The sequence below is a fragment of the Gouania willdenowi genome, chromosome 2, assembly GCF_900634775.1.
Source record: "Gouania willdenowi chromosome 2, fGouWil2.1, whole genome shotgun sequence".
In the NCBI taxonomy this organism is placed as follows: Eukaryota; Metazoa; Chordata; class Actinopteri; order Blenniiformes; family Gobiesocidae; genus Gouania; species Gouania willdenowi.
In genome coordinates this window covers 9,305,711-9,416,913 of record NC_041045.1, presented here as the reverse complement: position 1 = coordinate 9,416,913, position 111,203 = coordinate 9,305,711, and the positions used below count along the sequence as shown (strand labels likewise).

At 38.2% G+C, this 111,203-nt stretch overlaps 2 protein-coding genes across 10 annotated transcripts; one reads left to right on the top strand and one right to left on the bottom strand.

Moving 5' to 3' along the window:
- Window positions 1-2,697: 2,697 nt before the first annotated feature.
- Window positions 2,698-39,366, bottom strand: LOC114478766 (sodium channel protein type 2 subunit alpha-like). Of its 5 annotated transcripts, none has more exons than XM_028472033.1 (27): window positions 38,941-39,366; window positions 34,257-34,576; window positions 32,849-32,967; window positions 31,319-31,408; window positions 31,116-31,244; window positions 29,530-29,621; window positions 25,988-26,287; window positions 23,755-23,818; window positions 22,375-22,516; window positions 22,086-22,292; window positions 19,875-20,159; window positions 19,100-19,441; window positions 18,021-18,153; window positions 17,698-17,936; window positions 17,435-17,608; window positions 15,555-15,911; window positions 14,942-15,469; window positions 11,189-11,333; window positions 9,879-10,033; window positions 9,627-9,800; window positions 8,795-8,917; window positions 7,835-8,110; window positions 6,373-6,426; window positions 6,158-6,295; window positions 4,494-4,598; window positions 4,126-4,396; window positions 2,698-4,011 (listed from the first exon to the last, which is right to left on the bottom strand). In XM_028472033.1, exons 2-27 carry the CDS (start codon window positions 34,521-34,523, stop codon window positions 2,828-2,830), a joined length of 6,093 nt encoding a protein of 2,030 aa, XP_028327834.1. In that variant the 5' UTR covers window positions 34,524-34,576; window positions 38,941-39,366; the 3' UTR covers window positions 2,698-2,827. The 5 variants fall into 5 exon arrangements, with proteins under 5 accessions (XP_028327834.1, XP_028327826.1, XP_028327843.1 ...); XM_028472025.1 differs by lacking the exon at window positions 29,530-29,621 and adding an exon at window positions 29,289-29,380; XM_028472042.1 differs by lacking the exon at window positions 29,530-29,621 and adding an exon at window positions 29,289-29,380 and having other exon boundaries at window positions 19,121-19,441.
- Window positions 39,367-44,746: 5,380 nt separating this feature from the next.
- Window positions 44,747-93,632, top strand: LOC114476576 (cordon-bleu protein-like 1). 5 transcript variants are annotated; one of them, XM_028468231.1, is made up of 10 exons: window positions 44,747-44,939; window positions 47,655-47,798; window positions 47,870-48,068; window positions 48,715-48,982; window positions 49,180-49,253; window positions 49,324-49,518; window positions 50,639-50,741; window positions 54,243-55,418; window positions 70,651-70,735; window positions 93,587-93,632. In XM_028468231.1, the coding sequence occupies exons 2-10, from the start codon at window positions 47,707-47,709 to the stop codon at window positions 93,615-93,617; spliced, it is 2,223 nt and encodes a 740-aa protein (XP_028324032.1). In that variant the 5' UTR covers window positions 44,747-44,939; window positions 47,655-47,706; the 3' UTR covers window positions 93,618-93,632. The 5 variants fall into 5 exon arrangements, with proteins under 5 accessions (XP_028324032.1, XP_028324011.1, XP_028324050.1 ...); XM_028468210.1 differs by having other exon boundaries at window positions 49,177-49,253; XM_028468221.1 differs by lacking the exon at window positions 44,747-44,939 and adding an exon at window positions 46,110-46,222 and having other exon boundaries at window positions 49,177-49,253.
- The last annotated feature ends 17,571 nt before the right edge of the window (window positions 93,633-111,203 follow it).

Below are 111,203 nucleotides of genomic sequence, written 5' to 3'. Positions count from 1 at the left end.
CTGAGCGTCACATTTAAAAAAAAAAGTGCGTTTTTTTGACAGGATCTAGAACAAAAAAAACTCCTGTTCTACAGCAGTGTATAGATTAGCTTCTAGGGGGCGACTATTAAAGTTATTACAACAGTTGTGTCAGGACATGATAGGATATTAGGCAACGTTCACACTGCAGGCAAATGCGACCCAAATCCAATCTTTTTGCTCATATGTGACCTGTATCTGATCTGTTAAAGACAGTCTGAACAGCACAATTGCGAATTTTTTTTTTCAAATCCGACCCAGGTCACTTTTTCCGCGTTTCCACTGGTGGTATCGGCTCAGCTCTACCACTCCGTGGTACCTGGTGTTGCTATTCTTTCGTACCTCCTTTGTTGAGGTTCCAAAAATTAAGCCCTGGTCTGAAAATGTGACGTAGGCACAAAGCAGACACTGATTGCGTCAGAAAAAAATCGCAGCGTAGAGTCATCAACTCATGCACAGAGAGGAAGCATTTGGCCACCATTGATTTTTGTTGGCGATCTTGTGAGGATGGCAGCAAAAAAAGTGCAATCCGTGGAGTCTGGCGTGTCAGGTTGGTGCGCAATGGAAACGCTCCGGAAAAACAGCTTCAAGTCCCGAAAGTGAGGAGTGCGGAGCAATGTAGAGCTGACACCGTCAATGGAAACGCGCCATATGTAGTCCTAAATCGGATACATATCCGATTGTTTGCAATGCGAGGTGCTTTCTCACACAGACCTACACTGGACGCTTCCATATTTACTTCCGTGAACACTGTACATGCCTATGGGGTCATGTCACCTTAGGACCTCTTCTGTGCATGCGGGTCACTTCAGGGTCACATTCCGTTCATACTCCAAACAGATTGAAGACATATTTAATATGTAATATGAACAATCACAAACACAAAAACAATCTGAATGTGCATTAAGACCTGCAGTGTGAACGTAGTGTTATTGGATGCTTATGAAACTTTCTCGATTCTATAAAACCCGTGAATGACAAAGCAATTTTGCTTCCTCAAGGTCACCTTCAACACTGTTTGCAATCAGTGTTGCCAACTTCCCAATAAAGAAACTCTCCATTGGCCGCCCTAAAAGTCGGTAGAAGCAGCTAGATGATGTCATGGCCTAATTTGAGTATTTGAAGGTGATAATGGAATGGGTTTTGAGAGGTGGTATCCTACCCTTGTTCAAAGTCACTTAACCTGGATATGACACATACATGACACCACTGATTTTCTGAAAACTTATAACGGACTTATCCGCATTTGCAAAATAATTCTTTAATATACTGTTTTCTATCCATTTTGTTTAAATGTCACTAATTCTAGATTCTAGAGCCTCTGGGTTTTATTGGATATATAGGTGCTAGACTTTCCAGATAGTTAAACAAGGGAGTTGAAGTTTCTTGTCTCACTAAAGCCCATTCAAAAAACTTCAGTGGATGAATGGATGGCGAGAAAGGAAAAATACATAGGGAAGACGGATAATAGAAACCTTAGATTGAGGTACTGATGGCTCTGATAATGGGACTGAACATGGGATCCACGGTCAAGTAATTGGACAGTATGTTAAGTTGTTCGATGTCTATTGACTTTTTCCCAAAAGTCGCTGAAAGTCATTGTATTGCTTGTCACTTTAAAAAGAAAACGTTGATGGGGCTGTTGTCTGTAAAGTTGCTAAATATAGTGGTGAAGTGGCTAAATTGGCAACACCATTTACAAAATAATTTAACATGAGTAATTACTAGCAATCATTTTAAGATAACATTATGAAGCCCCTCTGCATCCTATTTTCCTAGCTCAGACTGGGATATTGCTTGTTTTTAATTGAGAGTCTATCATTCAATCATTACGATTTTAGTAGAGAATCTGTCCATCCTCAGTTAATATAGTGCGAGGCAAACAACAGCAATTTGATTTGACTAAAGAATCAGATGGAAGGAGTTGGTTTAGGCTGGTAAGGAGATACAAGCTTGTTGAATCTTTGTATGTGATAAGACGATGATAATAGTCAGGTACTGATCATTTTTGTTTTTCAAAATTCTGGAGTGGTGAAATTTTTTGGTCCAAATCTATTTGCACAGTGTTTTATCTAAATGTGGCTTGTTCCTTCATCTTGCATACATTCAGATTCCCACCGAAGTTGATTGGTTTCCACCACAAACAGGGATGGAGAAGCATGGGCAAGACCCACGGTAACAGTTTCACACAAAAGGGAATACAATGGATTTGTTCATTGTACTTCAGCGGTTATGGAGTGTTTTATAGCTTCAGACGCTGTGTGAACCGAGAATCAAGAAGGTGCTCACCTTGCTTTATGTGACTTAGACAGCTATTGTCGTGTTCCAGCATTGACCTGTTCTGCACTTAGGGATCTTCTGACTGTGAAAACTGTGGACACACTCTCCGTTGCAACACCAAAATGTAGAAAGAAACAAAAACGAATGAACATTCTTCCTCGATAGAAAAGTAATTGTGATACAGCAATTAAAAATTCAAGACACTGGATTTATAGTAGCAGCACTACCTACAGACGACTCAACAGTACACTCAAGTATGTCGGATAGCAATGACAACCAAAAGGAAAATCACAAGAGTTTTGCAAATAGGTGGGGTTCTATTCAAACTCTGGCAGTGTTGGCTGGATTTCATTTGTGTCATTCCCTCTTGAGATTGACTCTTACCACATTTTTCTGCCATTTTTGGCCTTCTCTGGCACAGCGTTCTGCGTCTCTGGAAAATCAACACACATGCGAACAAATAACCACCCCTTCTAAGAGCTGTAAACAAGTTTCCCTTGTGTGTCCGATGCATTGGCTTATTTTTGTTCTATTTTTTTCTGTCTTTCCCCTTATTTTCCTTTTCCCTATTTTCCTGCTCGTATTTGTCCTTGTCCGACTTGGTCACACTGTTGTAGGAGGGCGGCGACGCTGTGGAAGGCGTCACATCTGTTTTGTCCGAGGTGGAGTTCTCATTGTACTTGCTGATGACCATAATGTCCTTGTCGGGGTCGCGGATGCCCACCTTCAGCTGCTCCTTGTAGAGCGCCGAGGCCTTCTTCATGGCCAGTCGGATCATGAAACGGCGAAAGGCTCTCTGGATAATAATGGCCGCCATTTCCTCTTGCTTGCGCCTCAAGGTCGTGGTGATGGGCTCGTAAGACACTTTGGATGGGTTGGAGGCCATGAATCGCTCCTCCATCTGTCCTCGCAACACGTCCATCTCACCGCCTTCACCCAACACTCGTTTGGTGAAGGCAAACAGGATGTCCAGGCAGTGGATGCGCTCGCCACTCACCATGGGCAGGTCCATTGAAATAAGCTGGATCATGTTGGGCTTTTGCATGCGTAGCGGTGGATCGAGGGCGTTGGCAAAGTCTGAAAGCTTGCTGTACTCCATGAACTGTGTGGCGTCAGGATCAAAGCGTTCCCACACCTCGTAGAACATCTCAAAATCGTCCTCGCTCAGGGGCTCGGCGCTCTCCTCTGTGGCCACGCTGAAGTTCTCCAGGATGACGGCAATGTACATGTTGACCACGATGAGGAAGCAAATGATAATGTAGCTGACAAAGAAAAAAATTGCCACAGAAGGGTTGCCACAGTTGCCTTTGTATAAATTACCCGGGTGCTCCATCTGGCTGTCACAGTCTGGCTCCCTCTTGTTGAGAATGGGTGCCATCAGGGTGTCCCAGCCTGCTGAGGTGGTGATCTGAAACAGGCAGATCATACTGTTCCCAAAGGTCTCAAAGTTGAACATGTCGTCAATTCCAGACTCTCGCTTGACGTAGGCAAAGTTAGACATTCCGAAAATGGCATAGATGAACATGACTAGGAAAAGGAGGAGGCCAATGTTGAACAGGGCAGGAAGTGACATCATCAAAGCAAAGAGAAGCGTCCGGATGCCCTTGGCTCCTTTGATAAGGCGGAGGATACGGCCGATCCTGGCCAGGCGGATAACTCGAAACAGGGTCGGGGAGACAAAGTATTTTTCAATAACTTCAGATAAAAACATACCTGCAAGAAAGAAAAATATCACGTCAAGGCCAATATTTTACTTGAATGTTGGAGAAAGGGATAACTAGACTAGATAGATGGCAAACAAATGGAAAACCTCAAATGTCTCCATACCTACGATGGAGAGGATGACTACAACAAAGTCAAAGACGTTCCAGCCAATTGTGAAGTAATAGTGACGCAGAGAGATCATCTTAAGCATGCACTCCCCGGTAAAAAGCACAATGAAGACCAAGTTTATCCAGTAGAGGATTTTGTCCATATCCGGCGTCTGGTCGTCCGTTTCCACCATCATGGTCACCATGTTAAGGCAAATGAGGATCATGATGACGATGTCGAAAGCCTGCTTTGTGATGCAGTCGAATACGCAGCCTTGAAACGCGTTCTGAGAGAGAAAAGACGATGACAAACCCCAGTGGAATATTTCAGACATCATTTTGTATTGCGTTTAAATGAGGAGTGAGAAGAGGTTAGAGTCTTACCGTTGGCCGGGGTATCGGTTTCTGTGGTTTCTTTGAGCCAAGCTTCTTCATGGCATTGTAGTATTTCTTCTGTTCCTCAGTCATGAAGATGTCCTGACCTCCAAAGTAAAGAAAGAACAACAATATCTGGTTATAACCACATTCTTATAACCTAAAAAATGCCAACATAGCTTTCATGGTGTTAGAATTTAGCGAAAGGTGTCATAATATATCAAACAACACTTAATGACAGCCTTCATGACAATTTATTCATTGAGCGTTATGTCAGCCTTATGTATAAAACTTCAAGTAAAGTGTTACCTAAAAGAAACACCAAATGAGAGAAAAATATACAAAAAAAACCAACAAAAACAAAAATGAGGTTACAAGAAAAATGCACAAAAATGAGAGAAAAATAATACAATGTTGCAAAAAATAAAGAATAAATACAAAAAGTGAAAGAAAAATGCAAAAAAAAAGCATAATGAAGGACTACTAAAACACACAAAAACCTTAGTTATTTCCTTTATTGATTAAATGCAGACATTATTATTGATAATGTGGCCCTCAGGTCAGACAATTTCCTTTTTGTGGCCTCCACAGTGATAAAGGTTTTCCATCTCTCCAGAATTCCATCATTAACAACAGGAATGAGTGAAGAGTGGCACTCTGGGCACACATGGTACTCTCACTGCTGCTCACTCAATGAGTGATCTCTATCCCCAAGGGGGGGGGTCCACACTTAATAAGCATCTGTGTGATGCAATGGCTGCTGAGGAAGATTCACTCATTCAGTCAGACAGGAACGTCTCCAGGACATAACGTGATTCCTCCACACCCCCTCTTGGGCGTTGCCAACTTAACGTGTGTGTGTGTGTGTGTGTGTTTCGAAGTGACTCATGTTCCCTCAGTGATTTTAATGGCAGCAATGTAACTGATGTGTAATAAGCTAAAATACTTTAATAGTTAAAGGACGACAAAGCATTCTGATGTTTGTAGTAGATTCACATTATTTATATTTAATTGATTTAAGTTCAAACATTTTTTTTATTTCAACACAAACACACAAAAGCTTTTTCTTTTTTTTTGTATGATGCCACATCTCTATTAGCTGTTCCAGTTATTCATTATAATAAGCGAGGATATGGAGTACACTGGAATATATTGCCTGCATGCTTTGTTTATTCAATTCAACTTTGCATTACCAACTAGCTAAAAGAAAGCAATGTGCTGTTTAAGCCATGCTAGCACTTTTTTATCAAGTAAAACACTTTACTTGAGCTAGGTTTTAATACAGTTATTAAAAGTATTGCAATAATGTAAAATACATTCTGTGTGCTTTGTTACTTTTTGTTTTTTCAACTAGCTTGGGCTGTAATAAGCCAGAATTTATAATCTTGTCATTCTTTATTAATCATGTTACCGTGAAATTTTCTCTTTTAATACAATACAATGACACAAATACAAAAATGTGACAAATATCCTGCATTTGTTGGCTGTTTCAAACTAGATTCAATCTCGCAATTTACAAGCTCTACTCGTATATAAAGTCAGCTGTTATGAGTTTGATTCACCATTAGTTTTCAAACTGAAAGAGCAGAAGGTCATCTGCATATATAGATATCTTACAACTCCTGCTTTTTTGTTTCAACGATTCACACAAACTTAAAATAAAAACCACTTATCTTTTTCTTCTGCTGGTTGAAGTTGTCGATGATGACACCAATAAAGAGGTTGAGGGTGAAGAAGGAGCCAAAAATGATGAAGATGACAAAGTACAGGTACATGTACAGGTTGACCTCATATTTTGGTTGGTCTTCCACCTGAAACGAAACCAGCACAGTGATTGTTTTAGTTGAGAAATAGCATCTGCGATCCGGTAAAAATTAGCGATACTTACGTCTCGAGAGTCCACGGCTGCATACATGATGTCCATCCAACCCTTAAATGTAGCCTGGATGAGACAAAAAAAAAAAAGTTACATTAAACCTCACAACCTCTGAGGAATACAATCTAAACACCATCATTTCAGGAGAGTTTGAGAGGGCTTGCAAGCTTTGTAATGAAATCAACATTTCCTTTAATATGGTCGACCTTTGTTCAAAATGCTCATGACACCAAAAAAATGTTAGGAAAAAAAGCTATTTAAAAAAACAAAACAAAAGAAATTCACTTAATAAAACATTTTGTCATACTGTTGTCATTACTTATTCCAAGGTTCCATTGGTGTTTAAAGGGACAGTATGTTTTTAGCTGGTGTGTAGTTACTGTAAATAACCCTGCCTGCATCTAATTCCTGTCTGCATTTGGGTCCGATTCTAATTTCTCCAGCCAAGGTCTTTACGAAAAGGGGGGAAAAATCCAAACTGTTAGCAATCGGTCAGTTAGTAATGTTTTACCACGAGCAAATGGAGAGATGTTTAAGTTAGTAAAGCTACAGGTCAAAAAAAAAAAAGAGAACAAAATGCAAAAACTATTTGAAATTGACAGTTAGTTTGTCTGTTAGTTTTATTTCAAGCACACAATGAAAAAGTGTACAGTATGTACAACATACGACAATAATCCACAGAAAACAAAAAAATCCAATGCTGCTCGAAAAGGAGTGGGATGAAACTTAACACTTATTAATTCCCACTCCCTCTTCCAAAGTCTTACTACAATAGCTTACTTCCTTTGGTTTTATCCACTTTCGTACATAACACGAGCGCATACAGTATATCTTCATACATTTAAACAATATGTTAACAACAAAAAATCCAGTTAAACCACTCATTTTCCCTCAATAATTTCTTTAAATCTTTTCCTAAATTGCCACAGTGTATTTGTCCTCTTACCCTTAAAAAAAAAAACAAAAAAAAAAAAAGCTTAGCGTAAACCAGTGTTTTTCAACCTTGGGGTCGGGACCCCATGTGGGGTCACTTAGGTGAAAAAACTGATTCAAATTCCATTTTTAACTTCTTATTTGTCAAATACACACACAATAAATATCAACATTCTCAAATATAAATGTAGTTCAAAGTCACCGGACAGTTGTGATATCAAAATGAGGTCACGACCCAAAAAAGGTTGGAAACCTCTGGTGTAAACAATACCGGACAATAAAACTGTTTCTGATTCTGCTAATATATACAGTATGTGAAGTAAAAATGAACACTACATGGGTTATTTGGAAAATAAACCAATTTCCTTGGTATAAAAATATTAACTAACGCACTGGGAAGCCCTGGTGTTCACTCTAAAGAGAGTCTATAGAGTTTTAGCGCTGTATGAATTATTTTTCCTTGTTCTAAATGCTTTTTTGTACTAGAAGTTATTTTTTTTCTAAATAATTTAAAGGAACTGTTAAAAAAATTAAAACTTACGATTTGCAACAAAGCCAAATAGCCGGCCCCGACGTTATCGAAGTTGATCTTGACGTTTTTCCAGCGTGCGCTGTCGTTGACAAAGTTCAAGCACTCGCTTTTGTTGTTGACCAAGCTGATGGAGATCAGATCGTTCGTGGTGGTGTTGACGCAGTGGTAGTACTTCCCCGCAAACAGATTGACGCCCATGATGCTGAAGATCAGCCAGAAGATTAGGCACACCAGCAGCACATTCATGATAGAGGGGATGGCCCCCAGCAGCGCGTTCACCACCACCTGGAGAGGTTGGAGCAGACGACTAAACTTAGCCCTCCAAGGAGCCACAAGAGCTCATTACAATCATCTAATCACTTAAACTGCTCATTTTATTCATCCATAAAAATTTGGCAGCATTTTCCCCAATAGTGATGACAGAATAATAACAAAAGTTTCCACATTATAAACCAATCTGAAGCTTTTTTTTTCATAAAAACAAACCCCAAAGAGAGGTTTACAATATCATCAATATTGAGGAGAAGAAAAAGAATTAGAAAAAGAAGAAGAAGAAGAGCACAGGAAGGTAGAGGTTTAAAATTCAATAGATATCAAAAAAGCAAAACAGAAAAGAACCTTAGAGAGGCGGATGAAGTCACAACATTTTGTCTGACTGCAAATGAAAAAAGACACACAACAAAGAAAAATATTACAGGTCAAAAGCACCACAAACGACATCGGAAAACAACAAAGGCAAGAAACCGTCACCCGTCGGCACAATGTAAGAAAAGTCATGCATGTAGAGGAATTACAATATCAAACTCATTCCAACAAATACTAACATATATAAACAACCCTTGGGTCAAACTCAGAGAAATATGATACAATGGCATAAAAGTCAAGTTAATAGAAAAGCTAATAAAATTAAAACCGATGTAATCGTACTAGAAAATATGATAATCATCATCAGTTTGGTCCTTCCCTTACCCTCATGCCCTCAAACCGAGACAGGGCCCTCAGGGGCCGGAGCGCTCGCAGCGTCCTCAGAGACTTGATGGCACTAAGTTCAGAGTAACCAAGAGCGTTGGCTATCAGGCTGACCAAGGACACCTGGAAGACAGGAAACGTATGAGCAACGATGGGTGAAAATTAATAAAAAAGCCTAAATCAACTGAATTTACAGAAAAAAAAATGAGGATGATGCACACAAAAAAAAGTTAAAGAAAATTTAAAAAAAAATGAATTAATCCAAAATAAAGTCAAACAAAAAATTGAATAAACATTTGAAAACATTTTAATAAATCTAAATCAAAAAAAATAAAGTAAAACATAACTTGACTTCATAAAATTAAAAAAATTAATGAAATAAAAACTTTTTTAAAAAATAAACATAATATATAAAAAAATGAATAAATCATAAAATGAAATGAAGCAAAACAAAATTTAAAAAAATAATAATAAATTGAAATAAATACAAATCAAATAAACTACAATAAAAAATGTATATATAATGCATGAGCATTTCCTTAGCCTCCCTCCCACATGTTGTGCAAAACAATCAAAGTTAATAAGTATAAAACTTATTTACTTATAAAACTTTTTTTAAAAAGGCAGCATTTTTCTAAGGTAAAACTGGACCTAAAGTGGAGGTCTTAACCAGGAAAAATGAATACATAATATATAATAATAATAATAAATCTGACAATGATCAGTTTGTGACCTGAAAAAAGTCCAAAAAATACTAAGTGTAAATAGTGCTGTTGCATTAGCTGTCTTGAAGCTTCATTTTGAAAAGAACATTGCAACACGTTGCACATACGTCAACGATGAGGAAGTCCAGCCAGCACCAGGCGTTGGTGAAGTACTTGACAAAGCCGTAGGCGACCCACTTCAGCAGCATCTCCAGGATGAAGATGTAAGTGAAGACCTTGTCTGCGTACTCCAGCACCGTTTTGACTGTGCGTCTCTGCTCGATGTAGACATCCTCAAATGCCTGTTCAGACGAAGAAGAACATCCTAAGGGCTCCAAGGGATACTTCTAACAAACACCAGAGATTATGCACCCACTCACCAGCGCTCCACTGCTGAGGAGGATCATGAAGATAATAAAGGACTCAAACCAGTTGTGCTCCACTATGATGAAACAGGTCTTTCTCAGAGTCCACCAGCTCTTATAATTGCTGTCCTCCTCATTGATTTGACAGCACTGGAACCTGCTCACACAGCCTGTAAGGACAATTAGAAACAGGATCATCAGCTCTGGATGCGTTGCTCAAATATTTTAATAACTTCCCCAAAAAAATGATAACAGAAATACAAATCCTTGAATGGTAAATCTTCAATAACAGGAACTGCTCATTGACACAAGCTTTAGAAAAAAAATCAGGGTTCCATACTGGAGGAGTGTAAAGACTTCCCTTGTTATTTATTTGTATTTTTAAAGAACTAAAAAATAAAAAATAAAACCTCCACGTTTGTCATTCATCTACACATTTAAACTACTGATCAAACTTTTTTTTTTTTCAAGAATGGCTGTTGACACAAGGTTGGTACCACTATCCATATTACTTGTCGTGTCTTACTGTGTTTACTACATTACCCTTAGTTTGCACATAATGAGACATAATTCAAGAAATTAGAAAAAAGTAGTTCAAGTCTGGAATCTGGTTTGGTGATTTGATTAAGAAAGTATGAGTACGTTATGCAAAACTTGCAGAGATAATGTGATTGAAACCCCCATGATAGTGAAAAAACAAGACAAAGATTCCCTATTATACAGTCTGGAATTTAGGATTAAGTTATTTGAGAATTTCCTGACATAAAATTAAACTATAAGACGTGTATAAGTGTTTCCGAAGTGTTATCACAAGTTCACCATTACCCTTAAAAACGTGCAAAATCGAAATTGCGCAATAAAAACTGGTAATGAATACAAAAAACACTCAAATATTGCTGAAAGCTTTTTACTCTTTCATGAGGAGGTTTATCAGACGTTTCAATTTTGAAATGCATCGCAAAAGCACAATGGAAAAACTTTTTTCGGAATTTCACGACATGACATAGCTGATCACATGACCACTTCTCTTCGAGAAAACGTGACGCGGTATGTGTATACAAAAGGAGAGACCGGGACATTTATTAGCATTATACTTAAAAATTCTTACTGCCATATAAGAGTGAAACAACAAAGGAACACGGAGTGTTATATGGAAGTTTGGAACGTCCATTTTCCTGCAGCGAAGTCTCACAGGATGAAATTTCACTGGATTCACGAGGCTCCTGCCAAAACTCGCTTAAATGGAAACACGTTCAACACGCAATTCGCATTATTTTGCAAACCCAGCTACGACCACAGTCCTCATTCCTGCCACCATTGCTCACCCTCGGTAAAGCAGGCCTCCGGATCCAGCGACTCTTCTGGTTCAAGCTCAATTGATTCCACCCCATCTCCTGGGGGGCGGATATCAACCGTGCTGCCCTCCGATGAGCTCAGTCGGGGCTCGGGCTCGGGCTCCACATCGAGCTTCTGCACGGGCGAGGAGGGAGAAAGCAAAGTTACAGAGTGAATCCCGGAGCTGCAGAAGATCAGGTGTGTGGAGGAGCCAACCTTCTGAGCATTGTTCATTCACATGTACATCAGTGCCACAACTGCATACCTTAGTCAATATTAGCTCACAGAGTTGGGCTCTTGAAGTCATTTGTATCATTATCATCATCATCATCATCATCATCATCATCACATGCACAATCGATCAAATGTACCTACAGGCTTTGTTTTTTGTTTTATCTGATGGTTCCAATCAGATTACGTGGCATAAGGAGGTTGGCATTCCGGAAATGCACTGTGGGTACGTTTGACAGCACCTCGTTTTGAGGAAGAGTGCATGCAGTATTCCAGTGCATCATCAATCCAAGCTCGAAATCGTACCAAGCAGAACGTGTACGTGTATTTTCATGTCCACTGAGAAATTGACTCAAATCGTTTCATCATTCTGTGAGTTACCATCCAATTATTACACGAGTGATCGTCCCCCCTCCCTCAAAGCAAAAAGCCTCACCAAACATTTTCCTCAGTGACATGAAAACAGTAAACACGCTGTGTACAAGCTTCCTTTGTTTGAGTTGAAGTAGATGGATGACCCCATTAGCTTACCAGCAAAAACCAGTACTGTGCACTGTTAATAAGACATCATGTGGTCTGCAGTTGTAGCTTGAAGTAACCCCCCAAGCACAGCCAGAAAACACACAGGACTTAGTGCTACTCTGACTCTTTAAAAGTAGAGTTTCAAGAGAATTTTAGGTCTCGTCTTTGGTGCAAGGAGTAAACATATTAGATCCAGAAAAAGCATCAAACAGCTCAGGTAGCTCGTTAAGAAACCAGCGAATTGGTGGCACACAATTCACTCCATTCTTAGGTAAGATCACACTTGCATAGCCCGTTAATAGCTACAGCTAAAGGCGCTGAAGCTATAGCTAACCTCCACCAGTATGACTGTGGGCAATTTCAGTTAGCTCAGAAAATACAAGCATAGTCTCAACTGTGAGAAAAATGAATGAGCCAGTCCTAAGCAGTAGTCATTCACAGCCACTTAGCATAATAGACAATAATCGTTGACGGTTTTTATTGTGTTACATTAGCAATGCGTTTAGCAGAGCAGTGTTAGCTGAGCAGCAGACATAAAAGAATTTATCCATCTGCCTTCAAATGAAAAAAAATCAGAAGGTCTTGAAATTTACTTAAGTGTTAAACAAGGTTTTATTTGCCAAGTAACCTTACTGAAGATTTGGTTGGGAATTTAAAGTTGTTTATTGTATAACATACTTCTTGCGAACAAAAACCTCCACCAAATGCCAAACCTCCTCTTTGCCAGATATTGGCAGTTATCTGGATCACTGATTCTGATCATGGTACCAGGATTATTCACACTTTAAAGGCTTGGAAGGAATTTCTATCCCCATTAATAACAATACAGTAGATTGAAATGTAAGAGCACCCCTAATTTTTTTTGGAAAAATAGCAATGAAATATAGATCTAATCTGGATTCAACTCTGTGGGGTTGTTGAGTAACCAACCCGAGATAACTGGGTAAGATCGGTCAACCAGCCAAGATATGAACTTTTGAAATTTTGTTCAAGATGAAAGATAAGAATTATTGAATTTTTAGAAAAAGATCCAGAATCAGTATATTAATCTGGGTCCCCGCCAAAGTTTAAATTTGTAAAGTACTTTTTACATAATCCTACATACAAACAAATAAATAAATAAACCATGGTAAAAATATTGACTTTTTGGCAGAGGTCATAATTTTAGTTCTAACTACCATACGAGTCTAGAGAACGTAGAAAACAGAAGTCAAAAGACATTCTCTTTCATCAACAAAATGATTTGACTTTTTTGCTGACATGGCCCTGCAACACTTAAGGTTGTTAAACTAAAATATAGAACATAATCATCTGCTAACAAGGTAGTTGCGTCAGGCAATGCATTTCCTGATAGTTTTTCTTAAGGGCCAACATGGCGTTGGGTGGCCTCATGTTGTATGCACACAATAAGGAAACATGTCATCATACACAGTGCAGCAGCCCTGATTGCCGTGGGAGCGAGCTAATACGGCATGGGAATGATGAAAGCATGCTGCTGGCAAGTGCTTTCTGAAAGGAAGTTTCCGTCCCTTTCTTTGTTCTTTAGCAGGTAACTCCTTATCCCGCTGTCCATGGTCTTTACAAGGCCTTTGGTACAAAACCTATCATGCTGGTTAGAATTTTTAGTACTTTTAATAAGTTGTGTAATAAGATCAATGCAGTGAAACAAAAACAGATAACACACAAAGAGTTTTAAAAATTTGAAATACTCAGAATGCCTTAAAGAAGAACAATACATAATGTAAACAGTTGAGCTTTTAAACAACTTAGTTATAGCTTATATTTTTACATTGGGGCAATGTAAATGTTATCTGTTTTGCTAGCCTGCAATAATCCACTGTTTCCACTTGGAAATTACAAGTCTTTCATCATTCTGCAACTACTGAAATCAGGCAGAAAACATGTGCAGGTATTTATGTTTGTATGCACAGGCCATGAAAGCAGACAAATGAATTTTGTCCAACTTCAGCAAAATTCATTCCTCTATTCCATCTTTTTTCTCTTTTTCTCTCCTCCATTCATCTCCACCTCCTTTCTCTTTCCTCATTCTCATCTCGGTGTTTGATGCCAATCAAGTCCCAAGTCAAAAAAAAGAAAGAAAAAAAGAAAAAGGCAATGACATTCTAAGCAAAAGGATGCGTTGGATGAATTTGTCTACCGATGGGGGAGGGAGGCGGTTTAGCTCATTCCTAATGGCTTTTCACTGCAATACAGCCCGGTGATTTGAGGTAACTTATGACAAGGGTGAGGTGGGAGGGAGGGGTGGGGTTAGGGAAGAAAGAATGCAGCATTCAGTGTGCTGCTGTATGTGGCTGGGGTGTAAAGCAAAGATGGTGGGGTGGGAACGCAGGGCAGATCAGGCAAAAAACAAAACAAAAACATAAAAAAAAAAAACAACAACATGGGCAATCCATTGAGGGTATGAGAAAAAACATGTTGTTTGTCTGTAAATGGCATAGGCAGTCCTCATGGTTAGTGCTATGGTACAATAAAGGGCTCTTACAATTCTCCTCTCACTGAAAACCTTGAGAGCGTCTGTGACACGGCTGCAATAACAGACGGGGAATTAAAGACAGTGAGGCAGAACACCAAATGCCAGCATAACAACCTGCGGTCAATCCCAAAGTGGGAGGAAGAACATTTCTTATGACAACAAAACAAAAATACACATTCACAGAGGACGTGCAAAGGCAAAAACCTTCTTTTTCATACAGGCTGGGTAGTAAATACTTTGAATACTTGACTACAATAATAAATACGACATATGCCAGCCATCTATTATAAATATTCCCAAAAATGTAAGTCGCACACATCCTGACATGTAGCCTTTATAAAAAATCTAAATGCGTCTATAACAGAGTCGACCAAAGTGTTTGTTCAACAGATCAAAGGGCCAAATCTATGCTAATGTTAAAAACGTTATAATGTATAACAAAATGAGCGAGTCAAAATTGAAATCATTTGATAGATTCTCTGATCTGACATCTTACCTCTTTACTGCCCTCCACATCAGACGAATCACTGCTGAAATCTTCTGTGTTCAGGTTCTCAAAGTCGGACTCGCCCACTGCGATTGGCACCGTTACGGTCAGACTCGGGTTGTGAATGAATGACATGTAATCACATTCCTCCATTGGGTACATCACCCCAGTGTCCCCACCGACCCCGACCGCCACTACCAGCCCTCCTCCTGGCCGCCCGTTGCCTTCTGTCAAGTACAGCCCACTGGGGTCTTTGGTGATTTCCACCGATGTGTGGTTGGAGATGCAGTTGCCTTTGCCATTGCTGTGCAACTCATCCAGGGGTTTGCTCTCCTCGGCCAAGGCAGAGCCTTTGGAGCTCCGGCTGAAGCACAGGCTCTGGAAAAACCGTCGTACCAGAGATTTGATGAAATTGATTCCCCGTTGAATTCGGCCGATGGCAATCTGAAGGTTGTTCATCTCACTGTCGTCATCGGTTGCTGCTAGATTATCCGCGCTAAAGGAGCTCAAGAGTAGAGCCAGGAAGAGGTTCAAAACCTGTAAGAAAAAACTCAATTTAAAGCTTTTGAAACAAGCAGAAATGAACAAACAATGACATTGAAATCTTGTTGAACTGCCATACCACCAAGTTTCCAATGACCATGACCATCATGAAGACGATCAGACACATGGACTGTCCTGCCACCTCCATGCAGTCCCACATGGTCTCAATCCACTCCCCGCACAGGACGCGGAACACAATGAGAAACGAATGGAAAAAGTCGTGCATGTGCCAGCGGGGAAGCTCGCATTCGTCCGAAATCTTGCACACACACTCTTTGTAGTTCTTGCCAAACAGCTGCATGCCAACGACAGCGAAAATAAAGACGATGATGGCTAGCACCAGAGTCAGGTTCCCAAGAGCACCTACGGAGTTCCCAATGATCTTGATCAGCATGTTCAATGTGGGCCACGACTTGGCCAGTTTGAAGACCCTCAGCTGTTAGAAAATAGCAAAAACACTTATTTAGTCTGGTAGACATGCTTCATGCCTACAATTAATAATGTATAAAAATCTCTGATTATGATTACACTGAAAAATGTGACTTTCTTTAGATCATTACCAGTCTTCTTTGGGGATTTTTGGTGGAAAGGGCTATCACGTGTATCTTATTCTCCTTTTATGATGAAATGCAATTATTCTTTTGTTTTGAGATGTTTGACATCTGATATGCCGACATTGTCCAACAAATTTCTGATTTTCATTCTTAACGGATACCAGTGTTAATTTCGTGAAAGACGACTATGACGAAAAATATTCATCAACAAACCTTTTTCACAGATGAACTTTCAATAAAAACAAAAACTGTGACTAATTTTAACTGACACAGTCAATGGAAACGAGACAAAGAGAATGGAGAAGAGATCGAATCAGTACTACTCTTTTTGTGGGACAAGTTTGTAAGAGATTTAATCAGAGCAAATCTTTTGACGGTATGTTGATCTTTGCAGCAGAAGCATGCGAGTGTAGCTGCATGTCTCATGAACAATAGAATTGTCAGAGCTTGGTCTGGAACAAAACAAAGAATTGACATCTGGCCACACTTCACATATGACAATAAGGACAAGAAGACCATCTGTAAACCATGTGGAGCAAAAAATCGCTGTGAAAAACACGACAGCGACACTACATACTACTCATTCAGAAATATAAACAAAGACACGCTATGGCTATTTTATCAGATAAACACCAAGTTTCCACTAAACTTGGAATAATATAGAACAAAAAGCAAGCTAACTCTGAACTGTATTGATTTAATGATTAACTCACCAGATTAATATGACTATAAATATTCAATATCCTCAATTGGAATCAAATGTGTACTATTATAGTGGATGTTACATATGACTGGACAAAGGGTGTGTGTGTGAGCACACAGTAACAGAGAAAGAAGATATTTACAGTACCTGTAGTTTCAATGCTGAGACAGCAGGTTTTTCTTTTTGTTTACTTGAACATTGAGGAGGTTTTCCATCATTACAGCCAATAGATTTGTAATTCACATATGAGAATTGCACTAATCCGTTCTGTTTAAATCTTGTTGATTTTGCACAAAGTTGCAAGTCATTCTAAGGCATTGTAGCCTAGCAGTTATTTAACTTCTCTTGAGGTATGACAACATTAACAACAGGGAATTTTCTGTATTTGGATATTATTCCATAACAGAGTGATAGATATTTACAATGACCGGATATTTTGGAGAAACATTTAGTCGACTAGGAAAAATCTAAATTTGTTGTCAAAATAAACACTGACTGATACATAGACAGATCTTATTAAACCATGAAATGCCAAGTCTGATAAATGTAAGCAAGATGTTTGTTTGTTATAGCTGATTGACATTATGAATGCCATCACACAAGACTCTCACTCCTGTTACAACAGTACTTGAGGAAAACTACATTAGAGATACAGATAACATCCCCACACAAATTTACAACTTGGAAACTGACAAATCTTACCAATCTAAAAGACCTTAGCACAGACAAGCCCTCTACATTAGCCAAGCCGAGCTCCATCAGGCTGAGACTGACGATAATGCCGTCAAAGATGTTCCAACCCTCCTGGAAGTAGTAGTAGGGATCCAGGGCAATGATCTTAAAGCACATCTCAGCAGTGAATATTCCTGTAAACACCTGAAATAATAGGAAAACCACGCTGGAACTACTTCCGCAAATTATGTTTAGTGTTCTAAAGACTAGATAAAGAATTAGTGGATACTTACCAGGTTTCCCACAGAGAGAACATTATTAAATTCAGTGGTCATGGGATAATGCTCCATGGCCATGAAAAGTGTGTTGAGGACTATGCAAATGGTGATGGTGAGATCAACAAATGGGTCCATGACCACCATGCTGACAATGTCTTTGATTTTCAACCAGGCTGGGTTGCAATCCCAGATCAGACAAGTATTGGCAAATCTATACCAGCAAGGAGGACATTTCTGTCGGGACTCCTCCAGTTCTGGAAAAAACACAGAAAACAAGAGGCTGAAACTTTCTGAAAGATAAAGGCCACAAGTTCCTTGGCTTAACCCTGACCACTGACCTTCCATGGTGTTGGTGAGGATACTAGCCACACTCATTGCTCTTGGCCGGCCCCCTGGTTCATCGAGATAGTCTACTGACTGCTGGTGGAACCCTGACCTGCGTTTCTTCGGATCGGTGTCTGTCGTTGTACCCTAAAGAAATAAACACATGAATAAATGATTTTATTTCCAGAGAAACCTGGATCTCGAAAAGGTTTTGACTGACAGTCCTCAAACTATATGAAGACCCTAGCCGCAGAGTAGGATTAACCCTAGAGATAATATGCAATAATATTCAGAGCACAGAGAGGAACATTGACGTAATAGAGATGGATATAGCGTGGGCAAGGCTTTATCACAGATCCATTTACTCAGAAACCAAACTCTTGTTCCTCAGATGGTTTCAGAGGTATCATATGAATTTGTTTTAGTAAATTTTACATATATCAGATCTTTTATGCATGAACTTTTCTTGTCATTATTCGATATGTCGATATTGTTCAGCACTACATTTTCGATATAAGACACGCTACTACTAGTAGGTTAAGCCTACTTTTAATGTGATGCTGGACTGACATAGCTAGAGAGGTAACATTAGCTTAGCGGTTAGCACGTGAGCTAGTTAAATGTGTAGGAAACAGGGAACAAAAATCTATAATACTGCTTAAAATGACTTCCGCACATCATAAACACTGTGAAAACAGGCCATTTCCAGTACGTCCGATCGCGTAAGGCAGTACGTTCCGGTACTTCCAATTTTGACAAGAATTTTTTTTTCTCTTTTGAATGTTGTGTTGTACCTCTCCTGTATCGAAACATGCTTTCTAACTTTGCAAATATCAACCTGAAATTAAACAAGAGAGCATGGGCTGTCCCCAGAGTTCCATTGGTATTTGTTTTACGGAATTAGGATTTAGGAAACCAAATATCTACAGTATATCACTGTTAGTAAAGCCCATTTGAAGAATGAACAACAAAGCAAATGTACTCAGATCATGCAAAACTAAAGTTACATTTCAACATCAACTTGTTCATCAACATCAGAACAAAAAAAAGGAGACGATAATCAGGCAAATAAACCATGCAACAGCAGAGTCACCTCAGGTAGCAGGAGACCTACAGGAGAGGTTGTTACAGAAGTTCCTCCGACAAGCGACACTACGCCGTTACAGTCCACGGCGCAGTGCATCTTCCCGTTGGCTGGCAGCAGAACCCGCTGTGCCCCGAGGCTGGTCTGACTAACGGCGCTGCAGCGGCGGTCCAGGCGTCGGGGCAGGAACAGAGAACCCCGCCGGCTGTCGCTCTCCTCGAAGGTGCTGTGCTCGTCGTCGGCGAAGTCGTTCTCGGAGCCCATGTCGCGTGCTCTCCCGCGGAAGCTGAAGAGACTGGCGCGACTGTTCCTCCGCGGAGAAAATAGGGATCCACGGATACTGAGGAGAGACTGTAAACGTGGCCGAGAACAGGGAATGATTAATCAATCAACAATCATATCTCAGCACTTGCTCAAAATGGCGATATACGATATTAAGCAATAGCAGCAATAACAGAGTCACCAGAGGTTCCATCAATAAACAACTGTCAGATCCCACACTGCAGGACGATAGCTGCCTTGGTTTTGAGTTATAAATATTTCATAAAATTAATAAAGAAAATAGGCAGTTTTATTAACAGCAGTTGGATAGTGTCAATATATGACCAACTTTGGTCTGTTGTCACTGCTAATGGGACACTGCACATGTGAGTGAGTTCTGTAGTGTGGCTTGTTACGAGGGCAGGAAGGTGGACAGACTTCACAGTCTGGATTGCAGCAACAGTTTAACACTTCACACAATTACCACTAAGTGGATAATGGTCCATTTTGGAACAGTTTTTACCTGGTTGGGTGAGGAGCACCTCTTCTCATACGAGAGCCGGTTGGCATCAATGGAGAAGCGGAAGCTGGACCTCTTGATGCTGTCCTCGGACGCCGACTTGTGAAACTTTTGGCGTCCCCCTCTCTCCTCCTCTTCCTCCCTCTGCTTCCTCTTCTTCCGCCTGTTGCGTCGCTCTTTGGCGCTTTTCGAGCTGAGCTTGGACGTCCCCGAGGATGACTCAGACTCCGGGCCCCCTCTCCCGCTGTACTCTCTGCTCTCGGCGGCTGCTGCTGCTGCCGCGGCAACCTGCCGGCCAATCAAAACGCAAGCACAGTTGTTATGGCGACCCGGCGACTTGTCTTAGAGGCTCTCTTGCTGACTGGAGCGGAGGAGAGAGGCTGGCAGCTGAGATGAGCCAGAAAAGCCTCAGACGCCTCTAAAAAAAGAGGACGTCGGCCTGTTTTCATGCAAACCAAAACATCTTCAAGATTCCAGCTTCAATTATATCGATCAGAGGCAAAAAGAAAGGGGCAGAAAAACAGTCAAAACAAGCTCTTTACCCTTAATGACAAAAAACACACTAAACACATTGGTTTGTTATTTAATGGTTACAATTGGAAACGCGTTAGCACTTTAACTTAAATGCCTCAAATCATAATTTAATTATAATGTTGGTCCTACAAAAATAAGTTTTTAATAAATAAAATAAAATTAAATAAAACAGCTTTATAGAATAACTCAATCTACTCAAAATCCTATAATCCTCAAAATTCATCAAACTGATTATGTTACAAAGCTGTTCAACCAATCAAATAGCGCGCAATGATAAGACAGCAATGATCTGACAAGCCACTGTAAAAAGAACCTGGTGTGGGGGAGCGGGGGCTCACCAGAATATAGCCAAAGCACAGCAGTCTAGCTGGACAGGGGGACCAGAAATCATCTTAATCAAAAGCGATGTGGTTGTGACACAAGTTCACGTACTTCAGTTCAGCCCTCACTGGTGTTACATCGTTTCTCAAATCTATGACTCACATCCCAAACTGTGCATTCTCAGTGACTTCATCTGATCTTCTAATCCTAACACTGTCGCTGATGCTTGTTCATGTGGATTTGTTGGTTTTTTTCCTTTTCATTACGAATTTTCTATTTTGATTTGCCCCGCTGAGATGACTACATAAATAAAGTTGAATTCAACTGAACCCTAGAAAGATGAAATAAACATAATACTATTGCTGTTTCATCTTTAGATGCTAAACTTCAGCTAATTATCATCAAACCAAGTGACAGAAACAGGGTTGGGGTCAATTTTAACTGTAAATGTGTATTTGATAATCAATTACAATCATGGCATAATTATAATTGTAATTGCAATTTTACAAATTTGTTGCTGTTGTAATTGAGTTTATTTTTTAAATTAGTATTTTTTTTAATTTGTATTTTTTTTTCTCTGTTTGAGTTTAGATAATTGACTTGAAAACGAATTTTATAAAAATTGTGGATTATAATTTAACGCTAAACTGGGGAACCATGTTACAGTTTTATGTACAGATCTACACATACAGTATGTAGTTAATAATTATCTTTCCCACATTTTATAATTTAAAAAAATACATAATTCTAGGTGTATACTGACACAAAAAAGGCTCAGACGCCCACATCAAAAATATTAAAACCTATATTTTCATTGATTAGGAAGCCTAACAAGGTAACCAATAGATAGAAAAGAAATTAGATGGTAGGTAATTGCTGTTAGTGTATTTTACAGCTGATTAAGGACTCGCTATCATAAGAGATGCTAACAGAAAGCTAACACAAGAAGAAGCTTAACTTTGAATTGAGATTAATTGAAACTGAACTTTAATTATTTACCTTCTGGGGATAAAAGATAATTGCATTTAATTGTAATTGGAAAAAAATGGTGGTCGCTGTAATCACAATTGAATTGTAATTGAAGACATAATTGTAACCAACCCTGGACAGACATTCACTGAAGAGGTTCTCCTCCTTTCACACTAATTGTGACTTTCTGTTTCTCATTAACCCAGGGGAAAGCAAGGTAAAGCCCTGGTTGCCATGGCAACAGTGGCTTTGTGCCAGACAAACAACACTGCACACACCCTAAAAATAGCTCCCAGTCTTCCAAATCGAACCAGCGAGTGACGTTTCACTGAAGGTGTCGGTGCTAATTCCTCTAATTAAGCGAACAATGAAAACAAGTGGAGCTCTAACCTGTGCCTCCTCCTGCTGCCTCTTCAGCTGCTCCAGCATGGCTTGGAACTCCTCCTCCTTCTGCAGGGCCTCCTCGATGGTGGCCTGGTTCTGTTCGTCATACGCCATGGCCACCACGGCCAGAATCAGGTTGACCAGGTAGAAGGAGCCCAGGAAGATGACCAGGACAAAGAAGATCATGTAGGGCTTCCCCGCTGCGCGCAATGTCTGGAGGAAAAGGATAAATGGGAATAAACTATGTATTATTCTAATTTGTCCATGGTGTTGATCCAAAGTGAGTGTGGCCAACCTGCTGGTAGAGGTTTTCCCAGTAGTCCTGTGTCATGAGTCGAAACAACGAGAGGAAGGCCCAGCTGAAGGTGTCGAAGCTGGTGTAACCGTAGTTGGGGTTGCGACCCGCTTTGATACATATGAAGCCTTCTGGACAAAGCCTTTTGGGATACGATATATGAAGATAAACGTAGGGCTTTGATATCAAACTGTTAGTATTCTATCATTCTGAGGATTTAAAGGCTATTTGGAGAAAAGCTGAATCCCTGTGCATTAGTCAGTGCCGTCCCTGAGCAAGTTAGCGACTTTAAGGTCCACTGACAAATTAGATATTCTCAAACAAAAACCTAAATATATCTGTCCTTGTCTATTTCTTTTATTTACAAAAAGGTAGAACCTAATCACAATAGGTGAACATTATTCAGCTATTGGAATTAAATAAGTTTAAATACTGAAACTCGCAGTTCTCTATTTATTTAAAGCAATGAGGGAAACATAAATACAACCTACATACCAAGTCAAACACATGTGCCCCGTGGTCTAATTTTATGTAGCCCCCCAAAACAAATCACCCCCAAAAAATTGGCAGTTCAAGCAGTAGGAAGAAAGCCCAACAGAAAACACATAGAACGTCAGCAAAATGCACATAATGTCAATAAAAGAACACACAAAGTGACATCAAAACCCCACACAAAATAAATTAAACACACAAAATGACTCAAAAGACACACAAAGTAACAGAAATAACACAAAAATAAAACAGAAATTGGCAACAAAAGATCCTCGGTTGACAGGGAAATACACACATCTACTAAAATCCCACAAAACAATGACAAAAATACAGAAAATGACTCTAAAAATGCCCAAGTATAGAACAAAAAAAATCAAAAAATGAAAGAAAATACAAAAAAATGACAAGAACACACAAAATAATAACAAAAACATACAGGAAATGACAAAAAAATTCCAAGAACCCACAAAAAACAACACCATCCCCACTAAAAAAGGAGACAACAATAACAATGGTTAGATTGCTGATTATTCTAAATGCTGACATGAAATTTAATAATGTGGCCGTTGGACCAGATCACATTTTTGTGGCCCATAGATAGCAACATAAAACCCTTTTCAGAAGACGACCAAACATTTGGTAAATATCATGCATCAAATAAATGAATTACAAACAGTGGAGCAGTGGAAAATGAATACAATACATCACCCTGTTAATGTGAATGCTATTGTTGCTCTGTGGTATCAATGTGGTTTCAGTATTTACCAAATACTCTAAATGAAAAAAACAACAACCTAATGGAGCCCTGAGGCCTCCCGTGCACTGTTGATTGTCCATAATAACAGCCAGGCCTAATTGGCTGTATGAATAAAGGTTGTCTAGGCTTACCCGGCGCCGCTTCCATTCCCACAGAGAAGAGCGTCCCTGTGGCCAGGGAGGTAGTAGTAATTACCTAAAGGGGAGGGAGACAAACAGCCCGGTCAGGGAACACAATGCTGCTTTTTAAATGTTTTTGGTTTTGCAGCTACGTGAGTCATCCTCTTCCTGCTCACTGCCATGTTGAAAGCAGTCACGACACCTGTGGAAGAGATGTGCCACAATATAATGACCACCTGCCTTTTTTTTTTTTTTTACTCATGGGGGTTTAACGATCCAGTGTTATGTAATTTTTCACCCATCTCCAATTGTTCCAAGAATCCCAGCAACATAGTATTTGAGGTTTTTTTTTCTCCCAAACTCACCTGTTTTCTGGAGTTTTAGCCCTCTGAAAAGTCACTTTCAGAGCGCTCCAAAAAACAGGCTGTGTTTTGGGCTTTCTCCTCACAGGAATAGTCCATTTAAGACGATAGTCCATTATTTTGTCCAACTGCTGTGTTACATTGGGTCACAAACACGTCAGATCATCCCATACGAGGCAGTATAACGGCTACTGAAAATGGAACTGATTGCGACTGCCCGCTTTGCACCGCAGGGAACCAAACTCTCAACTACCAGCTGAGTCAGCTGTTTCAAACACTCACATTAGGCATGAGCTGCTATGTCGCTTTTTTGTCCTCCTTCCCTCTTCTGGTCACAAGAATAGTCCATTTAAGACCATAGTCCATTATTTTGTCCGACCGCTGCGTCGCATTGGGTCACCAAGACATCAGATCATCCCATAAAGGCAATACGAGGCGGTATAACAGCTACTAAAAGTGAAACTGATTGTGAGTGCTCTTCAGTGCATCTTTAAACTGAACGTAAAGACATAAACTGTAATATCAACATGCCTTTGCTATTTTTGTTTTACCTGTGAGGAAGTCTGAGAGGGAGGAGCTCAAATTCTTAGGATTTTTTTCATAATACTGCTCCTTTAAGTTGCAAGGTTTGGCCTTCAGAAATTCAAGCCTGGGATATTTGTTTTGTTTTATGAGACTCCTTACAGAGCAAACTCACATTATGGACATTGAACAGATTCATCTTAACAGCGCTGTAGAGGTGGATGCTCCCTATGTGTGAAAAAGCCAGTGTTTTCCTCTTGGTGCATCAGCGTGTTATCCTGTCAAGTGATGCCATTATGTTGCCACGCTCCATAAAACCTTAGCACTTTGGATCAGCTCAGTCACACTCCCCACCCCCTCCCCCCTCTCCTTCCCTGGCTTGGGTGTCAGCTTGTCAAGGAGCTAGTGCACGTTTTCCTCGATGTCGTGCTGGCGGTCAGTGACTCACCCTCTGCTGGCACTTCAGGCTGCTCATGCCATAGCGATGGGTTATCAGAGCATGATGAGAGGTAGTGTGGGAGGCTTTTATTGTTGTGGTGATTATTCGCCGCATTTGCTGCTTTCCCCTTCCAGGACTTGTTAAAGAGTTTTGCTGCTGCTTACGGCCATCGCTGTCACTCCCTATAAAGGCAGTGGTCTGGCAATCCTGAACTCTCCCCTACACCGCCGAAAGAGTAGCCAGAGTGTGACTCAAGCCGTCTGTGGCAAGGGCCAGCTTGACCCTGGCTAACTCCGACTCTCCCATTACCATACCTGTCAAGTACACCATTTTGGCAGAGAAACTCCCGCATTTTGCTCCTCTTTCCCACCAACATCCCGTATTAGTATTATCTCGGAAATATCCCGTATTTTAATAAAGTAATAATTAAAAGCGCAGTGGCCTGGTGGCCTGGGTGGCAGTTCTTGCGAGTTTAGTGCCAACAGCGGGAACAAACCCGGAAACAACTAAGAAGAGAGATGGATGGTTGTAAAGAAGAACTTTACTGTAAATACCTTGGAAAATGGGACAAAGACTTTACCTTCTTAAAGAGGAGCAGGATGGGGCACAGTTACACATTCTGTAAGATTTTTAACTGAGATTTCAGCATCTCTTACGAGGAAAGGAACATCATAAGTCACCGTGAAAAATCAGCCAATCACAAGCACCACAAATATACACTGCTTCCAAAAAAGTGTTAAAGGAAGTAAAGTCTGCAACAAATCATTAGTGAATGCCAGAGAACCACATGAGTGAGCTTGAGAAAATAAAAGAAAACAGGGAATGAAAATACAATGTAACTTAAAGACAAGTGACGTTAAATTAACAGTAAATAAGCAATATGTTGACTTGTATATAAACTGTAAGCATATTATATACTTACTTTCATCACTGATGTAATCCGTCCAGTTGAAGGTGCTGGAGTTCTGTGCCAACGTAGCGTTGAAGTTGAAGAAAGTCCGGTTGAAAAGGAAGGTGTCATCGTCGGCGGCGACGTTGCCATTGTCGCTGTTGTTGGTTGCGTTGACGGTTATCGGCAGGCGCACGCACTTCTGCCGCAGATTGCCCATAAAGAGCTGTAGGCCAATGAGGGCGAAGACGCTGAGGCAGAAAACGGTGAGAATCATCACGTCCGACAGCTTCTTCACCGACTGAATCAAGGCGCCGACGATGGTCTTCAGGCCTAAATACACAGAAAGGTTGAGGCAAGGAGGTGGGGGGGGGGGGGGGGGGGGGGGTAGCATTACTGTTTGCTTACCAATTAGTAATTACAGTTTGTGTGAAGAAGAAGCTACTAATGAGAGTTTGTAGTAGCACACAGCCAGAAGGGATTTGTAATGGAGGTTTTCTGTATGAAGTGCTGGAGGCCATACAGGAACCAGTGCAACTCAGATCCTTGAATAATCCCAGATAAACCAGCAAGAGAACCAAGTGTTCGTCAACACACTTGTTCTGCGGTTTATGTTATTTGGATCTTAGAAGACGGGAAGTCTAGCTTGTTTTTTGCCCAATAGCAGGAGCTGTTTGTGGAGTCAAGAAACACCAGCCCACAAACACCTGGCTGGGTGCACAACAACATTTGTGAGAACATGTGTCATCAGTTTAACAGGATTTCAGATGCATAGCATGACTGACATTAGCTCTAATTAATTTCTTATTTTCAAGCAGCAATTTTGTTAACTTGTTATTGTATCAAAATATTTGTTAAAATTACCTTATCTTAAAAAAACTAAATGCAAATAAATGAGTGAATGGTTATATGTTGACATAAGCATTACATTTATAAAATGGAATACATTGCATTTAATGCTTTTAAAGTTAAATACTAATGATGGTGTAAACAGATGTGTCTGCAAAGCTACACAACAGCACAACAGAGTATTATGATTTTCAAAATAATAGTCAACTGAATGCTGGCAGTTTTTTTTTTTTTTTTGTCAACTAGAACTGTAATTTGACACCAGCCTTTTCACTCAAGCAGCCAGGGTTTAGCCAGGATCTTAGGACCTTTTCAGAATTACGATGAATGGTCATTAACTTTCTCACATTCATAATGTTTGTGAAAAAAATTAAGTCAGTTTTTATGTACAGTATTTAAGCCAAATCAAACCATTATAAAACTTACAAAATGACAACAAAACTGCACAAAATGAACCAAAAAACACATAATTACAGAACAATATGACAGAAATGCACAAAAATAAAGACATTTACAGAATGTCCACAAAATTACAGAAATCGACTCAAAAAACACCAGGACAACAAAATACACAAATGAACAAAAAAATATATAGAAACGAGCACAGAAGAACTAAAGAATTAAACCAAAATACCACAAGATGACTAAAAAGGCAAAAAGATAACAACAGCAACAATAAAAACATGGGGACTGCAAAAGTAACAGAAAAGTATAGGGACATCCCATGTGACATCACGCCATTTGGACGGTCTACAGGTAGTCGCTATCATGCCGGAGCGAAAAGAAACAAAACGGAGAAGCAAGTGGCTGGCGGCAATAAACAGGCAAAACGCTGATGGCGGTGTTTGGCTTCCAACTCAACACACGCAGCTTTGCAGTCTTCATTTTGGATCAGGTAAGTGGTTCCCTCGAAGGCTAATGAATGATTTCTCTGTGAATTTGGGATTTAATCCCATTAAACTCTGAGTTTAATGAGATTAATAAAAATCCACAATGTTTGTGTGCAGTATCAAACATTCAACATAACGTTAGCTTGTCATTAGCCGGATACATCCGGCTCCCAATTTTCAGATATTTTAAATTTCTTGTTTTAATTTAAACATGAAATCAATTGTTAATCAAACGTTTAGTTGTCGCCCTTTATGATGAAAATATTGTGTGTTTTGTCACGGTTCTAATGGTGTATGGTTGACTATTTTTTTTACATTTTTTTGTAACAGTGAAAAAAACCTACCAACATTAGCTAAAAACAGAGTAGAGAAGAGAGCCGTGGAACAGCTCAGTTAGCTCCACAGTCACTACCTGTAAGTCAGTTTATGTTTTGGTCATTACATTTTCTGTTCAGAAAAGTAATGGTTATTTGATTTCCGTTTTTGAAATTAAAGGCATATTTCTTCATCAGGATCAAAAAGGGATAAACCAACAATTAAAAATCGGTTAATTTTAAATTTTTGATTCTAAAACCAAAGGTCCTTTATCTTCCTCTTGTAATTAGCTTTTTTCGGATGATAAACAGTGTGACAACATGACGTTTCGCTCAGTCGTTGACCGTCAAAATGGCTCACACTCGGTTAGGGGTCACGTGACTGGGATGTCCGTATTGTATAAAAACCACATCAAAGCACAAAAATGACTCAAAAACAACAACAACAACAACACAAACCCTTTGTCGCATTAATGCTGAGATTGGTAATTTTTGTAAATGCTAACATGAGTAATGGCAATTTGGCCCTTGGATCAGATTGAAATGAAAGTTGCCCATCTTCAGCATAAAGCAGAAAACATAAAAAAGCTGGTGAAAAATACAACCACCTGATGCTGAATGTTGGCAATCAGAACAAGAGCTTTGTAACCATACACTCCAGTAAGGTCAAACTACTAGCATCGATGCTAATAGTTTAACGAGCGTCTCAGGGAGTACCAACATGTCCTCACAATGTTTGTCCACAAAACGCAGCCCGTGACACGTCATGATCAAACAACATCGAACTGGATACATCACAGATTAACTCTTGGTTAGTTCATGGTTCAACCACCAGCTAATGTGTCGTAATATCTCCCACTAGAACCAGCACCAGAACTCAAACTCACAACACAAAACACGACGTGCAAAGGAAAGAACAAGGTAAGGAGGAGCCCTGCACACACAAGTGCTTGCCAACAGAAAATAGGCTTTTGCAATGTCTCATGCATGAAAGAAATCCACAGCTAGTGCAAAGATCTACTCGTAAAGATATTGGTTTTAAAGAAAAACAATGCTGCCTTGTGGCGATGTGGCCAAACGCTACGAATCTGGTCAATCCGTGCAGATTGGGTCTAGATTCCAGCTTTGGGTGGCAGCCTTGTTGGGACCAAGGCAGCATGAGGCATCGTCAGACTTGGCTGCAGTGAGATGAGCTGATAGTGGCGATAGAGCGCGGAAGGAGGAGGAGGAGGAGAGAGGTGATGGTATTTGGATGTTAGCCAGTTAGCATTTCCCTCTCACCTGGGATGACCGATATAGTTTTTAGGGCTCGTAGAACCCTGAACGTTCGCAGTGCTGAGACATTGCCCAGGTCCACAAACTCTGTGACATATCTGCAGGGGAAGGGGAGGAGGCCGGGGTTCGGGTTGGAGGGGAAGTGGGGGTAGACGTAACAAAAGGAGGTGGTGGGGTGGGGTGGGGGGAAAGGAGGTAACGGCAAACGGTCACACACAGAGGACAAATGGTAGGTGTGCTGCCTTACCTGGGATTACCGAGATAGTTTTCAAAGCTCTCAAAACTCTGAACGTGCGCAGAGCTGAAACATTGCCTAGGTTTACAAACTCGGTTATATACCTGCAGGATTAAATGCACAGTTACTGACAGCAAAACAGCAACACCACTTCATGATTTCAGCTTTGACACTGCACTCCTTCAAACCGTCATGGATAAATGAATCAAGCAGTTGCAAAGAAGAAACCTCTTTGCCATATATACAAGTAAAATTACTACAAGTACAGTCATGCTAGCCCTTACATGGTACAGAGTTACGATGAGCCATTATGGTCACACCCTTTCTGATACAAATGGGAAAGAGGGATTTATTTTTATTCACATCAACACATTCTTGGGGCAAAGAAACATTTGTTGTTGCAAGTTAATTGAGGCCAAGCCAGTCTGCGCTTTAGGGTTTGTACACATTCAAGAATCAAAAGTGGTTCAAACACTCTAGGGTTCATTTTTCTCGTATTGTCCGCGTTGTTGCGGCGGTATGAGTGCACAAACAAAGTCTAGAGCGATTCAGGTGTGCTGTGAACACAATCCGAGCCAAATAATCAGTGCCTGTATTCACGAGGCTTCTCAGAGTCTCTCATAAAGCTCCTAACAGAGCCAAGAAATTCCTAGGAAGGAATCTTAGCTTAAAAGTGATTCAGGAAGTGTCTGAGAGTAACTCTGAGCAAGGAGTTGACAGAAATGTTTATCTTAGTGAGGAGGTGTGGTTGACCCCTGGGTACGAGGCAGTCGTCAGAAAGGGAAAAAAAGAAAAGAAAAAATAAGCATTCTGTGCTCCTGATACTGAACGGAGAATAAAATCAACGGATCATACTTTGACTGCATTAAGAAATGTGTAATCATTAAATTAATTTAATTCAGCAAAATTAAATTATTTGCACAGTTTAAAATGTTTGAACCTTGTTCACATGCCGATTATTATATTGATTTGCTTATTGTTGTTAACTGTCCACGTTGGTAATTTTACCACTTTATGCATTTCATATTAATGGTGGAGCAGACGCAGCTGTCAGTCATTACTGTGATTGCTGGAGCTTTTTTAAAAAGTGAAATACAAGAGTATTAAGTGGGAAATAGGGTTCTGATCATGACACAAGGGAAGAGACAGACCTGGGAGCTCATTGCCCTGATAATCAATGCGTTGGTCTCTCTGTGTGAAGCGCTAATAACAATAATAATAATAATAATAATAATAATATATGCCAGTAGTGTCTTTTTAAATCACTAAACATAACAGACATACGGAGAATATCTGGCCATCTTCTCTGTTTCTGTCTGGGCCTGAATTACTGTGTGAATTACTTTTATCCTAACAAGGAAATATTCTAAGAAAAATGTTAAAATTCGAGAAATTCTAAGATTTGAGGTCACTAAGAGCTACTTTTAGCCTTAGGATGCTTTGTGAATATGGGCACTGATGTTCTCTGCCCGTTTGCACAGATTTCTGGACTATACATGGTGCAGAATTTTGCACTCTCTTTCTTGCCTTTAGTGGAACTTCCAAGGCAGCTGGCCTGATCATTAAACACCTGATACTCTCAGTAACTGTGTACTTACGCCATAGAGATAACACTGAAATCCAGCCAGTTCCATGGGTCCCGCAGAAAGGTGAACTTGCCCACGCAGAAGCCCCTGGCCAGGATCTTTATGAAGGACTCGAAGGTGTAAATCCCTGTGAATGTGTACCTGGTAAACAAGGCGGTGTCACTGTAGATCATCTCTCAAACGCAAGCGTACTTAGAGTCAAACAGAGGACTTACTCTACATTCTTGGCCCAGTCTGGGGGGTTACTAAGAGTCATGAAAGCACAGTTGGTCAGGATGGTGAGCATGATCAATATGCTGAATGTCGTGAGGGGACACAGTTAAAGAGCACAACCACAACATGCCACATGTTTGATGGTTAAAGCTGTTGGGGACAATAACTAAATTGGAAGTATACTTCCAACTTAAAAAGCATACTTCCAATTTTCCCATGATGCATTTCGAACCTACAAGGACAAAAACCTGAAAAATGAATTCATTTTTGTTTATTGTTGTTTTCAAAGTGAACGGACATGTATTTTATTTGTTTTTTGGATTATGTTAGGGTTAGGGCTATTATCTCAGTACAGCGTAAACTCAGACCGTGACACCAGTGCCAGGACGATGTTACGTTCTGATCGCAATGCATCATGTGGCGGTTGAATATGACTAGTGTGCCTACCGTGCATACTTAAATAAATTCTCCATATACAACAGTATACATCCGGGTATTTTTCAAGTACTCAATATTTTCATACTATCTAAAGTGAAAACACAACATACTAATTTTAACGTCAAACTTAGTATGAGTCGTACGTTAGTATGACATTTCGATCACGGCCATAGTGTAAGCCTCATTGATCAATAATCAAAGGAGCTTCTTTTGAAAAACGGGAGGGTTTACTCACAAAAAGCTGAAATTGCGCATTGCATTGTGGGATTTGGAGTGCCGTAGAAGAACACAAAGACAGCACTGAAGCGGTGTTTCCCAAACTTTATTACCCCATGTACCATTTAGCATTTGTTTCTTATAGCAAGTACCCCTTAGTTCATGTTATACTTTATTTATTTGTGTCTGCAGGCTTGTCTAAACTTTTTCTCATATCTCGTCCAACATTAACCTTGAATTTAGATCTTTTTGTTCATTTATTTCTCATCTTTTGCTCTTTTTAGAATTTGAACTTCACCGTTTGGTGTATTTTAAAGAGTTGAGTCATAAATTGTTATTGATGGATGAGGAAACACGTATGAGTGCATGTGAAAAAAATATATGTTACGTTAAAAAAATTATGTGACAAATGTTTGTGTGCATCTCTTAAGAGGTGTTCAAGTACCCCTGGGGGTACACGTACCCCAGTTTGGGAACCACTGCTCTAGTTCATTTTTACAGTAATTTGTTGAATTTCTTCACCAGAGAACACAGTTATTTGCTCCACTTGGGTTCTGTTCTGCTTTGTTTATGTGATAAAATGCTGGTCGTAATAACAACATCAGCTATTGTTTTAAAAACTTCCAATCTGTGAAAACACCACAAATGTTTGGCAGTGTTTTTGGGGGTCACACTGGCATCAGGTACAGTTTAAATAATATTACTTATCATCCCCAGCAGCTTTAAACTGCCACATTTAATGTTTCCCCATTTGTTCTGACCGTGCATCCAGTCTTTGCATCTCACTATGAGGGAGCGGGTCAAGACATTTTGTGATCTGATCCCTCATGTGTCTGATTAGCCCTTTAATCCAAACCAGGCTTCCACCAAAAGGATATGAGTGCACTAAAACTCTAATGGCAATCCTCCTCAAAGGGTTGAAGGGGTTTAGGATGTACAAGGCAGGAGTGGCATTGAAGCGGAAGATTGCCTTCCCACGATTCAATACTATGAATGTCTGCAAAGGAAACAGAGCACAGCTGGTTAATCTCAGCCACACACACACACACACACACACACACACACACACACACACACACACACACACACACACACACACACACACACACACACACACACACACACACACACACACACACACACACACACACACACACACACACACACACACACACACACACACACACACACACACACAGACAAACACAGACAGACAGCACTGATTGCTGCTCTACCACAAAGTAGTTAGCAGGGCAGACCAAAAAGCGTTAAGGGAGTTGTTTTTAAAGCATTAGTGCAGTGGTTTTAGGATGCCTCGAATTCCAAATGCTAATGCAGCGTTTATTTAAGTTAGGAGTTATTCAGTTTTTTTTCCCAATGTTCTGCGCTAGGACTTTTAAAAATTTAATGTTTTTTTTTTTATTTTTTTAAAAATATCCATTTAGCTCATGTGCACATTGCTGGACTTTATTAGGCACACACTTTGCCAAAGAGTGTGTGTTCTCCTGACTTTTCTGTTTCAAATTTTCGCTAATTTCATTCCTCTTCTGATTTATCGTATTCCCATGTTTTGATGTCAATAAATAGAAGTACTAACTTTCCCAAATCATGCCAAAAATGACAAATAAGTACACCCTAAAACCACTTTTTTCTGCTGAATACATAGGTATTAAGGAATGTAGTTTATCGATCCTAGTCCCACTCTTCCCATTTTAGTCTAAGTATTTAAATTTAAAGTTTTTAGTTGCCCTGCCTCGCTATTATAACTGAATTGTGCGACTTGCGTCTGAGATTAGATCAGTGACATCACTTACCATCACTGTTGGCCCCGCCCTTGCTATAAAAGATGGGAGAAGGGACTAGGTTTCGTCCTCTCACAGCCCACAGTGAGCAGATTCCAACTGTGCAGCACTGTGGGGGTGGGGCTGCTGTGACTGGGCGTGTCTTAACTACTCTAGGAAAAAACCTCGGGTGAACTTACACTTTAATAGGGATTAATCACGTTACCTCAGAAGTGCGAAATGGACCTGCAGGTATAAAGTACATCATGTGAATTCTTGCAATATCCCGAGATTTAAGAGCAGATATTTTACACGTGATCACAGAAAACCGACGGAAAACTCGGAAATAATTTCTTGGGAGAATTTTCTAAATTTCCTACATTAAGCGAGTGAAAAATGTTCAGTGAGAAATTGTGCCACCATGAGGCTGGAGCAGATAAGCCTATTTTACAACTTTAAAATCTCTTTTCCAACGCCTTCCAAGGTATCAAACTATACATCAGACCTTTTGATTGCTGTAGAATGGGTCCAAGTCCTCCAGAGGTGTCGACACCAGATTGGAAGGAATGTCACCGTAAATGAAAGGTAGCGACTTTCCCGCCTCCAGGTCGCTATTGGGCTTTGGACCGTTCTCGTCATCAATGTCACTGCGACGGTCCGCCCGTGGTCTCCGAGCCTCCTCCTCAGCGATGCACCTCTCGATGGCGGCCAGCGACTCGGGGACGAAGGGGTGGAAGCTGTCAGGTCCGGGCGGTACAAGCAGCTGTGCCATCTTGTCATCCTGCTCCTTCACAGGGCACCTCGGAGCTCAGCCGGGACTCAGAGCTGCAGCACACAGAAAAACAGAGCGTGTGCGTCAACTTTTATACGAAGATAACGTGATGGTAAAAACCTTCAGAGGAAAAGAACAGCACTCAGACACGGAATATGAAACAGTGTCATACATGTATGGTTGTACATTATGTTTCAAATCACATAGCAGCACAAATAAAAACCATGCTATTTGTAAATGTCTTCACAGAAAGGACAATGAAACAGTCTTTCCATAGTCGCTAATATACACTCCAAAGCTGAGTGTATTGAGGACGGGATCAAATTAAAACATACAGCACATTGATTCTATAAATTATAACAGTTTCCCATGGTATCGTTTCTTCCCAAGCACGACTGGGCGTTAACCACATTTTCAAATGATTTGAACTACCTCACTCATCAATGCATTTTAGCAGGAAGTTGATAGATGTACTGTATGTGGTTACTTATTTTTTAAAGAATTTGAGAACAAAATTTGATAGACATACCACTTGATTTTGATATTTGTGCTTGAATTATAGTTACCATTTACTTCTCAAAATTAAAAAAAAAAAATGGAATAAATTGTATTTCATACCATTTTGTACTTGTAAAGGCGAAATTTCCCTGTTTCATCAACTTTTCTTATTTGAAGTCGATTACCAATATGCTAAACATCAAAAATCCAAATTAGAAATGTGTGATAGGGAATAATTAAGCTAATTCTGGTATTATATAATAATAATTGTATTATTTTTAATGCTTCAGATTTGTGATTATAATATTTAACTAAAAACAAACAATATGAAACGAAACCCCATATTTTTAATGCTTTCATTTGTTAATTTCCTCAGTCTCTCTCTCAAGTACCCCCTGTAGTTCAATCGCGTACCCCCATTTGAGAAACAGTAGACTATAATATTGGGTCTGAAATCAATAATTGTTGAAAGCCTTTTGCCACAAGCATCAGAAGATTGAATGTAATCATTAGCGTGGCTACTTACGTAGAGGTTATGATACATTAAGTTTCATAACTGTGTTAGTGAGCAGCAGCACTCGCCTCACTTCACTAAAAGCTTTTCTTCCTTTTGTTTGCTGCTTGATTGGGGGGGGGGGGGGGGGTTGACAGGTTAAGGCACTAAACTGGGGTGTGACGTTGGCATTACGCTTCCAGAGAACCAGAAATAGCCAGAGGCTGACGAGGTGGACAGCTCAGCTGGAGGGTAGGACTCCTTTAAAGACAACTAATGCTCACTGCGCTGCTAATCCATTTATGGCTGATTTGTCTTGTAGAGTGTGTGGGTTCTGCAGCATTAAAGGACTACAGCTGTTTCTATCATAAAACTAATTGCTAGAGAGCCTCAAACGAGTATGAAAAAACTGCAACTGTTCTCTATCTCAAAAACTATCAAAATGGACCTGCTGAGCTGTTTTCAGCATAGCTTTCCACTCCGTCACTCTGACGGAGACAAACTTGCCATATTTTAACCTATTTTCATCGCTTTTTCTTCACGTATTTTTGCTACATTACTCCTATTCCTGCCACTTCTCCATCAATTTCTACACATTTTTCCATTTCTAAGACATTTTCAGCACTTTTATAAACCATTCCCCACCTAATGTCACATATGTTGACCATTATTGTCACTTTTAACCACTTTTCACCATAACTCATGCTTATCTTTGCCAGTGTAACCACATTTACGATTTGCCATCCCCATTATTTGCCAGGTTAAACTAATCGTTGCAATACTGAACCCTTTTAAAACACTTTTTCTGTCCGCTTTTGGCCACTCTTGCAAGATTTTAAATTTTGCACAGGAATTCTCACAACATGGGGCACAGCCCTCTGGATGAACTTTTTTTTGTATGATCCTTGGGCCAACGTTTAAATAATGAACAATTTGAACATTAACACAAGAAAGGGTTTTGTCTGTTTTTCTGATAATTTTGTACATTTTAATTTTGTTTATGTATTTTATACATATATATATATATATATTTCTCTAATTTGTTGTTGTTTCTGTGTTCTTTGAGTCATTTTGTGAATTTTTGTAGTTGTTTTGTGTTTTTGAAGTCTATATTGTACATTTTATTTTCAGGAAGGTTTTTATGTGTTTTTGCATGTTTTGTTGGAAACACTGTGTATTTTTGCTGGTTTTTTGGTAAAGTTTTGCCATTGTTTTGTGTATTTTTCAGTTTGTTTGGGTTGTTTTTAAGCATTTGTTTTGAGGACCACACAAAAATAGAGTGAGGGCCACATGTGTCCCCCGGCCCACCAGTTGCTCATGTCTGATATATACAGTATAAGAAATATACAATTACAGTATTTATTTTTTTCTACGCATACTTTTAATAATAGCCGAAGATTTCCAGGACAACTAGAAAGTTTTTGACAGTCTAAAGTGGTCGCTCTTTATTTTTGTATAAATATGACACAAACAGTATCCGCTATAACCTAACCCACTGTAAAAGGCTGGAGCTGTCCATGGTTCTGAAAAGGGAAAAACTTCTATGATAACATTTTAATTACCGATAATTATTTCAAAAGATGAAGCATCCTGTACTTGGACCAATATGAAACCTAAATATGCTCATACATATCCTTTCAATATCTAGTACAGAGATACTAGGCAACTGGTGGCCCGCGGGAAAGCAAATACCACCACAACAACAACAAATACACACGAAAAAATTACAAAAGCTAACAGAATTACTCCAAAAATACTCAAAATTACTTTGAAAACACAAAACCGAAAACAAAAACACACACACAAAAAAAAACCCCTACCTAAATTACACACAAAACAAGAACATAGACAAAATGACTATGTTCGACCATGGCTCAGGTGGTAGTGGGTCGTCTTCTGATCGAGAGGTTGGGGGTTCGATCCCAGTACCTGATTATGTGTCGAAGTGTCCTTGGGCAAGACACTGAACCCTAAGTTGCTCCCAGTGGTCGACTAGCGCCTTGCATGGCAGTCCTGTCCCACTGGTGCGTGAACGTGAGAGTGATTGGGTGAATGAGCTGATATGTAAAGCGCTTTGAGACTGCTTCAGTGTGGTGATAAAGCGCTATATAAAATCAAGTCCATTTACCAAAATCAAGTCCATTTACTTTGAAAAAACATACAAAACGCCCCAAAATACTTCATAGCAGACTCCAAAAACGGTCAAATTGACAGCGAAAACACTAATAAGACACAAAAACACACACGCTGAATCAAGAGTCACACAAGATGACAAACAATAATACAAAATACTTACAAAAAACACCACATACAGAGAAAATCACTCAAAAATAAACTGAAACTACACAAAATGAATCCAGAAACACACAGAGGGACAACAAAAATACACTAAATGACTCCAAATACATATATAAAGGATAAAAAAAAACAACCTAAAATGACAAAATAATAAACAAAATTAGTCCAAAAACACACCAGACCTTTTGATATGTCCTATATTAATGCTCAGATCGGTCATTATAACAACATCTTACGTGGCTGTATATAAAGTGGCCCTTAGATCAGACTATCACATTTTTGTGGCCCCTGCTGTGGGGCCAAAGTTGCTTATATCTGATCTAATACATCCAGACAAACACATGTGGGGTTAAACGCATGGGTGGGTCTATTTTCTTCTGCGTCATCGTCAATTAGCATTCTAATTGTCGTTGTCTAAAACCGTACACGTGTTGAATACCATTAAAAAAAGGTTTTAAACGTGTTTTTTTGGGGTTTTTTTTTTTTTTTTTTTTAAATGTTCTGAATATATATATTTATTTATTTTCCCATGTGTCAAAAACTAAAAATAGTTGAGAAAGGAGCCTGGAGGAGGCGGAGGGTTTCTGCTCGTACCTTGAGAACCAGCAGCTGTCGCCATGTTGACGATTAGGTGAGGATGCGTTACCTTGACACGTCCCTATTTCCCCCTCCCCCCCACCCCCACCACCACCGAAAAGACACGTAGACCCACGGCCTCCACCCCAGCCCACCTCTGGCCACTCGAAGGGACCCCTTAGAGAGCCAAAAGCACCCGAACAAACGGGTGTCTTCCAGCTTCTTCTTTGGACCTGGGCGTGTCCTGACTAGATGTGCACTTGAACGCATCTTGTTTGACCCAAAAATAGAAATTCTGCTTTGTTGTTTTCACACACACACACACATTTATATATGTCATTGAAGCGATAAAATGTAAATATATAATCCGCTCTTTATTGGCGGATGAATATCAGGTAATTAAATACGTGATAAAGGTGTGACTACCCTGTTGTCAAAGCTCAATTTCGGATAAATGTGTGTTTTTTTCGTTAAGAGATGATGGGAATTATTTAAAAGTGCCAATATGTCGACAGTAAAAGCTGTCATACTGAATAAAATAAGGATACTTACCACCCTTACGGTGCCCAGCAGGTGGGGACCCTGAAGGTAGATCCCATGTCCGGATGATTAATCCTTAATTTAAGATGATCCAACAGTCACTTCGGGTTTTTAAAGCCGTCAACGGAAGAATTCCAATCGATGTTTAGCGGATTTACGTTTAAAAGAAGCGTCTTTTCGTGTATTTGCGAGGTTTTTTCCCAGTCGCCATCACTTGCGGTGGAGAAATCAATGCGCGCTTCCGGTCGGTTAGGCACGGCTTGGCACAGCACGGTGCGTTCAATGACATCCAAAAGATGGACCGACGGCAACCTGTTGGCACCCAGGGGTACGGCTCGAGTCCAGCGTCTGTCGGCCTCTCACAACACGCTCTTAATGGCTGCTCACGTTCTCCGTTAAAGACATCGATCACGGTCGTTTGGTGCTCATTCAATAAAAAGGTTCTCAACATGTGGGTAGGGATGCGGAAATGGGTCGCAATGGAACAGGAAAACTACATATATATTTTTTAATATTATTATTATTATTATTATTATTATTATTATTATTATTATTATTATTATTATTATGATAATAATATAATATTTTATTTTTTTCCATGGCTTTTGGTCTAATTTAATTTGGTTGTCCAAAACAAATACACACCCAAAATACAATAAACAAAAAGAACAAAAAATGACTCCAAATGCCCATAGATTACTTTTGTTTGGTGCTCATTCAAACCACAGTTCTCAACATGTGGGTAGTGACACGGAAGTGGGTCGCAATCGCAAAAAATGTTTTTTTTTTTTTTTGTTTTTAACTTAAAGGTGATTTACTTTATGTATGTGTGTGCAGGGGGATAGTCAAACATTATTCTTGCATTTTTTATTTATTTTTTTATTTTTTAACTTTGATATTAGAGCACTATATATATATATATATATATATATATATATATATATATATATATATATATATATATATTATAAAATACTTTATTAATCCCAGGGGGAAATTAAATATGTAAAGATTATAGCAAATGTGAAAGAAACACCTAGAAGGTAAACAAACATAGAGACCAAGGCCATTATTGATGCATTGAATTATAAATATGATTAAATCCACATAAATAAGTGTGCACATATAATACAACGTATATACCCTGCAGGATGGATATATAATATGTATAGGTATGAAAATAATGTGTATTTTATCATGTTATTTCTTGTGATTGTGGTGGTACTATATATAGAACTATATGAAGCAATGAAAATATTTAAAATGTGTTTTCTGCTGCTTTACCAGGGCCCATATGCTTGGTGATTTATGTTTTTGATTTAGGTTCACTTTTTATTTCATTTGTCCCTTGTTTTTGTTTTTTATTTGTGTTTTTGGAAATATTACTCCCTCCTTTTTTCACCATTGGTTCTCTTTGGGTCAAATGTTCTTTATGAATTTATATTTGTCATTTATTAAGATGTTTTTCTTGCTGCGATTTGTTTCTCAGCTTTGCTTCATTTTATTTGTGACTTTAGTGGGTTGGTGGAAGCTGGAATACCCTTTTTTGGTGAATTTCTGCCACCTGCTGGACAAAAATAGACATTACAACATCAAAAGGCTGGTTTAAAGTTTGGTTTAAAACAAAGCAGTGTAAAACATGCATTTCAGACAATTATTGAATTATTATTATTATTATTATTATTATTATTATTATTATTATTATTATTATTATTATTTTCTATGATTATGTAAAACATGGGCAATTAGCAGCCCAAGGGCCACATGTGGCTCTCGCTCTAATTTTAGATAATAAATACAAAAAATGACCCAAAATATGCACAAAAAACAACAAAATCACCCAAAATGAAGAATAAAAAACACAAAATGTGAACAAATATATACAAAATGATCCCAAATGCCCACAAAACACAACAAAATCACAAAAAATGAAAACAAAAATGCACAAAATGAGAACAAAACTATACAAAACGGCCTCAAATACCCACAAAGGACAAAAATGCACAAAACAAGAACAAAATAAAAAAAATGAGAACAAAAATATACAAAATGACTCCAAATACCCCAAAATTACATAAAACATGCGAAATGACTCCAAATACACACACAAAACACAGAAATACTCAAAATAACAACAAAATGGTTTAATAAATACACAAAACGGAAACAAAAGTTCATGAAAGATTATACAAAATGACATTAAGCGCATACAATGCAACAACAAATACACATATTGTTTGGCTCCCTAAATAAATACACACAAATGACTCAAAAAACACCAAACATTTCTTTATTTTACAACAAAAAAGCCTGACATCCCAGATCAAAGTCAAATAAAGACATTTCTGGTCGTACATGGTCAATGTTATTTTATATTCACAGGTGGCCATATTGGATTTCCCGATATGGCGATGCCAGTCTAGGTTATTGTCATCATATGTACAATCCCTGAGGTCCAAAACCTCAGTATTTTTAGTTTTTGGTTGGCTAATACACACATTTGCACAATCCCTCCTTCAAAATAATCCCCCTGACAGACGTTACCAGACTAACTGGGCGACCTAAAATCTTGCCGAGGACGCCACATTGCCTAGGTTGGCCCTGGACAGATGTGATGGTCTTGGGACGGAACCACTGACGTAGCCATGGTCTTCTCTTGTTATTTGATGTTTTATTTTCCGTGTCATTAACTCAACGTTGACAGCTCTGTGCAACATTGCTGTCTTTCATTAGAAGCCGTGCGATGAATTTGTGAGTTGTTTGGGAGGAAGGGCGACCATTGGTGATGCATTCTTACAAAAAAGGTCACGGGGTATTTCAATGCATAATAAAAGTCATCACACTCAATGGTCTCAGCCCTTAAAACACAACATGGAGTTTTATTTTGAAGGAGACTGGAAGTACCCATGAATAAGCAAGTTGAAAAGGCATTCTCTCTCTTTTTTTTTTTAAGTTAAGCTATATCAATGTATTGTTTGATTAATACAGTGGTTCCCCAAAATTTTTGACTCAAGTACCCACTTTGTCCGACTACAATATATTGCTTAGAAAACTATTTAAAAACAACGAGATCATAATGATGGAAAGAACGAGTGATAACCCACATTTTATAGAATTTCATTTTGTAAATAAGTGAACAAAACAGTATTTATTTAAATATTGCAGTGATTCCCAACCTTTTTTGGATCGTGACCCCATCAAGAATTTCTGGCGACCCCAAATACAATACTTTTGTTTTTGTAGAATTTGTTATGATTTTAGAATTTGAATATATACAGTATTAGAGCTGGGTATTGCCAGGTAACTCGCGATACGATATATCGCGATATTTTTATTCATTTATTTATTTATTTATTTTCACGATAACTGTGTTATCACGATACGGCGATAATCGATGTACTGCGTGAACTTTCATCCACGATACATCGCGATATCTGTGTCACTGAAGAAATTCAGAATTCATCTACTGCAGTGAATTCATTTCACAGGAATTACAAAACATTGTAAATCAATTTCACATGAATGACGGCCAAGTAAAACAAAGTGTATACTACACACACACACGTATATATATATATATATATATATATATATATATATATATATATATATATATATATATATATAGTAGCAAGCCTTTTTGGGAAATGTAAGGAGTAGAACGTACCGATATTAATGTTGAAAATGTAACAGAGTAAAAGTAAAAAGTCGACAGAGAAATAAATACAAAAAAAAATACGAAGTACCTGAAAAATCTACTTATGTAAGTAACAAAGTATTTGTACTATGTACACTTGCCATCCCCGTTAAATAATTTATTTAAAAACAAACTTCACAAAAAAATGAGCACTTGAACACAATGTAAGGTGATAATAACTAATGATCACAGCAGAGTTTAGGTTTGGGAAAAAAAAAATTATGTGACGAGTATTTTAACTTTACAGTTTGACCCACATCATTGAGGAGGCGGGGTTTATGACCTATACTGCAGCCAGAGAAAAAACTAAATCCGTACATCCGCTGCATTAACCGCTCGGCCACTGATCAGCTGTCAGTTCACGACACTAATCTTGTGACCACGTTTACCTGAATTTACACACGGAGAAGCTATCTCCATGATCATTTTTGGCACACCCTTATGAAGTATAGAAATACAGTTGTTTAAGATTGTGTGGCTTTATTAAAAAAATAAAATAAAATAATAATATTTAAAACATCTTAAGGATGATTCCCTTTAAACTCCAGGTGACCCCACATGGGGTCCCGACCCCAAGGTTCAAAAACACTGCTTTAGTGTCTCGTGAATACATTTATTTCTATAGTTTTTGTCATTCCGGTCATCACACACCTGGGGTGGGACCAAGACTGACACTTTATTTGTTCATTTTCTACTCTCTCTCACCCATCGGGGTATGCGTACCCCCATTTGAGGAACACTGGATTGATAAATACATAGTTAAATGAAACATTGACACATCTTAACCTATACAAATGAATAGTAAATGAAAGCTTTCAACTCCCTCTCGTATCCAAAGCAGCACATATTGATGGCGTCATAAGGCCGTTGAGTCTGACGACTTTTATTTTGAAGCCTGAGGCCGTGTCATTTGATGGAGGTTTTGCCGAGTCATGAGTTTATTTGGTCTGATAAATGACAGAGGGTTTTCCTGATACCTGATACCTCACTCTGACACCTGAGGATGTCCTGTAACGTAGACCGTGCACTGCTTCTACGAGAAGTTTACACAGATCTGTTGAACTCATGCAGTTGCTGTTTTCATTTCCTCTGACAGGAAGCTACGGCCACGCGAGGAACGCAGTCACATTTGTTCAACCTCTGCGAGTTTTCTCAACACAACTCAGAATGTGCCATCACGTGTCGAAATGTGACGTCTCTCAGCTAGTCGCTGGTAGAACTTCATTACCGACCACGCTCGGGCCTGTGATCTGTTGAGCCTTGCGGCTCCGCAATGAGATTACAAGATTACAGTAGCTGTGGACACGTGCTTAATTTGATTAAAACTCCCACTTCAGTGCTCGTTACTGCTCACCTTTGGTACCCAGACCACATAATAATAGTCTCGTATCACAGTCTGTGCATTAGTCAGTGCAGGCCTAAGCAATTTAGTGTCCTAGGGCCGGCTTTAGATCATACGGTGACCTAGGCAACAGTGCACTTTGACACCACCCCCCACCCCTCATGAATAATAAATGCAATTATTTTAAAATTTAGAATAATGCACTATAATACAATATAACACCTACAGGTATCGTGCAAAAATCTTGAGGGAACAATAACGTGAAATGGTGCAAAATCCAAAAGCAATGCAAAACAGTGCAATCAAAAGTTAAAATAAAGTATAAAAGTTTATATACAAAAAAATAAAAATGTCTACTTTCCTGTTTGATTTAACTAGTCAGTAACACAAATCTTAAAGACAATGTGTAAAAAAACACAATACAATGATACAGAATAGAACAAGAATTAAAATAAAATAAATATAAATATGGGCAGAAGATTAGCAGAAATAGTTACAGAATTTTAATTTTAATATTCATTAATATTCATTAATCCATTGGGATTCTAAACATTGGGATTTTGTCCACTGGGACTGTGACCTTTATAACTTTTACCACTGGAATTTTAACTGTTAGGATTTAATAATAATAATAATAATCGACTCATTGATTGTACAGTACATTAGAGTGTTACATTAAAGGGTTAATCTGTTTTCATCTCAATGTGATTCTTGATTGACGTGAAACTGGTTCACCTGGTTTTTGTGGGCCTCACCTCCACCTCCCACTAAGCACACAGACACAGACACAGACAGACACAGACACAGACAGGCTCAGTGCTGTCACATGACCAGGCCTGGGCTGGTGGGAGTGGCAGGGATTAGGAGCTCTCCTTCTCCTTCTCCTTCTCCCTGTGTCTGCCTTTCTCATCCCACAGGTCAGCAGCACAGGAGATAAATCTGAGGGAGAATGGAGACAGTCTGTGGACACGGGTGAGTGGAAAGACATCGATTTAGCCTCAGAGTGAAGAACTCATCCAAGTGGCAGTAGATAAATCACTAATACCTCTTACTCAAGAGACAGTAATCTTATTTAGGAGCGAGCGTTACTGTCTCAACAACATGGCGACAGAGGCCACAGACTGTGTGTGGTGGTGGTGTCATCATGCTAGAGGGCTGTTTCTCACAGGAGCTCAAGATTCAAGCTTTTTCTTATCATCTGGACCAGAAAATAGGAAGTTCCTGTATAATAAAGCAGGGGTGTAGCACCACATTTTGGGCCTTGGGCACAAACTATCTTGTTGTTCTTGCACTCCCAACCTTTTTTCAGGTCGTGACACCATATTATTGATATCACAAATGTCTGTCAACCCCAGAGACGTGTTTTTTTCCTCTATAGTTTGTTTTTGATTATGTTTATTAAAGTGTGTTACAAATGCAGAGTGGCCAGGATTAGTGCACAAAGTGACAGATATTTTTATACTGCATTTTATTTGAACTAGATTTATATAGGATACAGTTATTTGATATGTATTGTGTGTGACGTGTGTTTGAAAAATAATAATAATGCAACACATTTTAAAAAGAGAGTTTTCTTCTTCTTCTTTTTTTTAGTTTTAGTTTTTTTTTTTAACCAATTACTAGACATTTTAGGCAACCTCATTTTAATTCCAGTACAGAATGACTCCATATTCATAGCTTGTATTTTATAAATCTGTTCTACTATACCCTGGCATTTTAAATTTTTATTTTAATATATATATATATATATATTGTTTATTTTGTAAACATTATTAAAAACATACCTGCAAATTCTTACTAAAAAGTAAAAACATTTTCACCGTTCATTTTTAAAAAATAAATTAAATTATCTCAAAACTGGAATTGCTAACAGCATTTTGATTGTAGCTATGCTTACAGCTTTACACCTCTGACTAAAAGGTTTATTTAAGTAAATGTTTGTTATTTGTTATTGTTTTTACATTATTACGTTATTTGTTTTTTTTTTTTACATTAGTGGTACAGATATTATTTTGTATTTTCAAACATTTTTTAATCCAAAAAATAGTTCTCTATTTATTTTTACAAACTCTGATTTAACCTCGTTTCAGCGCCGGGAGCGCGCTCTTGAGGACGTAGGGGGTGCGCGCACGTTATTGAGCAGCACGCTCTTTTACAGGTGCTGCTAATTACTGACCGTCGGCTTCCTCATAACAGTTTAACGTCTGCATAGTTGATATTTCATTCGATTACTTACATTGGGAGAACTTTTCCAGGTAAGCTTTACATTTAATAAATAATAACTATTTATTATGAATTTAATGTGACTCTAATTTGAATAGCCTTAGTTACAATAAGCGCGGATGAGGTGGTATTTTATTCATTATCAGGCTGGCTTGACCGCAGTAAACAGGAAACCGTTTATTTATCACAAAATATAAAGTTATGTTTTAATTCATGTTAAAATGACAATTGAGATTACTGTAATTTGTTGTCAAAAAATAAATTTTGTTTCATAAACTGAAAAAGGCTTGCAATATTTTAGTAAATATTAATTAGTTTACTCTGATACAGATGTTTGTTTACATTCTCATTGTTACTGCATTTTTTCTTACATTTAATAACTTTTTTTTAATTTAATTTTTTTTGATTTTTTTTTTTCATTTTTGAATTGCACAAATGGGAAGAATAATTTATTTACTTTCTTAAGATGTTTATTTTTATTTTTCCCACGTGTTAAAACGAATTTATGATTATGGAAAATGGATTATATATATATATATATATATATATATATATATATAAAGTTTTTTTTTTTTTATAAAGCAATATCATGTATTTACACACAGTTTTTCATTATCTGTCTACTCTGATACATGAGTTTGATATAATTCTCATTGTTATTATCATTCATTATGTTTTCTAACACAGAAGGATTAGTATTTCCAGATACAATATCATTCATACAGTTATTGAATTCCTTTCTTAAGATGTTTATATATGTATTTTCCCATTTTTTCAAAATACTTTAAATAGGTAATATTATAATAAGTATGGGCTCTAAATTTATAATATTAATATATATATATATATATATATATATATATATATATATATATATTTTTTTTTTTTTACAAAAAAAGATGATATTGTAATCTGACCTCACATTCATGTTTTGGGGACAATATCATGCATTTACATGCAATTTTTCACTGTAAACAAGTGGGAAAAGAGACAGAAATGTCCATCCTTGCACAAAATATGATGTAATATCACGTAATGTCCCTTTTAAAATGAAAACAGCTTCATATAACACATAATAATCCGTCACTTACGTGTTTTAGGACAATATCACGTATTGCCACGATATCTTTTGCCTTAAAATGTGTTGTCTAAAGTCCAGCAAGTGCAGCAAAAACAGACTGTCAAATCTTGGACAAAATCCTTGCATGATTTCAGCGTTAGAATAAAGAATCGTGTAAAATAATGACAATAAACAACTCGATTTTTTTGTATTAAGTATGTTTAGCGTGTTTTCGTGAAATTAAATAGCCAGTAGTGACATTTAATGAGGTTAAGGGACGCAATAAATGGGTACAATTTTAAAAAGGAGCATTGGGGCCTTTGAATTAGCGTGTCATGTGATCTTTGTTTTTAGATGTGTATGACTTAAGAATCTGAAGACTTCTGGCATTTTCCATTTCTCAGGAACTTCTCGTGACGTTGGACGAACAGTGGTACGTGCCACCTTGATGAAAAGATGGATGAGCTGGACAATCGGTTGGAGAGGGAACATTCACTACGTGTGGTTCTGCCTGGAGGACTGGAGAGGAACGTCTCAGTGCCTGGGAGGTAGGCTGCACTGGAACCCACAGCAGCACAGTGGGTGGTTAACTTCTGCTCATTTGTTTGGCTCCTGCTAGTAAGCCTCTGATGGATGTGATGGTGAACCTTTGTGCGAGTCACCACCTAAATCCGTCAGACTACACGATGGAGGTTCTCTCGCCCAACAAGAACGTCATCGCTTTCAAACCTAACTCCGCTGTGGGCCTGCTAGAAGCTGAGAAGATAGTGCTGAAGCCCAAAGGGACCGAGAAGAACATAAAGCCATACCAGCCTGAGGTGACTGCAGGGTTCTCACCAGGAATTTTTCACAGCATAGGGGGAACTGAATTGTATAACACTTTGAAGGCCACATTTAGTGATGTAAAGCTAAAGTTGTTTTTTTTCAGACACTGCAGAGACACGGAATGACATTTTTATTCAAAAGACTTATTCCAAGACACGCTTTTCAAATTTAAAAGATTATGTAGGACCTGCAGTAATATTGGAACAAAGAAACACGCGTGTCTACGCATGTAGAATGATCCATTGCGAGTTATAAACGTGACGAGCAGTTTCACGTGCTGCAACACTGAAGCACAATGTCGATATTGGACTGTCCGAACCAATCGCCTGTATTAAATAGACAGTGTTGCTGATGTATGTGTTTCACCGTTATGCGAATCAAAAAGAAAGGTGAAACAACCTGTGCACACTGGAAGACCCTTTTGTGTCCAAGTGTGCAACAGTTATTAAAAACAACAGAAAATCCCCCCTACACTGCTGAAAACAGAGCGTAGGGGGTGCCATCGCTTCGTAGGGGAGCAAAAAAACAGTCAACAGTGCTGGCGAGAACCCTGGGTTACTGAAAACATCAAGAAAGTCTCATAATGTTGGTGTAGAAAAGGAAATAAAGAACTCTCTTTTTCTTTCTTTCTTTGTGTAGGTTTCAGTGCGTCTGTTAATTAACTACAATAAAGCTCAGAAGGCCGTAGTGCGGGTGAACCCAAAGCTTCCTCTGGAGATGCTGCTACCCATTGTGTGTGAAAAGTGTGAGTTTAACGTGGAAACGAGCGTCCTACTGAAAGATTCGCGATCCGAGGTGCCGCTGGACCTCAGCAAGTCTTTAAACGACCTCGGGCTGAGGCAGGTGTTTGCCAAAGACATGGACGCCAAGGACCCCATGGACCAACAAGACAAACCAGCTGAAACACGTAAGTCTAACTTGTTAGCATGAGTTAGCACCCCAAACCGCATATGGAAAATCTTTTTATTCTATTTTTTTATTTTAGTTTTTGTATCGTTGTCAATCTGACAAAACGAATGCAGACCTGGGGAGGGGAAAGCAAAGAACACAATATTCCGCTTTAGCATACTAATGATTGCTGTATTGTTCACTTCTACACAGCAGAGTTGCGAAGGAAGCAGAAAGAGAACTCTGGGTTTCTCAGCTTGTTCAGGAGACGGAAGAAGGAACTTGAAGTGGTTTGTAACTCACACTCATACCAGTTTCAGTCTTTGCTGCTGAGTGAAAGGCGTACTCTGTCCTCTGTAGGGACAGGCAGCCAGTGCTCCCATATCGCCCACTCTCAGCAGAAGAACAAGAGTTGGTTCGATTGGTAACGGCGTCACCCCCTCAAAAACACTTCCTCTGGACAAGCCGAAAAAGAGACGAGCCCCGCCTCCTCCCATGGCCGCTTCCCACAGCACCCCCAGCAACCTTGGCAGATGCCATGTTGAAGATGAACAGGTTGCAAAGTGTTGTTTGTGTTACTGTTTGTAGCTTAATATCATGATGTTCAGTTTGTAGCTGCTTTAAACCGCCCTCTAGTGCTAGAAACTGGTATTACAAGGACACGTTGTATGCACTCGCCCAGTGGTTCCCAAACTTTTTCTGCAACTCTATAAAGAATAAAAAATTGTCAAGGTCCCCCCATCGCGGCAAAATAATATAAACAAATAGGTAAAGAAAAGTGCATCATTTATGAAAAAAAAAATAAAATTTGTACTATTATTTAACAAATCTCATTAAAAAATAAGATGGAATTTGCAATCACATATTTTAAAACAGTAATAATAAAGCTCTTAATAAAGTGCAAAGAAAACATTTTATATTTCATGATCAAGGTTCAGCAAACGGTACTCGTAGTACTAGTAAATACAAATTTTGCTTTACTAGTAAAGGTTTGTGGCACCCTAGTGCTCTAGTAGATCTTACTATTAAAGCAAATTATTGTTATTATTATTATTGTTATTAATAAAATAAAATCATATATTTGCGTTACTAATTTATTTATTTCATTGAAGACATTAAAACACATTTCTTTCTCCTCCACATTGAAAAAAGAAAAAAAAGATGAACGCAAAGGAGCAGAAAACAGAGTAGTACTAGTCAATTCAAAATTGTTTTTCAGTAAAATCTCATAGCTATACTAGTATTACTTGTGAGACACAATTGTCTACCAATGGATGCTTTAATAGGTCCATTCATGCACCAGTGCAACAAAAACCTTTCCCAGTAAAGCAAAAACTGCCTGTTTTGTATTATGAGTACACTCAAAATCTTATTAGTAATAGCTGTAGACTGTTTCTAGTCGACTAGTAGTTACAGTAAAGCCAAAATATTCACTAGTGGAATTAATGCAAATTAAGTAGGAGGGATTATAACCAAATCCAACTCTCTGATTGGCTGTAAAAGTCTGATTCTGCTTTTCTCTGGCCCCTTGTTAGCGTAAAATGCTTACTTGTAGTACTAATGACACTTTTTGCTTCACTAATAAAGTGTCTTTGCGCAGTACTTAACCAAACTTGAGTACTAGTACAGTTTAAGTGTAGTTTAAAGCTTATTAAAATGATTTGTATCTCTGCAGAGGTCTGGGGAATCCACCTTAAGGAGCACCAAGAGGAGAGCTCCGCCTCCTCCCTGTGCTGCTGGCCCACGGCAGGAGCTGCAGGCCGAAGCCCACGTTACAGGTAGGGTGTCATCATGAAACTGGAACCATCTAGTAGTAATACATGGAAACAGGTCAATGGATCATAATCAACCTTTTTGAAGCTTTAAAACAAAAATCAAACAGATTTGAAGTGCAGAAGAGTTCCACAATATATATTCCCACTTAAAACCATAAAATTCACCAAAAAAGTTCACTTTATTCATGTTATTGTCAAAGTTGCATCCCAAAAGTGATAAAAAAACGACTTATTTTCAATTAAAATTTAATGAAGAAATTAAATGAATATGCTTTTTAATAGAATTTGTTTAATTAAATTAACATAATTTGTATTCAGTCTGTTTGAGCAAATTTCACCCATTTACTCTAATCGACAGGTACAATTTACTTTAAGAATCAGTTAAAAAGTACATTTTTGCCGTAATAAACTCTTAAAACCAAGGACATGTTTTCAGTATTGACTGTGTGTGTTGCCAGATACAGCCGATGATTTCCTGTTAGAATTCAGCAAAAAAGCCCTAAAACTTTTCTTTTAGCCTTCTAATTATATGCACAGTGTCTTGCAAAAGTATTTAGATAAAGTAAACTTTTCTTTTATTAATAAATTTGTTGCCACATGAGCAGTAATTCTTTGATAGATAATAAAAATTTAGTCGAATGTATAATTGACTACTTTGGCTTAAAATCAAAGGAACAACTACCATGCCCATAAATCGCCACAAAACAAAAGAAATACAAATACGCTACTTCACTTCGATAATACACAAAATTACTCCAAAAATGCACAAAATTACAAACAACAAAAATTCAAAAAAATACTGTTAAAAACACACAAAAAAAACATCAATAATGACTTGGGAAACCAACTAAATAAATTAAAAAAAAACCTCACAAAACCACAGAAAAAAAACCCTACAAATACTAAATTAAAACTAAATTCTAAATGCTGACATAAATGTCAGGCAGTCACATTTACGCTTTCCCCCCGCCTACATGTCCACTCTCTAAGCATGGTGGTGGTTCCATCATGGCACAGGTCTCTTAAAGCACTTTTAAGCACTCCTCAGTCTTTGGGTTTTACTGACGCTTTTGGGTTGAATTATGTTTGTCACAAATAATTTCTTAAATCCCTCACACCTGATCTGGTGGCGTTTCCATGACAACACAGGAAGTAGAAGCTTGGCCACATTGAAGCTCTCCTCTCCTGCGTTCCAGACTCCTGCTCACCTGATGGGGCGGACTGAGGGCTGCTGCTATCTCCTTTTCCTCTCCTCCTCCCACCATCTTCCTCTTCCTTCCCCTGGTAGTGGCTTCTCTGGATGTTTCCTACAGCACATGTGGTGGACCTGTTTCCCTTTTTCTGCTTCAGATGTTAAATTTAGGGCTATTTGTTCAACTATTTAAATATTTGAAATTCATTCAATACAGTTTTTTTCTTCACTAATCAATATTTCTGGTTGAATATTAAAACTGACCCTAACCCTAATTTATTTGTTTATTCTGAAAACAGCTGTGTTCAAATCTTACATTTTTAATTTTAATGTTGTAAAGCACTTTGAGCTGCATTTGTTTGGCATAAAAAGCGCTTTATGAATAAATATTGATTGATTAAATGTTGTTATATTTTTCTTTAATTTTTAAACTTAATGTATTTTATTTTATTTTTAGTCATTTAAAAAGTTTTTCATAACATCTCAAAGAATGACCTTTGATGCTCTAAACCAGGGGCGTCAAACACATGCAGAACCATTGAGTCAGTGTTGGGTTAATAAATCAAAATTATTAGTTTTTTCGTTTTTTTTTTCTTTGACAAAGATGCAAATTTTAGTATATATTTTTTTCAGCCGTTTCTAGCTATGCAAGATGCATTTGTGCCTCCCACTTTGCCAAATTACAAGGAGAACTTCCCAATCTATTAAAATGCCCACAAACTGCAACAAACTATGACTCTTAAGTTTAACCAGCTAAACAAGATTAAACATCTGACGTTGAGCCATTCAAACAAGACCAGTGATAAACAATAAGAATACATGGAAAACAGCAATCCTCGATTTGTGGATAAATAAAACAGACATTTGGAGTCGAAAAATAACATGCCACAGCTTTCCACTTTGCATAATTTTATTTTTATACCTACACTTAAACTGTTTACCATATTAAAGATGAAGACGCTCATCGTCTATGAGGCTTTGTGCAATTGCATAGTTCGCATATAGCCAGAAACGTTTCTGTCCCCAGTTGAAGTTCATTATTTCAATGTCATCAATCAGGATTAAAATTATTTCTTACGAAGAGAAATTTAAGGAGTTGTTAGTTTATTTCCTTATGTTTTGAATACAATCTGTTGTCTAATCAGCTAAATTTACATACATATCTATAGGGATGTAAAAATTCACTCAACTCCCGATACGATTCGATTCACGATACTGGGTTCACGATACGATTCTCTCACGATTTATTTTACAAAATGGGACTGTAGACAAATGACTGAAAAATATTCCTTTATTTTTTTGGGGGAAAAAAACTATACTATTTTTCTTTTATTTTTCATTGTCAAAAGAATCCTTTGATAAACTATTCAAAACAATGCATTTTAACTAAAAATAAATCTTGAATGAAATAAATAAAGGAATAGTACAAATGAAGAATAAGCCTATTAATTTAAATTTTGGTTCTATAGTAAACAATGAAAAACTGCATTATAGTTCTTTTAAAAGTGCAACTGAAAATGTATCTTGTGCCTTAACAATTGGACTTAAAAAAACAAAAAAAACAACAGTCATTTCACTGCATTTAGGTCAGATATTTGTTTGGACCAGCAGAGGGCGCTGGTAACCCAGTGGTCGGTTGGCAAGCAGATATCTTGCTGTGAAGAAAAGATGCTATGCTAGCAGATAGAGCTAATAGAAAAACGTGACTTTTACAGATATTCACGTAATATTACAGATATTTTTTGGTGCTAAAGGGGTAAGGAATCATTTATGAACATGTTTAAAAGTAGAAGGCGGCCAGAAAGAAAGTATTGGCAGATTTCGCCCGCCGCCAACACTTCTGGTTAAAAAAAGTACTGCGATTCAAATTTCACAGTATCGATGTGAATAGTGATACCTATGAATCGATTTTTAACTGACCTACGATAAATAGTTACATCCCTACATATCTATATATAGGACCTCCGATTTTCCGTTTCAAAATTTTCCAAATTCCATTTCAGGGTATACCCATTTCTGCGTCATAATACGATTCTAGTTCATCATCTATCCTTGTTTAGATGACTTTACTGGCTAATAAACGTTTTATAATCTTCAAAACTGACAAGCATTTGTTGAAACATGCCAAGATTAAAAAACAACTTTACACGTGTTACAAAAAAAAAAAAAAAAAACTTAAGACAAACCAGGCTTTTGTCATCTTATTTCAGATGTACTAAGTGTCTGAATGCTAGGTTTGTCACTACTTGAACACCTAGATATGGTTTGGAATGGTTATAAGGTGAGTGCTGGGTCTTTTGCTTTTTCTACAGGGACTGTAGAATCCCTGGAGGACCCAAGCGAAAGTGATGGTTCTCAAACCTCAATGCCTTCCTTGCAACCAGCCCAGGCTCAATCATCATCATCATCACCCTATTGCTCTACACCGAGTTATCTCCAAGAAGGGACTGAAAAACGTCTGTCTTCACTTCGAGGGCGAGACCAGTCTGACGCCCGCACTGCCCTTGCCCAGGTCCTGATGTCGTCGGTTTCCAAATCGTCACTGGTCAAACGCTTGAGTCATTCTGCCACCATCGCAAAATTTCCCAATGGCTCCCCATGCATGTCCACGTCTCTGAAGAGGTCCGATGATGGAGATTATTGTGCAGAACTGGAGTCGGTCCTTGACTCTAACTTTCCCACTGAGAATAATTTGGAAAACCCAGTAGAGAGAACGGGACTTACCACATTCAAAGTGGTTCCACCAAAGACAGCAAGCCTTTCTGTTTCAGATAACACCCCAAGAAGTCCAGAAGTTAGTCAGAGCTTAGAGGAAGATAATCCTACAGCAGAAGCTTTGCCTGAGGTCAAGAGCCTTAAAAAAGAATCCAAGGATGAATTAAATTCTTCTGATATATCAGGGAGTGAAACGCCTCTCGCAAGTTCTGAAAACTTTCAAGATTCTCCTCTAGATCTTCACAATTCCGATAGTCCTCCTGTCAATCTTCCATCTGCTCTTGAAGAGACCACTGAAGACCAGGAGAAAGAGGAACCCGAGGTCTCAACTGAGGAAACGATCACAGAACTTGCACGGAGCATTGAGAAATTGAGCACTGAGGGCGACATCACTGGTGTAGATTTGCACCAAAACTCCACTCCAGACAGAGACGAGCAAAGTTTTTGCTTGAACAAGGAAGCGACACAAGAAGAGAAGGAAGATGAGGAACAGGCCAACTTTCCTCCTCCTCCTCCACCTGTCTTTTTCAATGAATACACTGATGTCACCATTGACGCTTCCCCACCACCTAGTCCAGCCTTGAGCAAGAAGTCGGAACCCCCTGAAGACAAGCCTAGCTCCCATCTGCCTAAACGGTCTACCTCCCTGTCCAGATTTGCACAGGCAGTAACAAAGGCTGTCCAGAGGTCTCGTCTACAGAACTTTCGCAAGGGTTCAAACCTACAGGAATCTGTTGGTGCACACCAGACCACATCTAACCCTTATCAGTATGGTGAGTTATGATCTGAGGTGGACATATTGTTTTATAAAGCTATTAAAGCTGCTGGAGATGAAAGTGTTTTATCAAATAAAGACATAGTTTAGGCCTCATAGATCAGTAACTCTCCACTGTAAACATTCCATTTATGTCAAAAATGTTTTTCCAAAAATGTCAGTAAGACTGTTTACATGGAGTTGAAAACAAACTTTCCAGCTGTAATTTCAACCTTTTACATATTTTTTTCAAGCAAACTATCTTTGATGTATTGACTTAAGAGGCCTACACTGTTATTATCTGGGGAAAAAAAAGTCTCCAGCAACATTTAATAGCCGGCCAGGATATTGGTTAGAGATGCCTACAATTCAATTCACCGTTAAATTGAACAATGCAGATATCTACAATGGCATTCTGTCAAGGCGAAAGTACATTACTCATTTCTAAAATATGCTTTTGACTTGGCACAATTACAGATACAATTAAAGATATCTATATTGTTCATTTTAGATATCCGCAGATGTGTTTTGACTAGGTGAAATTACTTACCGCATTAGCATGAACATGAAAAAGTGATCTACTTTGATCTAGGCCGAATGAAATGTCATTTTAATTTTTAATAGGGACATTCCGGCGATAGCTGTTAAAAAGGCTCTTGTTTTTTTGTTCTACAGGGATCTTGCTGAATTCATATTGTTATTTGCTACCATATTGGAAGCTATGTCCAGCATTATGTCGATAGTAGCGTCTAAATCAAGCAGAATAGAATAGAATTATTCTAGCTTCCAGTTTGGCCCTAAATATTTTACAAACGGGGCCTTCAGAACACATTGAGTAATGGGGCGTTAGCATTTTTTAAATTAAAGACAATTCCTTTTGATTTTATATACATTTTGGGAGTTAAACATATCCCTGTCTGTATATAATAATGTTTATCTATGATTGTTGCTTGTTGTGTTCCTTTCCCCAGGATGAATATGCCTTAAAAATGTATGTTTTTCTGCCTTAGGAGCTTAACAGAGGACACCAGGCTCTGCATGCGACCACTGCGTGACTTTAAACGTCGTCTCATTCCTTTTGTAAAAACATGTTTTTATTTTTGTTGTGTTTTGTTGAGGACTCGTACGCGTAGAGGATGCCAAAATTACAGGACGTTGCTTATTCTTTTACGTCCTGTTATTTCCTTCTTCTTTTTTTTCCTCCCCCCAACATGTGCCAAGATGGATTAAACACTGACGAGTCACCTAACCAAAGAATGTCAAGATGTGTGATATATTTGTTCATTTGTCTGTTTTATTCTTTTCAGATATAAATGGCCATTAATTGTGTTCCAAGGCTGTTCTGGTTTTTCATCAGCAGGTGGCAGAAGAGAATTGCTTAGAGATTAGTCCTCGAACAGCAGGAAATTCACCAACACTCAAACACTCATCACTCATATCCTCCTATTAGATTTGATCACATTTGACATAAAATTGAAAAAACTTTATTCACAGCAGAGCCGCAAAAATGTGTTTAATTGATCAGAGGTTCATGTGATCAACATTCATGTCAGCATTTGGAATAATGACCTGAGAATTAATACAGAAAAAACTAAGTTTTTATAGTAATTTTGTGTGTTTTTCTTTCATTCTGTGTATGTTTGTTGTTGTTTTGCTCGTTGTGAGACATTTTGTGCATTTCTATTCTCCTTTTGTGTATTTCTCCTGTAAAATATGTTTTTTGAAGTCATATTGTGAATTAGTGCTGCCATTTTGCGTTTTTTTTTCCCCCAGTAATGTTTGTGTGTTTCTGTTGTCGATTTGCTTGTTTGTTAGTACTTGTGGAGTCATTATTTTTTATGTTTTTCTTGCCTTTTTGTGTACTTTTGTTGTTTTGTGTTTTTGAAGTATTTTCTGTATTTTCCTGCAATGATTTTAATTCTTTGTATTATTTTATGTGTTCTTGCTTTTGTTTCTGTCATTTTGTACATTTATTTTGGGGTCTGCATAAAATTAGACCGAGGGCCACCAGTTGCCTATGTCTGTCCTTGAGTGAGAAAATGTAAGTCCTTAATTTTGTTAAGTAAGAAAGTCCTCCTTGTAAAGTCTTGCATGGTAGGCCAAGCATTTCAGCTCCTTCCCAAATAAACTCAGTCCACTTTGCTCACATGCACACTCCGTTATCTCTTTAATGGACCCACACCCCAGGGCAACACAGCACAGCTATACGCAGGTGCCAAAAGAAAGTGGGATACTGTATGTATCGATCAAGCCACGGCCTTGGAGGAATGGCAGAATGCGAGCTAGAGCCTAGCCAGAACTGCCGGGGGCTAACGCAGCATTTGCCAGGCCAGGACTGAGTGGGCTCACTTCAAGATGTCTCTTCCTCCTGCATGCCTTGTTTCACCTAAAGAGTGGGGGGAACAGGAGGAGGGTGGGGGGTTGGTGTTGCTGGTGGGTGATGGGAGCTGACTTTTGACCCTGTCGTGTTTCTGCGCCGCTCCCCCCCTGAGGGAGCGCCTGGCCCTCAAGGGCACAACCATGTCACACTGCCGTTGTCATGGAGAATGCCATTACCACCCCTAAGGGGGAAGCACCAGGTTTTTCTCCAATATATATATATATATTTTTGAAAACATTGAAAAAAAGGAGGAAAAGGAGAGCTGCTCTTTTCTTGCCCAAGTTACGAAACCAAATCTAAGTGACAACTCTGGCATTATCCCTTTTTAGCAGCAAAAGGTTGAAATTCTACCTGAGTGCAGACGCTTATGATTATACAGACGAAAGAAATGCTCCTTAACGTGAAATGCTATCCTGTCATGTATGATCTTCCACTAAATGGTGAAGAACATTCAATGGATGAAGAAGATGAGAGGGGAAAAGGTAGTTGTTTTTTTTTGCTCTTTGGAGACGAGACGTTAAAGGAAGATGGGATTTATCTAACTTTTTAAATGTAAATCTTTTCCTTAAAGTATCATTTTTGCTTTCCTAAACACTTCTAATGGTTTGATGTGGCTTTATTGTTGATATCGTGTCATGGCCTTGTTACATTTTTACATACAAGTAAAAAAAAGAAAGAAAACAATGTTAGATTTAGCTATATAAGACAACATGTGGGTGAATTTGGTTGCCACTTATTGCTTATGATTTCCATTTACCGTAAACTAAAACCTATCAAGATTTTTTTGATTGTCTATTTTGTGTTGAAGTCTGTGTGAAAACCTGTTTCTAATGTATTTGCATAAACTTCATGGTTTATTTGCAACGAGAAATAGCATTAGGTTGACCATGCCAATACAATAATATTATGTTCTTTCTCTTTTGGGCTATCACCTTGGTTAGCATGTGGCTCCCTAAACAAGTTCGCACCAAAAAATGTAGCGCATTAAGTAGAATATATTGGCAACATGTTAATTTACTGCAAAACTGGGGAACCATGTTACAGTTCCATCTACACATATGTCGTTAATGATTAAAATATGTTTCATATCAAGCTTTCCTACATTTTACCATTTAAAAAAATATTAAAATTGTCATTATTAGTTGTCATTGACTAGGAAGCGTAACAAGGAAATGAATAGATAGGAAAGAAATTAGATGGTTTGTATTTGTTTTAAGTGTATTTTACAGCTGATTTAGGACCCGTTGTCATAAGAGATGCTAACAGGAAGCTAACACAAGAGGAAGGATAACGTTTATTAGGTTTTTTTATTTCAGGATCAGTACGTGTGATTAGTTGCAATTGAACTTTATTAATTGACTTTCTAAAGGTAAAATAAATCATTGTAATTTATTTGCAATTGGAAAAATGCTGGCAACTGCAATCGTAATTGGATTGTAATTGAACATGGGCAGTTGAAAATGTAATTGTAACTGAAAAATCGCAATTGACCCCAAACCTGGCACAAAAGTGAGGCATGCAGTACTATGGCCTCATGTAGGGGGCGCTAACAAGTTGAAATAGTCTTCTTCTACTATAAAGCCTAAAGTGCAGGTGACAGCAAACAATAATTAGTGGAGTGATTTATTTATTTCTGAACGTCGTCTGGAAAGATCGATGCATGAATTTCAAAGATGACTAAAAGTAAGAGTATGAAAAATGTTTTGAAATGAAACCAAATGAAATGGTGAATATGATACTTTGCTCTGTGTCTATATTTGTAAATATATCAGTCTTAAAAGCTGGTTAATAATACATAAATAAATAAATGCTAGCTGCGAATGATACTTTAGAATGTCTCACATGTAATTGCATTGAGGATAACTAAGGTATACACTTAAACATTTCGCAAAATAGCTATTTTTTTTTTTTTGCAGAGCAAAATTAGCTTAGCAACACATCAGCCAAGTAGCATGTTTGCTAGCATGCTATAAAGCTAACTTAGCAGCTAGCTACACTTTAGCTAGGCAGCCTGATAGCACATATAGACTAAATCCTTTGTTTTATGTGTGTCTTTATTATTTGCTCTTTTACTTAGTAAATACAACACTTGGTTTTAGCTGTGACTGTTTTTATGAGTACTCAGAGCAGCACTTTTGCTACAAAATACAGCTTGATTTCAATGTGATGTCTTCACTATAAAACACATTTGATCTACTTTAGGAAAAAGGAGGATAATTTCCTGTCATGTTCAGTCTCAACACTGCGTTTTAATGATTTTAACACTAGACTAGATTGTAATAAAGTAGCAGTTTTTCTTCCAAGTTGATTAAATTTGAGCGCGTTTAAGAAATCCACTGAGGAAGATTTAAAATCCTACACTAAGGTGTAAGAGTACTGATATATGGTACTCAAGTCATACACAAAATACTCAAGTACAACTAAAACGTAGCTCAGTTGAGTAGTACTCAAAGTAAAAGTTACTACCGTAGTTACTTTCACCCCCCACGTTTATATTTGGTAATAAATCTCTCCATGGTTTTCTTGCATACAGTAAACATCTCATGTGTAAAGTTGAAAAGGAAGAGACACAATCTAACATAATTGTAATTTAACTGTAATCTGTATAAGTTAAAAGGTTTGTCCAAATGTACAGTTATTTCTTAGGCTCTAAGTTGGCCTAACAAATGTATCGAGATTCAAGATGTATCGAGTTTTCTATTGTGGCGAAGAATTGCCTAAATTGATATATTTTTTGCTTATTTTGTGTGCTTTTGCTACTTCTCAGAATAGCATGAAAAGCACATTTATATGTATTTCTGAGTGCGTCTTAACCCAGACCTTCCCCCTAAACAAGCCACACTACAGAACTCACTCACACGTGCTGTCCCTTAAAGGATAAAAAGCCAAAAGTGTCACTGAATTGTCTTTCTGGTCAGACTTTATTGAGTTAGAAATATCAAGATTTATGTTGTATATCGCCATTTGGAGAAGAAATATTGAGAGATGAGTTTTGGTCCATATAGCCCAGACCTAGCTCTAAGCATAGATACTTTGGTGCATTACGTTTAAACTGATGCATTTGATCATTGTCTGGTCATTTCATTTTTTTGTCGTTTCACAATGTCCTTCAATCATTTTAAAACAAAAAATATATATAATTTACTTAGTAACAGTTGTGTATAGTAATGTAACAAATTACTTCATTGTAAGTGCAAGTAAAATGACTGATTTAGAAATATATTCATAAAGTACAATTATCCATGAAAGCAACAGTAACATGAGTAAGGCTGTAACAACGAATCGATAAGTGTGTTTGTGTGCTCGCATCTTAGAATGTGCGATATAATGTCGTTCACGATTTATCGTCAAATATGTCATCCCACGATAGAAACAATGAATGCCCATGTCGGAAATTAGCAAGGGGCCACGGGCCATTTGTCCCTCAATTTAGCCTAGAATGCTCCTAAAAACCGTGTTCCACGGTTCAAAATTGCCCACAAGTTTTGTTGTCAACAACGTATTATTCTCTGGCAGCTCCGCAGCGGAACCTCCACGGTGTGCACCACCGCCACTTCCGCCCCCTATTCATCCATCCCAACTTGTGAAATGCCATATTTTTTAATTAGATTTCACGTGTTCACAGACAAAGCTGGTCCCATTAGACTAATGTAACTATTGAGATTATTACACCTAAATATACTGAATGATTAAATCATCTGCTTGATGTAGTTTAATTATATGAAATCAGAGAGATATTTATCAACCATAATGTTATGTAACTCATTATCAGATGAATGAAACAAGCAGAAACAAAAACACTAATGGAGTTATTTGTGCTTTTCATATGCTTTTGTTTGAGAAACAAATAATATCAGCTCATGAACTCTTTGAGTCAGTAGTTATATCTAGTGTTGATGTATTCACATTTATTTATGTTTGTAAGGAACCTGTTTACACTTTAAGTTGGGAATTGTTTTATTTATTTATAGTTTTTTTTTATTTATTCTAATGTTTATCATTATTGTGATAAATATCAAAAATTATCGGGATATTTTTTTTTAGTCCATATCGCCCATCCCTACTCGCACCACAAGTTTTTGTGTGTGCGCGCGCAGTGTTTGTGTGCGTGCGCACCACGTGTGTGCTTGCAGAGAGTTTGTGTGTGCGTGCGCCCGCATGAGTGCTTGTGTGTGCGCGCATCGCGAGTGTTTGCGTGTGTGTGCAGTTTTTGTGCGTGCGTGCACCACAAGTGTGTTGTGGTGTTTGTGTGTGACTTGCGTGCGCTCGTGCATTTGTTTGTGCGTGAGAGACACTTATATATCAGTTTTTTCAGATTAAGCAGGGTTTAAATGTGCTTTATAGAAAACTGTTTAAAAAAAATAAATAATCTGATTGATCGATTAATTTATTGACCGATTAATCGATTATAAAAACAATCGTTAGTTGCAGCTCTAAACGTGAGTACTTGTAATCAGTTACTTGGCAGACACTCCTCGTCGGACCAAAACAACTTGTGCTTGATTCACTACTTAAATCTCTGGCCCACACAAATGGAGGCAATGTGTGTTTTTCATTAATTTATTCCTTCATCTGCTCATTCATCTCTATTTAGTTTCCTGTCTGATGTCTCTGGTTGCTGGTTTGAAGATGCCCACAGGCTGGTAGAGACTGGAATCTGATTATAAAACAGTGAGCTGCCCCCGAGGCGTGTTTCGCTGCGTTCACCATGTCCGCCTGTGTGTTGGGGGGGCACACATGTGCACTGTACGATACTAATATATGTGTGTTTACATGGCACCTCCATGCTTGGGTAGAAATAATCAATAGATGTGGAGCCTTCCCCAGGCAGTGTGGTGCAGCTTAATTCTATTCTCTCCATTCACCTTGGGAATGGCATCCATCAGGCCTGCCCGAATGCACCCCCCCCAATCCTAAAGTGAGGTACGGCTGCCTAAAACATCACCAGCGCTTGAGGGGGCTGCTTGGAAAGTGATGCAGGGAGAGCACAGTTGACCTCTGACCTCTTCCATGTTTTCGCTCGCTTCCCTCCTCTTTGGCGGAGCGGCAAATCACAGAGTTCCTGCCTCATTGGCGTTGTCAGGCGCTTACAGTAGTGTTTCTCACTATTGTGCTGCTGGTTAACTGGTTCAAATGTTATGGAAATGATATTTACCTCTTCTTTGATCCCGTAAACTCCAAACAGGGAGGCCTTTTTTTTTTTCTTCTTTCTCCGCTCACTCACAGCTTAGTGAAGAAGGCACTATAAATACAAAGACGTGGAATAAATACAGTCTAAAAAAAGGCATTCAATTCATGAATTTACAAACAAGACCTTAATTTATAAACATAATATATCTATTTTTTAAATGTCGTCAGTTTGGAATATCTTTAAATTTTGGATACTATCTTGATTAACTATTATCTTGAACTATTTAATTTTTTTCTATTGTATATATGAGGTATGAATTGTTTAAAAAACACTTTTTTTTTTTTTTTTGTGAATCGGACCCTAATTACTCACGTTTAATTGCCGCCTGCGAACACCAAATATGTAATTGTATTTGTTTTCACAAAGAAAAACACTTTAAAATGTATATTGTGAATTAAAGGTTTTGGGGTTTTTTTAAAGCAAAAAAACAAGGCACTCCATTCAAATACAGCGTACAAAGATTATGATTTATAGTTTTGAAAATCCTCCGTCAATATGAGAACTGCTGTATAAATGTGAACCGTGGACATTCAAATCTGTTTCGACAAACTATTGCTCTGTTACATTCAGCTGCTGAGGCACAGCAGTATGTCCACATTACTGGGTAACAACTTTGTTGTTGTGTTAATGATTTATGGCTATTTTTCCAATTACAAATAAATTATAATTATATATTTTCCCCTGAAAGTCAATTACAATTATGTTCTCAATTACTAAAGTTCAATTACAACGTACAACTTTTATTAATATAGCGTTTTGATGATTATATGTTTTTTGTTTTTTTTTGGGTGTTGTTATATCCCTAATCTCATTCTTCTAACCTGTACCACTTGTATGTGTGTGAACGTTCACTGACAGGTAGTGGGAAAACTTAATCTGAAACATTATTGTAATACATACGTGTAAGCCATAGACCTGTTTTGTCTTTAATATATGTAATAGTAATATATAACCATCAGAAACAATGCAGTGCTTATGTGTAACCAAAAGGGGGCAGAATAATCCCTGCTTCAGTAATGCTGGGTTAGAAGAGTTACTGTGCATTTTTCAGTTTCAATTACATTTTCAACTATTCATGTTCAATTACAATTCAGTTAACGATTACATTGGCTAGCAATTTTCCCCAATTACAATAAATTGTGATTATTTTTTTTTTATCCCCTGAAAGTCAATTACTAAAATACAATTACAGTTCATCACAATTCCTGAGTCTGACATAAATTACACCATAAAACCTAACCTTCGAATTGTGTTAGCGTTCTGTTAGCATTTCTTATAATAACAGGTCACTTTTGACTCATGTCTATCATAGGCCTGGACGATATGGACCAAAACTTATAATCTCGATATTTTTTTCAAAATAGTGATATACAATATGAATCTCAATAATTTTATTTTAAATGAATTTGGGCCAGAAAAACAATTCTGGGTTAAATATGGTGATCCAAATACTACAAAGGCACATTCATTATCAAACAGCTGAACAATATGTGCCACGTAAGGCTTTTTCTTCTTTAAGGGACAGTACGTGTGAGTGAGTTCTGTAGTGTGGCTTGTTTAGGGCAAGATCTGGGTTAGGACACACTCAGTAGTCCATCAAACTGTGCTTTGTATGTTGTTCTGAAAAGTAGTGAAAGCTGCAACTCCTGAAACAAGTATTTTAAAACAAAATAAGAAAAATATATCGATATAGGCGATATGGTCATTTTTTATATCCCCAAAATAGAAAACTCTATATATCGCCCAAATTATCAATTACGTGATTACAATTATAATTGACCGCAACCCTGGAGAAAGCTAATGGAAACCCAATAAAATAAAAAAAAAGTTGTTTTTTTTCCCTCCAAAAAAAAGAAGAAAAGACAAAAAAAATTATATAAATATATAAAAAAATCCAGTTTGCATAAAAAAAGAAACAGTCGAAAATAGTGACATTATGAAAAGAGACATTATACCTCAAATTGAATAGATTGATCATAAACAATGATGCTACATATAGAAGAAACTACCAGCCATTTGGTTTATATGAATAATCTACCAGATATAGATGTTTGATATGAAGGTGGTGTTGTTGATGGTGATGGAGCTTTAGTTTCTATTGATGTAACTTATGGTAGTTTATAGGCACTACAAAAACATAATATATCTATTTTTAATGTAGTTAGTTTGGAATATCTTTAAATTTTGGTTACTATCTTGATTAACTTATTATCTTAAATTATTTAGTTATATTCTATTATATATAAGAAGTGTGAGTTGTTTACATTTTTGTGAACCGGACTCTAATTGGTCAAGTGAATTTTTTAACGACACACTGAATCATAAAGTTATTACATAGAAATTGTTTATTCTGAAAGAAAAACACTTGAAAATGTATATTGTGAATTCAATGTTTAGGATTTTATTAACAGCCATTCAGTTATTAAAAAAAATTACACATTTTAAAAGTAAAAAACAAGGTAGTCCATTCAAATACAGTGTGATTCATAGGTTTATAAAATTCCTGCGTCAATATGAGAACTACTGTATAAATGTGAACCTTGAACATTCCAATCTGTTTAGAAACAAACTATTGCTCTTTTATATTCAGCTGCTGAGGCACAGCAGTATGTCCACATTACTGGATAAAGTGTAGCTCTCACTTTTTTAAGCCACTCCCATTATTATTATAATTATTTTAACGAATTATTTTATTGTATCAATATTCCTGTTAATATCCACAGTCTGGAAGGGTTGGACAAAGGCTTCTGTATAGTGATGCACTCACTCGCAGTCAAAGCAAACGTTGGACCATTTAATTTTTCATATTTTCAGGTAATCTTTTTTACATAATCTCCTGATCAGAAGACATTGGTGTCGTCTGCAAAACAAACAAACTGTAATGGACCTCAACTGCTGCCTTTAAGACAATATTAAGGACCTTAATAATAGTACAGTACATTTATAGTGTACATAGGTCTGAGTTGTGCTAATTCCTCAATGCTAATGACATAAAGCTATCTTTGGTAATGGAAGAAACAATTGTTAAAAATGCAATAATCCAGTTAAGTGAGGATAATATTAGAAGCTCAATATAATATGGAATGTACTTTGGTTTATATAATGCAAAGATGTTAATGGAATTAATTTAGTTTTGAAGATGCAGGTAGTATGGAACTACTGCTGGCTGAGATAGTAGAACAGACATAGGCAACCCGTGGCCCGGGGGCCACATGCAGCCCTTGGTCAAATTTTGTGTGGCCGCAAAATGGATACACTGAAGGATTCCAAAAATGCGCGAAATAACAACAAAAACAGCCAAAATAACTCCATATACACAAAATGACTAAAACGCAATGACAGAAAAATATGCCATATGATTCCATAACAACCATTTATAAAATATCTCCAAAAATGCACAAATTCACCCCTAAACCATACAAAATGACAACATTACACAAAATGACTTGAGACATACACAAGTAGTTAAATACACAAATTAACTCTAAAAACATTCAAAAATAATTCTGAAACAAACAAAAGTACAGCAAAAACCTTCATTATTTCCTGTTTCGATGCTGTGATTGGTAATTATTGTACTCGATATATATTAAAATCCCTGTAACACATTAATAAAACTGAGACAAAGCTGCAGTAATGGTGTTTTTTAATGGTAATGATTCAAACAATAAGGATGTGACTTTATAAATAAGGGAAATGATGAAGCCTCTGCTCATTGAGCATTGCAATAGAGAGGATGATTAGGATTTTATTGGTTGTTTTAGTTCATGAGCTCTTTTTAATACATCTGGTTCTAAAGTAAATCTTTGATGAATGAATGTTTTTGAGTAGGAGCTAGCACATTCACATAGAACTAGAGAAAGTTCTGAAACAGTCGCGTACTTGTTCTGCAAGTCTCGTCCAGCCTCTTGATGGAGCCGCAGCAGCAATCCTTAAAGAACAGGATCTATGTTTTATTTATTTACTTATTTTTTTTTTTTATCCTTTTCTGTCTTATTTTTTTGCGTGCCATCATTAATAATTCATCCCTTTTCTCGGATGCTAAAACAACAACAAACAGAACAACAGCTCGGATAATGTATTCAGTCCAAAGCTCATTGTCTGGGGGATGAAGGCGAGGGGACAGCGAAAATGTGCACTGGAGTGAGACATGAGAGCACCCCGACAGGGAGAGGCTCAATGTCACTCTGCGACGTGGCGGGAAGGAGGAAAAACAAACGCCAGAAGGGAAAAAAGAGGAGGAAGGTGCCGTTTGTAAGTCATAAAAGCCCAATTAGAGGCATTAGGTTTCCCAAATGGAGGATTGCATTGAATAATTTGTGGCTGCAATGTTTCCAGAGCTGATTGTGTCATTAATGTGGGTGACACACTCGAAGGAATAAAAAAAAAAAACCCACATTTTTCACCAAAAAGCCTTTCATTTGCAGACCCTAAACACTAATTCAAGGTTACATGTATGCGGTGCCAAAGCTGCGCCCGGGCCATCCGTCGACTGAGCCGCCGTACTTTAAATCTTCCCACTCCCCCTGTCACCCCTTCACTGGGAGCGGCTCGACCTTGAATGTCACCAGCGCGAACCCGTGGCCCTGCTTTCACATTACGCCAGAATGGATCCTGACTCATTCAATTTAAAGCCATCAAGAAAGCACAATACAAGGCAAATTAGCTGCCATTATTTAGACACTTCCATGGCCCCAATTTGAGGTTATATGACAATTAGTTACATTTGTCTGGCCTGTTGGCGCTCGTCCTGCTCTCTGCGTCTTCTACACAATTTGAATTTTACATTTTTGATTAGTCTGACATCTGTAATCCGCTTTTTCTAAATGACTGGAGTCTGATTTCACCAGGCTATCATTTAATAAGTGATTATTTACTGCTAATGTGCCAAGAAAAATCTACCAGTGTGCTAATTTTACTTGATTACTCCAAATTTGTGTTAATACCCTGATAAACTCATCTAAAGCAGTGGTTCTCAAACTTTTTTGGCACAAGTATCTCATTGTCCGACGACGAGATTTTGCTCAGAATCCCATTTAAAAAAAACAAATATAGAGCATAATAACGGAATAAATGAGTGATAACACACTTTTTAAAGAATCCCATTTTAAATAAGTGAATTTCTTTCTGTTGTGGGACCAAGACTGATGCTTGTATTTTCATTTCTGTCATCATTTTGTCTGTTTTTTGGTGTCATTTTGTGTATTTTGTTGTTGTTCGTCTGTATTATTCAGTATTTTTTTCCTCTTATTTTATGGGTTTTTGTTGTCGTTTTGTGAGTTGCTGGTAATATTTAGTATGATTATAATAACAACATAAACCCCCATATTTTAGTAATGATAATACATTTTATTTATAAGCACTTTTTCTAGAAAGTCAAAGGCACTTTATAGGTTAAAACTACAAAATAAAGAAATATAAGTCAGAAAAAAGACTGAACATCAGATGCCGTCGTTTGTTAATTTTCGTCTCTTTATCTCTCTCAAGGATCCCCTGAAGTGCTATTGCGTACCCCAAGGGGTACACGTACCCCCATTTGAGTTGTCAAGCATTTGGTTCTGGGTCATTAAGACAAAATAAAGTTATGAAAATTAAATGTATTTTATTTATAGGGTTTTTATTTTGAAAAATCCTGACTTTAGCTTTGGCTTCCACGCTTAATGTGGTGCGTCCCAAACGGGCTAGGGTTAGCGTTAGCAACAGAGATGTACTGATATATCTACAAGTACCCATAAAACTTTCCTGAATTGATTTGATTCTGATTAATAAGGTTTCGAATCGATTAATCACGATTTGATTTTGATTCAGTACTGATTGATTTTTCTAATTACTTGGATGTTAATAAGATGGTTCCAAATTTTAAGTTGCACAGTTCGGCATTGCGAACGCAAGACTATATACTGTATACAGGGGTTAGAGTAAGGAAAAAAAAAAAAAAATCAATTTCAGCACCTATTAATCTATTTTGGAAAATTTCAATGACCTCTACCTCTACCCAGCTCTAATAGTAAGGTCTTATTTTTCTAATGAGTCTGGCATTTTATTGTGAATTTGTTTATTGGAAGGTCTAAAATGTAGTCATTTTTTTTTTTTTTTTTATTTTTTATTAAACATGGCAACAACTGTTAGGATACAGTATCCATTTAAACTATAAAATGTTAAAGGCCCTGGTTTAAAAAAAAAAATCTGTATTCTAATCATTTGTAAGACATGTTAGTCACCAACTTGAAAAGCAGACAGAAAAATTACATCGAGTAAAAAAACTGGACTGGTACATTTTATAATTTAATAATAAAGGAAAAAAAAATCCTGTTTTAGTGATATTCTCTTACAAAAGATTCTAAATACGTAAAAAAAAAAAGACAAAAAAATGTATATTTTCTATGTCTTGTACAATGAGCTGTTTTTATAAAAATGGTGTATACCTACCGTACATGAAAAATATAATATTTATATATATTTTTTTTTAATTTTTTTTTATTCACCGCTACTTATCCCTTCTTTTTTTGTCTTGTGTCTTCAATGGTGCAAACTTTACTTCCATCTGTGCTGTGATCTGAATGTGGAGGGTTACTTCCTCGTTGTTTCTCCCAGAACTAAAACTCAGTTTTTAAAAGAAGAAATGTGGAGGGCAGTGCTATTACCAGGTGTTTACGTCGTCTTGCAGCTCAGGCTCTTTATTCAGCCTAAAGGGAGCTTTAACCTCCGTGACATCACACTTAGGGTAAACAAACACAAACACGCGGCAGGAACTCGCTATTAACAGTCAAATGGGCTTCAATGCAAATCGTGGGCTTTATCTGACGATGCTTTCAGGATTCTGGCACAGGATTTTGAAAGGCTTCCACTAATACAGATGTTTCATCTTGAGTAGGCTGTAAATGTGGCGGCAAAATAACCTGGTTTCAACAAAGCACAGCTCTGTAGAGCAGTTAGCTCATGGCTAATGTGGCTCCTGGCAGATTCAGAAAAAAATAGATCAATCGTTTCCTACAATTATTAAAGTTAATGTGTAATATTCTGTCTTATACCTGCATCTAACCACGTTAAAGATTATAAGCTAACAGGCTTGAACACTTTAGGTTGGACAGTGATGCTGCAAATTAAACAGGCCCCAAAAAATTTCATTTTTTGTTAAGACTGTTGTTTTTTTTTTCTCTTTAGTTGGATCGATCTAGTCATTCTTAGAACTATTCTGAGCTGTCTGTAAACACATCAATACATCTTTGATTTTTATAGCTAGTAGGCACAGGCACTTTAGCTAACATGCTAAGGAATCGGCAGGTTTGCCAATGACTCTGCAAAAGTGCTTTTTTTCCCCTGGATGTAGTGTTTTTAAAAACTAAGACACTTGGCTCTATATTTGGATGCATCGAAAGTAGCATCGCAAGTAGCATCGCAAGTAGCATCGCAAGTAGCATCGCAAGAAGCATCGCAAGTAGCATCGCAAGAAGCATCGCAAGTAGCATCGCAGCACAGCAAGCAGCACAGCAAGCAGCGTAGCGTAGCAAATAACATGGCAAGTGCAAGTAGCATAGTAAGTAGCATAGCAAGTAGCATAGCAAGTAGACCATTTGGTTGAGTTGTACCTCTTTGCTGATATTTGGACATTTACAAGTGAAGTGAAATCCATTATGCTGGAGTTTAATGATGACTTTTAAAGCTAAATCTCTGTTGCAGATGCCAGAACCAGAAGAAAGCTGAATGCAAAGAAGAAGAAAAACAACTCTTCAAAATGTGGACCAACCAGGACAGAAACAACAAGGTGCGTACGGTGTTTTCCAGACCGTAAGTCGCAACGGTCACTTTAAACACTTTCCCTTGAAAATAAATAAATAATGAAGTCGCTCCGGCTGATGAGTTGCATGTCCAGATGTTAAGCTGCTTTATATTTAGCTATTAGCGCCGCTTTCCGTACTAGGTACACTTTTGGTTGGAGAGGATTCTAATCGTCGTCATATTTGTCCTCTCTGTACTGTGTACTGGCCCGTGTGTGTGTATATAATCTTCTATTTTTTTATTACGCTGTTTATCTGTTTATTTATCTGCTGCCGCTGAAACACTGCAAATGTCCCCTTTATGGGACAAATAAAGGTTCTTATCTAATCGTATCTTATAAATAGAGTTTTGCTGTAATCTACATGTGCATGCCACCTTTTTGCTCTTTGTCAGTACGTAGAATAATGATTGATCTGATCATTAATACATGAAAAAACAAAGATTTGTGTTTTTTGATGTTTTGGGGGTAATTTCTTCAATCATTCTGTATATTTTTGTTGTCGTTTTTATATATTTGTCATTAATTTGTAGTTGTTTTTTGTATTCATGTTGTCTTTTCTGTGTATTTGTCTGCAATATTGTTTGTTCTTTGTAGTTATTTTGTGTAATTTTTCTTTTTTTTTGGGTGTTTTGTGTATTTTTTTAATGACGTTTTGTGTGTTTTCATAGTACTGTAATTCAGTGCATTTACTTGGGAGGCCACACAGAAGTATTCTGTGTCTGTAACAGTTTGATTAGAGAATAGTCTATTGCCTGGTTACCTATTACCTAATAATCCTCTTTATATTAAGTCAACACTTTCTCGTGTGCTCTTCAATTATAAGGTAATATGAACTCATCAAGACGTTTTCTCTTGGTTTAATTGTATATACAGTATTTACAGCACCACACCTGATTCTTTGTGTCTTTCTTGCAAAGAGCCGCAGACATCATCAGGCGTCATTATTTCTTCGATACAATCTACTTTTCAAGGCAATAACCCGAGTCTCACATAAAGGAAAGCACTCTGAACTCCCATCTTTAATCGTATGTTTAAAGAATATTGTAAAGCCCAGAGGGGAAAGGCTAAAATACCTGGCTGCATGCGTCTCCAGGTGTAATCTGAATTCATGGTATGATACCTGGACTTTATTAATTCAGGGCCGCAGAGACGGCTGAATAATGGAATTTAATGAAAATTTTAGATGGACTAAAAGTCAGAGTGCTTCTGTCATTAATTTTAAAAGCGTACGTACCATCAGGAATGACTTGGAAATGACACATTCCTCAACTGGATTCTTAATGCTATGAGGAGCCTGTGCTCAAGACTTAAATAAAAGCTTTTTAAACTAGAAACAAATACCTTAAGTTTTCTCTATGAATAGTTATCCATATAATAAGAATAAACAGTGGGGGGAAAGTTGCAGCTACATAATTGATGATTATTGATTTAAAGTTTATATTATTTCACAGTGACCAACATTATATTATGTAGTTTCATACACAACACAACTTTGATATAGTACATCATACCATTGTATTTTTTAAGTGTGATTTAGCTATAGAAATGCACAGGAGAATGAATATGACCCCTGAGGGACTACCTACACCTAGAAACCATTTTATCTTCATTTAAATAATCAGAATGTGTCAAAACTATCACGTTAAAGACTTTGGAGCCTCTTTTTTTTATTGTGAACTCTTTGTATTTATCGTATTTACCCAATTAAAGTGAGCTAACATATAAACTGAGGTAAAGTTCTATTCAACGCCTCTTACACCGGGTATAAATTGGCTTAAACTTCCTTTTCTTCAACCAAACCAGTTAGCATTGGCTAACAACAAAGCTAGTTCGAGTATTTTTTTTTAGCATTTTTGTAAAAAAAAAAAAAAGATCCAACCGTTTCTGAAAGCTAACATGTTGCGCTTCACTGACAACCTCCAAACATTACGATAATCACGTCCCCTCCTTCGTAGAAAAGCTCGCGAAGTAATCGATTCGGCTTGTGATTGTTATAGTTGCCATAAAATAGCCTGTGTTTGCACATTTACAAACATGGAAACATTTTTTTGGCGTTTTTCTTCATTTTCAACTTATATTACACTGGTAGAACATGTAATAAATTGTAAAGAATAAGGCAATTGTTGGAACTGTTATGGAATAAAGGGTAAAAGCACTTCCTCATAGGACATTTACTCACTATTTTATAGACAAAATAAGCAAAAAAAAACAACAGTCGGAGATGTTAATATTACAGGTTTAAGGTGAAAATTAGCTAAAATTGCCAACATTTTAGGCTAACTATTCTCACTTTTGCTTCATGTTGGGTTAATATTATTTTTATGTTTGTCAACTTTTTACCATCCATTTGATTTTAGACTCTATGAAGTTTAGGTTGGTTTTTAAAATGCGAAATGTGATTATATTATTGTTTTTGTATATATATACTGTATATATATATATATATATATATATATATATATATTATTATTTTCTGAAAATTCTAAACATTTTTCACGTAAAATTGGGAGCACAAGTTGTTTTTTTCTTTGTCAACATCCCTGCCTATTTGTTTTCACTTGCAGACAATTTTACTGTCACGGATGATCACGAATTTATGACTGACTTTGTTTCTTAAAAAAACAAACGCATAAAATTAGTTCATCGACTCCAGTTGGCAGCGAAAAGGCATCTCTCTATATACTTTCAGTTGCAGGTATGGCGTCGAGTCTTTTGAAGGCGTTTCGTCAACGGCGTGTCAGATCTGTCAAGCGTCGTTGTCACATAAACATGTCACGCCGAGATCCGATATCCAACCCCCGTCCACTGGCTGACAGAACGGCGCCTTCCCCTGCACAGTGTGACTCTTCACAAACAAACAAACAAACAAACGGAGACAAAAGACGGCCCGAGTCTCGCATGTCAAAATCTTTCAAAACCAAAAAGAAGAAGGCAGCGTTTCTAAACGTAACAAGCAGCAGCTGTCTCTCTCTTAACTACCCCCGGTGTTTGAATAGCATTAGAATCCGTTTCTAATGTATGACTATTTCATATGGACAGCAGAGGGGCTGATGGGGGGGGGGGGATCTTTCAGTGGGGGGGTGATTGACACAAGCCCACATTAGGAGCAGCTTTTGGGTCTGTGGAGAGCTGGCGGACGGGGGTCTGCTGACGGCGTGCCTTCTTAACCCCACTCATTGGTATGCCCGTGCACCAGTAAGAGAGCCGTGCTCCGAAACCCCCACCAGCCCCCGCCCCAATCCGACGCTCAGGCAGAGACGATCCCACCGAGGACCGGTGATGACATGCAGTGTGGAATACTGAATCAGTGTCGACTCCCAATTAATCATCGCATAGTTTGGTTTTCAGGCCCGCGTCTGCGACCATGAGAGGAAAATCTGATATTTCACTTTTATTCCATAACATTAACTTTATTCTAAAGCAGGGGTCACTAACACGGTGCCCGCGGGCCCCAGGTAGACCATAGAGGTGGCAAAAGTATGTAAAAGTATAAATACTTGAATAAAAACTGACTGGTAAAAGTAAAAGTATTGACATTGCTCCTTTACTTGAGTAAATGTAAATAAGTACATGTTAGTGAATGTACTTAAGTAAAAAAAAAAGGAAAAAGATATAAGACTATAATTCCATGTATTTAATTCTTTTAAATGGATTCTCCACTGTTTTTATAAATGTGGCCTTTAACCTTATGTCCTTAATCCATTTTTAAGAACTTGTAGAAAACTGGTGGTACATGGCCACAAATTAAACACATGGAGAATTAACTCATTATAGATAAAATGTGTTCAGAAAATGTTTTGAGAAAAAAAAAAAAAAGTGCAAATGCTCACTTAAACCCAGAGCATGTTAGCACGTTGACTAGCACGAGCTTCTCCTGTTGGTTAACGCCTTTTTACGTCGTGACGTCATCTTCGAAGGTCTTAAAACTAATGAGCTCACTTTTGAAATGTAAGCAGCGGAAAAGTAAAAAGTTGCCCAAAAAACAAATATTCAAGTAAAGTACAGTTACCAGAGAAAACTACTTCAGTACAGTAACGAAGTATTTGTACTTCGTTACTTGCTCCATCTCGTCAGAAGACTTTACTTCTTTGATCAACAAAGTTTAGACTGTTAGGAAACATGGCCAATTTTACTTTTTAATTTATTTCCTCTTATTTTGAAGCACAACCTTTTTTTGTGTGTGTGTAAATGTTAGAACACTGTGCCTATATTTATATACGCTCAGTTACTGTATATTATGTGACAATTGTCAAAAAAAAAGCAACTGGAATTGTACAGAATTCATTTTAACGCTCAGTAGGAGCTCATATAACTACGAGACTACCTAAATATAAATTACACAATATGACAAAACGTTTTGCTTCAACAATTTTTTGCTTACTGGACCTTGTTGAAGTATAGATATATATAGATAGATGTTGATTCCACTACAGAAACGAGATGACCTGTGCAATAAGGTGGGGGAAGATTATTGGCATTGGTTATCACCTGAATGCGTTTTGTTGATATTGGCAGATATTAAAAAATACACAACCCAACATCCCTCATTACTGTAGCTTAGAAATATCTTTAAAAAAAAAACTGAATTATCTGACCGACTTTAGGACGACACAAAGGTACCGAACTCTTGCCACTTGAGAAGTTTCATCATTAAAACGTTTGATTTCACACACGCATACGCGCAGGTGTCAAACATGTCAAGTTTGTGCAAACTAGAAGATAACTCGGTGCCTGTCCACACGTGACAAAAAAAAACAAAAGAACAGGCAAAGTAAAATGTTTAAATTCCGTTTCAGATCTCACTTCTTGCCTCTAGAACGAGAGAAATAACATGTCATCGGCGAGACGTACTCCGCTGTCACCAACGCAGACAGAACTTCACTTTAGCCTATCGTGACTTTGAACTATATGACGGTAAGCAGACAGATTGTTTTTGTCACAGAACTAAATGACCTTGAACCCAACCGTTCCCGTTTTCAAACTCATCCGCCGTACATCTAAAAATATTCCCATCACAAGCAAACTGATGGAATTTACAAGACCTAATGTCATTGCAAAGAAATCTTACCACAAACATACAGTACATATTTTTGTCTTTATCATTGGACGGGAGTTATCACTTGGAAAGCTATGAGGTCCAAGGTGAGACAGGAGTATTTGAGTCTGCCTAATGAAAGACAATATAAAAGGTGCCTCTGGTGTTGTTTGAAATCAGGGTTTTTGTGTGTGTGTGTGTGTGTGTGTGTGTGTGTGTTTTTTGTGTGGCTGCGTTACATGTGCTGGCACTAATAATACAAGCTAGGTAGTCCTCGCACGTTCAAAAAGGAAAACTCGACCATTTTTGACATGTTCATTTAAAGTTACTAATCAGATGTAAATATGCAAAATAGGCCCCAATGGGACTTCTTTGAAATGCAAATTAAAAGTGCAAACAAAGGTGGGGGAGATGAAGGTGTGTAAAATAAATAAATTTAAAAAAAATCGCAGATTGTCATGACATACTGGGAAGAAAAAAGAAAATGTGGAGATACGGCCGCTAATGGCATCGTGTAAGAACAGCTGCAAGGGTTTGGGACACGATGGGAGATTTAGGAGTCGTGTTTTTTAATTTAATACTCATGAACGTACACGACATGGGTCATTTGTGCGATCGCAGGTGGAAATATTGGAGTGCAAGGAATTTTTATTCCCATTAGAATTTAGTGTGATCTCTTCATTTTATTGCATGAATTTAATTTGAACTGTATCATCAGAATTTTTGTTAGAACAAGTTTAGTTTCATTAGTGCAGACATGGGCAACTGGCGGCCGTCATTCCAATTTTAACACAAAACAGAAGCAAGAATACAATAAAAAAAAATTATATATAAAGAATTAAACATTGCAGAAAAATACATTAAAAGACAAGAAAAAAACAGGAAATACTCCAAAAACACATAAAACTACTCCAAAAAATGAACAAACTGACAACAGTAAAACACAAAATGACAAAAAATATACAAACTGACAACAAAAGTATGCAAAAAGACAAGGAAAACACAAAAATGTACTCAACAAACCCTCAGTATTAACAAACAAGCAAAACAACAACAGAAACACACAAAAATTACTCCAAAAAAAATCAATGACTACACAACTAAATACACAATATGACTGCAAAAAACATACATTTTACAGTAAAAATACACCAAAGGACAATAGAAATTCATAAAATCAATCAAAACAACAAAACACATTCAAATACACAGAATGACAGAAAATGCAAAACAAAAGCAAGAATACATTAAAAAGAATTAAGAATTACAACATTGCATGAAAGTACAGGGAATATACACTAAAAACACACAAAACTCGACAAAAATAAAAAAAAGTCAGCAGTAATACACAAAATTACTCCAAATAACACAAAACGGCAACAAAAATACACAAAAAGACTCAAGAAAACTTACAAAACTACAGAAAATTACAACAAAAGTACATAAAAAGACAAGAAAAACACCAAAAATGACTGCAAATCTACAGGATTCAAAAACAAGCAAAACGGCAATTGAATTACACAAAAATGACTTTAAAAAAACACTATGACTACAGTAATACACGATATGACTCCAAGAAAACATACATTTTACAAAAAAAATACACAAAAGGACGACATAAGTTCACAAAATTCACAATATTCATATCGATAGTCGAAACAAATTTCATTACTTATAAAAAAAAAAAAAATGGTATAAGACACATTTTGAATCCACTGAAAAGTAAATTGATCAGCTGCCGCTATTGTTCTTCTAGCACACACGTGTCAAACACATGGCCCGGGGGCCAAATCTGGCCCTTTAGAGCATCAAATTAGGCCCGCTCGAGAAAGTAAAAATGATAGAAAAAACATGAAACATTTTGTAAATGACCAACTGATTCAGTCATGGATATCTCAGCCCTTCCAAATACAAAAAATCAATTCAACTCCACTATATTTGCAGAGCTCAGTTTTCCAGTCATATTTAATCTCAAATTGTTGGAAGAACAATCAGTTTTTCCAAAATCTGGCAATTTTTTCCTCAAATTGTTCCATGAAATGTCCTCAAATTCCTAATATCAAGTTAATTTAAATTTAGTTCCTGCAGGGACTGATATACTCACATACTTTATCACTTATGTATTATTTATACGTGGACGTGCAAACCAAGGCACATTAATGTTGAATTTTTGCTCTTTTTCCAACCTAAAATCTGTGGCCCACTGTTCCCCGAACTAATATGAGTTTGACACCCCTGTTCTAGCAAGACCATTAAACCCTTAAGCACCCCTGAAGAGCTTAAGGGTTTACCACTGCGCCCCCTATGGCTGTAATGTGAAACTCATGGCCCGCGGTCCTGAAACCAGTCTCTAAACTTTGCGCAATATTGTCCTGTGGGCCAAATTGGTAAGTGAAGGTTGAACACTAACCATTATTAGCTAACACGGAACGCATGATGCCATCGGAACAAGACGCTCCGCTGCAGCATCTGTGCGAGAGTCTAAAGTGAAACACATTATTCTTTCTTTGCGAGCCTAGTTCCGGCAGTAAGAGAGAGACAATCATATCACGGACTAAAACGTTTTTTTAAAAGCGCTTTTTGATAACTAAATGGGCCAATAATATTACGCGAACACAATCAATAAATGAACCTAAATGATTAATTAAAGAATGATGAAGCAGCGTTAAAGAGGCACGGATAATCGGGGCATCCGGACAGCGCCAAACCACCACTAATTTAGCCACAAAGGTCAATAAAATTCCAGAAAACACAAAATCCCACAAATACTAAATATTTACAAACTTTTAAATCCATAACATCAGGCCACAACTCCTCTAATGAATCAGCAGCAGAGCAGAAAATGATTGTTTTTGTCCAAAACAGCCAAAAAACATTTTTAAGCCATAAAGGACGAATAAATCATTTCATTATTAATTTCACTCATATTATTTAACTAATATTAGTTGGTCTAACTTCCCTTAGAATAGATTTTTGCGGTTAGCTTATTTAGCATCATCACAATTATAGTGATTTTTAGTCATGAATTTAGTCGACTCATCAAAGTATGGTTGAAACGGTGATGTGAAGTTCTACTTCCACCATTGCTTCTAATATATCTTTTACCAACTGGTGTCAGGAGGTTTGGTTCATAATGAAACCACCTAATCTTGTCTCGTTTGCGTTGGAACATGTGAACAGCCATGACGGCGTGTTGTTTCCCTCCCTCCTTCCTGTCGTAACAGCAACTTACTGGCCAGTTATCAGTTTGATGGGATGTAAAGGGAAGGTCAGTGTTTCCATAATTCACTCCACAGCCATAAATCATATTATATGATCTCCTGTGCTCCGGGGAGCCGGTGTGAGAATGCGGAAAGTATAATAATATGGCACTTATGGAGCCTTTAAAGACGGTGTTTTCTTCTTGCTAACCCTCAGCTGTGATTAATCGTTAAATCTCCCCGCCCCCGAAATGCAATCATCATTTTCTGCACATTAACACAATGTTAGCCACCCGGCGCTCCCTCTATATGCTGACAAAAGTCCCTTTGTGGTCAAGCGATGGGAAGCAATGGAGGGAAACTGACTTTTATTGACAAGAGGCTGTCAGAGTGGAGTCGGCGCCGCTGTTCATTTCCAATTTCAGACGGCAGATTGGAATCCACCGCTGGGGCCCCTCCAGTGTCTCAAGCACCATTTTCTGAAGCTATGGTGTGGAAAACATGATTTAATTCCTGTTCGATGCTTTTCATCACATTCTCCATCTCCACAAACCGTCTTTGTGTGGCATCGTTTATACGTTTATAATTGTGCGTCGCTCTGGTCGGGCGCCGCGTCCTTATTTGGTAAAACCTGGACAGGTGAACAACTGATCACTTTATATCAATAACCAAACCCGCAGCGACGGAATGTCCTTTTCCTGCAAGACTGACTCAGTGGGATAGTGCGACTGATGGAAAATGACTGCAAACCAATACTCGGCTGTATGATCAATATTGTAATTACATTCTGTGGAATTCACAGCGACTCAAGTCCTTAGCCTTGTTGATTCAGGCAGAAGTGGAAGGTAAATAAGTTCCTTCTCGCAAGGTCTCTGCTGGGTTGTCATGGGGATGAACGGGTCAGCATTGCAAGATGCAGTCAATCATTTCCTGCTTCATAACCGTTAAAGATTTACAAAAATGGCCAGAAATTGGATGAATACTCCCAAAATGTAGCAGGAAATAATCAGCTTTGCATGCTTCTGGGGCTGTAACCCAAGTCTAAGAAAGTGATCTGATTCCTAATGCTATTTATGTCCACTTTGATACTTTTGTCAGATTATGACAGTTATTCATCAAGGAATTAGCTGTACATTCATCACGGATCATAGGAATTAATGACAACCAACTATGGCTTAAAGTGTAAAAATGACAACAAAAATACAATAAATGACAACAAATAACAACAAATAGGGCGCACAGTGGATTAGTGGTTAGCACGTCCGCCCCACAGCAAGAAGGTCCTGGGTTCAAGCCCTGGGGTGGACTTGGGTCCTTTCTGTGTGGAGTTTGCGTGTTCTCCCCGTGCTGCGTGGGTTTCCTCCGGGTACTCCGGCTTCCTCCCACAATCCAAAAACATGACTGTAAGGTTGATTGGAGTCTCTAAATTGCCCATAGGAGTGAATGAGAGAGTGAATGGTTGTCTATGTCTGTGTTGCCCTGTGATGGACTGGCGCCCTGTCCAGGGTGTACCCCCGCCCAGCGCCCTATGAGAGCCGGAGATTGGCACCGACAGACCCCCGCGACCCATAACAAAAAACAACAGAAATGACAAAGTCCATAAAATGTAAAAAAAAAAAAATCATCTACACAAAACCACTCAACAAATCAATAAAACCGCAAAAATGCATAAAATGACTCTTCATAAAAAAGGAAAGGACAAGAAAAACACGCAAAATGACAAAAAGTAAACAAAATGACTCAAAAACACACAAAAAAATAAAACGAATGAAACCCACACACGACATGACTCCCAAAACACAAAAATGACATAAAATACACGCACATACTTCAAAAACACAGAAAAACATACCGAAATGATGAAAAGTTTTTAAAAATCTGTACAAAAATATGCAAAAATGATGTCACAAACCTTCAAACAATGGCGATGACGCACATAATCACTCCAAATACGTATAAAATGATTCAGAAAACAAAAGAACAAGAAAAAAAACCCAAATGTTCAAAATTCAATTAAGTGTAACAAAAAATCCTACAAAATGAAGCAAAAAAAAAAAACAACAATTCCCGAAACACAGGAAATGACAGAAAAATAGAAACAAACCTGATTTAGAGATCATGTTGATCAGTAGTCTAAACGCTAACATGGATGTTCACCAGTTTTGCAGCCACTATAGTGATAAACGTTGACGTGCAGCTTCATACAACATGTAGCTCACCTCATCTCTCCCATTCCTCCACTTGTTGACGTGCTATTGTGTCGCTGTGAGTATAAAAGGGGAGAAATACAGAGAGGGATTTATTATCCTGCATTGAAGTTCAAGCCAAAAGAGCTAGCATTTCACAGGAGCTGCATGCTGACCTTTCCAGCAGCCAAAAATGTCATTGAAGGTTTAAGGCAAAGAAATCCAGTCGTATTTAACCAAGCCTTCAGAATCTTTGACATTTCTTCTGATGTCGCCACAGGATGGCACCCTGAAGACTGAGCGCTGGCCTTCTCATGGAGCGCCACAGCTTTCTATACACATGGAAGCAAACACCGGCCTCCGCTAGCAAAAAAAGAGAGATGACAGATAGGAGATAAGATTTTTCAGCCTCCGTTTGTTTTTTTTTTTTACATGAACGGATTAATAATCAAAAGAGACACAAAGGCCGTGAGGCAAAGTTTTTTTAATTTATTTTTTCAGCTGTTTTAGAGGTGAGCCAAGGTACTGCTCAGCTGCTTTTATGCACATTTATACTCAATTTAGCCTTTCTCTGGAGGCACAATACGACTGTCTTCACTCTTATTCATAGATTTCAAATGATTACACAAAAACCTTTGTGAGAGGCAGCGGAGGCAATGTGATGAGTAAAGTGACAAAAAATGAGAAACGGGTGGTAAAAACATGGCAAAAAAGAGTGAAAAGTGACTAAAAATGAGAAACGGGTGGTAAAAACATGGCAAAAAAGAGTGAAAAGTGACAAAAAATGAGAAACGGGTGGTAAAAACATGGCAAAAAAAGAGTGAAAAGTGACAAAAAATGAGAAACGGGTGGTAAAAACATGGCAAAAAAGAGTGAAAAGTGACTAAAAATGAGAAACGGGTGGTAAAAACATGGCAAAAAAGAGTGAAAAGTGACAAAAAAAATGAGAAACGGGCGGTAAAAACATGGCAAAAAAGAGTGAAAAGTGACAAAAAATGAGAAACGGGTGGTAAAAACATGGCAAAAAAGAGTGAAAAGTGACAAAAAATGAGAAACGGGTGGTAAAAACATGGCAAAAAACAGTGAAAAGTGACTAAAAATGAGAAACGGGTGGTAAAAACATGGCAAAAAAGAGTGAAAAGTGACAAAAAAATGAGAAACGGGTGGTAAAAACATGGCAAAAAAGAGTGAAAATTGACTAAAAATGAGAAACGGGTGGTAAAAACATGGCAAAAAAGAATGAAAAGTGACAAAAAATGAGAAACGGGTGGTAAAAACATGGCAAAAAAGAGTGAAAAGTGACAAAAAATGAGAAACGGGTGGTAAAAACATGGCAAAAAAGAGTGAAAAGTGACAAAAAAATGAGAAACGGGTGGTAAAAACATGGCAAAAAAGAGTGAAAAGTGACAAAAAATGAGAAACGGGTGGTAAAAACATGGCAAAAAAGAGTGAAAAGTGACAAAAAATGAGAAACGGGTGGTAAAAACATGGCAAAAAAGAGTGAAAAGTGACTAAAAATGGGCCAAAAACAGTTGAGTGGCAAAAAAATGTACAAAAGAATAGGAAACAGGTGGTATGTAATGGTAAAAGGTGACTTAAATGAGCAAAAATGTGACAAACAATAGTGAATAGTGGCAAAATAGAGGCAAAATGAAAGGAAAAAGGGAAACACATGTTATTTATTGTTTATTTGGATGAAAAGTGGCAAAAATTGGTTAAAGCGTCAAAAGGAACTTGAAAAAACTGACAAAATTTGGGAAAAAGGAATATTTATTGGCAAAAAATACAAACAAGCATCACAATTTTTGGAAAAGGGGCAAAAATGGGACAAAGGAAGTTGCAAAACGGCTAAAGAAAAAGGTAAAAAGGGATTAAAATGTTTCCTCTTTTTAATGTATTCTGGGGGAATAATTAAAATTAAGACATTAAGAGCCACTGACTTAATAAAAACTTTTTTGAATTTCAACCCCATTTTCAAGAATTTCTGGCAACTCCAAAGAATTAGTGAAAGTATAGAAATACAGTTGTTTAAGATTGTGTGTTGTTTTAATTAAAAAAAAAAAGAACAAAATTTCAAAAACATATTTTATTTATTCAGAAATTTCAGGCGACCCCAATTAAACTCCAGGTGACCCCACATAGGGTCACCAAGGTTGAAAAACACAGATTTAGTAGCTCCTGAATAGATTTATTTCTATAGTTTTATCATTTCCGGTTATATCACGCCCTGGGGTGAACCAACACTGACAACTCTCTCTCTCTCTCTCTAGTACCCCCTATAGTGCCATTACGTACCCCTAGGGGTACACGTAACGACATTGCAGAACAACCACAATTAACTTAAAGTGGAATTCAAAATTATCGAATTCAAATCAGAATAAACCAGCCTCCTATTTCGGATTTAAGTTTAATTCGGAATTAAATTTGCATTAGGAATTAAGTGTTTACATGGTCATTTTAAAGAGGATTTAACATGGATATAATGAAAAGAGTGGATGGACGGAAGCATAAACATGCAGACTTACACACAGACACACAGACTTATTACGCACACACGGACATCGGCAAACGGAACAGGATTCATCGGACGGTTCACACTAAAACCCGGAGATGGAATAAATGCGTCCCCTTACTGCATTCACAGGCTGTGTTATCACCACGTTTATCATTGTACCGGTTGCTAGAGCTACTATCTTTACCAGAAAATATTTATCTCTGGATACTGTTGTCTGGAGTTTTACTGGGCTTTATTTACCAGTGATTAGTTCCGATCTCCTTATCCTGCTCCGAGGACCAAAGTGTGCTGGTGCTTCAAAACTACAATCAAAATAAAGGTGAACACAGTTCTCATGTGTGGTCTTCTGTGTTACAGCCGACAATGAAAGCTTTGTTGTCTTTTTTCCAGATAGATGCGATACGTCTAGTTCTCCCCATGTCCAATCCGAGCCTTCCCAACCCCCAGACTTAAAGCGGAATTGAATAAAGCCAAATAAACCCTGTTTTCCATGTAAACCTCAATTCGGAATCACTATTTCCATGTAAACACGAAGCAGAACACTTTAATTCAGAATACTTTCATCCAGAATAACTAATTCTGAATGAATAAACATGATGTAACCGTGGCCATTCCTGCCACTCACTGAACTGAAGGGGGAACTAAACAAGGAAGTGCTAAAGCCAGGGGCTGGAACATGGGAGGAACGGTGGGAGGCAGCGAGACTAAGGTGGGGACAGTTGTGAAAAGAGAACACACACAGGGGTGGAGGTGATTCTGGATGTGTTCATGTGTACGCAGCACTGATTCACATTCCCCCTAATCCCAGCTGGCAACCTCTCGGACAAGCACACTGGCTCCGGTCTCCAGCCCCCGCCGCGCCCCTCCCTCACTCAGGCCTTTAGAAAGACGGACACAAAGGCAAGGACGGATTCAGCTTTAGAGTGGCAGATTGAAGTCTTTACACTTGTGTAATCATCTCAGCAGATTGACATCACCTCCTGTAAAGAGACAGCGCAAAGCATGAGCTACGGAACGCACAGAACACGCCATGAATAGACAAAGTAAATGCATTTATTTTGTGGCCTTCGCTCTTTAATCGACACAATAGTTATTATCCTTCTGTTTCCCGCCCCTGCACCGACATCTTTGATAATACTGCCTCCATAGTTTCACTTTGTCGTATTTTTTCGAACCTGTTTAAGTAGTGTTGGAACATTCAATCAGCTCAGCCTTGAACGACTTCATTTCTTTATTAAAACGTTAAAGTACTAAAAGCAATGATATAAGGCAATCAATACCCAGCACTTATCTCTCCCTATTATTCACCATGTATGAAATCTGAGAAGTTTTAAAAGAAAATGAAAAAAAAAAAATGAAAAAATCTTACGTTTATAATTACAAGCAAGTAATACAGGTTAGTACACTTTCTTTTTCTTTTTTTTTTTTGTCCGTTTCTGTGTTGTTCAGAGCTCAATGGACTCACACATTGACATCATATGATCGTTTTTAAAAGTTAGAAAAGCAACATTTGAAGGGCACTTCAGTTGTTTATTTATTTTTTTAACTTGTTTAGACTGTTATTTAGTGTGATTTAGACCAATCTGAGCTTTAACATGCAAAAAAGACAGGAGTTTTATTTTGTTGTTGTTTTGTTTTAGTTTTTTCAAATTTTTTGTTGTTTTTTGGAGTCATTTAGTGCATTTCAGCTGTCATTTTGTATATTCTCTCATTCTGTATGAGCTTGTTCTTGTTCTGTGATTTTTGGATTCATTTTGTAATATATATTTATGTAATTTTGTGTGTTTTTTTATTTTTATTCGTGTTCTGTGTATTTTTATGCAGTTTTTTTTTTCTGTCATTTTGTATATTTTTCTCATTGTGCCTGTTGTTTTTTTTTTTTTGAGTAATTTTTTGTGTTTTTGTTGTTGTTTTGTGTATTTCTCCCTAATTTTGTTTGTGCTTTTTTTTTGTGTGTTTTTGGATTCATTTTGAGATCATTGAATACTTTTTATTAGCAATCGATGTATTTTTCTGCATTTTTTTTTTCTGTCGTTTTGTGTTTTTTTTGTTTCCCTAATTTTGTTTGTGCTTCATTTTTTTTTTGTGTTTCTGGATTCATTTTGAGATTTATTTTTGTCACTTTGTGTGTTTTTGGAATCATTTTGTATCATTTTATTGTCTTTTTCGTTTTCAATTTGTGTGTTTGCCATTTCGTGTATTCTTGTAATCATCTTGTTTGTTTTGTGAATCATTTTAGTTTTTTTGTTTTCATATTGTGTTTTTAGAGTATTTTTGCGTATTTTGGATGTCATAATGTGTGATTTTGGTGGTATTTTGTGTATTTTTTTCTGTCATCTTGTGTATTTCAGAGTCATTTTATGTGTTTATCTTGAGAGCCCCACAAAATTAGACTGAGGGCCTGGCATATGGCCAGTTGCCCATGTCTGATCTAGTGTCTTTGTGGACATCCAATAGTGACTTTTTCTGCTCAAGAGTTTGCTCTCTCTCTCTGTGTCTGTGTGTGGCTAATAATGTCTCCATAAACATCTGAAATATACGACCCTAATTTGAATAAACAGTGAAAGAACTGAAGCTAGCAACAGTAATTATACTAAGACTTTGTGGCCGTTCTAAGAAACCATTTGTTTTAATCACATTTGTTGTGTTAAAATGTTAACAATAGTCTTTGTGCTGCTGTTATAAACAGGTTAGTTGAAGTAATTCCACTTCAGATTAGAGCTGCAGCTAACAATTTTTTTTCATAATTGATTAATCGGTCAAAAACTTAATCGATTGATCGATGAATCAGATTTTTTATTTTATTTTTTTACACAGTTTATCTCTAGTATAAAGCACATTTAAACCCTGCTTAAGTTGATTAACCTGAAATAAAAGTGTCTCTCGCGCACAAACGCGCGTGCACGCAAGTCACACACACAAACACTTGCGCGCACACAAACACTCGTAGTGCGCACACACAAGCATGCAGTGCGCACGCACAAACTCTCGTGCTGCAGGTGATGCAAACGTCTCCGCGTCGCGGTCAGTGACCATAAATTTGCACGTCGCAACGAATCGTTAATGAAATTTGTTGCCGACGCTTTTAATTGTTGATTTTTTTTTTTTTTATGGTTTTTATCGATCCGTTGTTGCAGCCTTACTTCAGACCTCAACAATAATGTCGCCCATTGGATGACCTGTGTTACGGTTACAGGTGGGGGTGAACAGTTGGAGAGAACAGCTGCTTATTGGATAGGAGGTGAATGTAGATGTTTATTGGTGGCTTTATTAAGGGGACACAAACTTCATCCAAATGGATATGAGAGTTGACGAAGACCAACACACACCTGTGCATCCGGCCGCCTGCCAGGAGCATTGACACACACACACACACACACACACACACACACACACACACACACACACACTGGATTCCTCCATCTGTCTGTGCATCTTTAATCCCACTCATAAACTCAAACGTCCCTGCTTTAATCAGATATTTTTATCTTGAAAAAAATCCCACCTCGAGTCTTTAACAGCGTGTCTATATGAACTTTACCACATATATACAGTATATATTGTGATCGTGCATTAGACGTTTACTACATTGCATATTTACCTCCAGGGCTTTGGTTTACCTTCAGTGAAAAGCAGGGGAAGATTTTTCTATATGAATTAATTACAAATGCTTGGAAATGTCAAGTATAGATAAAGCCTAATACCCCGTCTCCTCCCTTCTGCAACAGAGAGGCTTTTAAATGGCGCTCTGCCAGCCCCGATCTGCCAAACGACACCAAGGTTACCAGGAGAAGCTGAAATATTCATAATATATGCAAAACCACCGCTGTCCGCGGACTGTGTTCATTGGAATTCAAGAGCGAGCTTCAAACCTTTGACAACTGCTTAAGTAATTAGTTGCTGGGAGAGTGAACCCACCCCCCCCCCCCCCCTCCTACGCGCACACACACACACACACACTTCGACACATCCTCCCCATCCCCCACTCCCTCCATCCAAATGGCAGCTGAAACCATAAAGTAAATATTAAAGCATTTTATGATTTCAGTTTGATGCTCTAATTGAATGTGTTGGAGAAAAGGTTGTTCTTGTAATCTAAATTCATCTAGAGATTTGTTTGATACGAACCAACGCACTGTTTAAATTCAGCAAATTGATTGGATAAAAGGGACGACGCTACAAAGCAAAGACCAAAGAAAATCATTTTGCTATTTAAAGTTTTCCCTCGGGCGTTTAATGAGGATATGATTGGTCGACTATTTCTCCCGTTTGTTGTCTCCACGAGATATTTGTTGATAGTTTTTTTTTTTTTTTTTTTTGGGGGGGTGGTTCGGGGTTTGTGCATTTTGTGTTTTGGAGTCAATTTCTATATTTTGTGTGTTTTCTGCCTTTCTGTTGTCATTTCATTGATTTTTTTTTTTCTGCTGTTCTGTGTGTTTTGGGGGTCATTTTTGTGTTATTTTTCTTCTTAAAACGTATATTTTTGGAATCATTTTGTGGATTTGGGCCGCACAACATTAGTTTTAGGGCCGCTTGTGGCCCCCGGGGCCACCAGTTTGCCATGTCTGGCTTCATGGTTGAATTTTTTTTGTTTGTTTGTTTGTCTTTTATGTGATCCCAGAATGCACCACTCAAGGTCTTCTTTAAGCCTAAAATCTTGCCGAGGGCGCCAAATTGCTGAGGGCCAGCTCTGAATGTAGCCACTAAAGTCAATGATTAGATGGTAAAACCAAGCCTTTTTGCAATACATGCAGGTATAACCAGTTAATCCTTGTAATAAAGGAATTACGCCATATAATGGACTGTTTCAGGGAAGTAAAGAGTGCATGTTCTCCAATTGTTCAGTTTATTTCACTGCCATCTATGTTTTGGCTCATGCTTTGTGCGTCACTAACTCCAGTAAGTAATTAGTTCAGAAAAGTTGCCATAATAAACAAGGACGATCAAATCATCTCATAATTCCTGTTTCCTAATGGCCCGAATTGATTCAGAAGTACATTTTCCTCACAGAAGCTAATGAAAAATCAACATGTTAAATAAATGCAAGGTAATAATATTCAAGCGTACTCAAAACTCTACTTTTCATAATTGTGTTCCCCTTAAAATGTCTACTTCTCCTTGTAAACTTTATTAAAGTTTTATCTTTTTTTTAATAGATTTATTTTTATGCTGATATAATCTCTGTATTTACAAGTAAAACCAAATCTGGTAGAAGTCAAAGGATGTAAATGTGTCCTTAGGTGCTTCCAAGTTGGAATTAATACAAGGTCCCTCATCTGTAACACCTTCATATTTGACTTACAGATTTTGGCCGATGTATTATTAATAGCAGACAACAAAGAACAAGATGTTTAGTGGTGAAACAAAAGCAGAATTCAGTGTTGGACATGGGGCGAGTCGCTGGTCAGTTCCGTCAAGGCTGGGAGTCGCTGCACAATTAGAATTATGCCCGAATTGGAGCCGAGCCAAAGCCCATTCAGAGCAACGTCGCCGTGCCTAACGCATTACCCCGGCTTATTAATCTGAAGAGAGCGTGTTTTTGTGTTTACTAAGCATGGTTCGTATCTAATTAAAGTGAAATAATTATACTTCAAAGGCACGGGGAGGCAGGACGACTGTTCAAAGATGAGAGCACCTCTTGTCACAGGGAGACGTTGCTTCCCACAACAATGCGGGACAGCTAAATTAATCACATGGCTTGCCAGGGATATTAAGCCCATTTTTTACACCAGCCAAGAAATCAGAGAAAGCTCCACGCACATTAGCGCCACATGCTAATTAGCATCTGGGAATACTGCTAACCACCAAATGACTAGATTTATTTGTTCTAGCATGACGTTATTAACCAAAAGCACCGAAGTAGTGGTAGTTGGCAATAAGGCTGCAACAACAACTATTAAAAGCATTGGCAACGAATTTCATTATCGATTTGTTGCGTCATGAGATTTATGTCCCTGACCGTGACACAGAGACGTTTGCTTCACCTGCAGAGTGTTTGTGTGTGCGGTGCGGCGCCACAAGTGTTTGTGTGTGCGGTGCGCGCTCCACGAGTGTTTGTGTGCGTGCGGTGCACGCTCCACGAGTGTTTGTGTGTGCGGTGCGCGCTCCACGAGTGTTTGTGTGCGTGCGGTGCGCGCTCCACGAGTGTTTGTGTGTGCGGTGCGCGCACCACGAGTGTTTGTGTGAGCGGTGCGCGCACCACGAGTGTTTGTGTGTGCGGTGCGCGCACCACGAGTGTTTGTGTGTGCGGTGCGGCACCACGAGTGTTTGTGTGTGCGGTGCGCGCTCCACAAGTGTTTGTGTGTCAAGTACCCCCTTTGTCCGATTACAACATTTTGTGTCTAGAAAACTATTCAAAAACCACTATAGAACATAATGATGAAAGTGATAACACACATTTTAAAGAATCTCATTTTGTAAATAAGTGGACAGAAACTGTATTTATTGCAGTGGTTCCCAACCTTTTTGGATCGTGACCCTAGTTTGATATCAAGAATTTTTGGTGACCCCAAAGATATTTTTTCCTAGAATTAGTTTTTGATCATGTTTGAGCTCAGATATATATATATATATATATTAACTGCATTTTAGTTGAACTATAAATCTAAATCTATACAGAAAAACAGTTGTTTAAGATTGTGTGGTCCTGACCCCAAGGTTAAAAACACTGATTTCTCTCTCTCTCAAGTACCCCTGTAGTGCCATCGCGTACCCCTAGGTGTACACGTACCCACATTTGAGAAACACTGCATTAGATGATGCTTTTAACTAATTGTCAGCAGACTGACATTATTTTGCTTTAAAAAAAAAACAAAAAAAAAAAACATAATGGTTTTTTTTTGCTGTAAATGAATTGTGCACTTGGTTATACTGCATAGCTGTTATTTACTAGGCTTGTGGTGAAATAAGCAAAGAAACTACAGAAATAAATTCAGTCGCATGAGTAAAAATAATATAGTCATTGCAATGCTATCTGGCTAACTGGGTGTAGTGTAAGATTGACTTCAAGGCTCAGATTAGCAGCTACGGCTGGTGGGAACAGTCGGACCTCCCCTTTTACGAGCGCGCGTGTCCTTGTCCTTGACAAGGCGAAGGTCGACGCTTCGGCCCCCTCTTTCTCCACCCCCCCCCCCGCCTGCTGTGGTGCTTCCACCGGCCATTCGTTTGGGCCCATGATGGCTCTAATAACATCTCCAGCACATTAAAGCCAAACCAGACTGAGGAGATGTTAATACTCCCCTGCACTCGCTGCCAGGAAATTGGTCATGTGTTACAACAAGTGCCTTTTAAGAGCCTCCGTGGCCAAGTGTATGGAAACGACAGATATTCATAGCTGCCTGCATGTGAAGCTCTTAACGCCTCAGATTTTCAAGTTGTGACAGTTCAAGGGAAGCAGTGCTGTTAACGTATTCAGAATAGTGCCGTAGCAAGGCCGTTCATCCAATTCCTCTTTTGCCTCTCTGCTGCTCGGCTGACAAGGTTGCTTCTGATTTTATTTGATTTTTCTTTCTTTAGGAAGATTAGAAAGAAACGCTGTAAACACTCCACTTAAAAACAGAGTTCATTCAACAGGCCAGGTACATTAAGACTTTCTGTTATGTTTAGACTAAAATTAACAATAAAACGTCCCAAGATTTTTAGTTCTTGGGTATTTGTAGCCCAAAAGACATTTCATAGTTTAACACAGTCGCTCACGATTGCTACAAAGCTTGTTTATTATTACACAAGTGGAAAAATCAACGCATACATTTGAAGCAAATACTAAATAGCATCGCTGATACTTGTGAGAAAATTAATCAAAATTACTGAATGTAAATTTCTCCAACTTTTGTACTATTTTTTTTTTCCCATCAGAATGAACACTGACTTCTTCAGTTAATGCTAATATAGCATCCCGATGTGAGCCAGCCAGCGCAAAGTTTTCACTCTGGTTTAAAATGGAAGCATGTGAAATTCTTTTAACAATAAATGCACCAGGTGCATGTTTTTTTAATTTATTTTTTATATCGTACAACAACAAAATCCTTCATTTCTTTTGCAGCTGCTGAAGCTAAGCTAGCTTTAGGGTTTAAGTATGCTATGCTATGCTATGCTATGCTATGCTATGCTATGCTATGCTATGCTATGCTATGCTATGCTAGCGGGAACAATAGCGTGGTCTTTTTTTGCAGACATCATGAGACTTGAAACAGTCTGTGCTTGTTTATTGACCGAAGCAGCTTTTTGGAAAAAATTAGCTGTACCTCTGACTTTATTTAATTTAATTATTTCAATTGATCAAAATAAGAACAACAAACCAAGCTACCGCAAGTTAATGTGTTTTTTATTATATGTTATTAGCAGATCAAATGCAATATTAAAAGACTGGCTGTATTTTAACTAAGTTTTGAATACTTGTTTGAACTGTGATAATAGTCAACCCTTACTCACACTAAAGGTGCGTTCACACCGAACGTGACTTCAACAACTCTGGTGACTAGATTCAATTCAAAATCCATGTAAATAACGCAACGTCAAGCGACCTCCCTTCAACCGACGCGACTCATGCAATTCCAGCGACTCATTCGTGTGCTCTGAGTCACTTGAAGTTGCTCAAAGTTGAAAATTTTGAACTTCCCTGGTCGCCATGTCACTGGTTACTGATGAAGCGAACAAAAAGTGCAACAATGTTCAAGCGATCCATTACGGGCGATTTAAGCAACGATGGTCGCTGAAGTCGCTTTGGGTGTGAATGCACCTTTAGGCCTACCAACTACTGTAAGATCTGAATACCACAGTTTTTCAACTCCACTTCATTTATATATTTTAAATTTTTCTTTTGTATCATATCAATATTTTACAAATGTAGCAAAAAACTATTGGCAGCTCAAGGTATTGGCATACATTGAAAGAGCTCAAACAGGTTGTGTTCCTGTTTAATTTCTTGGCAACCCTTTCATATCGAAATGAAAAATTTGAGGTTTTCAAGTTTTAATTTTCCTGATTAACTTCTTGGTAGAAGAAGCAAAAACCTCCAATTTCAGCAAATGCTAGCTTTACCTATATCAGTTTTGAATGTGTATTCACAGCGATCTATGCTTGTGTGGGTGTGTGCATCTAAACGACGTGACATTCAAGCGTTCATCGGCCCTCAGTACCCAAAGTACCTCTCGTCTTCTTCACATCCCAGGTGGTGCTTCTCTGAATAGATAGTTAGAGGCCATGCTCTTCAGCTAGCTGTCACCTCCAGTCACCAATGGCGAAGGCGGGATTGATAGCACCCATTGGCTGGTGAAGACGTATACATCATGTTGGTCCAGGGCTGTTGCATCCAGATGGACCCGGGCCATCCATTGTCTGTCAGGGACACAGCTGTCGGAGACGTGTCGTCCTCACATTCTCCTCCTTTCCTTCTCTGTTAACGAGTGTTTCTCTCAGGGTGAAGGCCTTGTTTTCACAGTGAGAGTAAAGATGTTTACGTGAATTCTTGCACAACACAACAAAGAAAATGCAACCATCAAAGGACCACACCAAAAACTCTCTCCTTCTAATATTGTATTCATTCATCACGAAGTCAAGGTCAACCCTCGTCTAAATGTTTAGCTTTTTTGGGATTTTATTTTGAAAATATGCCATGTAATATCTTTCAAAATGTCTATTTTGTATTTGATTATAATGGTCCATCATAAACGTTGGCCTGTAAAGCATCTAACAGAGTGTATAGTGTTATTTTTTTTATTTAAAGGAGCATTGAGAACAACTTGTGAAAATAAATACATAGTCTTTTAATGCTAATGCGTGATTAAGTGCTCAAAAAAAAATGAGCCTTGAACAGACTGTGATGCATTTTGTAGGTGCCCGAATTTCTCGTGCAGTCCTGCGGATGTGACGTTAAATGACGCTGTTATGCATTCTCGACAGCTTGGAGAGGCGTCTACTCTGCCGGAAATGAAGAAGACGACGACTTGGAGATTGAAAGAATAGACCAAATTACTGTTTGGTTCCACAGAGGCATGCGCGGAAGTCGAGCAGTAAACAGTCTCATGAACGGTGAGTAAATAAATAACTATCTTTTTATCTTGTTTTCAAGATCCTTGTTGTGACTTGCTGACTTTGTCAAAAGAAAGCAAGTTTTTGACTCGGCTCGCTAAATTTTTGTGATGGGTATTGTTAAGTTCCCGGCCTGAGTAAGGACAGTTTTAATGTAGTTTTGGATTTTGAAAACTTTTTTGTTACTGGACTTGTTGTCAAGTAGTTTTCCCACACTTCCTCAAGAGTTTTCCCCTTGGTTTTGAGGGGTATGAACTTTTTTACACTAGTTTTCAGACTTTCTCGAGACCCAAACTGGACTTGTCCAAGGTTGTCCAAGGTTGTGCTGACTACATTAGAAAATTTCACTCAACACCAAACTAGTGTTCACAAAGACCTTGGCAAGAGTGCACTTACTTTGCAGGTGACAAACCACCTAGTTCATCGCTTTCCCCCGTGGTGTGAGGTGGGACCAGAGAAGCATGGAGTTATTTAGTGTCTGTCTACTTGGCTCTAATAGTCTGGCACAGTGTGATGGACGCTGCCCCTCTCCGCTGTGATTGAGTGTATTGATTCTGAGCCTCTGCCGCTGGCGTGATCCCTGGACACTGAGCGGGTGGAGACGGACAATCAGATCCTTCACTGGAGGAAAATGCCCTGCTCATCTGCCTTAATCATCCAATCGATGATTAGCGTGCCGGCCCACTCGCTTTCCTTCACTGACAAAAACATGTCCACGATCGCTGCTGTGAGTTTACTGGGAGATTTGATTTGGTTCCCACTGGAACTGTAGGTAGACAACGTTCACTGTATTTTAGGTTTTGATGTAGAAAAGACAATTGGATCAAATGTCCCCGACATGGAAAAATGCAATACAGGTCCATCCATTACATTCTCTTTGAAATTAAGATATTTTTCTAGTATATTTGTCAAGTCTAATTTTAATTTCGGATTTTAGTATTTAATACTAACATTAGTTTAGTTTGTTTTGTCTGTTTATTAAAGGAAGTTGTCTTTATTGGAGTCAAATGTTTTTTATCGAAAATCTGCCATAAAAACCTTTGAAGATATTTTACTCTCAGAAATGTATTTAAAAAATGTTCAAATATCAAAAACAGCAAATCAGGTCTGTGATATTTATTTTTATTTAATAAACTGGAATATAGGGGAGGAGGAGCCAGAGTTGTCCGGAGGAGGAGTTTCCGCAATGTGACATCACATGGCGAGAAAAATCCAACTCGCCCGTTTGGAGCTGATTTTTTTTTTTTTTTTTTACAAAATGTGGAATAACAAGGAAGGGAGGAAACAGAACTTTTTCTCTGAATGAGGCTAAAGGAATGTATATCACTGTAGCAAAACCATTAGAAAGCTAATTTTTCATAATACTGCCCCTTTAATTTATATTGCACATTTTAAAGGGGTTCACCAAAGTGCTGCATACAAAGTTGTAAAACAATAAATAAATATTAGTTTAAATCAGGGGCTGAGAACAATAGATCACAGAAAAAAAAGACGAAAAACAGACAGAGTTCATATAACGTCTCTCTTTGACGTGAGAGGGGAGCTTAAGCTACCACTGGAAAGGCACTGTCACCCCTAGTTTTTAACCTGGTTTTAGGAAGACAAAACTGATCAGCAGACCTCAAAGCTCTTGGGTTTGACTAGAAAACAAAAAGGAAAATCTTAAAATGGACAGAGAGCAAGTAGAGTTTGGCAAAAACAGGGGAGATGAAGTTAATAAACAGGAAAGTGTTTGGAAGAAATAAACACACGGAGATATCAAATGTAGTGCACATCTTGTTTTATGAAATCTTGTGAGACCAATCTGTCGCATTCAATCTCGCAAAATTTGGTGAGCATAGTCTACTTCTAAATAAGGCATTTTCAACATGGTTTTGCGACATTCAGTATATCAGTCATTACATTAAATTAAGGAAACAAAAAACGAGTACACCCCGATGCAGAGTTTGGGACATTTTGAAATGTAACAGTTGAGGCTCTTGTCTTTGTTGCACTAGTGTGTGAATCCAAACAGAAATATTCCTCAGCAGGAAGCCTTTAGAAAGGCCTTGATTAGAAGTGGACCGAGGCCGCAGGGGAAGACAAAAGGACTGCTGGTGGTGATGCTGTGGAGGGTTGTAATGGAATTTTTTTATAATAGGAACTGTTGAATCCCCAGCTGCTTTGCAGTTGGGACGCTTCCAACTTATTCTCTAGCTCCCCCCCCCCCCCCCCCCCCCCCCCCCCCCCACACACACACACACACACACACACACACACACACACACACTATTTCCAGTCTCCACATGTACAGGCAGCCAATGGCACTCGTCCCTCCTTCTTATCGTGTTGATTGGCCGGCAAATTGCTCCCATCACCTGGCATCTGTCCAACTCTCAGCAGTTAAAGCCTTTAATCTGATCATTATCCCGGTGCTTAGCGCCAGCAGCTCAGCCTCTGTTTGCCGGAACAAGATATTTTGACTGATTGACTGAAGCGCGCCGATAGAGCTTTTAGTTGTGTTTAAACTTAATGCTTATCAAAACTGGTAAGATTGGTACTCTACGATTCTCTCACGATTTATTTTACAAAATGGGACTGGAGACAAATTTTTTTTTGGGGAAAAAAAACTAGAAAATGCTTTACTATTTTCCTTTTATTTTTCATTGTCAAAAGAATTCCTTGATAAACTATTCAAAACAATGCAATTTAACTAAGAATAAATCTTGAATGAAATAAATAAAGGAATAATACAAATGAAAATGAAGCCTATTAATTTAAATTCTGGTTCTATAATAAACAATGCAAAACTGCATAATAGTTCTTTTTCTTTTAAAAGTGCAACTGAAAATGAATTTTGTGCCTAACAATTGGACTTTAAAAAAAACCCGTCATTGCACTGATTTACGTCATATTTGTTTGGACCAGCAGAGGGCGCTGGTAACAGTGGTCGGTTGGCATTCAGATATCTTGCAGTGAAGAAGAGAAGCTATGCTAGCAGACAGAGCTAATAGAAAAACGTGACTTTTACAGATTTTCAAGTAATATTGCAGATATTCTTTCGGCGCTAAAGGGGAAATGAATCATTTATTAACATATTTAAGAGTAGAAGGCTGCCAGAAAGAAAGTATTAGCAGACTCCGCCCGCCGCCTACACTCTGCTGGTTAAAAAAAGTACTGCGATTCAGTTTTCAGAAAATTGATATCAACCGTGATACCTATGAATCGATTTTTAACTGCCTTAGGATTAATCGTTACATCCCTATTTAGGGTTATACTGACTCCGAGGTGATCAGCTTATGCATCCTCACTTGCATTTTCTTTGCTCCACCTGATGCCATAAATTCCAGCCCTTGTAGATGATAGCAATCAACAGAGTCATGATTTGTACAATAATATACTGCACCAACCATTTTTCTAGAGTGGGTTTATTGTTTTTACTTTCCTGTACGCCTACCAATGAATTTCTAACAGCAGCCCTTCAACAGCCACGAGGAAGACACCAGGAAACGGCTTCCAAGTGCTCATTTTCAATTACCTCCTATTAGGAATTCCACCATCCGCTGCCCCCTCGCAGAGAACCCACTCTTGCTTCCCAGCCACTAACCTGCACGCACTCAATCGGGCGCCTGAACGGACTGAGAGCCTGTCAAAGCTGCTGGCGGGTGAAACAATGCGTGATGTAAGTTTTGGAGAGCATCGAGGGCCTCTTCACGCAGAGAATTGGCTCGGCGCCTTCTCTCAAAATGTAAGGGCGTTGAAGTGTGGTGAAGACGTGAGAAACAAATAGACTGTTTTCCAGTAGATCCACCTCTTCCCATGAAGCAAAATTGTTCCTGTCCCTCCTCAGCATGGGGTAGAAAAATGGCTCTTGTGGACACAGAGGATAACTAACACGAGAGATGTGGTTATCTCTCAAGTGGTCTCTAACTTGCAAAATAGACCCTCAAATCTGAGTGGAGGGCTTCATTTAAATTATTGAACATGAATGCTGAAGTTTTTCATCCAAATAGATGGAGTAATAAAGCAACATGGAACAAAAGAGGTATTTGCTGAATGTGAGAAGTTAAGCCTACTCCGTCAAACAGCAGAAACATCTGCTAAACTCTGGATATTCCAGTTTGTGGTAATTGAATTCTGCTGACTGAAGAGAAGAGCCTTCACATTGCTTCTGGAAGGTTGCATGGCATCAGTCTTCACTAATGCTAAAACTGACAGTCGGTCTCTTCAACTTGACGCAAGACAACCGCCCTGGGGTTACTTCTTCCTGATTTCGAAGGCACTGATGGAAGGTGTCGATTGTTGTGTCGACCAATTGACAAACAGGAGGCTGGGGAACCAATTAGTGGCGATTTTTTTCCAAGTCCACCACTGGCTTAATTATAAAACAGGGATGTTTTCTCAAGGCCAGCACATGCAGACACATTACAAATTCATTCTACCTGAATAGGTTCTACATTATTAGCATGCAGTGTGTTCTGAATGCATTTGTGCCAATGACCAGGCACTTGTCAGGCTTACATTGCAAAACATTTCTCCCTGTAGGAAACTGTTGAAGAGGGTCAAGGTGTTACCAAGAATATATGAATAGACTTTTGTGGATGGAGAAGAAAAGTTATTATTGCGAGCTTTACAGTAACTCCATTCTCACACGGAGGCTCAATGGACAAAGTGAAAACTTCTTGCTATAAACCATTGAGTTTGAACTCGTAAAGTCTTTGTGAGGTAAAAAATGATCAAGATAAAAAAAACCTGTAACATTATGGGAATTATGAGTTGTGTCTCTTCACCTTTTTGACAGTATCTGGCAGTAGAGTTTTCCTGTTGGCGGACTAATGAGGCAGAAATGAAATGAATGTTAATTTTAGCCACTTAAAATGGCCTTGAATTGCACTTTGTGGTTAAACACCCTTTGGTATGTTTTTCTTTTGAATATTGTAAAAGTTTTCCAAAAATTCTAAGTTATCAGCATGACAGCTGAGTTGATTCTGTGGCTTTAAAAAGGTTTCACATTCAGGAATTGTGAATAATGATGAATCTCTTGAGGAAGTTACAAAGGGTTTGTGTTTTGGTTGGTGATTTGTTTAGCCTTTGGAGTCATTGTGTGTATTTTTGTTGTTGTTTTCTGTATCATTTTTCATTTTGTTTGTTTTTGTTTGTGTGTTTCTCTTCTCTTTTTGTCTATTTGTGGTTGTTTTTCATATTTTTCACTTATTTCTGTGTATTTTTGTCATTTTTTTAATTATTTGATATGTTGTATTTTATTGTTTTATGTTTGCTGTCACGTTTTAAGTCCTTTTATGCATTTACTCAGGGGGCCACACAAAATTAGTCCTAGGGATGCATGTGGCCCCCAAGTTGTCCGTTTCTGGGTTAGGTTATTGAATTATAAACGGTATGTTGTACGTCTTGCATCGTCAAAATATTACAAAGCTTTCATAACGTTTGTCTGCATGAGTGTCTCCCATGTCCATGTGTTTCTTTAGTTTTCCAGCTGCCAAACTCACAGCTGTGTAAGACGATATTGCACTTGATATTTAGCATTACTGTGCAGCTTTTCTGAACTTAAAGACGTTCATGCAGAGCCAGGCCATGGTATAGAAGACACTATTGGCCAAAGCTCATCTAAACTCCTGCCTTTGGCGCCACATTTCTTAGGGCTGGCACTTGTGCGCAACTTCTCTGTGGGCTGCAGTCGCAGTGTAACTATCTATTAACTTTTCATCCTCGTAATCGTGTTGAGGTTTTTCATTGTAGATGTTTTCTATCTCTGGTACAAATTATCCGCAGGGGCTGTTTGCTGACTTGTAGGACTGGCTGTGTGAATGGTTCACCACAAATGGCAGCCCATAAAGCTTTTTGGCCAACTTGTTGAATTTGATGGATAGTGAAAGAGTCCTCGAGGCTACGTGCGCTAGCCCTCACTACTTTATGCTCTTATCTCCTTTGCTTTTTCTACTCTAACTGACTCCAAGCGCTTATTGATTATTGCAACTTTCTCTCCACAACTTTGCCTCCACCAGCTCTGACTGTTGGAGATTCTCCATGGCTCTCCAAACAGGTCTGATCCTTAGCAAAGGTGAGCGGCTGAAGCTCGTCTTCTTCCAGCACAGCAGAGGTGAACGAAGAGAGGTCTGTGTTTCTGGCACACCACTCCTTCAGCACGCTGTCACGTCTCCTCAACTCTCCCCTCCTCTGATGTTACCTGACAGGTTGGATTCTTTGTGTGTGTGTGTGTGTGTGCGTTTGTGTGTGTGCCATGCGTTCTGCAGAAAGGGAAGGGAGGACAAAACAAGAGGATATGGATAAGATACAAGGAAGAAATGAGTAGGAGATGAGGTTAGATGTGCACTGTTGGACTGTGTGGGGGCATGTGTGTGTTGATCGATTTGTGTGTGTGCGCGCGCCCTGGACATGGAGGGTGTGTGATGGCAGTGCCTTCAGGCTCCTCCAGGCGTAAGAATCAGTGAGCAGGTGGAGCGCACCGGCAGCGCTGTCTTCTGACGAGTCCCCGCCGTCTCCTGTTTTGTCAGGACCCCTGGAGCGAAGACCAGGTTGTGTGTGTGTGCGTGTGTGTATGTGTGCGTGCGTTGAGCGCCTGGATTGTGTTGTGATCATTAAGATTCACAATAGCCTTGACAGTTGGGCTGTGGAGTGGGGGATCGGGCATATGCTCAGGGAGATATCCTGGTTAACTGGTATGTGTTTGGCAAATAAATCCAAAAGTTCCTGATCTCTGTGTCTGATTCAAAAACAACCAAGTCTAAATTCTACGTCAGCTCACAAAGTTGTCTTTCAATCTGCAGCATCCGTTCTGAGTGGGAATCCAGAGCAGCAGATGGAGCTGATTTTGTGACTTGTTGCAACAAAACTGAGCCCTTTTTTTTTTTTTGTTGTTGTTGTTCGATGGAAACCAGGTGTGTGTGACTAAGTGTGTGAAAGACTCAGGTGCTGCAGTAAGCGTGTCCTAAAAATAGCGGCCCTCTCCATGTCAGTTCACAGGCCTCAGCCGTATTGATTCTTCCTCTTCATCCTCGTTAGCGAGCAGGTATCGAGGAGTTTTTCTTGGAATTCTGGTGCAGCCATTCATTCCAAGCTGCGCCGGGTATAGCCCATCACGCCTCCAGGAGAAGAAGCCGCACGGTTTTAATTGTTTGTAGTGTTAGACGGCCACGCTCGAGGCGAGCTGTCCAGGGACAAGCCTCCAGCCCGGGTCCTGACCTCGCTACTCGCACACAAACAGAGGCGACAACACTGAGGCGCTAGTGCGAGCACACGCTGAAGCAACAGTGCCTGACTGCACACACTCAGAAGGAAGTGGATAGTTTTTCTTACAACAAAAACAGACAAATTGATGAGATAAAATATCTGTGTAGGTTTTTTAAAATCGGCGTTGAGCTTTTTGACGGTGGTTCCCAAACTTTTTTTTTTAGCTTGAGCTGGCTTAGCGCTACTTGACACCCTAAAACAAATGAAATGACTTCTTCAAATCCAAAGATAACTATACAAAATACTACATGTATACCGTAGCCTAACAATCAAGAGGAAAATCATTTTTGTTATCTGAATTATTTGTTCTATACTTAATTTGTAGCAATTTAACTTCACAAACTGCTCTCTGACTCGTAGCTTGGTAATCATTTCTTAGGATTCTCAAATTTGAACCAAAAACCTGAAACACATGAACTTGACCCACTGGTATATCATAACCAGCATTGCGCTAATTACGAGTTTTGTATGGTTTTGGAGTGTTTTTCTCTTTTACTCTATTGTTGCTCTTGTTTTGTGTATTTTTCTGTCATTCTGTACATTTACTTTGAGTAAAATTAGACGGAGGGCCGAAAGTTGCCCCCGGGCCACCAGGTGCCTATGCTGCTCGAAAGCAACAGCTCCACTGTAGAACTGCGTTAGCATACTTGTTATCGCCAAACAACTACAAAGCATTATTGTAACTCGTTAGTCCCAACACCGAGTAACGCAAAATAACGAGAAAACACAAAATGATCAATGGAGTACTTTCATACTTTCATAAATAACTTTCGAGTCGGTCCTTGTAGATGTGGGCCAGACCGAGTAGAGTGATGAGCTAGCATAGCATAGGTCTATGGTTCCAAAACTTCGACTTGATTTGTCAAGCCTGTTTAAAACACGCCACATTAAGCACAGTAATGACAAGCTTTAAAGTGGAAATTGGAATTTTTCTAAATAAAACTTTATTTGTGACCCGGAACCAAATGGTTCACAGACTGCTATTTGGGGACCACCAAGGTTTTTCAAATGCTGTAAACTTAGCTACTTTGTTTTATCAGTTGACAAAGAGTTGACATTACATCAGACTGATTTTTGTAGCTTCCTGGAGGAAACTACTTGAAGTTGAAGAGGTTTCACCTTTCATCAAAGAGGCGTCACTTGATAAAATGAAGAAGCCTCTTGGATGAGAAGCAGAACGTCTTCAAGCTCAACTTTGAGTTTGAACTTTCCTTCACCTAAGACGGCAGAATCAACATGACCAGGATGACGGAGCATCTTCAGACATTAACGCTTAACTGTAACTTCTAAAAGTAACATGCAGTCATCAAGTTCAAGCTAACTTTAAATTAGCTAAATGACTTTTATTTAGTTACAAATTGTGAACTACGAAATAGTCTTCAATCTGTGTTGTTTTTTTCTAAATAATAGCCTTCTTTCTAAATCAGCGTAATGTGTAGCTACTAGGGATGAATGATAAGGATCAAAATTCATATTTCGATATTTTTTACTTCGATAATTTTTACCACGATAATTTTAATTCAAATAGTCTCACCAGAAAGACAATTCAGGGTTAAATTTGCTGATGCAAAATGCCACACAGGCTAAAATAACATCACGATGCTTTGAAAAAAAAAAAAAAAAACAACTTGTGCATTTATCCCAAACATGGGCAACTGGCGGCCCCAAAAAATAAACGAACAAACTGACAGCAAGAAAAACATAAAAATACTACAAAAACACAACAGAGTAATACACAAAAGAACAACAAAATCACCTTAAAGAACAACAGAAATACACAAAAATGTACAAATAAATGGAGAAATACAGAATAAAAGGATATAAAAGAACAACAAAAATACAAAAAAATGCACAATTGGACAAAAACAATCCAAGAACAACATACATCCCAAAAAAATACACAAAACCACTCAGAAGGACTTCTAAGATTACCCCCAAAAAATACAAAAAGAACAGCAAAAATACATAGGACAACACAATACACAAAGGGAGGAAAGAAATACACAATGGGACATTCACATTTATTAACAAACAGCTGCACAATATTTGCAAATTTTTTCCTTTTTTCTCCTCTAAGGGACAGCACGTGTGAGTGAGGTCTTTGATATGGCTTGTTTAGAAATTATTTATTTAACTGCGCTTTATGTTATTCTGAGAAGTAGCAAAAGCAGCAACTCCTAAAACAAGTATTTTTGATACACTTTCTATATCGCCAATAAGAAAAACTCAATATATCTTGAATCTCTATATATTGCCCAGCACTAGTAGCAACAAACATCTGTCTCTTTTGCTTTGCAAAATGATCCTCATAAGACCATGACAGATTGACAATCATAAGTTCCATGTTTTGTATTAATATATAGACTGTATATACGTAACGGGCAGCATTGTTAAGTCAGGAAAGCAGAGGAGTTACGAGGCGTGATTATGGCTTCAGAGCCTTTTAATCACTCGTAAAAGAACTTAAATGGACTGCGTGCGGAGAAAATCAAAATCTTTGCTCCTCTGGAGGTTTATGCCTTCTCATCTGCATGAGTGGATGTTTTATCCTTTGATCTGAAGCACATTAAAGTAATACAGAGGGTTTGAAAAAAAAAAAAAATCCATTAGATGGCCTTTTACAGGGCATCAGGTCCTTTTTAAAAGCACAATGAACCTCTGCACGGATCAGGTTAGAAACTTAGTTAAAGGCACAATAACACATCATGGAAAATTAGTCTTAAATGGTGTTAGTCTTCAAATAAGACCGTTGACTCTTGACTCACGCCGCTGCACTTCAATTACACCTACGTCTCTTTCCTGTTGCCAGCAGTCCGAGGCGACACGACGACGACTTCTCCGATTCGATCTTTGGGTGAAATATTTGCAGGTCGTTTGTTTTTCGCTTTCCGCCTGCTTGTCTCGCTGTCTGTCCGTCAAGATGGCAGGTCTTGTTGAATGTAGAGTGGGTCATCTGCCTGACAGAGCTCAACTGGTAGTTATGGCAGCCTCGCCATGGATGGCCGGCTACAGGAGACAAAGCGTATCATCAAGTGTGTCCTCCTCTCGCACACTGCACACATGCACAAAGTCAGACACTCGTTGTCGGAGACACACAACCTGCCCCTATGATAATAGCAGCTTGAGAGGTTTGTTAGATAATAATGACCGACGTGTCAGTCCATGTACTAGCATTGTTTGTAGAATTAGCTAGTAGAGCAGACACAAAACATGACTCTAAAACACACTAAAATACACACAACAACAGCAAAAATACACAAAACGACTCCAAAAAACATACAGTATTAGAGAAAAACTTGCAAAAGGACAAGAAAAAAACCAAATGCTACTACAAATATTCACAAAAATAGCAGAAAACAACAGCGAATATATTCAAAATGCCCCATAACACACACAGTGACAACAAAAATACATCAAAACGGAAGTGTAGCACAAACAAAAATACAACCTATTGACCAACATCAGTGGCAAACACTTATTAACCAATAGGAACTCTGCAACAGAAACCGATCAGCTGACAAAGCAAAGCAGCTTGATCGCAGCGTAGACATGAACACACAACATTTTACAGTTAATCAACAAAAGAACAGCAACATGTTAAACTTAAACCAGTCAGTGTTACTTGTACTTCAGTTGTGTGTTTTTTTTAATAAAATTCAAGTAATAAATCGTAGTTAACATAAAAAACAATTTCAAGAAATGATAACAAAAGTAAAAACATACTTTTAGAAGTGCTTTGTTTCCGAAAAACAGATAAACAGCACCACCTTTGCACAAATAATGTAACTGCATTAATATACGGCATATTTTCCAGGGTAGAAGTGACTAATATATTCATTCAAAACTGGGGGAAACGACTTATGCAGCAGAGCGACCTATCAGCAGTTTTTGTCAACCAGTCAGCAGCACCATCTAGTCAGTAAAAATGTGCAGTTCCAACCCCTTTGAAATGTGAATGACTGTGTGAAAGTATATTGGCTTTTCAATTCACTGTGATTGGCTAAAAGCCTGTTGACATTAGATTTCTATAAACAATACGGCAACGAGCATGAAAGAAATATCCAAACTACAGTTTTTCGGAGCAGAAAAGGGGAAATCTGGTTTCTACTTGGTAAAGTATAAAAAGTGGCCATAAAAAAACTGTAAATGAACTGATATGCAGACGTAGGACAGTGAGGATGAGCAGCCGTTTGTAGAAACTCAGCTGAAAAAAGTGAACTTCATTTATCAAGAGGGATACGACTGGAACCAGTTATTGGAAGTTATTGTCATATGAAAATAAACCACAAGAAAAGTTAGCTTAGCTCTTAGAACACAGGCCGAAGCAGCTCAACACATCTACATACATACATACATACATACATACATACATAAAATGAACTAAAAGCATTTACATTGTCGTTTGCATGGATTCGTATATAATAAACATATTTGTTCCCACTTTCGACAGTAGCTAAAGCTTTTCCTGCTCTCCCAGTTATTATTTCTGTACACTTCTTGCTGTACTTTCGTGTTTGTCCCGTTTATCTTACACTATCAATCTCTGTGTTTTCATACGTATCAAAATAAACTTCCGGTTTAACTAAATTAATTTAGCTAAATTATCAACAACAAAACACATAATTTAACGTTTTCTATACTTTGGAGTCACTTACAGTGTTCATTTATTGATTTATGTGGATTATTTTTGTAAACTATTTTTGATTGGGTTCTAAAAAAAAAAAGATAAAATAGTCAAGGAACATTTAAATTGACCAATGGAACATGGGGCGCCACCTAAAATATTGCCCAGGGCACTAAAATTGCTGAGGCCAGCACTGGCATTGAGTGACAGATCCCTGTAAATTTGAAACCACATAATGAATTGGCTTGTACTGTTTCTTTAAAAAAAAAACCTTTTAATCTATTATATGAACATTTTATTCCCTGTTACATATTGTAGATTTATTCCCACTCTCTTGCCTGAAAACAAGCAGGTAAAATACGAGACGTTATCCTCCAGAGAGCGTCCCTGTTATCCCACAAAGCTCAAAAGGGTTTTAATCTCTCTCACCAGTTTAATGTTCCATTTAAATGTTCAAATATGAATCATGAATATCCTGCAGCCGGAGGTTGGCCAGCACAGTCTATTAGAATACATCACTATCCTACCTGGGGAGCACTTTGTGCATCCCTCGAAGATGTATCATATCTTCACTGCGGAGAGGGAGACATGACTTCATGTGTCTTGTGATGTAAGTATTATTACAATTCATGAAATTCAAACACTTATGGCAGGGCCATTAATTTGAAACCTCAGCCATTGGAGGGAGATTTACAGTGGAGTTAAGGGCGATCACGCCGTTAAAGGACTTAGGAGGAAGATAGCTGGAAGGAGCACCAGCTGTTTGGATTTCTCCGCGCACGTATTAGTGGTGCAATTAAAATTTCCGTCGGACGCTCTTGGGTCAACTTCGCAAACATTTCCGTCCGAATTAGAGCAGGAATCTTAAGCTCCGAAGGTTCACCAGTTAAAACTTAACCCCTGCCTTCTTCCTCCACATACAGAAAAGTGCTGAATTTTGCATGAGCGCCTGAGCACATAGCAACTGGAACCCTATAGTGTTGTTTACGGATGCTTCCTCGAGGCGTCTCGCTCCGCGCACGCAGCCCATCCTGATAAGAGCGGCGAGCAGCTGAGACCCGTCTCCTGTCGGGGCCAGTGTGATGGTCTTGTTATACAGCCGAGCATGAAGAAGCAAAGGGCAGAGGTCAGGACGTGAAGACGTGCAGCTCTTCCTCGAAATGACCAATCAGAATGCGCGCTCTCAGCCGATGTGGGCTCCTCACACAGAGCGGCTGCAAATTGACATGCGACTCGCAGAAGGAATGGACCGGGCACCGTCAGGGCAACCAAATTCATTTTACTGTGACAGATTAAAATCTTTGAAACAGAGAAAGATCACCTGGCGTCAAAAAGCTGTAAAGTTCATGTGATACTCTGAGTGTAAAACATTTATTATAACATCAGCAAATAACCAGTCAGAATTAGGAAAACTCCTCAATGCAAGATCAAAAATATTCATTAAAAGTACTACATATTGACACACTTAATCTGTAGTTTTATAGAATATGATGTTGGAATTAATTGGAAAACTGATAAAGTACCATTGTATGTAAATTAATTAATATAAATAAAACTACAGGGTGACCATATGTCCAGTTTTACTCGGACATGTCCTCTTTTCAAGTCTTGTCCGAATGGATTTTACAAACTCATCAAAATGTCCGGGTTTCCCAGGGACCTTGAACGCATCTCGGGAACACGTTAATTTAAAGAAAGTGTCTATTTGTACGGTTGTCTTACGGGCAACCCCCGGTGCTATTGGTACGGTTACAAAAGTAGACGTGCGTCTTAGGATTAGGGTTAGGTTATAACCTAATATCGCGACAAGTTTTAGGCTTAGGTTGAGGTTTAGTCTTAGTCACATGACCTAAACTGGCCAAATATGGGCACTGCGTATGGACAGAATGTCAGTATATTGATACGGCGACCGTACGGATAGCCACTGCCTAATTGAAATGACCGTAACGCCGCTAATATTTGCTCTATCTGAGAAATTCTACCAGTTTCTGAAAGCTCATGAGTTGCTCTTTACAGCCAATATGGTTCATTACGATAATTTTACCCACATTTGACGGAATCATTGAAAATGCTGCATTGTTTTGATAAAATTGTCACACTCGAAGAAAAAATAAAGAGGAGCAAAGTCCAAGAGAGAGAGAGAGATTAAAAGAGACCAAGTAAAAATCAAAATATAAAATAAAAATCAAGCGACAAAACAAATTCTTAGCATGACGCTGTCGCTAACTTATCGGTAATCTTATCGAGCTAGCTAGCTAGCCCCTGTGCAGCGCTCTGTTTAATTATATTTTTGTCTAAAATGACTTTGATATGTTTTTACTTCTGTGCTGATAAACATTTCAAGCAGTTTTAAATACACAAACAAAACTGTGACGCTAGCAGCTCTAGCCATCGAGCTATTAGCTTAATTACGACAAGCGCTAATGGTTCAATGACGAACTGTGATTACAAGATGAGCATTTTTCAATCATCTTTTCAGTCATTCCCAACTTGCTTGACAAAATCTACCCATTCTGCACAAAATTTCATTGAATAATAATGTATTGTAGAGAGAGAAAGCATTTACACATGTAATAGTCAATGTTCATTGGATATTATTTCTAGTTTTCTATGTTCTTACCGGTCATCTTCACAAAAAACAATATTAATGATCTTTTAGGTAACTATATTTCTAGATGTATGCGGTTTTTCGTCAATGTAATGCATGTTTTAATGTTTAATCTGGTGCGTGCCTTGGTTCGTTTTTAATTTGTATTTTACAAATAATGCAATATAATTGACTAACAAACAAAGTCTTGAAACATGGACAGTTGAGTGACTGTAGCTTGTGATTCGAGTCAACCATAGTCGTAGTGCGCCTGCTGTGGTGGAGCGTTTGCTATCTTTTGTCACATGCTCACACTGGTGTTGGTTCAAACAGAAATTTGTGAAGGCTCGGTGCACATCAACAACGCACTTTTCCCATTCCTGCTCTCCCACTGGCCTAGTTTCATTATCAGCAAGGTATTCAAGTAGTAATGGCTTCTCGGCTCACAAACCCATTGGTCATTTCAAGCTCCATGGCCGGGCCTTTGTCGAGTGTGGTTGGAGGAGAGCGTGCAAGGGTTTAGTGCGGCGAGGGAAAAGAAAAACAGCTTGAAACGTATGTCTTTGAAATCTATCCCTCCTAAAAGCATTCCTTTTTTTTTTTTACCTCCCAAGTCCAAAAAAGACAATTTAGAGGTCGGTCTAAATAGTCAAGTTATTATACATTTACAATATAATAAAATAAAAACTGCAAGCAAGTTCAAAAATGGACATAAACTAAAAATTCACCAGCTACTGAAGAAACTGCCAAAACAAAGTTTTCTGAATTCCAGTGATGACGCATCACCTACTGATACAAGTGGTTATATGTTACGGAATGTAACCTCATGTACTGTACATGTTTTGGAAGAATCTCACACATTCTCACAATATTTTCTTATTAAACAAGTGGTTAAAAGTGTAACAAGTGTTAAGAATATGTAAACATTATCTCGCGCGATGAAATCTCGCAATACTGTCAATCAAGAGCAAACTTGTGAGATTTAGCGCAATGCAAACGTACCGTTTCAACTTCTGAAGCATCACAAATTGATTTTTTTGGAGAAGATTTAACTAAATCAATCCCTATTAAACATTTTTTTGGCGTGGATTTTAGATGTTCAGACTGTCGGGAATGAATCGAACTAAGGAAAGCTGATGAAATGGAAATAAAACGAAAGTCAGATTTTATTATATTATTGTTATTATTGCGTTATTTCTATCTCTGCTAAGGTGATGTCACGGGTTCTCCTCAACATCAATCAGCAGAGTTTGTTCTGTTGCCATGGTAGTGTAGACATTTGTATTGGCCATTTCAGCATAAAGTGTTCTCACCTGTACAGTATTATCTCCGTAAATACAGTTTGTCTAGTTCTTCTTTGGACAAGTTAGTGATTAATGATATTTATGATTCTCCCAGAGGTTAAAGATGAGATAGGATAAGATGAGATGAGACATTTGGCTCACAGCGGCAGGAAGAGCGAAAGAAAAGATCACTTCACACACTGGGAATAAATAAAGAAAACACAAATAACCAGGGTAGACAATGAAAGCAGGGCCTCATGATGCTTCTGACGTTTTGGGTTCTAAGCAGGACGTGTCAGAGAAGTTGCCACATGGATAACTGGCTTGTAACGGCCAAGCGTTCATTGTCACGTTGTTTTTTTAATCCGTTAACAGTGGCTCTTCCTATCATTGTGAAGCAGAATTCAGCAACTAATGAATTGTTCATCCACTAATAGGGATTTTTCCTGAAAAACACATTAATCAATAGGTTTAAAACCTGCAAATAAGCAACAATACAGAATGGTTGTACTAGATTATCAAAAAAGTGAATTTACAGTTTGTTTGTTTTTTACCCAAGGGACAAGTTACCCACGGTAAAGCTTATGGAAGATGGAAAATTCTTGTTCGAGTGTGATTCAGGTAGAAAAAGCAATTGTTATGTGTATGACATACTGTATGCTTTTAGCGTAGCGTTAATAAAGCTAGAGTAGGTTTTTTGTTTTTACGTGCCTGAAAATATGTCAGTCAGTAATTGTACGTAATACTGTCCATGTGCAGATACGCTAAAGCGTAGCCAAACAACTATGAATTCAGGCTTTTGTTTGAACTCTTTTAAAGTCCTTTCCCATGCTAGCGATGTTAGCATTAATGCATCATTTCAGCATCCGACCTGACTTGGTTTTGAGAGCTAAAATGTATGTTTCTGCATGTTTTGTTCCATGTAAACACAGTCTATGTAGCAGAGCGACACTTTCTTCCTCTTCTTCTTCTTCCTCTTCTTCCCTTTTCTCCTCAGAGGAGCTGCTGTAAGTGTAACTTCAGCTCCATTGAGCATCACCCTTCATTGGGTCCGAGGTATCTGATTGAGTCCATCCATGTGGAGCGCTATTGAATCAAAAGAGTAAACCTCAAGGACATGGTCCAGCAGACACACACGCACGCACGCACACGCACACACATGGAAGGAACTCTAACTACAATTGGGGTTTTGAGTCTGAAAGTTATGCTTAACAATACATTTGAAACATTTCAAATGCATTTAGTGCTAAATTACATATTTCGCCCATGCATCTTTAATGCTAACGTATGTATTGTGCTCTCGCTGACTTGAAAGGTTGATTCCCGCCCCCCCCCCCCCCCCCCCCCCCCCCCTCCTTTTTTGTTCTGGTCAGCATTAGAAACCCAATGCTTTCCACTGCTGGAAATAATCTAGACTGAGCTACACACCTCAAGTGGTTAATTAAACAAGTCCAAGCATAAAACCAGCATGCTACGCTTGGTTTACCATAAACAATGTGATTAAAGCAGCTACAATCAAGAGTTTCAAGATGAGGGTTGCAGGGAGGGGGGGTGGGGGGGTGATCACTATGGAGATGTGTGAGAAACAGGTATGAATACAGAATGAGATGTCATTATTATATTTCATTCATTACTTTTATAATCACCGTCATTATGCACAACCTCTGCTTGATTTTTTTTTTTTTTTTAAATTTTTATTCCGTCAGTTTGCCAGCGGAATAATTATCACTTAAGTTGTATTAACAT

Bases quoted from the DNA above. Each gene is read 5' to 3' on its own strand.
- LOC114478766 (XM_028472033.1), bottom strand. From the start codon at position 34,523: ATGGCACAGCTGCTTGTACCGCCCGGACCTGACAGCTTCCACCCCTTC. The intron at 15,470-15,554 runs GTATGGCAGTTC...TTTTTCTTACAG, and splicing joins TGGTCATTGGAAACTTGGTG to GTTTTGAACCTCTTCCTGGC. The intron at 4,599-6,157 runs ATAAGTGGTTTT...TTCTTTCTTTAC, and splicing joins TCAACCAGCAGAAGAAAAAG to TTTGGAGGTCAGGACATCTT.
- LOC114476576 (XM_028468210.1), top strand. From the start codon at position 47,707: ATGGATGAGCTGGACAATCGGTTGGAGAGGGAACATTCACTACGTGTG. The intron at 49,254-49,323 runs GTTTGTAACTCA...TGTCCTCTGTAG, and splicing joins GGAAGAAGGAACTTGAAGTG to GGACAGGCAGCCAGTGCTCC. The intron at 50,742-54,242 runs GTAGGGTGTCAT...CTTTTTCTACAG, and splicing joins GGCCGAAGCCCACGTTACAG to GGACTGTAGAATCCCTGGAG.